Here is a 115,644-nt window from a genome sequence, read left to right on the forward strand (position 1 = left end):
TCCATCTTTTTGGCGTGAAGGGAAAAGAAATAGCTGAAAATTCAAGACGAAAAACAGTTTTTTGTGAATAACTCAGAAAATATCCATTTTAGGGCAAGGGTGTGATGCATACACTCACATTATTTTTTAACGTAGATTCAATATCTGCCATAAAAAAATGGGGTTCTAATTTGAAAAAATTGATTTTTCACGATTTTGTCATCCCTAACTTTGAAAGCGATTTTTTCACCCCCTGTATCATGAATCGCGATTTCGATTTTTAAAGTGGATACATCAATCTTACATCTTGAAAAATCCCAAAAATGAAAATTTTATATCCAAAAACCTCGAAGTTATTCTTGTTTCAGCGGAGCTCTATTTTCGATTTTTTTTTCGAATTTTCCCGCTCAGAGAGAATTTTTCAACCAAAACTGAAAAATGTTACATGAAAATAACTTGAAATTTTCTAAGGAATCTATTTATGCAATAAAAAAATGGTGTTCGAAAAACGGAAGTTGACGTCATTTCCGGAAAAACCGGAGGTGCTCATGCCTTAAAAATATTTTAGATTTCATCAGCATCGTGAAATACTTATAAGTGCTGAATTTCATGAAAATACGTTCAGTATGTCCCGTATAAATATGGGTGAGGTTCCTCGTGAAAGTCCCTGTATATATCCTCTCAACTTTCGCCTTATACTTCTTCATATTTCCAATATTTCATTTAATTTTATTCATTCACTGAATGGAAATCCATTTAAATTAAAAATGAATCAATGTTATTTTTCTTTTTGGTCATAGGCAAACCTAATAATTGTTTCGTTGATAAACAATGGATACTGGTTAGAATATCCTTTATTTGAAATAACCCAATCTGAATTGATTTCCATCAAATACGACCGAATCAATTCAATATTAGGAACAAGCTGAAGCTTGTTTTCGGTTTTATGTTAATAGCTCTCATTTTTCGCCTTTGGATTCCAAATGCGCATCTGCCTTCTCAATGTGAAAAAATGAATTTCCATTTTCCGCCAGGGAAATATTGTAACTTCATCTGATATTCCGGATATTCTCTGATATTCCGGAGAAGCCAGAAATGTACTCTTCGTGGCCTCTTTGCTGCTATTTTTCCTTCTAGAATAAACTTTGGAATTGAGTATCGGACCTCCTCCTCAGAACATTGGTTACGTGAATTGGCCGAGATATTCCTAATAAGTAGGTAGTCGACACAAAGTACACATTTCAAATTTAAAATTACTTTGATCGACAATGTTTCGATACTCTTTGCACGGAAGATTTGTTGGTTACCGCGTTCATTACTAGATGGGTAGATTATTTTAACTGGTTGCTAAGATAAACAGAACAGTGAATGAATCACATACCGTTCATCAAGCGGTAAGTGAGACTAAACTTTCATTGAAATAATTTAAATTTCATATTGAAAATGAAAGTACAATTAATACATTGCTGATGAAAATACCGCTGGCTTAAGAAGTAACTGTATTCACATAAACTGCTGCTGAATTCAATATTTGTTGTTTCAATTCATTACGTTCCATAGTATAGACAATTTTTTCAGCAAAGTCTAGTTAATTATTGTGACTTTGACAATATACAATCAATAATCTCTCATCACAAAAACAATGCCTTCTATTAAATATATTCCTACCCACCATTAATGCCACTATTTTAATTTTTGGATAATTTTTTTGTAGTTTGAGTAGAAAGTGTGTCTTTCGGACATTTTAAGCATTCAGTCGTCGCTGCGCTCCTCTCCCAAACTATTTTTTTCGATCGGTAAAATGTCTTTACCGTTCTTGATGCTTAATATACTGTTGCAGTAGCATCTTAACTTAACCATTTCTCTTAAGCCCTGGGAAGTGAGCCCTCGATTCTACAGACCGAGATAATGGCTGTGTCTCAAAATGAACCTCAAAGGGGCGCATATCTACATCACCACGGATAGCCAAACCTCGCTGAGATCCCTGGAATCGTGCTGTCAGGGGTCTCTGCTGACTTGGGAGTGCCGTAACACCATAAAGCAACTGGCCAGAGGAAATAAGGTGACTCTACTATGGGTACCAGGGCACTGTGGGGTTGAAGGAAATGAGAGGGCGGACGAGTTTGCAAAAAGTGCATCAAGGTTAAGACCTGCTGGACCTGAGCCTTTCTGTGGGATAGGAAAAGACCAATACAAAGCTGCGGTCCAGCTATGGGAGTTGAACAGTAGGACAATCCACTGGACTAACACTCCTAGACTTGCTCAGGCAAAGAAATTCGTGAAGATTTCACCTACTTACACCAGAAAACTCCTGAAGCTGTCACGAGCGGAGCTTCGGGTGATGGTGGGACTGCTGACGGGGCACTGTTGGTACAAACATCATTTGTACCGTATGGGTAAGTCAGCAGACGAGATTTGCAGGCTCTGTGGATCGGAAGTAGAAACGGCTGAACACTTGATATGCAAGTGTCCAGAGCTGGCTGGCCTAAAAACCATTCACATGGGCAAGCCGGTCCTGGATACCAGAGAGGTAATGGCCAAGGCCCCTAGGAAGGTTGTCAATTTTATTAACGTCGTTGACGACCTCCCTGGGTTTCTATGAATGAGTAGAGTAGTGAACAAAAGATCTGCATGGTCGCAGTTCCCGGAAGGCTTACCGAAGCAAAACGACCCCAGTTCAAATAAATAATAACAAATAAATAATCTTAACCATTCAGGACTACCGATCTCAGAAAATATTTTTTTAAATTTCAAACAACTTGTGTAACTTGTGAAATTGTCCAGTTTAGCGCTGACTAGTGGAACCCAATATTTTCTGAACTCTTTCTAAGGACAGGAGCACAAACGCACGCAGTGTTAATAAAATCCATTTTGAAAATGATGTTGTGAAGCAACTATTCAACAGCCAGTGGGCGCTTGGTTCCAGCAGCAGGCAACTTTCAGGCAATTACATATTTTAATCACCGAAACTAAAAAGTGTGCGGTTAGTCTAATGGGGCCCACTCAATTGCCAGCATGTCAAGTTCGCGACTTAGTTTCTCGTCTGTGGACTGGTTGGTATTCTAGTATATTGAGGGGGACGATTTTATATTATACATATAAAAAGTTTGTGAGAAATAAATATTGAAAACGAGGTCATCGATTTATGTGCCTCAAAAAATCCAAAAGGCTCAATATCAGTTTATGATCAGGATCAGACTAAATATTTTTTATTTATATTGTCCCCAATATTTGCATATTTTTCATGAAAACTCGTATATTATTATACATAATAAAAAATCTCTCTCCAATTTCTAATAATTCCTACGACTCAACTGACTGAACGACTGAAATGATGTTGATAACATGGCTGACAACCGCTTTTGGTTGCCGACCTAGTTGACAACTTGGTTGGCAACCAAGTTGCTCATCTGTTGGCCGCTTAACGCGTCATCGGGTGTGCCAGGTTCGGAAATCGCCTTTCCTTATCATAGACAAACATCGCCGAAGTGTTTTGCTTGTGCTGTGATGATTCTTTTAAAAGTCTTCATCCGAAAACGTATTTTCGACTTTGATTTTTTACATAGACTTTTAGCGCAGAAAGGTTTTTATATTTCAAATTTGAATAAAATATTGTTCATTAACATACACTTGCATAATTTCATCCAGGCATTTTATAATTGTAGATATTGTAACGAATTCGCAAGCCCTACGCCACTGCCTCTTTCTAGAAGGTACCGGAAGCACCGAGAGCTCGATAGAAAGATCAAGACGCTTCTAGAGAGAGATGCGAGCGGTATATAACCAATCGAAGCCGCAGAGCAGGGCAGTGCGACAGAAGCGGCGGTCAGTGCCGTACACTCAATTAGATATAAGTTGTAGAAATAAATTAATGTAGTAGTGAAAATAAATTAGTGTAATAGTTCAAATAAATCATCTGTAAATAGTTATTTATAGTTGTGTACCTGAAATAAATTAGTGTTAGCCAGAAGTACCGATTTAATTAACCGAAAAACGTTACAATATTGAAGGCAATTTAGGATAGACCACAAACTATGTACTTACGCGATTAAACTAATAAGAAAATCCGTTAAACTCATAATTTCATTGCAATCAAATGTTATTCATTTGAATAGGCACACGAATGTTTGGCGCTCCCAAATGTAACTCGAGGGTCAAATATCTATGCGATCTTCAGTTTAGCAAAAGTTGATTTGACCAAACCAATTCCCGCTTTTACCTATTCGTTAGAATTCGTTTAGGGTTCAAAGCGACTCGAGACAACCTCTGTTAGTTCACTAAAGGTTTCTGGAATATTAGTGAGAGCCTGAAAATAAGCCATATACTGTCAACTACATACATACATTCTTCAATCTTAGGAGGTTTGTATACTATACCCTTGACCTCCAAAGCATGGAGTAGTTTGGAGTAGTCTGTTTTTGTTGGACATCCATCAGCAGGGGCTTATGCCCATGGTACTGGACCTAATAGGTCCAGCTTCTCAAGGCTAACTTCATATTTCTGGGACAAAAGTAGAAGTGGTTTCGTCGCATGCGTAGGTACTAGAGGACCTTTTCAATCTCCAGTTCGATTTCCGAGGTGGTGACTTCAGTATTCTAACGTGAACTGACAATCTCAGCGTGTTATGGCTGACTTTGCTGGACTAGCAAAGAGTCACTATAAATGTATATATAATATTGTTAACAACAGTTTAAGTCAATTTGTATGTGTTTGGATATCACAGATATTTATCTATGTGTTTCTTTGTAGAGCTTTGAGAAGCAACAATAAAATTGCAAAACGTCGCTTGAAGGAATGACTTAACGTCTGGCATTTTTCAACTTATTCCATTATTTATTGCCTAGTGTTGGGCATAATCCGTTTGTTTTACTCCATAATCTTCAAGAAAAGAAAAAACAAAATGTTCGAGCTTTTTATAAAGCCGAAACTCAGCAAAAGAACCTGAAACCGAAGGTCCCGCTCTAGAGGGGCGGCAAATAATGGAGGGCAACTTCATCTATTTTTCCGAGTAATAAGAATTCCTAGAAAAATGTAGATATTAAACTTTTTTTTTAATTTCACAGTTGATTTTTCAAATCAAATTAAATAATGTTGCACGTAGGCGCATTCGAATTTAAACTAATGGTATCATCGAATCATCCGATTGTTTTATTCGATAATCTTGAAGAAAAAAACAAAATGTTCAAACTTTTTTATCGTAACTTAGCAGAAGAACCTTAAACCGCCGAGCTCGCTCCAAAGGGATGTCAAATAATGGAGGGCGGTGTTATAAATATACATTTTCCAAAAAATTTGGAATCCTGGAATTATTAATTCAATTTTTTTTTTCAACTTGAAAGAATTTCTCAAATAATTGTTTTCATCAAAGTCACTAATCTCATCAGGTTGTTTTATTCAATAAATATATGAAATGTCGAAATTCAGCAGAGAAATTCAATTTATATATTTGAAGTTTTCTAACTAACTCTCTGAATACAAATCAACCAATCACTCCTTTCCCTGTATAAAATAACTTTATTCAGCATATTTGTACTGGTCGGCATAAGTCTCATATTGTCTTTTTTCCAGAACAACAAACCAAAATAAGTTATTCTATCACTTCTACATATTGAATGGACTTAGTTGAACCTTACAATTATGTTTTATGAAGAATACTGTTTATTTATTTTCAAGATTCCAATGATATTTACACATAAATCATAGACAATAACATAGTATACAACTCCAATAGAATATAAGACAACACAAAGTTACAGGATATGTCAAAGATAAATTCATATAATCTCAAGAGTAATAAAATCACAAAGATAAATTGCTAAAAATATCAAAAACCAAGAGATATGTAATTACTGATATGTTCATAAATTTTCTTTCCTGGTAATTTTATGATATGAGTTTCAAACGCCTAAAAAAGGATAATGAACAATTTCAATACTTTCCCTTCCTAACTAAAATATATCTACAAAAATAGTTTCATCAGTCCCAATAAACAGGGTTTGTCAGTCTAGTAATGAGATGAAAGCAGTGGAGTAAAACAAAGTTATTACAGAAAAATCTAAACAATTTTTCTGAAGCAGACCTTGCAATATGAAATATTCCAGAAGAAAAATTCTTCAAAAAACATTCCCAACAATGTACATACAAACGTCTCATTCATTCCAATTTGCGTCAAGGTAAGTTAGGTACAACTTCAATTCCTCTCTTGATTCAACACTTCTTGACTGGTATATGGAGGAGGTGGTTCAGAATATTGATTATTTTGCTCAAGCTCTCCATAAGCTGGAGGTCTATCATCCATATTTCTTCCAGGGATTTCCAGGAGGGGGTTTCCCATGTCTGCCTCATCTGATGGTAAATTCCTTGATGCATCTCTGAGGTTGTCTCGGAAGGAGTAAAAGTTATACGGAATGTGGCACATAGCTATGCTCTGGTCCCTGCCTGTTCTCGCAGAACCTTGATGGTAGTATGCCACATTCGGAGGACAATGTCTCTGTTGTAAAGCTGTTTTTTTGGCGAATATCATCACTTTAGATAGGATCAAAAGCAAGAGAACCAGTGAAAAGAGTATACTCAGAATGCCTGGAATCAGAAAAAATAAATACAGTTAGAATCCAAGATTTCAGGGTCACTAGACGTTACTTATTTATTGATCTTCCAACAAAATCTGTCGTATTGAGTAGTACATGCAGGGTTTTATCAAGCCAAGTAGCTTGATATTTCAACCAACTACTTGACTTGAAAATTAAACTCGAGAAAAATTACATACTTGAACTTGACTAGACTTGATTTGAGATACTTTTTGTTTGACTTGATATCAAGCTACTTGATATTACTTGAGTTTGATACGAACGAGTCGCACGACATATATTTCTGCAAGCTCGTGCGCTCTTAGACAAAATAAGGGGGTTTCCCGAGCTCCGATATGACTGAAGTCAATAAATTGGAGTGCTTTTTGCAAGGTTCATTCTCATTTCATCAATTTTTATTGATAATAAAACCGGTGAAAATCAAGTAGCTTGATAGAATTTCAACAACAATAGGTACTCACTTTTAGGACGGTGAAACAGCAAAAAAGAACACAAAAAAATTTCATATTTCTAATTTCAGAGACTGTTTTGTTATCTGAGTGGGTCTAAGATGAAAAATGGTTAAAAAATTCATAAAAACTAATAGAGAGCCCTGATGAAGAATCAATGAAGATTCTAAACTTTGGCAATTTTAATTAAATTATTTCGTATGTTTATATTAAGATCAGTGGCGTCGCCAGCTTTCAAAAAGAGGGGTAGCCAAGGGAGGCCGGATTTTTGTTGGGGGGGCAAAGTTAATCGAAATAATAGTTCTGTTAATCTTGTAATTATTTTAGCCTTTGTATGTCAAATTTTCGGGGGAGGCAGAAGAATTTTAGGGAACTCAAAGCATAAGCATCGGTGTTTCGTTTGTAAATATTGTGTTTGAAATAAAATTCAAAACCAGGAAGTGAGCGTCATCTCTACAAAATCATTATCGAGAATAAATAGTACATATATAAAAATAAAAATACAATACTCACAAACTGAAATAAACAGATATTTTGCATTTGCATTGCTTTGTTGTATTGCAGTTAAATTTGGAAGCCCATATTCTAGTTCTCCATACGCTGAAAAATTAATTTATTAAAATTCATATTATTTAGGACACTTGAATTTAGAATTCACAAATCTTTGAATTTCTAGTTATTGAATTCAACACAAAACTTAAATTAAAAATTTCAAGTTCTCGTAGAAAAATTTGGCCAATATTCCCAATATAAAAATAATATATAGGTTGAAATTCTGATTGTGAATGCAAAATAACCTTTGAATATTCAAGCCGAATTTCAGGAGGATCGTAACAACGGAACCTTTCAACTATATGAAATAACCGACAACAATAACATACTAAATCACATCTCATTTATACTGTATATACAGTTCAGTGATTTCCAAGAGGGAATGCTCTTCTTGATTTTTTGTGTTTTGAAAATGAATATTATCATTTTTACTGTACATACGTATATTTTTCTCGTATTATACAGGTTTTATCTATTTCAATTCGAAATCCAAGTGTTATACTATTTGCCGTAAGTATGAAGATTCATAGAACTAACCATGTACCCACTCTTACTTTCAAATGAATATTTAAAAATATGATTATCTATAAACAAAGTAATTATATCATTTCTTTTTTGTTCAAAACTCTCCCTATTTTTATCTACTCCTATTGAATTATATATTTATTATTCAACATTTGAGCAATTAATAGTATCTATTAACAAACATCGTGAGTTATAATAAATCACTGCTGTATGAATGAAGAGAAATGAGAGAGTGGGCACACCATATTATTCTATGTATCATGTTTGCAACTATCACAATACAACCAATAAACGAATACACAAAAATTTAACATATAAGTAATAAAATTACCCTAAAATAATATAACTATCCAAATAATTATTGCATTTTTATGAATAAAATAAACAAAAAAAAAATTCTCAACCAACAATGTTCATATGGAAAAATTTGTCAACATACCTCAATAATAAAGAAGCATCTATAGAAGTATTCTCTCTTCAATTCTTATATTTTTTGATGAAATATACAAATCATGAAAATATTATACGGGTTTTCATTAAAATTAAATGAAGTGAAGACCACCAAGTAATTACCACCAACTCATTCAAAAAAATACTAAGAATAATCTAAAACTTCTTATATACATTTAAAAAACATCCAATAATTCCGCAACATATTTTAGTATGAAATTAATCTATAAACTCTGCCACAAGAATTAGGATATTGTATAAAATTGGTATAATATTCATTTATTATGAAAATCTTTTGTGTGTGCTCTTTAACAACCTTTAATTCTATAGATACCCGTTATAGTATTTCTGTGATCATGAAATAATGAACAAACAAAAGACATCCAACAACATTCAAAGTAGGTAACTCACATTCTGACGGTACCTGACAACACTGAGGTCTATTTGTAACTGTACAATTAGCATCTACATTTCTGTCACAACACCAAGCAGTTGGTATACATCTTCCATCATCACATTTCAGCTTATCTGAAATTGTATCAATTATTGGAAAGATTTCTATGCCATTGTAAACCCTGTACCTTTACAAGGGTCTCCTTTACAATTTTCAAAGCTCTCATCAGATCCATCCTTACAATCAGCTCTTCCATCACACACATAGTGGGGTATTACACAAAGGCCATTAGACACACATTTAAACATAGTATCAGTACAGAACTTAGGTTCTTTGAACATCATTGGTATTTTCATTCTTTCGTCACTACGTACCATTACATCTATATTAACATATTTTTTGTACTTTAAAGTAAAACAGATATAACTCCCATTGTCACTGACTTTCAATGGATCAAATTTCTTTTCTGCCTTATTAAGCTCGCTTGGAGCCAAGGTATCATAAAAATCCTCCAGATTCGAATTCATTAGTTGGTCAAAATCAACTGTAGCATTGAATCTAGAAATATAGTGATACATTTGTGATAAGTGTTATTTTGTGTATGTTTAAAACCTGTTGGATTTTTTGATCCAAGAGATATGTCCATCATATCCTGACTCATTGCGAGGAAAGACTAACTCACAAAGCAGAGAAAAATGTTCCCCAACCTTCTCCTCCACGAGACAAAAACGGGGATCTGATGAAGATAAGGGTATAAATGTTTCATCCACCTTTTTTATAATTTGTAAACTTGCTCCGCCTGAAATTTCAACACAAAAATAGAAATACCAATATAACCTTCAACTTCCAAGAACTATAAATTTTAGTCCTTACATTGTGCTAATGGAAATAACGATACTAAAGAAAAGAATAAAAGAGTAAAATCCATTTTAATCACATGTTCTTCACACAAATTCCAGAACCATTGTATATTTTTTTTCAAACTTGTGTCTTTAATAAATATGAGAAGAGAAAAAAATAACTCAGATGTATAAAAACGATCATCAAATTTATGGCATTGAAGGAAGAAGAAGAAGAAATATCCTTTCTGTTTTTTGTACGTATACAAGAGAAGAGTCCAATTAGAATCTGAAAGAATTCCAACAGAGCAATCTTATAGTATTTGCTGATAAAATTTCCAGAAACCAGCTCCAATATGCGTAACCATCGTGATGTAGTAAGTGTTTTATATTCAGTGATTATTTTATTGAGGTTTTCCGTGAATTCACACTGACATTTTTTGACGTCATAATATAACCTATAAGGAAATGATTTGTCATTTATTATTATTATTATTGTCTCTTCAACTTTTTAATTATCCATCATTGCAATCTAGTCTTTCTTAAAAGGTGTCTTGAGTGTAAATTATAGTCATATAATGAGAATAGGAAGTCGTTAATCGATATACAGAAAAAAGTTCACAAAACAGTTTGAAAATGGTAATTTAATTGTGAAAAATAAGTGACCTTTAATGAATTTCTGTGTGTAGAGATAGAAATTTCAAAATTGTGAAATTAAATGACAAACTCAAAATAACCAATAACCCTCTTTTCTATATCCAATGGTAAAATATAATGTTCTCAAATTTTCAGTTTCAATTTGGATTCATGTTTCCCGAGATCAACAGAAACTTCAGTGTTTCTTATTATTGTTACTCGGTAGCTATGCTACCTGGTAATGAAAGACAAGATGTTGAAAGAGGTGGAAAAAGTGAGTTTATGACAAATGGTGTATTATTTAAAATATACATAATAATTTATGATTTTATTTTGTAAGGACTAGGAACTAATTTTATAATTTATTTTATACATGAACTAATTTAAAAATGGGGAAGTATGTTGAAGTAAATTAGGTTTGGCCTTTTGGCTTGTAAGCGCTATGCATGTTGAAAACCATTTCCTTACTTATCTCCTGGAAAGTTGACAATTATGAGAAGCTTGTCTTTCGAATCTATAGATCTCGGAAGCAAACCCCCATAACAAAATATATTACTGATATTATATTACCGATGTTTTGAACCAAATTCGATAAGTGAATCTATATCTAAAAACAACAAATCACAAAACTACCTAAAAACTTATATTGCATTACCTACATGGAACAAAAACAGAGTTATGACGGAAGAGTGCCACTCTGATAACTTTCATTGCATGTCAAACCATTGCTAAAATTCTACAAAATATAAATTTTTAAAAACTTAAGTGCAAGTCAACTGCAGTGATAAAATTTTTTTGAATATTTGATGGATTTCAAGGAAATGAATTTATATATGTTGCAATTTGTTCAATATTAGGATATTTATCGTTATTGTTTTGAAATTTACAGTTATTATGCCCCCATCTGCTCTAGAACAATTGACCAGACTGAATATAAGTTATCCTATGTTGTTTAAATTGACAAATAAAAAAAGTAATAGAGTTTCTCATTGTGGTGTTCTGGAATTTGTTGCTGATGAGGCAAAAGTTTATCTTCCACACTGGGTAAATATCCATTTCTAATTTCTTTTTTTTTTTAATATTCAAAGGAGAATTCAACTCTTTTTTTTGTAGATGATGCAAAATATGAATCTTAGAGAAGGAGATATGATTCAAGTAGAAAGTATTGACTTACCAGTTGGGACATTTTCCAAATTTCAACCAGTTTCTCCAGATTTTTTGGATATCACTAATCCAAAGGCAGTCTTGGAGAATTGTTTGAGATCATTTGCTTGTTTAACAAAAGGAGATGTTATTGCTGTAAAATACAACCAGAAAATATATGAGTTATCTGTACTAGAAACAAAACCGGGTGATGCTATTAGTATTATCGAATGTGATATGAATGTGAGTAACTAATCCATTTTTTTTACTGATTAGTCATTTATCCTTCATTCCGATATCTGATAAATCATTTGTTTGATCTGAACAGGTTGAATTTGCTGCCCCTATAGGATATAAGGAACCTGAATTCCAAAAGAAGGAGGAAGAAGAGATGGTTGTTGACCCTGCAGATCTTATGCCAGAACCATCAGGTTTCGTTCCATTTGGTGGTACAGGAAACCGATTGGATGGCAAGGTCCGCAAGGACTCCACATCATCCGAGGTTTCTGTTCCAAAAGCAACATACGTTAGGGGAATACCAGATTATGATTATCAAATTGGCACTATAACCTTTATGAGAAGAAGTACGAAGCCAAGTATTAGTAAGGAAAAAGAGGATAAGGACGATTTCAAACCATTCAGTGGATCTGGAAATGTTTTAAAGGGAAGGATTTAATTCAGTTTTTTCGTATTAAGATTATTGTAGAGTTAACTTTTGAAATATATAATATTACTATCCATTTTCATAAGTAGTAAAATTCAAGTCCTACTCAAATGAAAAAAATTATTTGAAAGCATAAATATGCTCAAAATTTTATAAATTTTTTTAATATTTATTTTTTATATGAAAAACAAATTCATTACAAAATGGGCAGGATGCAACCTCAGAGTATTGGGGACAACCAATCGCGATATAACCTGAAATGAAGAAGAACAGCTAATTCAATTAATTAGTTTTAAACATATTCTTGAAAAAGACGCATGATTGTTGTCAATCAAGAGGGGTCTATACTGTTTCATCGATCAGTTTAAAAATTAGTACGCTAAAGACCATCGATTTATATGAAGTTTTCATATTATTCACTTTAAAAAGCATCATTGCGGAAAGTCCTTATTTATTTATTTTTTTTTTTAATAAAAAAAAGAATAAGATGAATTTTTTATTGAAGAATAAGAATATATGCGTGATATAACTTCCCAAACATTTTTTTTTTCACATGAAAATATTATACAAAAAGTCTTGTCAAAGGCTGAAAATGTAGTTCTTCTGAAATTAAAATAAAGACTTAAAAACATATTTTGAATTCTTGCATGTGGTATAAAAAGACGGTAAATCAGAGAAAAGTTTGAAATTGCTCAACTAATCCTGAAAACTGGTGGGATCTCAAAAACGCTGAGGAGAAAGGAGTAGTTGAACGAGATCATGAGAATACCACATGGTATAAAACCCTGTTAAATAAATCTTTCGGTAAAAACTACACTTCTGATTTGGAGTTTTTTTAAATTCTAAATGACATGTTATTTTCCTCTGAAAGTTAGTGTGTGAATTGTATGTGCATAGAATCCTCTTTTTTCTAAATTACAGATGTAAAAATTATAGCGTGTTGTTTTCATGAAATCTTAAACACCCTGTAGAGTGTAATAGTAACATTATCAAGTTAGAATTGAACTTACTCTTTGGCCTTATCTTTTTTCAACATTTTCTTTTTGATTAACTTCATTATCTTTCTTATTGCTTCAGAAACACCATTTTATAATCATTAAAAAAGCGATAGCGAATAGAGATATACCGGTTTCACCCTCATTAGGGATCATCAGTACCGCATAACTCTGCCCAAGATGACAAACAAACGAAATAGCAGACACCTTATTGAACGCTAGCAGGCGCTATTCATTATGATTACTGCGGTGCGCCACCCAGCGGACAAATAAGGTGCCTGCTATTTCGTTTGTTTGTCATCTTGGGTAGAGTTTTGCGGTACTGATGTTCCCTAATAAGGATGAAACCGGTATATCGCTATTCTCCCTCGATGACATGCATTCTCCTTGGGTTACTTTCGATTATGATTCCTAATTAATGGAAATCTTCTGTTTGACATTGGTTATGTTGATGGCATTTTGCTGATACATTAACCAGATAGATAATTAATATCGTATGATATTATTACACACTTGGAAATTGTACTTCTTTTTAATCTAATTTTTATAACTGCAGCGCGGTTTCCAAAATAAAATATTTTTGATGAATTATTTTTTTTAGAAATGGCAATGAGAGGGAATTTCATGGAGAATTTATGAATTGCACTTCATCGCCTAGAAAGAATATTTACTGATCATGCAAAAAACTCAAAAGGCACATCAAATATTTATATTTTATAAAATAAGTTTTTCTGTTATTATAGTTTGAATAATAAATTATCATCATCATTGTTGAGTAGGTATTACAAATTGAATAAAGACAAGGCTGAAACCTAGAAATGATGCAAATCCACCAATCTGATTAAAAAACGAGTTCATAGTTATAGAATTTGAGGCTATAAACCATTGATTAGTTTTTGGCAAGGTGTTCTCAGTCAATTTCGAAAGTGCAACCTCTCTCTGAGGATGGAGGCGTTTCATTCTGAGATCACTGATGAAATTGTCAGTTTGACATACTGAACTCTGTCAAATACATCTTTCATCTCCATAGCGGAGTATGGTGACTCGACCGTAGTTCAGAATCAGAATAGTGAGTGTCGTTTCTGTAATACCTCTCTTTTCTGTGGTTCGGTTGGCTTATATCCCCAGCGGTACCAAATTAGAGAGTGACGCAAAGCCCATAACGCCATCTCTCGGCACACACATTCACACTCCCCTGTCAGTACCGACGACGGTACGAAGGCTTAGCGTGTCTTCGGCGCTGTTGCTACAAGGCTGCAACATGTGGGGGCTGTGAGTCGTGCCTTGCGCTGCACATATTAGTTGCTCGTGTCCGATAGACATCCTAGGGCCGGTTTTTTGTTGAATCGTTCAATGGGAATTCTATTAAATTTGGATAATGAAACACTGGAATTCTTAACTAATATACAGGGTGTTTCCTAAACATGCGGCAAAAATTCAGGGGGTTGTTCCTTGGACTATTCTAAGAATATTTTGTCCTTTGATGATTTTTGAAAAACCTATTTGTTTCGAAGATATAGGGGAAACAAAATTTCAGATAATAACATTTTATTATGAAAAATTACATGAAAATTCAACTCAACCTACAAAAACTGTTGAAAATGACCACCTCTAGCCAGCATACAAGCATCCAATCTTCTCCTCATTGACTGCCGAACCCTTTCAAAAACACCAGGATCATTTCTTATTAAGTTACACCCAGCAATGAAAACCGTGTTTAATCTGTATTCCTTTACCATCTGCACTTATCAATTTTTAGTCAAAAAACTGGCCGTTTTTAGTAATTGGAATGTTGTTAAACAAATTTAAAAATAAATTGTACCTACTTAGTAAACACAGTGCGGTACGCATTTTTATTTAAACTATTATTAATTTTAAAAATATGAAAAATGTTGTTCGCCCTGTATCTTCGAAACAAAGAGGTTTTTCAAAAATCATCCAAGGACAAAACATGCTTAAAATAGTCCAAGGAACAACCCCCTGAATTTTTGCCGCATGTTTAGGAAACACTCTGTATATTGAATTTGGCTGTACAATTTATGTGTTCACAAGCTAACAGCTACGAGCGTGCTAAATATGGTACCCCAATTTCCTGGGGATGTTAAGCGTCACTTTGGATTTTGCATATCAAAGCGCAATCCAGGTCCCAGGTTGGTCCACGTCTTCGTTCCTACCTCTTAGGTTGATTTTTCGACCTAAATGCGTCTCTGAATATTCAACTGCCCGTAAAGTTTGAGTTGAATTCACTTGATGCAACAAGGCAGTGAGTCGCTTCTGCGCTTGTAATGTTGTAGCAGCTTTCCTTGCCACGTGGGTGTCACCACATTGGCAATTGTCGGTTTGTTGTACTCCAGGATGTCTTGAACCCTATCTGGTAGTGATTTTCTTCCTTCAGGTAGCCTAGGAACTTAGTTCAAACGTCATGAAAGGACAATCGAAAAACCCAAATGGAGTCTTGATGACTTCCTTAGCTAGGGGGATCTGCTTGTATACTTGTACTAGAGAAGATATTCTTCCCTAACTCCTTCGTGGTTTCTTTGAACTTTTCCGGTGCCAAGCGTCTTGGTCTCGAAGCAACTAATGGTCCATAAGTCGTCTCAGTATGATGCCTGGTCCATGATAACAAACCATTTCCTTAAATATTAACGCTAGATGGCAGCCCCAGCGAAACCATATTGCAAATATTCTTAAATTAATTTAGCGGACTTTTCTGGATTTTTTGACATGGAATTCGGGTTTTTCAGTGAAATCGCATTGGTAACACCGATAGATCTACACCTATGAGCACATTTTACATGTTAAGACCATTGTCTAGATTCGTCATTATTTTTTGTGATCCAGAGCATAAAATATTCTTTACATGACAGTTGGGTATAGCGCGTAATTTGAATTGAGAGAAATGTCAACAACAAACTGCTCGTTCAGAATTTCAAAATAATTTTTATTCGAATTCCAGGGTCCGTATTGTTGTATTAATGTCAAAATGGATGATGACAAGATAAGAGAAGCCCTAACAACGAACTTCAGACATGAAAAATTCAAATCGAAGTTACAAAAACGAGCAATACGAGAAATAGCTCAAAGTAGGTTAGATTTGTTGTTTCATTCATATAATGAAAAAATTATATTATTTCAGGAAACCATGATGTACTAGTGACTATGCCTACAGGTTCGGGAAAATCATTATGTTATCAGCTGCCAGCAATGTTATATCCACAAAAAGTGACGATTGTTTTTTCCCCCCTTTTAGCACTCATTAAGGTGAACTTAAATATCAATCATTACCATCATAAATTGAATAAAGCCTTTGTTAGCAAATTAAATCTTATTGTGTATATACACACTTGATGCTTGATGGAATCGCAGTTCCAAATCAAGACAAAATTTCAAAGAAGCGAACTTAACATTCTATTGAACAAGCGTACAAAGCAATTTACACCAACTCTAAGTATTCTCTTATTTGATTTGAAATAATGAATAATCATTTACATTGATAAACTGAAACCAATTTTATAATTTGTATTACAGGATCAAATTGATCATATGAAAGCTTTGAAAATACATGCAGTGTCCCTTAATTCTAAAATATTGAAATCTGAGAGGGAAGATATAATAAATGATCTCAAGCTGGTTTCACCTAAGACAAAGCTGTTATATATAACACCCGAGCAAGCAGCAACAAATACCTTTAAAGTGAGTTATATGTATATTCCATAAAATTTTTTATTAACATATTTAGCAACAATTCGAACATACATACTCTAAGATCATCTACTGACGTGAGAGACACTACTTTCCAATAGCATGTCTATTGAATATGAGTAAATCAATGTTTTTTAATGATTTTATCATATTGTGATAATATTTATATCCATTTTTAGGACCTCTTGAAGAATTTGGCAAATTTCGATAAAGTGGCATATATTGTTGTAGATGAGGCTCATTGTGTCAGTCAGTGGGGACATGATTTCAGACCCCAATACCTCAAACTGGGGGCTTTACGAGAAATTTGTAAAGCACCTTATATTGCTTTGACTGCTACTGCGGGAGCTGATGTATGATCTGCTACATTTTTCTCTTGATATAAATATATAAACATTTTATTTTTAGGTAACCAGAGATATTTTGACCAGTTTACATTTTGGAAAAGATTTTAAAGAATTTAAAACTTCTTGTTTTAGAAACAACCTCTTTTACGATGTATATTTCTTGAATGTTCTAGAGAATCCTTTTCAACACGTTAAAAAATTCATTTGTGATTGTTTGAATTTCGAAAAAGAAAAAGAAATGGAACCTAAAAATAAATCTTGTGGACTCATTTATTGCAGAACCAGAGAACAAACAGAGTTCATATCTGAACAATTAAACAAAATGAAAATTAAATGCTTGGCCTATCATGCTGGTTTGAAAAATCATGAAAGATTGGAAGTTCAGAATAAATGGCAGAATGGAGAAGTTCCTGTGATAGCTGCAACTATTAGTTTTGGAATGGGTGTGGATAAGGCTACAGTTAGGTATGTTCATTTCGTTATTGCTTTCGAGTCAAATGGCAATGTTTGTGATAACTTTCTGGATGAAAAAAAATTTATTCTCTGAATTGAAAATTTTCATTCTCGAAATATATCTTGTACCATTCTGAAAAACTCCAATGTTATGACTATGTGTTGATGTCTTGGTCTGAGTATCGAGGAATGGTTGGACTTCTAAAATTTTTGTCAGAATTTGATGAAATATGGTATGAGTTTGGTTTGGGTGAATGGCCTTATACGAATTTCATCTCACCTGATTACACAAAACCTGAATGTACAAACGTAAAGTTTCCAGGACGTCAATATCTCACATACTAATAATCTGAGTTTCATGAAATGGTATGCATATTCAAGAGCATTGACAGAAATTTCAGCTCTTATTGTGTACAGAGACTTGCGGAGAACACACTGGAAATTGTTTTTAAGTTCATACCTCTACCTATAGAAGCATAATAGCTATTGTCGAGTAGAAAAATGAATTTCACTCGAAAATGTTTCATATAAAGTTGAAGAAAAAAAATCATCACCGTAATCCTTGGAAAATTCTCTACCTTTTTGAATTGTCACTTTCGATTTTACAACATCAAATAAGGGTAGTTGAAAGGGACTGAAATCTGACTGATTGAAACGCCTGTAACTTCAGTTTGGCTCAACATTTTTGAGCGAATTAGATCTCGTCTAAAATTAATATTTTGTTGATTGAGGATAAAATTGCTTTTGCTGCTTTCGATAGGAGGCCTAAGTCATAAGTTCATTGATTTGTTCATTTTACTCCGAAATTTCAAATATAATGATAGGATTTTCTTAACATAAACAGAAATTCCATCAAATTTGCATGAAAAAACCTACAGGTCGCAAAGCAATAGTTTCAGGCGTTCTGAAGTTATGGCTGAAAGAAGATATTCTTCAACTGATGCACTGTGAAAAACCAAATTGTGTCTTTAGGTTCTGACAAAAACAGAAATCCCACAAATTTGTATGAAAAAACCTGCAGGTCGCAAAGCGATAGTTTTAGGCGTTCTGAAGTTATGGCCGAAAGAAGATATTCTTCAACTGATGCACTGAAAAACTATATTGTGTCTTCTTTCGGCCATAACGCCAGAACGTCTGAAGCTATCGCTTTGCGCCCTGCAGGTTTTTTCATACAAATTTGATGGGATTTCTGTTTCTGTTAGAACTTAAAGACACAATTTGGTTTTTCACAGTGCATCAGTTGAAGAATATCTTCTTTCGGCCATAACTTCAGAACGCCTGAAACTATCGCTTTGCGACCTGTAGGTTTTTTCATGCAAATTTGATGGAATTTCTGTTTATGTTAAGAAAATCCTATCATTACATTTGAAATTTCGGAGTAAAATAAACAAAACAATGAATTTCTGACTTAGCGCCCCTATAGAAAGCAGCAAAAACAAATTTATCATGACTATATTTTGTCCCCAATCAACAAGATATTATCTTTCAGACGAGATCTAATTTGCTCAAAAATGTTGAGCCAAACTGAAGTTACAGGTGCTTCAATCAGTCAGATTTCTCCCTTTCCCCTACCCTTATTTGATGTCGTAAAATCGAAAGTGACAATTCAAAAAGATAGAGAATTTTCCAAGGATTACAGTGATGATATTTTTTCTTTAACTTCATATGAAACATTTTCGAGTAAAATTCATTTTTCTACTCGACGGTAGCTATTACGCCCCCTAGCGGTAGAGCTATGAACTTCAAAATAATTTCCAGTGTGTTCTCTTGTACACTTTAGTGGTAAAATTTTTTACCGCGAGTCTCTACGATGAGTGGATCCTGAGATACAGCCGCTTACCTCGCTTATTTGCCCACCCTGTACATGTGAAAATTTTCTGTCTGTTTCTACTTTTTTTTTCAAAAGAAGATGTATTGCCCTTGCCATATATTCTTTTTAATTTAATTATTTTGAACTCATCTTCTGAATTGAAAGTTGTTTATAGTTAACATTGATATTGTCACCTGACAATGTTTTGTTCGTTAGTTAACTCGGCATACTATTGAAAGGTAAATTCTTCATATACAGGTTTGTAATTCATTGGGGCGTTCCAAGGGACCCATCCTCCTATTATCAAGAATCCGGCAGAGCTGGAAGAGATGGAAAGCCATCCAAGTGTCGAATATACTATAGTAGAACTGACACTAAAGCTATTGAGTTCCATCTCAATAAAGATTTGGCTAAAGCGAAAAATACAGATGCTGGAAAGATAAAAGCAGAGAATACCATATCTGGTTTCAAAAGGGTGGTTGAGTTTTGTGAGAACGCAGAGTGAGTTATTTCTATTAACAATTTATTGGTCTTTTGTAATTTTGTTCAATCATTTCAGTGACTGTCGTCACAATCTATTCAACCGACATTTCGGAGAACCTGAAAAAAAGTGTCTCACAAATTGCGATATATGCATTGATAAAAAAGGAGTTGCTGAAAGAGCTGAACATTTTCATATAAAGAGTATACAATACAATAGTGTTATGTCGAAGGCTGATGATGGAGATTACGGAGATTTGTATGGTGAAGGCAGAAAAGGAATTAATAGGCAAGTTCTTGATTTGATTTTAGAAATCTTTATATTTTTCCAATAATAATAATAATAAACGCAATTTATTGACCCAAGGGCCAAATGGCCATCGACAGTATTAGTCCTACAGCCAGGTAAATTTACAATAACTGAAATATGAGATTAAACAATGTTTGTAGATAAATAGTTTGGAGATTTAACATTTGGACGGAAAGCAAAAAAAAAAAAAAAACATTATATTATAGAGGTGAATCAACTAGATTTCGAAGTGGTAATCATTGATTGGCATCTTCAGTGGTCAGGACTGTCCCTGAACTCCTCAAGATGTTCTCTGATGGTCTTTAGAGGATATTTTGCTCTGGGCATGGAATGCTGGTTTCGTTGGATTAAATGTGGTTCCAGGATTTCCCAGTTGTTCGGCCTTTGGGCAAATTTCATGGACAGCTTCCTGATTCTGTCTGCTATAGGCTCAACCTTAAGCAACTTATACAGCAATGGGTTTGGAGGATTGTGTAACGGATTATTCGGATGGCGAATTTTGGTTATTTTTCTCATTGCTGTTGTTTCTGCCGTTTCAAGTGGTCTAATGGTTGGTCTCCTGCAGCCCAAGTAAAGGTTGTGCCCATAATCCATAAGAGGTCTGCATATACTTTTGTAGATAATGGCTGCAGTCTGTCTGTTAATGCCCTTATCCTTGTAGGTAAGACTGCGGAATATTTCAGCTCTGGAAATTACCCTTTTTTTAACTGAATTACTGTGGTATTTGAAATTCAGCTTTTGATCCAATTGAAATCCTAGATATTTTAGGTTAGCTTTAGGCTGTATGTTGTGCTGGAAGATTGTGATGCTTGGCGAATAACTCGTAATTTTATGATTGAATATTATTAACTCAGTCTTAAGGGGGTTCAATTGTAGTTTCCATTTCTTCAGCCATTCAATTGTAGCCTCTATTAATTCTTGTAGAGCATTAATAACTTGTGGTAGGGTTCGTTTATGGGCAACTAAGGCTGTATCGTCAGCGAACTGGAGAACGTATTGGTGGAAGTCAACGATTGAAGCGGGCATATCATGGCAGTAGATTTTATACAGAAGAGGTGACAGTGGTGAACCCTGAGGAAGACCTTTTTCGATGGTGAACGTTTGAGACTTGTTGTTCCCTATTTTTACCCTTAACTTTCTGGCAGTGAGGAATTCCTTTATGATTTCAATCAGATATGTGGGTACATCGAGTTTGTACAGCTTGTAGAGTAACCCCCTGTACCATACACTGTCAAACGCCTTTTGGATATCTAAAAACAAAGCAGCGGATTTCAGGTTGTTCAGTTTGGCAGTTTGTACATTTGATGACAAAATTGTAAGTGGATGGAGGGTAGAGCAGTGCTCTCTGAAACCAAACTGGTGAATAGGAATGCGCCCTGCAATTGCTTCAGATAGTTTGAATTTCACGGTTTTTTCAAATAATTTTCCGATTGTTGGCAGTAGCGTTATTGGCCTGTAGTTGTTTATTTTCTTGAGGTTACTATTGGATTTGTGAATGACTATAATATCTCCTATTTTCCATTCTGGTGGGAAGTATTGTTTGTTTAGACAAAACTGAAAGATAGATATTATGAAAAGGTGGACTTCAAGACTTAAATTTTTCACCACCCTCCACGATATAGAGTCAGGACCTGGAGCTGTATTTTTTTGACTGTGAAGGATGTTAAAGTATTCTTCTTGGTTGACCATGTTATTGCTTGTTTCTTCGGAATTTTTCCTGAAAAATTTTTCATTCCAGTCGTTTACCATGGAGTCAGTGCATCTATCAAAGTTGTCCTGTGGCGTACCATTATAAAATTTTGAAAAATGTTCTCCGAACAACTCTGCTTGTTGAGCATCGGTGTTATAAGTTATTCCATTTTCCTCAATAGTTTTAATACGAGGAGCTTTTTTGTATCCAGATAGTTTTTTTATTTCTTGAAAAAAACGTTTTCCTTGACAGTTATTAATTTCTTCGCATGCAGCCAGCCATTTGTTTTGTTTATAATCTTGGATAAGCCTGTGAATGTTCTTATTGTATCTGTTTATGTGTGTTTTGAATTCTGGTTGTGGATTACACTTGTATTCACGGTACATTCTTCTTCTAATTTTAATCAATCGAATGATGAAGGGCGGGAGTTCATGTGCATGGTAGATGATAGGCCTTTTCGGAGTGTTATCCAATGTGCTGATTTCCAAGGTTTTTAGAAAATCAGAAATCACATTCCTGTCAAGTGGCTGGTCACTGACATCTTCGATAAATTTTTCCATACATGTGTTTATCTTTTTTATGTTGGACTTATGGAAATTGTAGTGGAGATCGTCATTTATTGAATTGTTCAGTGTTACCTGAAGTTTAAATATAATAGCTTGATGGTCTGCCCCCAGGTCTGGAATGACGTCGATTGTCTTCAGGCAATTATCAAGAGAGTTTGAATATATAATACGGTCTGGCGTGCTGTCGTTGTTATTAGGCATCAGGAAGGTTGGAGGAGTTTTCGCCATTATGCAGTTAGAATTTTTCAGGAAATCCTTGAGCTTTTTGTGTTTCGCTGCGGTGTTTAAATTGAGGTCGCCGATTATGATGCAGTATTGGTATCTAACTGCCATATTGAGAATAGTTTCCTCTATTTCTCCATTGGGATGAACATACAGTAAGAAGACATGTAATTCCTCGTTTTTCAGTGGAAAAGTTATATGTAGCACTTCGTTCAAAGGATTTCTGATAAGGGGACCATTGCACTTTTTCATATTGAGAGAAGAATGCGACATTGCCATGCTACCACCTCTGGTATTTAGATTAGTTATATTGCCATCATGTTTTATAATGTCCCAGTTCCTGTAACTTATTTCATGTTGAGGTTTAGTTTTAGTTTCAACAAACAGTGCCGACTTGATGTTGTATTTTTCAATAGTATTATTGATGAGGTATTTTTTGGGTAGGTAGCTATTTACATTGCAATAGATGAAATCCACTTCACAATCGAACGTTCCGGCTCATATTTTGATGGACTGTCTCAGTCGGGGAATTAGGCTCGTCGAGGTCTAAATCAAACATAAGTATGTAGACCCAGTTGTTTCCAACGAAGGTGAGGGCTGTGTCAACATTATACTCAGAGATGAATTTTTTCTTCAATTTTTCAATTAGATTTTCTCTATTCGAGTTTTTAGGGTTGTTCAATTTTGAAATATAAGTGTTGACAATTGTATCGTGAATGGTAACTGGAGCGTGAATTCTTGACTTTTTACAGATTTTTGGGTCGATTTGGTTGCTTCTTTTGTTTAGTGTTTTTACTGGTAGATTGGGAATGCCTTCAATGGGTTGAGTGGGGCGCTTAGGGCACTTGAAAGACCAGGCCTGATGATCTGTTGAGCCACAGCCGTTGCATTTTGGGGGGAGATTTGATTTGCACTTATTTGTAGAATGTTCCTCATTGCATTTCAAACATTTGGTGGGTTCGGTGCAATCTTTGGTGCAGTGTGTGTACTGCAAGCATTTGCTGCAAGGGAGCGGTGCTGGATCTGGAGCATTGCTTGGGTATGCTGGATAATGTCTGCTTTTGTAGAAAACACCCTCAGATAGAATTTTCTCGTAAGTGTTAATGTTTCCGGTGATAATTCGTATTAAGGATGTTGGTGTGTTAGTTTGCTTGGAAATGATTCGCTTGCAATATCTGAACTCGTAGTTTGCTTTTTTCAAGTGGTTGTTTAATTCTTCATCATTGATTTCTTTTTCAACTCTCGCAATTACACAGGAGTAATTTGGAAGTGGAAGGGATCTTTCCTTGTTCCTTTGGATGTAGGGTGTAGCGGTGGAATATTCGTTAATTTTCTTACTGTTTTTCATTTTCTTGAGCGTTTCTTCAATAATTGCTTTTGGGGGTATCTGTTTTGAGTAAAAATCCTTTTTTCGTTTTCAGAATTGTATCCTTATTTTGCGGTCTTTCCTTTTCCCATATATCCGCCATTTGGATTCTGGTATTGATATTGGTGTCTGTATTTATATAGTAGAGTGAATTGTATTTTTTGTTAATTATGTCTTTCATTGTTTCAGAAGTAAGTGAGTTATTATTCTTATGTTGTTCATTCAAGTTTATATTTTGATGAATTGTAATGTTTGGCACTTGTTCATTCATTGTTTGGTTTGTAGTTCTGGTCTCTTTAGTATTTTGAGTTGCATTTTTATTGGATGGAAATCCCTTAAATGGGCCATATTCTTCTTTATCACTACCTGTGATTTTGTTTACTCTGGCAATGTTTATGTTTTGAGTTGATTGCGGGCGCACACGTGTGACATCATTGGAATTCCCAGTTGTATTATCCTGATAAGCGACTTGTGTTGATTCATCCTTTCCCACAGATGGAAATGCGAGTTTTTTAGATTGTTGTTGTGTTGGCGAGTTAGGATTTTTTTCTCTTTTCCTTTTGTGATGAACTGATCTCCATTCCCCATTATCATCAATCTCCATTTCAGAGTATTCACCATCACTTGAAGAATTCATGACGGGTTTTATATTGATTTAGTGCGAAAATAAAATACTTTGAATTAATTTTCCGATAAACGCTGTGATAGACGACCGATCGCGGCAGATGCTACACATGGAATGTATATTTTTCCATTTTTAGTATATTTTGAAAAGTAACTCTATAAATAGGCTACTTGACAAATTTTTTTAATTCTTATATTATTGACCACCTGAAAAGTTAATATAATCAATTCACATGAATATTTTTCAAAAAAATAACAATAAAAAATTAAAACCCAAAGAACCCGCCAAAATGCAATTTTACACATCACATAAGCAATCAAGGGCACCGTATATGAAAGAGTTTGTTTTCAGTATTGTTACTGCTGTTATCCTTCACGAAAATCATTTCGTTTTGAGTAATGAACTAAATGTTATTATGTTATAGTATTTCATTGTTTACAGTACTTTGATTTATTACATTGTTTAATTAAATTCTTTTTTTATAAAGTTATTATAATTATTCAAGTTCATAGAGCTTTTTTGGCATATATTATGTCTTTTTTTTGTCAAATTACCTTCATAATATTGGGCTTTAATCAAAAAGGTTATAACGTGAAATAACTCAACATAATGATACTGTAAACTGACAGTAACTTCATAACAAATATAGGGTGTTTTTTTTTCGAGGTATATAACTTTAAGTTAGCATTACTGTTCGAGATGGCGACCGATTTAACAGCTGTCAAGTGATTTATTCTCAGTTTGGTTTGGCAACTCATCATGAATAGACTCACGCCTGAACAACGCATGCAAATAGTGCATCTTTTATCACTTCTGGTTGAATGGTTACGTCAACAAACAAAACTGCCGCATTTGCAGTGAAGCTAATCCTCAAGTGTATGTCGAAACACCGTTACATCCAGAAAAACTGACTGTTTGGTACGCTTTATGGGCTGGTGGAATCATCGGTCCGTACTTCTTCAAAAACGATGATGGCCAGAACGTTACAGTCAATGGTGATCGGTATAGAGCCATGATTACTAACTTTTTCATTCCTGAATTGAACAATCATGATGTCCAGGAGCTGTGGTTCCAACAAGACGGCGCAACATGTCACACAGCTCGTGCCACAATCGATTTATTGAAAGACACGTTTGGTGATCGCCTAATTTCACGTTTTGGACCTGTGAATTGGCCTCCAAGATCTTGTGATTTAACACCGCTAGATTACTTTCTGTGGGGCTACGTAAAGTCATTGGTCTATGCGGATAAGTCACAAACCCTTGACCATTTTGAAGACAACATTCGCCTTGTTATTGCCGATATACGGCCACAAATGTTGGAAAAAGTCATCGAAAATTGGACGTCCAGATTGGACTACATCCGAGCCAGCCGTGGCGGTCATATGCCAGAAATCATATTTAAAATGTAATGCCACAAGATTATCTCGCGGATAAATAAAATTCATGTCAATCGAATAATCCATTGTTGTTTTATTGCAATTTATAGTTCTAAAGCTCTAAAAAAACACCCTTTAGAAAGGGATATAGATTTTCGGTATTATAGTGCTATAAGTCTATAATCTATGGGGATGCCAATGGATATGACGATATTTTTTATACTGTCAAGTAGTCTATTGATGAATATTTGAGTTGTATTTCCATTAGAAATGACTGATTATCATTGTCTGCCATTACTGCAGCGCCTATAATGATTACTTAAATGAAGATTATGATGATGAAAATGGCAGTAGAGAAGAACAAGAGAAGCAGGCTAAAAAGGAAACTGCCGATTTCATCAAGAAACAATTTGAGTTGAGAAAAAATCCAAGGGTATGTTATATACTTATTCCTACTATCAAAAATCAAATACTTACTGATTAGAATTTTCAGGCATTACCTATGTATGTTCGAACAGTCTTGAATTAACCTTAACTTCTAGAATTCTTGTGCAAATAGAGCAAACAAACTAAATGACGGGAGATGCTCAAACTGTGCATTAGAATTTAAGATAGTAGTTGGCGACAAAAATTTCGATATTCTCTTTGATATAGCAAGTCCTGGAATTTCTCAAAATTTATAATCCTGACAGCTACTAGGCTGAGGCTTTTAAATTCTTCTTTTCATTTTACGATTTTATATATAAATTTTTTTGACAGGAAATTTCTGCAGCAACAGTAGAAAAGCTTTTCTCTAACCAGGCTAGAGTAAAATCTGCAGCTTCTACTTCTAGTAAAGTGAAAGGACTTACTTTGACTACAAGAGAGCAGTATCTGACAAAAATCAATGATAGTGTCAAGGCCAATTCTAATGCTTGCATGGAGGAGGATATATTGACTCAGAAAGATTTGGAAAACTGCGCCATCGACCTTGAATATTCGATTTTCACAGTTACTACAACATTGATGATGTATAGGAATAATATGGCTAAGTTGGTATGTAAATTTAGTTTAATCTAACATTCAATTTACAATTTCAAGGTGATTTAATACTCAATTTTACATAGATAGATAGTTGTATTTAAGGCAATTGATCTAAGTCCCTCAGCTCAATAGGTTAGATTAGGTTAGGCCCATCAGATTTTGGACCCAAAAGAGACTTATGCGAGATATGAGGCCCAAAACTTTGAAATTTCAAATGCCAACCCATCTTTTTATTACAGATTCGGATTATTTGGGAAATTTTACATCAGAATTGGTTTAAAACCAAAATTTTTTCGTCCTTTTTTGGCCCTTATGCAGTGTTTTTTGTTCAAAAATCCGGTGGCGTTCATTCAGATCAGGATGCAAAAAATCGTATTCTGATACTCAGGTCCTTAGTAGTTTTTCTTGTTGAATCGATTGCGCCCGTCAGATTTTGGGTGCAAGAAGGCCTTCAATTCCATCGAAAAATTTCAAAAAATGTCGGATGCTCTCAAGCTGGGAACGTTTTAATATCAAATACATAAGTTTTCAACTGCGCCACCAGTGGCGTAACGACCAGAAAGAATTAGAGCATTCGCTTCAGGTCGAATATTCTGAATATTTTTCATGTAACGTTCCCTTTACCTAAATGACATAATTTTGGAGTTTTAGCTACAATTACATTACCTTCGCCTAAGTTGAAATAATACAGATGGCTATGACTGCTACAATAATAACTTTGCTGTTTCAATAAATTAGTATTGAAAAGTTTTTTATCTACTCCTATTGAATTATATATTCATTATTCAACTGCTTTTGAGCAATTAATAGTATCTGTTAACAAACACCGTGAGTTATAATAACTCACCATAATGAATCGAAAAATATGGATCTGTGCTTCTATACTTCTCAGCTTCTATTCGATTGGCCGAAAGGGAACATTCCATTATTGTTATTGAGGGGAGGAATGTCCGAGGGAATGTCACTCTTGACGTTTTCAAATTAAGTTGATATCTAATTATTGTGAATGTTTTGCTAGAAACGATTAATTCAGATAGTGAAGATGAAATATTATATAGGTATACATTTCCAAAAGACAAACAGCTAATGTTACCATATAGAATTATTTTCCCGAAAAAATATAAAGGAGTTTTCAATACTGGATTCGAGCTAGCCGAAGCTAGTTCGATTGTGATTGGCGACACTAAGTTTCCATCTCTCTTGTACGGGATCGAGCATATATGTTTATTTCTCTAATTCTGTGGTTATTCCGTTCATTCTTCCACATCTTGTAGAACAAAATCGTGCGAGAATATATCAGAAACGCACAGTTTTCATGGTTATATTTCATTATTCTATGTTGGTACTCCGAACTTTCCGCCACGGCTTTATCTGTCAATTCATCAATTTGCCTTAAAGAAATCAGTTCTGCCAACCAATATTTTTCAATGCAAAAATCACTAAATTATATTTATGGAAATATTTCATCAATTTCAATGAAAATGCAATGAATTAGAGAAAATAATGTATAATACTCGTACAGAAGACTCATTCTACCACTCGTTCATTCCAAAACTCGCCACTTCGTGGCTCGTTTTTGAATTTTGTACTCGTGGAAGAATATCAATGCCTTCTGCACTTGTATTATAAATAACTATTCTCGTTCCTTCTGTCCATATTCTAAGTCTGTATTTTTTTTCTAAGTATTTATTTATATAGTCGTAGATAAAGTATAGTATTCAACTTGCGGTAATGGTCATAACTCACTTGCGTGAGTTATGACCTACATTACCGCTCGTTGAATAATATACTAAAAAATCGCATGGTTTGTTGTATTAAAGTGAACATACAACATTTTAAGCTTCTGCTGTAATCGCCTTTACTGTATGTTATTTTGTATTCCTAATTTTTCTACTATTCAGATGTGGACATACCTCTAACATGAAACAAATGTTTGAGGATTATTGAGATTAAACGAGTTTATATAATCATATGCTTCTAAATGTATTATTTTACCTTAGGCGAAGGTAATGTAAACGTGGCAGTAGCTGTAACTTATTTCTCGAGGATTTTAAAAGGCAAAAAAGATACAGGGTGGTCCATTTGAATATGATAATATCAGTCATATTTCCGAGTTAAATGAGGCATTTCTTATTTAAAACTCAATCTGTATAATAACACTTTGGATAGTAAGTAAATTCACGCTCAAAATATATTTTTCAATATTTACATGAATTTTTATTGTTCTGATGATGTTATCAGCTCTCAATTTCGCACACGACTGATTTTTAAGTTAGAGTTATACATTTAATGTTCGTCAACACTGTTTAATAATAATATTAAAACACCCGAAATCTCAACTCAATCGCTTCTATGCGGCCAAGGAAAAAATTGTTAAATTTTTTTTTCGATATTCGAAAGTAGTGAAGTAGTGACCTTAAGTGAGTGAAAGTGAAGAGTGAAGTAGAGAGGAGAAAATGGCGGAATTGGACAGTCTTAATGTAAAGCAGATTAGGGAAGTCATCAACTATCTCAATCGGAGATTAGAAGAATTGACAACGTTAGGCAACACCACTGAAGAAGAAGAATTTTGCCAACCGAAGAAAAAGGCGACAAACTCAAATAAAACATCGAATTCCACAAATACGGTGGAAATTAGCAATCAGTACTCCACACTGGCTATAGAAACGGACATACAAGAAGAACTTGAAGTAGTGCACCCGACACCGGAAGTCGCAAAGGAAGAACGAACGAGCAACTTACGGAAACGTAAAACACAACAACAAAATTGGCTTCAAGAACAACAACTGAAAATGACACACACACACACACACCGATAACAATAAAAAAGAGAGAAGATTGGGGAAGAGTAGAAAAACTTATGAAACATTACAAAGTTAAATATACAAGAGCTACAACAACAAAATTTGGAATCTTTATTCTACCACAAAACATTGAGGATTACAGAAATTTAAGAAAAATTCTAAAGCAACAAGATATCCAGATGTCTTGAGAGAGTCGGCCTTTGATTGCTTTTTTCGATCCTCAGAGCTACAGTGAAAGAATTCTTGATCTGCCTTCCATAAGGCTTCGTGCGTAACCCTGGATTGAAATCGATAGGTTTCAGTTTCCTACGTTAGATAGCACCTGGAATCAGTTCTTCTGATATGTGAATCCCTACCGCTAGCCGACTATTATTGCCATTTTAGATTGTTGAGTGGGTTCTCACACCTGTTAAAGGGATTATTATTCACCCATAAATATTCTATTTCAAGATGCGGCTTTCGGGAAAAACTCAAACTTACGGAAATATTCGGGTATACTGTTTAATTTTGCCCGTGGGCAACCCGTTATATTGATTTTTTACAAATTTATTTTAAAATGAAGATCGTTTCAATATATCAAATTCAAAGAGATAAAATATCTTTTTGGGCAAAAAAGTTTTTTATGAAGCCCTATAACAGCGCAACCAGAAAAAGATTACTGATAATCTGTGATCTGACACACTTTCACTCCGCTTCATGTTGTTTCATATATTGAAGGGTAATTAATAGTTTTGACATATTTGTCATATTTTCCAAATATAAGTGTGTTAGCAAAACGTAATATTATCAAAAAAAACTTTCGCAGAGGGTTAGATTTGTAGATTGTTCTTGGTCAATGCTGTTAATAAAATATCTGTGTCACGGATTTTGAATCATAGAATATCAAATAAAACAAGATGGTGCTTACATACTAGTAGAATTTTCCTTAGAGAAAATGGGAATATCTCTTTATGCTGATGGAAATTTCTATCAAATTATAAAAAGATCTGTTGACCACTATATAATATAAGGTATCATATTGAATATGTCATTATAATATCGAATATTAATATTCGACTGAAGCACTCTTAATTGTTTACCTATTTCCAGATAGCAAAAATCAAAAAATATACTGACGATCAGATTTTATATGATGGTGTGGAGAAATTATTGTCAAAACAAGTAGGAGAAGATGAAATCAATACAAATGTTATACAATCAGAGAAGGAAACACATTTGAATGGCTTTTGTAAAGCCTCCGAGTTATTAGGAAACAAGAAAATATATACAGGTTTCCAGAAAGCTTCAACTCTCTTGAAAGAAGAAAAGGGTGAATTGAAAAATAACCAAAGAAAAATAACTGAATTTCTTGGTGAATCTTCGTCAATCAGAAAGAGAAAAATGACTGATGAGCGAAGTGATATCAATGATCTCTTTGGAGATGAATCACAATATGAAAGAAACTGCAAAAAGCAGAAAACAGAAAATGTAAATGAAGATTACAGACTTAAAGGTAGCTTTGTAAGATATCAACTAATCTATATCCCATTTCTTTTCATTTTTATTATTTTCAGATGAATGGGAAGATGATTTTCCTGAAACCTTGAAGAATAATATGAGTGATGATCGTTTGGGAATCCCAAATAGCTCCAAAACAGATGAAGATGAAAATACCTGTGATACAATCAGAAAGAGTCCCCAGAGTACGAATTTTGAGAAAAAAATCCAAAATCAATCTCCTCAAGATAAAAGTTACAAGCAATCTTCAAATGGTGTTTCAAAGAATGATACACTTCAGAAAAAATCTTCACAAAGTTTAATAGATTCAAAAGATAAGTTTAAAAAAATAGAAAATGAGATTTCTATTAGTAGGAACAAAGTGAATACAGATAAACAAAAGGTTAAAAGTAAATTGAATAAGAATGAAGTAGGAAAATATGTTGTGAAATTGCTAACACCTGCATATGCTGAAAAAAGATTTGAATCTAGAGATTTGTTCAAGAAACTAGCAAGAAATATATCTCACAACTTGGTAGATAAAGGTAAGGATTAATTGTACAAATTGTGTATATATTATTCATTTGTATATTGGAAATTATTTGATTTATAAATCCAATATAATTATCAAATATTCGATAAAAATTAGGAGTCAAGTAGAAAAATCTCGTAACTCTGATCATTGAAATCATACATTACTCTTTACAACATAACCAAATGATTTATTTCATTGAAAATACTGAAATTTCGATAAGATCAAATGGGAATTTTTTAAATTGTAATCTTAACAACATTATTTATTCATTTGATATTGTTTCACTCTTCACTTCAGATTAAATTCCATGCCTATTTTGAAATGAAACTTCCTTAAAATTTTGTTTATAATAATTCAAATCCTTTTTCATTGGAAAATGTAATATTAATATGAGTCCATTGTTTTCTTGACCTTAATTTTATTAAAAAGTATTTGAGATTGTAGCTGACCACTCAATAACATTTCTACTTTGTATTAAAATACAGCAAAATCTCTTTGTAAATGACTTTCATATATCGTTTATTTTTTCAGATCACTTAGAAATCAAGAAATATATTGAAGAGTTTTTAAAGAGGAATCCTAAAATAACTGATGAGACATCTCTTTAGTATTTGATCTTTATAAATACAAGGAGTTTTGTTTTTCTTAATTTGTATATAGTAATTCTTGAACAAAAGTACATATAGAGCATAACATAATTATTATTTGCATCAAATATTGTTTTATTTATACTTTTATTTACTAGAATTCAAAAATTTATAAGATACCAATGAATTTTACTGTATTTATGAGTAATAAAAAGGTGTGAATATTTATATAAAGCATTTATTCAATAACTCATTTATGTCATTAAAAGATCAAATTATTCATACAAAAAAATTGTAATTGTTTTTTCAAGTGTAATCTTCAACATTAGTAGTAAACAAATTTTAAATATGCCAAACTGCAAAAAAAGAGTAAATTTAGAGAATTGTGGAAGAAATTTTCATATATATAGAACATTTTGTTATAAAAATAAAGCAATAACTCATTATTCCATAACCTATACACCATCTAATCAGCAGGCCTTTTCTCACTATGTTTTTTAGTGTATTCCTCAGCGTTCTTAGAAAATTTCTTTCGGTCCCTCAAAAATTCTTCTGCTAAATCTGCTCTTAGAGGATGCTCAGGTTCTGGCTCATTAACCAAAGCTACCAATGCCTGGATCACTAAAAATCAGAAAAACATTAAAAATCGTACTACATAATGATTACACTTACCTTGATCAGTTTTAGTAGCAGGTTTCCAGTTTTCAGCGCTTATTATAGGTAAACAAACTTGTCCTTTTTCATCTATATTTGGATGATAGATTTTAGTTTTAAAATTTATCTTAGGTGGTTTGAAAGGGTATTCTGCAGGAAAATTTATTTCAATTTTAAATGCACCTTTGTTATAAGGAGGACTATCCTAAAAACAGATATATAAAGTGTCAATTCACCAAAAAGAAACTCAAATAACTTACTGGTACTATAAGACCTTGCCAAGTAAGAATATTCGTTTCATCTACATGTATATCACGAAAAGATTTCATACCAGATTGTCTTATATCACCTAATTCCTGAAAGAAGTGTATAAATAGTACCATTAAATTAGAACAATAGTGCAAAATTGGTTGAATTTGTTAGTTAAAATAGACAAGATATTCTGACATTACAATATTTAGAATACAATCAAATATATATATATATATATATGAAATCAAATTCATATGTTCAACATAATTTATATAAATAAGTTTAGAATTAATCTTACTTTCTGCAATCTCCTTGTGGCAGCCATTTTTGTAATTAGATGTTAGAATAATTTTCTTTGGTTATTGTAATAAATCTAAACTAGACAATTATATTGAAATAGTCCGTTTTGAATAATCTAATGATACTTGAAATTTTTTCACTAAGTGTATATACGAAATCTTAAGTATTAATTCCTTTTTTGTTTGGTAAAGTTTTGACAATTTATTGACAACCACAGAATGGCAAATTTTCCTGACAACCAGTCACAGATTACGCATAATTCAAGCAGCTTTTTCCTATTTTTGGTTGCGATACTGAGTACTTTTGTTTCGATACTTGAGTTTCCAAATCCGTGGAAGTATCGATACCGAATAGTGTAATCGCGTTCGGCAGTTAACCTCCGAAACCTGTGGTTCGATTTTTTATGTTCCGCACCACAAACTAATAAATACATCGAACATGTAGTGAAGTCTCTGTTTTTCACTGCGTTCAAATGAAAATACAAAAATGTGGCATATTTAATAATGTTTAAATGGGAAATATCAATCGAAAAAATGCCTATGATTCAACTTTGTCCATGACAAAGTTACTGAAATTGATAGATTCATTACCAAAAGACATGGAATCAAAACAAATAGAAGTACATCATTTAAGTAGTAACCCTACAGCAGCATGGAAGGAACTTTCAAATGCTCAAAAAGTTATTAAGGTGAACGTAAAAATACCTTCTAAACCAGTTGACTCCAACAAAATACGATTTGTATGTATGAGCGATACTCATTCTTTGTTAAGGAATGATTTCGAAGTACCACCAGGAGATGTTTATATTCATGCAGGTGATTTCACAAGATGTGGACAAAAAGATGAAGTAATTCAATTTAATTCATGGCTGGGAACTCTTCCCCATAAGCATAAAATTGTTATTGCTGGTAATCATGAATTAAGCTTTGATGAAACATTCTCTAATTTGTTTAGAAAGAAAATAGCGCAGCATTTAGGATCTGATCATGATAATCAAGTCCTCAACTATGGTAACACTAAAGACGACATAGTAGATGCAGTAAATGAAGATAATATTAGACAGTATTTGACAAATTGTACATATTTAGAAGATTCTAGTATTGAATTATTTGGTATCAAAATTTATGGTACACCTTGGCAACCAGAATTTGGTGGTTGGGCATTTAATATTTCCAGGGGTGAGTAATGAAAATATGAATTATTTCTTTAGTAGTTTAATGTTAATTTATATCATTATTATCTGTATATTTTATTTTTGAACACTGAAATATAAACTCGAAGTTACTGAATGTGTTGATCACATGTACCTTGAAAAATAACGTAGACAAGCGTGTTGTTTACTTAAGCTTTCATGATTAAATGCTTTAGGGATAGATGATGATTTCAGAATACCTAACATAAATAATTGCATATTGAATACTATTCCCTTTGTTGGAAGAGACTTTGTTTTAAAATGATAATTTGACTTTCAGGTGAAAAATGTTTATCTAAATGGGACAAAATTCCAGAAAATACAGATATCCTGATAACTCATACACCTCCTCTCGGACATGGAGATTTAGCATGTTCAGGAGTTAGAGCAGGTTGTGTTGAACTACTCCAGACTGTACAGAGGAGGGTGAAACCAAAATACCATATTTTTGGACATATCCACGAAGGATATGGAGTTTCATCAGATGGGAAGATAATATTTATTAATGCTTCTACGTGTGATATCAATTATATTCCTAAAAATTTGCCTGTGGTCTTTGATGTACCATTGCCTGAGGGTTTCTCTAAAAGTTGAAATATTAAGCTGTGAAGTAAATTCTTTTTGATTTCGTTGTACCTGTATTGAATTTTTTGTATATATTAAATTTTAATACTAAACAATTGCTTTATCAATAAATTGATATGAACAATTTAAAGTGGCTGAATTATTGCACCTGTTCTAGGAATGAGGTTCTATTACAAAATCGGCTGTGTCTGCACTCATCATCAGTGCCGGTTTATCCACTGGTGGGGTAATGGCAGAGTCCGTAAGGGCCTGGACCCAATCAGAATTTTGGTTTATAACTTTCGATAGGAGAAGATGAAGATCCATTAACCTTTTACCACCCAGGATCCGCCAGTGACTAGATTCATGTTAATTTAATAATTTTCTGATCAATAATTGCGTCCTTTAAATTATAATTAAATGAGAGCATTGTCGGATGAGGACAGATTTAAATAGCTAATTTTCAGTCAACGTTTTGTTTATTTTCATGAATAAACTTCATCAAGGCCTGCAAGTATAAAATTCCGAATTAGAGAGAGTTTTTTATTCTTGCAAGCCCTAATGAAATTTATTCATAAAAATAAAAGCTGAAAATTAGCTATTTGAATCTGTCCTCATCCGACAATCCTCCCATTTAATTTTTATCATTTTGTTAACCACTTTCGTTGATGATTTGTGATATTTTACTATGAAATAGTAAACTAAGGTGATCAGGGCCGCCAGTATACCGCGTTTTTCCGGGGCTTTCTAGTAAAATAAAAAAATTGCCAAGCGCCAATTTTGTTGAAATCGATTGGGCGCTCTCAACTATAGTTATGAAATTAGGTACTAAAATGCACCTTTAAGAACTGCGTAGCTTTTTTACTAAAGAGCGTCGTACAGTTAAACAATTTCAGGGAGTTTTTTTATGAAACCGACAAAATATCCTCTGATAAGACAAGATGATTTTGAGTTCAAAAATACGATTTCATACGAAATTGAAAAGATGCCTGAGAGGAATTATAAAAGATCCTTCAAGGAAAATTCAAAAACCCTCTGAGAAACATATCGAATACGCTTAAATACAACTTATTAAATCGAAAGTGTTCATTTTGCAATGTTTTTATTCGATTTTTGGATTCTACAAACTCTGAAACTTTCAGGGGGTGATTTTTTTCTTGGCCGATGCCAAAGGTTTATCATTGAAAATAAAAACCAGAAGCTATAGTTTAAATATAGTGCAATGTGGCTCAAACTAGTTATGTTTAAATCTGAAAGTATTCTTTATTTGAATTAATTTATCGACCGGAAGTGTTGTGTAGTTCTGATAATCATTGAACAGGTGTAATCTGGCAGGAACCTGAAAAGTTCTGTCAGTTGTGCATCTGTCAGCTGATGGTTGCCCTGTTATTATTTTTTTTAATTCAAATAAATTCGAAAGAAACCGGCAATGAAATTCAAATGAAATTATTAGCTTTGGTTCTAAGCTTTTTATATAATGGCAAAAATGTTTAGCAAGTTTCAAATGAACTTCCTATAATTACATACAATTATGATTTTCACAAATTAGGTATTTCCTGTGCCAGAAAAGGCCTTATGATATATAACTCTCTTGATACCAAAGATGGAAGATGAAAGATCCCTTGGAGACACTGGATACAAAAGCTTTTCTTCAGACAATTTGCATAATCCTTCTTATGGCACTACAAGTAGCTCATGTGAGTAATATTTGGAAATGACTTAAATAGTTTGCCATGGATTAACATGCTATCTTATCTTGTGTAACAGTTTTTTCTTGATGTGAAAATTACTCTTTTCTAGATCCCCCTATTGAAGAGATGGGGAGTAGATCCAGTTTAGCTAGAGATGTGAGGGATGATACGACAGGCTTTGATCACTGGGAAATGAATTACCATGAAGCAGCTATATTTCTAGAAGTATGTTTAATCATTTTATTCTCACCTTTATTCAGTTGGGAAATCAACTATTTTCAGGAAGGAGAAAATAATGAAAAATTCGATTCTCACCCCAGACATCCATCTGCATTGCCTGCTTATCTGCTTGTTCATAATTCATGGTATTATGGGTTAGACTTGGCTTCTTCTCTGGTTCTTTTATCTCTTGCACTGACAGAAAAACCTTCTATTGATAAGTTGAAGTTACCTGTTGGAATACATGGTACTCTAGAATTATTAGCTCTTGGAGTTATTGGAATTGAGTTAGCATTAAAGTTGAGATGGATAGGGTGGGGAACCATATTGAAGCATAAAAGGACTATGGTCAAAGTAAGTAATATTTTTCTAGTCCATAATGAAATACTATAAATCTAAGTTGTGATATGAGCCTATTGTAAATTTATCTGTTCTATATTTGTATAATTCATATCAATATATGAAAATTCATTACTTTGTAGTGTGTTACTCTAGTCATAATGGTAATGGAAGCTCTAGTGGTCCTTGTAAGACAATCTTCCCATTTTCGAATCACTAGAGCGTTACGACCCATATTTTTGGTTGACACTCGAGCATGTGGAGCTGTAAGAAGATTTATAAGACAAATTTTGCAGTCCCTTCCACCAATATTGGATATGTTGGTACTACTTCTGTTTTTTGTATGCAGCTATGCCCTTCTGGGTTATTATTTGTTTAGTCAGCATACAACTAATCTCTATTTCAGGACCCTTCCTGACAGTTTTGTCAGTATGTTTGTTCTTTTGACTACAGCAAAGTAAGTGTTTAGAGTGCCAATTCTATTATTTAGAGTTGATCAACTTCTTTTTCAGTTTTCCTGATGTGATGATGCCATCTTATGCAATATCGAAGTGGAGTGCTTTATTCTTTATATCTTATATATCGACAGTACTCTATGTGCTTATGAACTTGGTCAGTCAACAATTTTAATGTGAATTAATGCATATTTATCTTAAAAAACATTTTTATTTTTATATGTTTAGATGCTTGCTGTGGTTTATGAAACTTTTACTGGAATTGAAAGAGACAAATTCAGAAAACTTCTTTTACACAAAAGAAAAGCATGTCAGTTAGCCTTCCGATTATTAGTCAGTAAACAATCTCCAAATACTATAAAATTTAAACAATTTCAAGGATTGATGAGATACTATTCACCTAGAACAAGTGAGTACTGAAAGAAAAAAAATAATTGAGTATTTTGTTACTTTCTGTTTCTAGGTCTTAGAAATATAATACTCATGTTTCACCTCTTGAATATCTCTGGAACTGGTTCTTTGACTGAGGATGAGTTTTTACATATTTATGATGCACTAAGTGTCAAGTGGAGGTTGAGAGAACCTCTAGATCCTTGGTTTTCTTCAGCTTGGCCCCCTTTAAGAGTTTTCTATAATATATCTAGAAGAATTGTCATGTGGAAATACTTTGAGCACATAATTTGTAAGTCCATTATTTTTATATAATCCACATTTTCAGTCACATGGACTTAAATTATTTTATAATTCTGATATTCGAATGCATAAATGTCTCACTCCCATAAAAATATGATATATAACGCGCCTAATGCGCCTTTGGAGACCAGTGTACATTTTATCTACCTGAAATTTTGCATCAAGCTCAAAATTGTTATTATAAAGGGTGTTTTTTAAGAGCTATAGAACTTTAAATTGCAATAAAACAACGATGGATTATTCGATTGATATGAATTTCATTCATCCGCAAGATAATCTTGTGGCATTACATTTTAAATATGATTTCTGGCATATGACCGCCACGGCTGGCTCGGATGTAGTCCAATCTGGACGTCCAACTTCTTCTTCTTCTTCTTCTTCGTATTTTAAGCCTTGGGCTTGTGTTTTCCATTTAACCTTCCTGCGAAATCGACGTCCACGAATCTCTCCATCTTTTTGGAGGTCTTCCTATCGGTCGTCTTGTTCCTGGTGTTCCGTCTCTCGCAATCTTCGCGATTCTTTCCTCGTTCATCCTGTCCACGTGGGAATTCCATAGTCTCCTTCTGTTTCGACCCCAACGTACTATATCTTGGACTCCGCATATGTTCCGAATCTCTTCATTTCTTTTTCTGTCTCTTAGGGTGAACCCCAGGGCGTTTCTCAGTATTTTCATCTCGGCTGTTCGAAGTGCGTTCTTGGTCACTTGATTGTCAGCTCTTGTTTCTATCCCGTATGTCATTATTGGTCTTATAACACTTTTATATATTCTAATTTTAGTTTCCATACGCATGTGCCTGTTATTCCATATGATATCTCTTAGTGCACCCGATATCCTTGCCGCCTTGCTGGTCTGTTCTCTAGTTTCCCTGTTTCTGTCCTGGTTGGATGTTATTCGTACTCCCAAGTATTCGACTGCCATCACCTGTTCAACTGGTCAATCTTCCACTACAAGCTTGCATCTTATAGGTTCTTTAGAAATGACAAGAGTCTTAGTTTTTGGGGTAGATATTTTCATGCTAAGTTTTTTGGCCTTCGTGTGGAATTTGAACAGGAGCCTTTGTAAATCATCCTCGCTCTCGGCCATGATTACTGCATCGTCAGCGTAGCAGATTATTTTTATTTCTCCTGTTGTTAGTTTGTATCCCTTTGTTGTCTTCAGTTCCTCTATTATGTCGTCCATTATCATGTTAAATAGTTGGGGGCTCAAGGAGTCTCCTTGCCTTATTCCTGTTGGTGTGGGTATATCCTTCGTAAGACCGGTTTTCGTTGATACTCTCGTAGATGTTTCATGATTTAGTTCCCTAATGATGTTAACGATGTCATGTGGAACATGTTTGTTCTGTAGGATACGAGTGACATCCTTCAGTTGAACTCGATCAAAGTCCTTGGTTAGGTCTATGAAGCACATGTACACAGGCTTGTCATACTCTATAGATTTTTCTATTAGCTGCCGGATTATATATATTGCATCAAGAGTTGATCGGTTTTTCCTGAATCCTTGCTGTTCTTCAGAAGTATTTGTGTATTTTTGAATTATATCTGTCAGAATCTTTGTGAACAGCTTCATTGTGGAATTAAGTAGCGTGATCCCTCTATAGTTTTCGGGGTTCCTTTTATCTCCTTTCTTGAACACGGGTATTGTTATGCTTTTTTTCCATTCTGCAGGAACCTTTCCTGTGCTGATTATTTTGTTGAATAGTGTTGTTAGTTCCTTGACAAGTTTGGGTCCTCCGTATTTAAGAAGTTCGTTCGGTATTTCGTCTTGACCGGGGGATTTACGGTTCTTCAGATTTTTAATTGCCTCCTTCACCATCTGGATTGTGATCTCCGACGCTTCTGTATTTCCATCTTCTTCAATATGACGATCCCTATCCTGGCCTCTACGTCCAACTTTCGATTACTTTTTCCAACATTTGTGGCCGTATATCGACAATAACACGGCGAATGTTGTCTTCCAAATGGTCAAGGGTTTGTGGCTTATCCGCATAGACCAATGACTTTACATAATGCCCAGGTCCGTCGATGGGGGGAAGAGATTTTCGAGAATGAATTTTTTTCACTTATCTGATGAAACCCTCCTCCCCTCCTCAACATTATCTACACCTGTTTTTTGGGTCTAATGCTGTATCAATGCAAAAAAATACTATCAAACAAGTCTATTGGCAAGACCGTCGCAGTTCATATCGATATTTTATGAATTATTGAATATCGGTTTCAATTTACAATAAACACGGAATTTATGTGAATCTATGAAAAGAGCGTTGATCCATTGAATGCCTTTATGGATTTCCAAAAAAGTTAATAAATCTAACCATAGTCACAAAAGTCTATAAAGGCTCAGTGGAAGGGCAATCAGTCGTTTACACAAGACAGAATGGGTGTTTTTTTAGAGCTGTAGAACTTTAAATTGCAATAAAACAACGATGGATTATTCGATTGACATGAATTTTATTTAACCGCAAGATAATCTTGTGGCATTACATTTTAAATATTATTTCTGGCTCGGATGTAGTCCAATCTGGACGTCCAATTTTCGGTGACTTTTTCCAACATTTGTGGCCGTATATCGGCAATAACACGGCGAATGTTGTCTTCCAAATGGTCAAGGGTTTACATAGCCCCACAGAAAGTAGTCGAGCAGTGTTAAATCACAAGATCTTGGAGGCCAATTCACAGGTCCAAAACGTGAAATTAGGCGGCCACCAAACGTGTCTTTCAATAAATCGATTGTGGCACGAGCTGTGTGACATATTGCGCCGTCTTGTTGGAACCACAGCTCCTGGACATCATGGTTGTCCAATTCAGGAATGAAAAAGTTAGTAATCATGGCTCTATACCGATCACCATTGACTGTAACGTTGTGGCCATCATCGTTTTTGAAGAAGTACGGACCAATGATTCCACCAGCCAATAAAGCGTACCAAACAGTCAGTTTTTCTGGATGTAACGGTGTTTCGACATACACTTGAGGATTAGCTTCACTCCAAATGCGGCAGTTTTGTTTGTTGACGTAGCCATTCAACCAGAAGTGCGCTTCATCGCTAAACAAAATAAAATGGACGTAGTGCGCGATACGTATTCCGCACAGAACCATTATTTTCGAAATAAAATTGTACTATTTGCACCATTTTTCAGGCGTTAGTCTATTCATGATGAATTGCCGAACCAAACTGAGGATAAATCACTTAGCAGCTATTAAATCGGTCGCCATCTTGAACAGTAATGCCAACTTAAAGTTATATACCTCGAAAAAAAACACCCTTTACAATAATAGTCTAAAAATAATTTTTATCTAAAGTAATGTTTCAGACACTTTAATACTCAGTAATGGTGTGGCCATGTTTGTTAGAATTATGGAGCATACAGATAATCTTCAGAAGAGTGCACAAATGTTTGCTGCTTCTTGGGATACCTTCTTATTTTTAACTTGTGAGTAACATTCTTGAAGGAACAATAATCATGTATATTAATTGAAATAATATTCAACAGTATTCCTATTGGAAGCTCTTCTTAAAGTGATAGCTATAGGCTGGAATGAATATGTCGCATCTGGCTGGAACGTCTTTGACATGATAGTAACCCTGGCAGCTTTAATGGGGGCAATTCTGCTTTATTTGAATCCTTATCTGACGCTTGTTGTTATCCTGAGACCACTGAGGTGAGTTTCAATTTCTTTAATGATCTGCGCAAAAAAATTAACGCACATTGTGGAAATCTCAAATTTATTCTACAACTGAAGGTGTTCTCAATGATAATTATTTTTATCAGAATTATGCATGCATATGTTATCCACTTTCAACGTTTCTCTTCAATACAGATGTTTTTTCCCAGCAGGAATAAAAAAAGATGAGATTATCACATTTTGAATGTATTGGCTCCATTCTGAAATCAGTTGTTCTCGATCAATTCTAGTGATCAATAGTTTTTCTTTCATTTGATTTTCTACACTCGATCGCTATACAACACGAAACACGTAATTTGACCCAAGAGGAATGTGCCCAAGCAGTAGTTTTGCGAGAAGAAGGATGGACATACACAAGAATTGCAGAAAGGTTTGGAGTTTCCCATACAAGTGTGTCTAGAATGTTGCAGCGATTCAGGGAGACAGGTATGAATGTCCGAAGACCAGGACAGGGTAGATCACGGGTAACAACTGCCATTCAAGAACGTTACTTGAGAGTTTCTTCGTTGAGACAACGGTTTGCAACCGCTCGCCTCCTTCAAAATCAGCTTGAGCAAACTCATGGGGTGCAAATTAGCACTCAGATAATAAGAAATCGCCTCAGAGCATATGATTTAAGGCCTCGTGTCGCGGCAAGAGGCCCATCTCTTACCCCAGCCCATCGAAGGGCGCGTTTGGATTTTGCGAGAGAGCATATCCATTTGGAAGAGGCTGATTGGGAAAGAGTTCTCTTAACAGATGAGTCTAGATTCTGCCTCTACCGAGGCCTCTACCATTGTGATCGACGTTTCCTTGTATACAGACGTCCACATGAAAGATATGCTCAGTGCAATTTCCTGAATACTACTGGTTTCGGGGGAGGATCGATCATGGTATGGGGTGGAATATCTTTGACTGCTCGCACAGACCTAGTGGTCGTTGATAATGGAGCTATGAATGCTGATAGGTATATAAGGAACATTCTTGAAGAGCATGTAGTGCCATTTGCCCCATACATTGGTGAAAATTTCATTTTTATGGACGATAATGCCAGACCCCATCGTGCGCGCATCGTTCAGGAGTACCTTGAAGAGGTTGAAGACTTTCGAATGGAATGGCCAGCAAGAAGTCCAGATCTCAAACCGATTGAGCAGGTTTGGGACAACCTCAATAGAAGGCTGAGAAGTTCAGAAAATCATCCAGCTACTCTTAATGACTTAGGGAATCCAACTCCAACAAAAAATGTGGGAAGGATTAGATCAGAACATTTTAAGATCACTCATTTTGAGTATAAACCGTCGTTGCCGAGCTGTAATTAACGCAAGGGGTGGAAATACCAAGTATTAAATCACTTATCAGCATTCCAGTATTTTGAAAATTGTTTATTTCTCTTCTTTCACATAAGATTCGGTGAAATCCTGAATTTTTCTTCCATTTAATGTGTCTTGTATCGTTCAAAACCTTCCCGAGAGAACATAAAAAAATAAGTTATAAAGTCAATGTAGAGTTAACTTTCATTAAAATAGAGATTTTCAGAATGTGCGTTAATTTTTTTGCGCAGTGTATTTGAAATGCATTATTGGAAATAATAAAGCAAAATGAAGATGTTTTTCAAATTATCACATTCAGAGATTCTTAGCATTGATTGAAAACTTGTTTGCAGGCTCTTACGGTTGTTCAAACTGAAGAAAAGATACAGAGATATTTTTGGAACCTTAGTGCTGCTCTCACCTTTAATGTGGTCAACTACGGTTGTTATGTTGGTTATGTATTATTTCTTTTCAATAATAGGAATGGAATTCTTTGCACCTTATGATTTGAGGAACTGCTGTGTGTAAGTGGGAAATGTAACTTTTTTTTTAATTAAATAATTAATAATAAGATTAATTAGCTTTATCGAATAACCATAGTATTATTATTCAATAATACTTATCTTTTTCAGGAATACAACCGTTGAAGATTTTTATAAGTTCAGCACAAACACTACCAGTCCTTTGGGTTACTATTACTTGAATAATTTTTCTGATCTCCTTTCTTCAGCAGTGACTCTGTTCGAACTTACGGTTGTGAACAATTGGTTTATTGTGATGGATGCCTATGCTTCAGTAACTAACCCATATTCAAGACTTTTTTTCATGTTATTCTATCTATTCACCATGGTTGTTTTGACGATTGTTGTGGCTTCAGTTTTGGAAGCCTTCAGGTTCAGAATTCAGTACAAGAAGCAGACAACAAAGAGAGATGGTTGGTATAGAGCATGTGAAAATTAATATTATATTCAACATGTGCGTTCCTATTTGAAACTTGATTCAATTCAAATACGAGTAGATGTGAAGAGAAAAATAATCGATTTTGAAATATGGTTAACATTTACTACTGCAAAAAAAAACTTATTTTCACAACTCCTTGAGGTACAGTGAGGGGCGCGTGTTTTTTATATTGGTGTAATATGCATGCCTAATCAGATTGGCATTGCGAGTTGGGTATCGATCATCTTCAATGGTATCATTATACTTATCACAATCCTCTTCGTTTTTTTTAGAGCTATAGAACTTTAAATTGCAATAAAACAACGATGGATTATTCGATTGACATGAATTTTATTCATCCGCAAGATAATCTTGTGGCATTACATTTTAAATATGATTTCTGGCATATGACCGCCACGGCTGGCTCGGATGTAGTCCAATCTGGACGTCCAATTTTCGATGACTTTTTCCAACATTTGTGGCCGTATATCGGCAATAACACGGCGAATGTTGCCTTCCAAATGGTCAAGGGTTTGTGGCTTATCCGCATAGACCAATGACTTTACATAGCCCCACAGAAAGTAGTCTAGCGGTGTTAAATCACAAGATCTTGGAGGCCAATTCACAGGTCCAAAACGTGAAATTAGGCGGTCACCAAACGTGTCTTTCAATAAATCGATTGTGGCACGAGCTGTGTGACATGTTGCGCCGTCTTGTTGGAACCACAGCTCCTGGACATCATGGTTGTTCAATTTAGGAATGAAAAAGTTAGTAATCATGGCTCTATACCGATCACCATTGACTGTAACGTTCTGGCCATCATCTTTTTTGAAGAGGTACGGACCAATGATTCCACCAGCCCATAAAGCGCACCAAACAGTCAGTTTTTCTGGATGTAACGGTGTTTCGACATACACTTGAGAATTAGCTTCTCTCCAAATGCGGCAGTTTTGTTTGTTGACGTAGCCATTCAACCAGAAGTGCGCTTCATAAAATGGACGTAGTGCGCGATACGTATTCCGCACAGAACCATTATTTTCGAAATGAAATTGCACAATTTGCAAGCGTTGTTCAGGCGTGAGTCTATTCATGATGAATTGCCAAACCAAACTGAGAATAAATCACTTGACAGCTGTTAAATCGGTCGCCATCTTGAACACTAATGCCAACTTAAAGTTATATACCTCGAAAAAAAACACCCTATATATGTGTTACATTCCCATTTACCAAAAAACTGATTTTGGGCGCCACTTTTTCAAAATGGCAGCGCGGGCGGCAAAGATACGAGACAGCTGAGTTGGAATTCGGAAAGAGCACCTTGAAATCTATAAAATCACGAATTTTGAATAGTTCCGAAATACTTTCGGGATAATCCTCTTTTTTCGTACCAAATGACTTTACTATATCGTAAATTCCACAATATAGCATTTACATGTGAATAATCACCAAATTATTCTAATCATTCCCTATTATTACTGTTATTATTATCCCTATCTTCGGAGAACTGACTGATCTGTTTATTTGCTGGAAGATCAAAGTAGTTCAAGAAAGACGAAACTTTGTAGGGGATCAAATTGCTGGCAAGAGGTCTCATTATTTCTTTTTAAAAAATTTGTAGATTTCAATGAAAAGATAGGTTTTATCTGCAACAGACACATATATCCTTTCATTATTTAGTGCTGATATAATGAGTTTATTATTTCTATATGCTTTTTGTTTCCTAAAAAAAATTGTTCCATAAATGTGATACACGACATTGTGTGTAGAAGACTGTTTGGAGTATACTAACGTAAAAATGTGCATGTAAAATTCAATGAATACTAATTTGATCAAGATCTCAGAAGCTGCGTCCTTCATGTCAATGCTTTTAACATAAATTTTTTCATCTCAAAAAAAAATTTATGTTTTCAGAGGAACAAATGTTACATGAAGAAGTTTCAATCGATTGGAATGTTTTACAACGTGAAATTAATGATGTACGAATAATGGAAACATTACAAATCGATTTTACACCAAGAGTAAGTTTTTCCATATTCTAGAGAATTTTCCTGGTAGTTTTTTTTTTGCAGGGAACAACATACTATCTTGGAAGACGACGGCGTACTAGAGAAGTTCTCCAACGTCATATGTATAGTTCAGAAATAACCCTTTGGTTGAATGAGATTAAGGAAGAAGAAAATCCCAATAAATTGCATGAAATTGTGAATGAATCCCAAATTAATCCTAGGTTAGTTGATTCATAGCTTTAATAGTAAACAGTATTGAGTATTTATTTAAATCATATTTATTTAATTTAATTTGAAGAGATTATACTAACTTTAAAAATAGGTGAATAAAATATTAGTGGAAGTGATAGTTGAAACTCTAGAACGCACAATAATAGTAAAGTTAAATTCAAATAATTAATTCGGTTCATGAAATACTAAATGTATTATACAATTCTAAGTCAAAACTGCTAATTATTTATGATTTAATTATGAAGTAACGAAAGTATTATATTTTTACCTGCTTTTATTTATAAGAATTATTTTGTTTTTGTATATCTATATATTATATATTTATTAACAATGAAATAAATATTTGTGATTATCATTCTACTCTTTTATTGTATTTCATATATTGTTAAATACAATTTCATCACATCACGAGGTTGTTTTTGGAGATATAAATCCCAAACTTTTCAAAGAAGACTTGGCCTCTTGAATTTCCTGTAAAAAGATTTTTAATTTTGGAAAATTGAAAATATTGCTTAGTTATAATTTTTACCATTTTTAATTCAGCTGCAGCTTTAACACAGTTATTGAATGTGAAAGTCCTATACAATACAATAACCATGGCATATAACTGTAATAATAAACCATTAGAAATAAATTTAAGGAAGTTTTTAATTCTCACCCCAAATAAAATGATCAGAATTAATGGTAAGTATAATATTAATTGTGGATGTTGCTTGGTGAAATTATTTCCTATTTTATTTGTTGAAATAGCAATCCACAAAGATACTAAAACACTTAAAGCTGTCAACCATTCCATTAATTTCGACATCTTTAATTTATTTCAACAATAATTATTAACAGATTAAGATATAATAATCAAATAACAATGATTAAATAAGGTTAGTCCGATTTTATCAGTTTTGAAAGATTTGTAATTTGTATTCATTTTTCATATGACTCCTTGTGGATCAAATGAACTACATTAAAAAAAAATATGAGGTCAAAGATTTTTATTTATTTATGAATATGCTTTCCTTTTTTGATTACTGAAATACATTACATTGACTTTTTATGAATTGATAATCAAATTACTTCAATCATTCAACCAATAACTATGTCGAAAATTTACATTACATTACAAATTAATGACTGACAAATGATAGAATTTGAGTTTAGTTCCAAAGTTCTAAGAATTATGAAAAGTAGATCAAAAGCTTCAAACTTTTTTGACAACAAATACAATATTTTGAATGTTTGAACTAATGACATTTTTGGAAATTCTTTGTCCCAATTAGAAAGTGATTAATTTACTATGCTATCAGATTAAATCAATAAATTGAATCGAAATATTCACCTCTCATAGTTATCAGTTATTTTTTTCCATCCCTTTCAGAAGATGTGATTTCCAATATTTACATTTGATAGTTTTACCAGAGTTGATAGATGTTTTCCTAGTGAAATTTTAGTGTTTTTTAGGTGTTGCTTTACTTTTATATTTTTCTCCATTATTCTTTGAACGGTTTACTAAAATTCCTTGTTTTTTATGTTAGTAAAATGAATTGAAACAATATGGAGAAAAGTGTAGTACACTTTATTTTGAAAGGTGAGCAGTTCCATTTCAATGTTTTTTTGCTATAACTATTTGTTGATGATTTGTTGAATGCTTTATAATTATAAAGTCGAAGCTTAAGAATTTCAATGAAAAATTGTCAATATTATATATTTATGTTATTACCATAAGTGTGTAGGTTTTAGTATTTCAATTAACCCACCTATTGTTATATCCATATATTGACATAGCAGGAAAACGTTAACATCTTGTCAGGGATTAATACAAAATTTTTATTGAAGTTCACTGTTACAGATGCTACTGACTCGAAAGAAGAACTGTATCAAAATCTTCGTAGAGCACTACAAAAAATTGATGGTACTGTTGTTAAGTTGCCTGACCATACAAATTCTCTAGACTGTGTTGAAGTAACGATTCCGGAAGCCAATTACCAACTTGTCAGGTAGGACCTGCGTTCTATCTGAGTTATTCATGATGATAAGCATATTTTTGGAATGTGATTCAATATATGAGAATTGCATTGTTCATGAGCTAGATAAGAGCATCATTATAGAATAATACTTGGAATTATATATAGGTGGTCACAATTGCCATACTAGTTGATGAATATTTATTTTGTATATGCATAATGGTATATGAGGTATAAAATCTATATATAAGTTTAATATATATAATAAATAAGTTGTGAAAATTGGTGGATGCGCTACTTAGGATTTTTCTTTGGAATTTCCTCTTTTTCCGTAACTTTTTGCTTTCATTCATATTCTGATCTAGTTATCCATTTCTTCATTAAATCTCCATTATAGAATTCCGAAAAATTCAGTAGATAAATCATTAAACATATCCTTGATTATGAAATATTTTAAGTTTCCAGTGGACTCAGTAGTCAGTATTATACTCAAGTTGTCCAAAAAGGGTTAAAAATTAATGAAGACAGTATAGTTACTTCAACTGTAGTACTATTCTTGATAATTGGTACAATAAATTGTGTGATAAATTAGATTGAAATGTGTGTGTCTGCTCAGTTCCCAGTTCCTACATTAGTTGTGAAAGCAATTCGAATTCTATAAGAAAATCGAATTAAATTTTATGGTACGGTTTTGACTAACAATAGAGCAGTATTAGCTGACGTCACAAAATAGCTCATAAGGGGATATTCAACTTGACAGGAAAAGGCTTTTGAGAGGTCACATAACTTCTGACAACTACTTTGAATCATTGTAATAATGAGCTAATATGCTTTATTTGTTATTACATGTAGCTCATATGGAGATAAAGATAATACTCTTTTAGGTTCAATGACCACTTATACTCCAGAAATTTAATGGGGTGTCTGTTGATTATAACACATACTGGATTTGTTCTGATATACCTACTTTGCAATTTTGACACCATTTCAATTCCATGGATATTAAAATTAACATAAATACTGGTATGACCATATATAACATGCGAAATAAGTCATTTCCAGAAACCATAATCGATTGCTGTCTCTGTTCCAAAACCCCAGTTGATAAAAAAGCATTCTTTTGAAAACAAGATATGAAATATTAACTCCCATTGTCCGGAATACCTATGAAATATATCAACAAAAGATTGTTTGGTTCTGGTTTCGTAGAAAGATAACAAGAAAGAGTTGCAATCTTCCTCTATTTATTCTTGAAAAAATCTTCAAGTAAGAAGGTGGTTCTTTCCTCATTCAAGTGTGTTATAGTGTTCAGAATTTTCAAGCTCCCTTAGTTGAAATGTTGCCAAGCTTATATGCAAAGTTTCTTTTATATTGTATATCGGTAATATTTGACAAAGTGCGAGTTAATGGATATTTGATGACATATAGAAGCAAGAAGTTTTTGTCAATAACTTGGTAAGTTTGTTGTTGTTATTTACAACTGTTAGCATTTTTAGAGTTGAATATAAGTAAAAATTTATAATGATCTTTATAACCCACTTGCTAAAAATCCAGTGCATTCATTCTGTATAGTTTTTTTCTATATTCGTAGTTTTGAAATTATAAGAAAAGAAAATCGAACGGCCATATTAACGGATTTTTATGATTGATGAATCTAACCGCCACAATCGAGTTCCAAACCTACCTGAAAATTTCAAGTTTTTAGGTTTTTCCGTTCGGGAGTTATCGTGTTTACGGCCGGACGAACATTATTGAGTCTGACCAGGTATCCGTCATCTTCATCAGTCGAACCTTATCGTTTGAGACCATTTGAGAAATTATCGTAATTATTGGGAAAGACGTATAGGATAATATGAAGTACCTATTATGGGTTAGGAAAAATATACATATCGGCAAAATTAGGGTAACGAACAAAATCTCAACGGAATTCTTGAACCCTTTGACCGATTTCAGAAGTTTTTTTATTGTAGTTTGATTCTTCAGGAACACAACTGTTCAGATACCTTCCTCAGTTACTTCGTTTTTTTTTATATAAAGGGGTGAACAAAACTAATAAGTAGTAAGTCTTTATTCAGAATAGCTTGTGGAGTTAATTGTTGACAGACGAGAATGTTTACGAACACTCAGATTTTGCCTTATCTTTTCTGAAAATGTCCTGTGAATGGTTTCAATAAACTGAAAGGTCAAGAGTTAGTTCCAAAAATATTAAAACGTTGTTTTTTAACACCCGGTATATATATTTTAACAGCCGGTATATCTCTAATCATTGGATTGAAGAGCTTTGTTAATTAGATGTATAAAGTCGATCATTAACTATTTCGGACTATTTCAATGAACAGTAATACAATTATTGATGATACAAGTACAACCGATCGAATAATTTATTTATTTATTTATACTGTTACAAACAGACATAATCTAATTACATTTAGCAGTGTACCGAATATTGTTTAGTAATGAACATTTCGTTGGTTAAATGGAAATTGCTGTTTGATTCACATTCATCAATATGATGAACGACTTTTCATTGTATTAATGTCTGTTCATCGGTTGAAAAATGATTACTGAATTCATCAATACAATTAACTTGTTCATGGAATATTTGTGACCCAAATCTCGATCTAATTAACAGTTGTCTAGTGAGGGTATCTCTGAACCCCTTTGAACTAGAAAAAATAATTGGCACATTTTCAGGCTAGATTTTTGAGAGAATTAATTTAGTGAAAACCGGAAACTCACAAATAAGGGAAAATTGGAAAATGGCGTGAAATTGAAAGTTCTTTATTCATAATCATAACTTCTTCATTATTGGTGCTATTAACATAAAACAAAAACATCCTTTATTTTCAGTACAATCCATTGGTGTGATCATTTATTTTTTATTTCCATCCGTTTTGAAGTTATAATACATAATTGTGTTTTTTTAAATAACGGGTGTTTTTTTTCGAGGTATATAACTTTAAGTTGGCATTACTGTTCAAGATGGCGACCGATTTAACAGCCTCCAAGTGATTTATTCTTAGTTGGGTTTGATAATGCATCCTGAATAGACTCACGCCTGAACAACGCTTGCAAATAGTGTAATTTTATTTCGAAAATAATGGTTCTGTGCGGAATGCGTATTGCGCACTATGTACATTTTATTTTGTTTAGCGATGAAGCGCACTTCTGGTTGAATGGCTACGTCAACAAACAAAACTGCCGTATTTGGAGTGAAGCTAATCCTCAAGTGTATGTCGAAACACCGTTACATCCAGAAAAACTGACTGTTTGGTGCGCTTTATGGGCTGGTGGAATCATTGGTCCGTACTTCTTCATAAACGATGATGGCCAGAACGTTACAGTCAATGGTGATCAGTATAGAGCCATGATTACTAACTTTTCCATTCCTGAATTGAACAACCATGATGTCCAGGAGCTGTGGTTCCAACAAGACGACGCAACATGTCATACAGCTCGTGCCACAATCGATTTATTGAAAGACACGTTTGGTGACCGCCTAATTTCACGTTTTGGACCTGTGAATTGGCCTCCAAGATCTTGTGATTTAACACCGCTAGACTACTTTCTGTGGGGCTATGTAGAGTTATTGCTTTATGCGGATAAGCCACAAACCCTTGGAAAAAGTCATCGAAAATTGAACGTCCAGATTGGACTACATCCGAGCCAGCCGTGGCTGTCATACACCAGAAATCATATTTAAAATGTAATGCCACAAGATTATCTGGCGGATAAATAAAATTCATGTCAATCGAATAATCCATCGTTGTTTTATTGCAATTTAAAGTTCTATAGCTCTAAAAAAACACCCGTGCAGGATCATGTTTTGTAGACTATTATTCGTAACTTGTGAAGACGTCATTTATTTACATTCCAAAATTTCTCGTTTTTCCGGCTTTGAGGGATTCCCGCGGTCGCTCCACCTATGCAAATCGCATCCTTGAATTCTCGCCAGTTGATATCGACAAAATCTTTTAACCTTACAATTCCTCGATTTCCTTATTCTTTAGGTGAAAGAGAACGGTGCGGCGATCAAACAAAACAAAGTCTAGATTTAATAATTAATCAGCGAAGGATAAATCCTCGAAACTAGAGCGTGCGTTACATTTTTCACTTTCACCCAACCTGACCAGTTTAATCTGATATCGAGAAGTACGAGATCACAATGAATTTCTAATTTTTCTCCGCTTGGGTCGATATCCGACGGATCGTGAAGTGCGGGAATGTGCAGTTTATGAAAATGTATGCGTTTTCTGGATTTTTTTTGTGTCACGTGATTTGCTAGTGCAGTTACTTGATCGTGCCTGAATATCATGAGGAGATTATTCAGAAGGTAATTATATGCTTAGCTTAGTTTTTATCGATTTGAATTCTTCGATTATTTTTATTTTTGATGATTCTAATAAACAGTAATTAGAATTTATTGTATATGGTAAATGGACGGCGAAACGGAGGGGGCAAAGGGGACAAAATTAATTGAAGAGAAAGCTAAAGTTATAATATTATTTAAAAAAAAAATTAAAGACAAATCACGGATGGACCTGTTGTGATGAATGATGGGTTTGAAAGAATATGGTCAGAAGAGTTTTATTTTAGAAAAATAAAAATATTCAACATTACTTTTTTATCTTGGTTTTTATTATGTTGGGAAAATTAACTTTATTAGGTATGAACAGAAAAAATGTACCTACAGATAATCCTCAAAGTTTTTAATTCTATAATATTATCCCATTTTTTGTCACGCTGATATTTGCGGCTTATCATTTTGCACAAATGCAAGTGCCGAGAGTGATATCGAACGATTGGGTTCAACTCACTGATGAGGAGTTCGAGATCAAAATTTATTCTGTTCGTCCATAATAATAATGATAATTCTTTATTAATCCCTTCGACATTGCAAAAAGAATGTATAGGACAGGTCGATGACAGGTATGAATGTCCGAAGACCAGGACAGGGTAGACCACGGGTAACAACTGCCATTCAAGAACGTTACTTGAGAGTTTCTTCATTGAGACAACGGTTTGCAACCGCTCGCCTTCTTCAAAATCAGCTTGAGCAAACTCATGGAGTGCAAATTAGCACTCAGACAATGAGAAATCGCCTCAGAGAATATGATTTAAAGCCTGGTGTCGCGGCAAGAGGCCCAGCTCTTACCCCAGCCCATCGAAGGGCGCGTTTGGATTTTGCGAGAGAGCATATCCATTGGGAAGAGGCTGATTGGGAAAGAGTTCTCTTCGCAGATGAGTCTAGATTCTGCCTCTACCATTGTGATCGACGTTCTCTTATATACAGACGTCCACATGAAAGATATGCTCAGGGCAATTTCCTGAATACTACTGGTTCCGGGGGAGGATCGATTGGGTATGACGTGGAATATCTTTGACTGCTCGCACAGACCTAGTGGTCGTTGATAATGGAGCTATGAATGCTGATAGGTATTTAAGGAACATTCTTGAAGAGCATGTAGTGCCATTTGCCCTATACATTGGTGAAAATTTCATTTTTATGGACGATAATGCCAGACCCCATCGTGCGCGCATCGTTCAGGAGTACCTTGAAGAGGTTGAAGTCCCTCGAATGGAATGGCCAGCAAGAAGTCCAGATCTCAATCCGATTGAGCAGGTTTGAGACAACCTCAATAGAAGGCTGAGAAGTTCAGAAAATCATCCAGCTACTCTTAATGACTTAGGAATCCAACTCAGAGAAATCTGGGAAGGATTAGATCAGAACATTTTAAGATCACTCATTTTGAGTATGAACCGTCGTTGCCGAGCTGTAATTAACGCAAGGGGTGGAAAAACCAAGTATTAAATCACTTATCAGCATTCCAGTATTTTGAAAATTGTTTATTTCTCTTCTTTTACATAAGATTCGGTGAAATCCTGAATTTTTCTTCCATTTAATGTGTGTTGTTTCGTTCAAAACCTTCCCGGGAGAACATAAAAAATTAGTTATAAAGTCAATGTAGAGTTAACTTTCATTAAAATTGAGATTTTCTGAATGTGCGTTAATTTTTTTGCGCAGTGTAAAAATAAATGTGAGTCCTCGGTACCCCTTTTTTTTCATAAGAATCCCATTAACTCATGAATCGTTGAGTTTTTACCCAAGGTATGGCATATTGTTGAAATTATAATAAAAAAGGCCATCGCAGTGAATCACCGTATATATGTTTGTCCAGTTTATAATGTAACACCCTGTATATCAGAACAGATAATATTGCGAAGTGCCGAAATGTTTGAGAGCTTTTTTTGTAGGATTAACGATATCGACGAATTCACACGAAAGAAAAGCTGTAAATACTGTAAGTAAAACTTATCGGATATAATAGAAAATATCGTTTATCACGCGCCATTATAAGCTTTCAATTTGAATAGATTTTTATGAATAAGTTACCTAGTTTCTTGAGATTAGATGACTGTTTTCGTTAGTCATTTATTTACGTGTTTTCTTTCTAAAATTGTTCATTATCGAACGTTAAATTCGAATTGATATAACTCACCGCAAGAATGATTTTGTTGTTTGCTCAGTTGTGTGGCCAGTACTGGAACTGTAATTGTGATGTTATGTTGAAAAACGCTCTTATCCTTTCCAACTCTAATTTAAATGAGAACCATCTTCAGAAAGTAAGTAAACCAATGACTAGAAAAGTTCTGAAGCTTGAATTATTATAACAAAAAGTTGAAAATACTATAATCATAAAATAATCAACATTGTACGTCACCCTCGAAAGTTCTAGTGGAATTACATTTCGCGCGTCACATCAAAATTTCTTCTTGTTGCGTGGAGTTCTTTCACGAATTCGCTTTCAAGGTAGGTAAATTCTCATCTTTTGTTCATCTACTCAAAGAAATAATTTTCTGTGTGAAAGATGCTAAATGTAAATATCTATTCCTCAGTGCTCATCTTTATTCCAAGTGTTCTATCAATGTTATTGGATTATCGAATCTTACCAGAGTGTTTTTGAGTTATTTTTCTTATTCCATCAATTTTTACGATTACGCTGATTAAAAGCAACAAAACGCTGTTTGGTGCTGTTTTTGTCATCTTCAGACCTTAAACCCATCAAAATACTAAACTTATATTGAAACAACAGGTCATCACAATCCAAAACCACGTATAGGTTAGGTATTTTTTTAAACATAATTGACTTGATTTTTTTATGGTTCTGGTTACCCGGTCAACATAAAATTTCGCAGCAGGCTTTGAAATGCAATTGAATGTTAATAGTTATTTCTCTAATTCTGTGGTTATTCCGTTCATTCTTCCACATCTTGTAGAACAAAATCGTGCGAGAATATATCAGAAACGCACAGTTCTCATGGTTATATTTTATTATTATATGTTGGTACTCCGAACTTTCCGCCACGGCTTTATCTGTCAATTCATCAATTTGCCTCAAAGAAATCAGTTCCGCCAACCAACATTTTTCAATGCAAAAATCACTAAAATATATTTATGGAAATATTTCATCAATTTCAATGAAAATGCAATGAATTAGAGAAAATAATGTATAATACTCGTACATAAGGCTCATTCTACCACTCGTTCATTCCAAAACTCGCCACTTCGTGGCTTGTTTTTGAATTTTGAACTCGTGGAAGAATATCAATGCCTTCTGCACTTGTATTATAAATAACTATTATAATACAAATGCAGAAGGCATTGATATTCTTCGAGTTCAAAATTCAAAAACGAGCCACGAAGTGGCGAGTTTTTGAATGAACGAGTGGTAGAATTAGACTTCTGTACGAGTATTATACATTATTTTCTCTAATTCATTGCATTTTTATTGGAATTAATGAAATATTTCCATAAATATCATTTAGTGATTTTTGCATTGAAAAATGTTGGTTGGCAGAACTGATTTCTTTAAGGCAAATTGATGAATTGACAGATAAAGTCGTGGCGGAAAGTTCGGAGTACCAACATATAATAATAAAATATAACCATGAGAACTGTGCGTTTCTGATATATTCTCGCACGATTTTGTTCTACAAGATGTGGAATAATGAACGGAATAACCACAGAATCAGAGAAAAATTTGTATTTGGATACTTCCAAATAAAGGGTGTTTTTTTTTTAGAGCTATAGAATTTTAAATTGCAATAAAACAACGATGAATTATTCGATTGACATGAATTTTATTTATCCGCAAGATAATCTTGTGGCATTACATTTTAAATATGATTTCTGGCATATGACCGGCTGGCTCGGGTGTAGTCCAATCTGGACGTCCAAATTTCGATGACTTTTTCCAACATTTGTGGCCGTATATCGGCAATAACACGGCGAATGTTGTCTTCCAAATGGTCAAGGGTTTGTGGCTTATCCGCATAGACCAATGACTTTACATAGCCCCAGAGAAAGTAGTCTAGCGGTGTTAAATCACAAGATCTTGGAGGCCAATGCACAGGTCCAAAACTTGAAATTAGGCTGTCACCAAACGTGTCTTTCAATAAATCGATTGTGGCACGAGCTGTGTGACATGTTGCGCCGTCTTGTTGGAACCACAGCTCCTGGACATCATGGTTGTTCAGTTCAGGAATGAAAAAGTTAGTTATCATGGCTCTATACCGATCACCATTGACTGTAACGTTCTGGCCATCATCGTTTTTGAAGAAGTACGGACCAATGATTCCACCAGCCCATAAAGCACACCAAACAGTCAGTTTTTCTGGATGTAACAGTGTTTCGACATACACTTGAGGATTAGCTTTACTCCAAATGCGGCAGTTTTGTTTGTTGACGTAGCCATTCAACAAGAAGTGCGCTTCATCGCTAAACAAAATAAAATGGACGTAGTGCGCGATACGTATTCCGCACAGAACCATTATTTTCGAAATAAAATTGTACTATATGCAAGCGTTGTTCAGGCGTGAGTCTGTTCATGATGAATTGTCAAACCAAACTGAGAATAAATCACTTGACAGCTGTTAAATCGGTCGCCATCTTGAACAGTAATGCCAACTTAAAGTTATACACCTAAAAAAAACACCAGTTATAAATATAAATGAAAGTTATGGAAACTGTCGGCAACTAAACAATTGGTTTTTGTCAGCTTCAGTCCCTAAACCCAACAACAGGTTTGGAACAGGTTGAAACAACAGGTCATCACAACTCAAAACCACGTATAGATTAGGTATTTTTTTAAAACATAATTCACTTGATTTTTTTATGGTTCTGGTTACCCGGTCATTGAATTGCAATTGAAAGTTAAAAAGTTAAAAATTTGTATTTGGATACTTTCAAATACAAATTACTCTATCTAATCTGCAGGTTTGATATTAACAAAAAAAAAAAAATTTGAACGGCAATATTTACGGAACTTCTTATCGAATTGTGTTCATTAACGAATTTAGCTGCGGCATTTGAGATCCGAACCTACCCTGAAAATTTCTAGGTCCTAACCTTACCACACAGTATGGAACATTTCTCAAATATTCATGAAATAATTGCAGGCAAGGTTTAAAATATTTCTTGAATTTTTAGTGAATTATTTATGAAATAATGATATGAACAGTATTTTTCCAGGAATGTATTATTTGGAAAATATTCCTTCAATAAATCTAAAATTTAACTTGCCGTGAATATTTAGTGAACCTCTGGTAAATATTTCATGAAATATTTCACTGCAATTCTTTATTTTATCTTCATACGACTTTTCAAAACGTTTCATGTAATTATATTATTTATTTCCAGGGCAGTAATCAGAGTTTTTTCCTTTAGACTTCGAAATATATATCTTTCTCACATGCTTTAGAGGAATGTCATTATAACCATAAAAATATACATAATTCAGTGCAATGCATTCAGTTTTTACTTTGAATGACACACTTTTTTCGAAAGAGTAGCAAACGAAAGAATTCATGTTTTATGTAACTTTTTAAAATACGGTCCTGTTTCTTTTGTGATAATATTTGAGTTATCAGCTGAGATTATTAATTTATATCTTTTTGTTCTACTTATCTCCATTCTAAAACGCTCAGCACCTACTGATGGTTATAACACCCTGCGTAAAATATTGATTAGAAGTACGCATTCTATTGAAACTAAATATTGAAAACGTAATGACTTTACTATCTCGGAAAATCTCTGTGAGTCTATTTCCTTTACATCAAAATAATAGTCCATTCAGTTTGTGTTCACAAGGGAAAGTTTTGTTGTAGTTTTGATTTCTTCCATTGTATATGTTTTTTGGGGCGCTGAATCTGAATCTGAGATTTGCCACCAAAAAAAAAAAAGGTTAAAAATCTCATTTTGTTTTTTTACATATAACTAGGAAAATATCAATTTTTCGTGAATGGTCTTTCTATACAGAATCAAAGTATATAAAAATTCCTACAAACTTCATTCATTAAGTTTTTTTGCCCGATAAACCGTTTTGGCTCAAACGATAGTTGAAAATTGCCATATTCTGTCTCTGCAGAAACCCACTTTTTTGTGATAGTTTTGATTAAGTCAGTTTCTTTCAAGATGTTTTTTTTGGGTGCTTAATCCGAATCTGAGGTTTACCACCAAAATTCCGTGAAGAAACATCGAAAAAAAAGCAAAGAAGGTAAAATATTTTATTTTTTTGCATATAAATCGAAGAATATCAATATTTCGCAGATAACCTTCCTATACAAAAATTTCAATTTGAGTACTCTATTGAGAATCAGAGAATATGATTTAAGGCCTCGTGTCGCGGCAAGAGGCTCAGCTCTTACCCCAGCCCATCGAAGGGCGCGTTTGGATTTTGCGAGAGAGCATATCCATTGGGAGGAGGCTGATTGGGAAAGAGTTCTCTTCACAGATGAGTCTAGATTCTGCCTCTACCATTGTGATCGACGTTCCCTTGTATACAGACGTCCACATGAAAGATATGCTCAGTGCAATTTCCTGAATACTACTGGTTTCGGGGGAGGATCGATTATGGTATGGGGTGGAATATCTTTGACTGCTCGCACAGACCTAATGGTCGTTGATAATGGAGCTATGAATGCTGATAGGTATATAAGGAACATTCTTGAAGAGCATGTAGTGCCATTTGCCCCATACATTGGTGAAAATTTCATTTTTATGGACGATAATGCCAGACCCCATCATGCGCGCATCGTTCAGGAGTACCTTGAAGAGGTTGAAGTCTCTCGAATGGAATGGCCAGCAAGAAGTCAAGATCTCAATCCGATTGAGCGGGTTTGGGACAACCTCAATAGAAGGCTGAGAAGTTCAGAAAATCATCCAGCTACTCTTAATGACTTAGGAATCCAACTCAGGGAAATCTGGGAAGGATTAGATCAGAACATTTTAAGATCACTCATTTTGAGTATGAACCGTCGTTGCCGAGCTGTAATTAACGCAAGGGGTGGAAATACCAAGTATTGAATCACTTATCAGCATTCCAGTATTTTGAAAATTGTTTATTCTTCTTCTTTCACGTAACATTCGGTGAAATCCTGAATTTTTCTTCCATTTAATGTGTCTTGTTTCGTTCAAAACCTTCCCGAGAGAACATAAAAAATAAGTTATAAAGTCAATGTAGAGTTAACTCTCATTGAAATTGAGATTTTCAGAATGTGCGTTAATTTTTTTGCGCAGAGTATATAGTTTTTAGTTTGAACCCATCTGGATTATATTGGACGAAGGAATTATTGAGTATAACACATGCCATTTATAATAAATTAGAGTTTTGGAGTGGGTTTTTGTAGAAAGATAAAATTCGTCGATTTTCAACTATCGTTCGAGTCAGAATGGTTTATCGAACAAAAAACCTTGATAAAAAAAATTGTAGGAAATATTATTCACTTTTTTTGTATGGAAAAGTTTATATTTTCCGACGTACATCAATTTTCAACTATCGTTTCAGCTAGAATAAAAGAAATTTGTAGGAAATTTTATATACTTTGTTTTTGTAGAGAAAGGTCATTTATGAAAAATTGATATTTTCCGAGTTATATGCAAGAAACCTTAACAAAATGACTGTTTTTACTTTTTTGTTGCATTTTTTTCAATGTTCCGTCTCGAAATTTTGATGGCAAACCTCAGATTTGGATTCAGCACCTCAAAAAACTTATCAATTGAAGAAATCAAAACTACCTCAAAACTTTCCTGTGAAAAACACATATTAACTGGATTATTGACGTGTAAGTAATATAGATTTCGGAGTTTAAAGGAAAAAACTCAATAACCTGACTACTGCCTTGGAAATACTGAAATTACCTGAAACGTTTTGAAGGATTGTGTGGAGTGAACACAAAATTTAAACGAAATCGGACTGCTGATTTCCAAGTTATGGAAATTTAAGCCAATTTTCACGAATCATCCTGTATTTCCGAAACCAGTCTTAGGATACACAATAAGCTATTTTTCTGAAAGACCTGCATTCTCCACTAGGCTATGGCCAACCACTCATGTTACATCCTGTATCTATCGTTTTTCATTTCAATTTCGGATTCAACTGAATTTTTTCATAGAGATTACGAAACCATAAAATTCCCGCGCTCCTCAGTACCTTCACATCGAGTCTCTAAAAATCTGGTCTTATCTTATCGAAATCGACTTGAAAAAATAATTCATTCAGTTACATCCATCGTTGTAAGAGTGAAGTAGTGCGACTTATGTACTTCCAAGTCGAAGAAGGATCACCGTCGCAAATTCGGCGTTATTATGTGTCTTGTTACGAAAACTCCTTTTTTTCGGTTGTAGTTTATCGCCGATAGCGGTTTGGAACACTATCGCCATTCGACTGTCGGAATGTGTGATAGACAGCCCCTGTTATCTGCGGACGATGTATGGTATGTAAACAACATGTTTCGGTGTGCGAAATACCTGAGAAAAATTAAAAACAAAATTTCAAGAGCTCGATCGGTAACTTTCCGAACCAAAGAGGCCCTTCTTGCTTGCTTGTTTATAGTCATAGAACTTCATATTTCACCCATTGTTGAATATGTTATGTTACTTTGTTATCTCACAATGTGTTCATAATAATATGAATTTTAGAAAATCACTAACGTGGTGAAGTCAGGAGTTATTGCGATCTTTTCCGATACATATTGGCTTAATTTTTTCAAAAAATTTCACATGAACCAATAAATCGTTATTTAAGCTTGATCGTATCTATAATTTTGGAGATATTGGGAAAATAATGCTTTTTACCTAATCACTTATTGACTTTCACCCGTTCTGTGTAATTAGGATCTACAATTATTTTTTCCTCCTGAAATTATTATGAAAAAATATTCCAGTAATTATCGGAGTTTTCGAATATTGCAGATTTTTCATTCAATTTAGATTACACTTAATTCAGTCTTCTGAACACAAATCTGTGCTCAACATTTCCTGTTCAATCTTGGTTTATCTAGTCACCCAAAATTCACTTTTCTGAAAACAAAACTCGAATTTAAAATCATATAAAAATAATAAATGCATTCTTGGCCGGTTCGATATTTTCAATTTCTATCTATTTTTATCATGGCACTATATCATGCAAAAAGAACATTATGCATCAAATTTGTTCAATTCAATGGGTGTGGCATTATGCTTTTTCGTCCTTAATTCCTAAGAAGTTGACACTCCATAGAAGGTATGTTATTTTCGTTCTTGCAGCACTATGATTTCCCGAGAGGTTTCAATTCACACATGCGCAATACACATCGTACATTGAAAACAGCCAGAATTCTTATGGAACTCATAATTTCCCAACCCAAATAACAGAGCGTGAAATACACTGCGCAAAAAAATTAACGCACATTCTGAAAATCTCAATTTTAATGAAAGTTAACTCTACATTGACTTTATAACTTTTTTTTAAGTTCTCTTTCTCTCTGGAAGGTTTTGAACGAAACAAGACACATTAAATGGAAGAAAAATTCGGGATTTCACTGAATCTTATGTGAAAGAAGAGAAATAAACAATTTTCAAAATACTGGAATGCTGATAAGTGATTTAATACTTGGTATTTCCACCCCTTGCGTTAATTAAAGCTCGGCAACGACGGTTCATACTCAAAATGAGTGATCTTAAAATGTTCTGATCTAATCCTTCCCAGATTTCTCTGAGTTGGGTTCCTAAGTCATTAAGAGTAGCTGGATGATTTTCTGAACTTCTCAGCCTTCTATTGAGGTTGTCCCAAACCTGCTCAATCGGATTGAGATCTGGACTTCTTCTGGCCGTTCCATTCGAGAGACTTCAACCTCTTCAAGGTACTCCTGAACGATGCGCGCACGATGGGGTCTGGCATTATCGTCCATAAAAATGAAATTTTCACCAATGTATGGGGCAAATAGCACAACATGCTCTTCAAGAATGTTCCTTGTATACCTATCAGCATTCATAGCTCCATTATCAACGACCACTAGGTCTGTGCGAGCAGTCAAAGATATTTCACCCCATACCATAATCGATCCTCCCCCGAAACCAGTAGTATTCAGGAAATTGCACTGAGCATATCTTTCATGTGGACGTCTGTATACAAGGGAATGTCGAGCACAATGGTAGAGGCAGAATCTAGACTCATCTATGAAGAGAACTCTTTCCCAATCAGCCTCTTCCCAATGGATATGCTCTCTCGCAAAATCCAAACGCACCCTTCGATGGGCTGGGGTGAGAGCTGGGCCTCTTGCCGCGACACGAGACCTTAAATCATATTCTCTGAGGCGATTTCTTATTGTCTGAGTGCTAATTTGCACCCCATGAGTTTGCTCAAGCTGATTCTCAACGATGAAACTCTCAAGTAACGTTCTTGAATGGCAGTTGTTACCCGTGGTCTACCCTGTCCTGGTCTTCAGACATTCATACCGTTCTCCCTGAATCGCTGCGACATTCTGGACATACTTGTATGGGAAACTCCAAACCTTTCTGCAATTCTTGTGTATGTCCACCCTTCTTCTCGCAAAACTACCGCTTGGGCACATTCCTCTTGGGTCAAATTGCGTGTTTCGCGTTGCATAGCGATCGAGTGTAGAAAATCAAACGAAAGAAAAACTATTGATCACTAGAATTGATCGAGAACAACTGATTTCAGAATGGAGCCAATACATTCAAAATCTGATAATCTCATCTTTTTTTATTCCTGCTGGGAAAAAACATCTGTATTGAAGAAAAACGTTGAAAGTGGATAACATATGCATGCATAATTCTGATAAAAATTATAATCATTGAGAACACTTTCAGTTGTAGAATAAATTTGTGATTTCCATAATGTGCGTTAATTTTTTTGCGCAGTGTAATTAGATCCCAGGTATTACTCATGAACCAACCTTACAACCGAAAGGAACAAGCAGTAGCCTAATGGGAAAATTGTCACCGGTTATTTTTTCTGAAATCATCATTTTCGTAGAATATAATCTGAACAAGAAAGTCTATGGGTCCAACTCAATCCTATGACTACTTTTCAGGTGTCTAAGTTGGAACATGACATTTCTTCAAAGTACATTTCTCGTAGGAAATCATCTTGAATGAAACAGTTCTGAAAGTAATGAACTTAAAAATTATAATGTAAATTTCATTGGGGACTTCAAGAGATTCAAATAATTTTTTTTTCCAGGGAGACCTCAGAAACTTTGGGCTTTGAACCATTGATCAACCAAAAAGCAGATCTAGAACATGTTACGGTTTTATCGCATACAGGAGATGGAACGGATACGAAGAATCGAAATAGAGAAGACGAAGATGGTTCAGTTCAAGTGGCTATCGAAGGAATGACATGTAATTCCTGTGTTAGAAGTATAGAAGATACTGTTGGTAAAAAACCGGGAATATTCAACATCAAGGTGAGCTGATCAACTATTCTATGCCGAATATTTTATTTGGATTGAGCGTTTTTCTTTCATGAAACTGAAAGTGTTCGGTTTATTACTCCCACACTTTTTCAAGACAAAACTTTCAAAGGTACAAAAATCCGTTCGTCGTCTAAAATAAAGGGTGTTTTTTTTAGAGCTATAGAACTTTAAATTGCAATAAAACAATGGGGCTTTACATAGCCCCACAGAAAGTAGTCTAGCATCACAAGATCTTGGAGGCCAATTCACAGGTCCAAAACGTGAAATTAGGCGGTCACCAAATGTCATTCAATAAATCGATTGTGGCACGAGCTGTGTGACATGTTGCGCCGTCTTGTTGGAACCACATCTCCTGGACATCATGGATGTTCAATTCAGGAATGAAAGAGTCAGTAATCATGGCCCTATACCGATCACCATTGACTGTAACGTTCTGGCCATCATCGTTTTTGAAAAATTACAGACCAATGATTCCACCAGCCCATAAAGCGCACGAAACAGTGGGTTTTTCTGGATGTAACGGTGTTTCGACATAAACTTGAGTATTAGCTTCACTCCAAATGCGGCAGTTTTGTTTGTTGACGTAGCCATTCAACCAGAAGTGCGCTTCATCGCTAAACAAAATAAAATGGACGTAGTGCGTGATACGTATTCCGCACAGAACCATTATTTTCGAAATAAAATTGCACTATTTGCAAGTGTTGTTCAGGCGTTAGTCTATTCATGATGAATTGCCAAACCAAACTGATAATAAATCACTTGACAGCTGTTGAATCGGTCTCCATATTGAACAGTAATGCCAACTTAAAGTTATATACCTCGAAAAAAAACACCAGTTTGTAACCTCAATATGCTTGTTCCACACAAACTTACTATCTAAGGTTATTCACATTATTTGACTTGGAAGTTGGTCTCGAATGTTGAGGCTCGAGTCACTGATGACGAATTCGATGAATCTCAAATTACATATTTCATAATAAATCGAATATATGTAGGTATGATGTATATCCAGGGTGCAATAGGCACTCTGGAGCTATTACTATTATTTCATCACTTTGATTCTCTATTATAGTCAAATATGGCTAAAACGTCTCTAAAATTTTTATTATGTGATTTTATCGTTTTAAGTGAATGTCTCTTCTGAATAAGGAAGGTAGTATAATTAAATGGCAATGCAATGATGAACATCAATAGGCAATCTTAGTAGCATAAAACTTTCCACTAATCCGAAATTTAATAATAATAATAATAATAGAAACATTTCTCAGGTTTCCTTGGCTAATAAATCTGCACAAGTCCATTATGATGTAAGGAAAATTACACCACAAGATATATGCGATTATATAGATGATATGGGTTTCGAAGCAGCACTCCCACTCTTGAGTGGTCAACAAAGCGTAAATCAAAGTTATATACATATCAACGGTATGACCTGCAACTCTTGCGTGCAGTCAATTGAAGGTAAGTGCAACATCCATCATCCCAGTATTTGATGACAATACTGAATTTTACCTTGATATGGCATCGCACTCATGTTTCGATTCTTATACTGTTTCATTGAAGCCAGAGCGACTTGGATATTTGTACGCTAAATCCCATAGTTCCGAGTGAATTTTCCAAACCTGTATATTCTGCTCTAAAAAAAAAAAAATATAGATATTTTACGAATGTCAATATAGTCTATTGAAATTTCTATATGTTACTTTGAGTGAATAGGCAATGTTATCGTTATTACATATTTATAATTTCTTTCATGCAGGTATGATCTCCACGAAAGTAGGCGTTAAGGGCATATCGGTTGATCTAAATAAGAAAGAAGCTGTTGTGGAGTTCACAGAAAATGTAACAGCTGATCAAATTGCAGAGATGATAGAGGATATGGGTTTTGAAGCCTATGTGAAGACGGTTAATGGTAAAGAGTATAAGCTAGGTAAGTAAAACGAAAGTGCTCGATTTCCATTCGTAACAATCACTTACAGGCAGAGATTACAGAATGCATAACACTGGTAAAAGACATAAGACAAGGCGATTGCTATTATTCTTGTTCTATATTGAGTGTTTCTTTCTCAATATTATTCATGAATTTTTATTGAATGTTATTATTCTCCAGCACTTTCGACATTTCTAATGAATATTTCATGGACATTCTCACAACCGAGCTTCACAACTACTTTTTGCAATATAAGGTATCGACAACGATGTTGGCCCTCTCGAAAACTAAATGTTACTAACAAATTTTAGCTCGACCTTAACATAAGTATACTCGTAATATCTGAAGTACTTATGATAATAGGTATTTAATAAACACGTTCAATGAGTTTAATGGAAAACGTATCTCTGATTCCCTACAAAACAATAACATTGTATGTTTGTAAATTTATTTATAATATGCAAACTCAATTTCAGGTGAGGTAACCTTTTTTGCAATAATTATACCTATATGATCAATGCACTTAACTATTTTTGGATTTAATTTTCTCTATTCTCCCAATAAATAGAAGCGAACAAATTATCGAATAAAAGAAAATCTAACGAAGCACATGAATCCTGTGTTGTTTTTTTCTGAATTAGCACGCTTCCATGGTTTCAATGGAATTTATTAGGTAAAAGTAATTACGCCTACAAACTAAAACAAAAATTTGAGAACTTCAAGTTTATTAAACATGTAAATATAATGAAATACAAATAATTGAAATATACATTGGTAACAAGGATCCAAATATACTAGTTAATTACTCTCCTTCTTCTTCATATAAGTTGTTTTCCTCTGCATATTTGTCCCAATTCTGAAGAAATTGGAGTTTGAGGGTATACTTTCTAAGATCATCCCCTGGAGTCTTTATAGAATTAAGTTGCTTCTCAAATATTTCAGCTAGATTGAATAATCTATCATTCCTATTTTCAATATGAGCTTTAATTTGCCTTGTCAACTGAGATTCGTAAATCTCGTTATCAATGCTATTATTCTCCAGCACTTGCGACATTTCTAATGAATATTTCATGGACATTCTCACAACCGAGCTTCACAACTACTTTTTGCAATATAAGGTATCGACAACGATGTTGGTCCTTTCGAAAACTAAATGTTACTAAAAAATTTCAGCTCGAACTCAACTCAAGTTTACACTTCTTCTTCTTCTTCTTCTCTAACCACTTATCAGTGATTTAATGGGTTTTAAGTATACTCGTAATATCTGGAAGTGCTTATAATAATAGGTATTTGATAAACACGTTCAATGAGTTTAATGGAAAACGTATCTCTGATTTCCTACCTGCTTCACGATCCATACTGAATGTAGTTGTTATTACCGTTGGAGGATTTACAAATGACCATTACAAACCAATTATGATCATGATAACACTAATGGGGCAGAATGCAGAAAACATTCAGATAACGAAATCAATATGAATAACGAAGTAAAGATCGAATAATGTGGTGAAGAAAAAAACTTTCAATTATATATATTATAAATTTATAAAAACTGTAAATCATTCTATGAAAAAAAAACTAAATGAACTCTGATATATTTTTCTCAGTGTTAAAAAAATTATATTCTGAATAAATCTATTTAGATATATCAAAAATTGAAGTTATTCTCATAATTTAAAATTGATATTATATAACCGTTAATCATTATCAATAATATTACTGCCCTTGTGATTCAATAACATTGTATTTTTGTAAATTTATTACGTAATATGCAAACTCAATTTCAGGTGAGGTAACATTTTTTGCAATAATTATACCTATATGATCAATGCACTTAACTATTTTTGGATTTAATTTTCTCTATTCTCCGAATAAATATAAGCGAACAAATTATCGAATAAAAGAAAATCTAACGAATAACATGAATCCTGTGTTGTTTTTTCTGAATTAGCACGCCTCCATGGTTTCAATGGAATTTATTAGGTAAAAGTAATTACGCCTACAAACTAAAACAAAAATTTGAGAACTTCAAGTTTATTAAACATGTAATTATAATAAAATACAAATAATTAAAATGTACATTGGTAAAATGGATCCAAATATTCTAGTTAATCATTCTTCTTCTTCTTCATATAAGTTGTTTTCCTCTGCATATTTGTCCCAATTCTGAAGAAATTGGAGTTTGAGGATATACTTTCTAAGATCATCCCCTGGAGTCTTTATAGAATTAAGTTGCTTCTCAAATATTTCAGCTAGATGAAATAATCTATCATTCCTCTTTTCAATATAAGCTTTAATTTGCCTTGTCAACTGAGATTCGTAAATCTCGTTATCAATGTTATTATTCTCCAGCACTTGCGACATTTCTAATGAATATTTCTTGGACATTCTCACAACCGAGCTTCACAACTACTTTTTGCAATATAAGGTATCGACAACGATGTTGGCCCTTTCGAAAACTAAATGTTACTAACAAATTTTAGCTCGACCTCAACTTAAGTGTACTCTTCTTCTTCTCTAACCACTTATCATTGATTTAATGGGTTTTATGGAAAACGTATCTCTGATTTCCTACCTGCTTCACGATCCATACTTAATGTAGTTGTTATTACCGTTGGAGGATTTACAAATGACCATTACAAACCAATTATGATCATGATAACACTAATTGGGCAGAATGCAGAAAAAATTCAGATCACGAAATCAATATGAATAACAAAGTAAAGATTGAATAATGTGGTGAAGAAAAAACTTTCAATTATATATACTATAAATTTATAAAAACTGTGAATCATTCTATGACAAAAAAACTAAATGAACTCTGATATATTTTTCTCAATGTTAAAAAAATTATATTCTGAATAAATCTATTTAGATATATCAAAAATTGAAGTTATTCTCATAATTTAAAATTAATATTATATAACCGTTAATCATTATCAATAATATTACTGCCCTTGTGATTCAATAACATTGTATTTTTGTAAATTTATTACGTAATATGCAAACTCAATTTCAGGTGAGGTAACATTTTTTGCAATAATTATACCTATATGATCAATGCACTTAACTATTTTTGGATTTAATTTTCTCTATTCTCCGAATAAATATAAGCGAACAAATTATCGAATAAAAGAAAATCTAACGAATAACATGAATCCTGTGTTGTTTTTTCTGAATAAGCACGCCTCCATGGTTTCAATGGAATTTATTAGGTAAAAGTAATTACGCCTACAAACTAAAACAAAAATTTGAGAACTTCAAGTTTATTAAACATGTAATTATAATAAAATACAAATAATTAAAATGTACATTGGTAAAATGGATCAAAATATTCTAGTTAATTATTCTTCTTCTTCTTCTTCATATAAGTTGTTTTCCTCTGCATATTCGTCCCAATTCTGAAGAAATTGGTTTTTGAGGATGTATTTTCTGAGATCATCATCTTCTGGACTCTTTATGGAATTAAGTTGCTTCTCAAATATTTCAGCTAGATGAAATAATCTATCATTCCTCTTTTCAATATAAGCTTTAATTTGCTTTGTCAACTGAGATTCGTAAATCTCGTTATCAATGTTATTATTCTCCAGCACTTGCGACATTTCTAATGAATATTTCATGGACATTCTCACAACCGAGCTTCCAAACTACTTTTTGCAATATAAGGTATCGACAACGATGTTGGTCCTTCCGAAAACTAAATGTTACTAACCAATTTTAGCTCGACCTCAACTTAAGTGTACTCTTCTTCTTCTTCTTCTTCTCTAACCACTTATCATTGATTTAATGGGTTTTATGGACAACGTTTCTCTGATTTCCTACCTGCTTCACGATCCATACTCAATGTAGTTGTTATTACCGTTGGAGGATTTACAAATGACCATTACAAACCAATTATGATCATGATAACACTAATTGGGCAGAATGCAGAAAAAATTCAGATCACGAAATCAATATGAATAACGAAGTAAAGATTGAATAATGTGGTGAAGAAAAAAACTTTCAATTATATATACTATAAATTTATAAAAACTGTGAATCATTCTATGACAAAAAAACTAAATGAACTCTGATATATTTTTCTCAATTTAAAAAAAATTATATTCTGAATAAATCTATTTAGATATATCAAAAATTGAAGTTATTCTTATAATTTAAAATTAATATTATATAACCGTTAATCATTATCAATAATATTACTGCCCTTGTGATTCAATAACATTGTATTTTTGTGAATTTATTACGTAATATGCAAACTCAATTTCAGGTGAGGTAACATTTTTTGCAATAATTATACCTATATGATCAATGCACTTAACTATTTTTGGATTTAATTTTCTCTATTCGCCCAATAAATATAAGCGAACAAATTATCGAATAAAAGAAAATCTAACGAATTACATGAATCCTGTGTTGTTTTTTCTGAATAAGCACGCCTCCATGGTTTCAATGGAATTTATTAGGTAAAAGTAATTACGCCTACAAACTAAAACAAAAATTTGAGAACTTCAAGTTTATTAAACATGTAATTATAATAAAATACAAATAATTAAAATGTACATTGGTAAAATGGATCAAAATATTCTAGTTAATTATTCTTCTTCTTCTTCTTCATATAAGTTGTTTTCCTCTGCATATTCGTCCCAATTCTGAAGAAATTGGTTTTTGAGGATGTATTTTCTGAGATCATCATCTTCTGGACTCCTTATGGAATTAAGTTGCTTCTCAAATATTTCAGCTAGATGAAATAATCTATCATTCCTCTTTTCAATATAAGCTTTAATTTGCTTTGTCAACTGAGATTCGTAAATCTCGTTATCAATGTTATTATTCTCCAGCACTTGCGACATTTCTAATGAATATTTCATGGACATTCTCACAACCGAGCTTCCAAACTACTTTTTGCAATATAAGGTATCGACAACGATGTTGGTCCTTCCGAAAACTAAATGTTACTAACCAATTTTAGCTCGACCTCAACTTAAGTGTACTCTTCTTCTTCTTCTTCTTCTCTAACCACTTATCATTGATTTAATGGGTTTTATGGACAACGTTTCTCTGATTTCCTACCTGCTTCACGATCCATACTTAATGTAGTTGTTATCCGTTGGAGGATTTACAAATGACCATTACAAATCAATTATGATCATGATAACACTAATTGGGCAGAATGCAGAAAAAATTCAGATCACGAAATCAATATGAATAACAAAGTAAAGATTGAATAATGTGGTGAAGAAAAAACTTTTAATTATATATACTATAAATTTATAAAAACTGTGAATCATTCTATGACAAAAAAACTAAATGAACTCTGATATATTTTTCTCAGTGTTAAAAAAATTATATTCTGAATAAATCTATTTAGATATATCAAAAATTGAAGTTATTCTTATAATTTAAAATCAATATTATATAACCGTTAATCATTTATATATATTCATTTGAAATTTATGATTTTCAATAATAAAGTGTTGCAATCGTTTGAGGAAAAAATTAACGACCTGAAATTTCGACTTTTGAAATTTGTAGAATCAAGAAACCCAGCAAATTTCACACATGTCTTCATCATTTGCTTCTTTTTCGGTGAATGAGTATTCGATGAAAATATTATAATTATAAATTATTATAATCTGCCATTGATTGTGGAAATAAGCAAGGAGGAGAAGAAAAGAGGGAAGAATGTGAGGGTTGGATACAGAAAATTGTTCATAGAAGAGAAGGTTTTTGTATGGGATGAAAGAGAACAAGGTGTAAAGGAACAAGAAGTTCTGAAGAAATCTGACCTGGGTCAGAGTTCAAAAAACCAATAGGGATAGATAAAGGACGGCTGATTATTAAGATGGAGACAAAGCGAGGAAAGGAATATGAGTATAGGAAAACACAAATGGAAGAAATGAGTAAGGAAACTAGAGAAGTAAAAGAGAAAAAAGAGAGAGATAACTGGAAGTTGGCAACCTGGAATGTGAGAGGTATAAAAGGCAGAGAGGACGAGCTAATACAGGAATTGGAGAGGTATGAGATAAAAATATTAACGGTGACAGAAACAAAGAAGAAAGGAATAGGAGAGCAAGTGATGAGGGGTGATCATTTAATGATTTACGGAGGAGTGAAATATGAACAACATGGAGCGGCAGGCGTGGGATGCATAATTGACAAGAATTGGAGAAAATATGTGGAACACTGGCAGGTATATTCGGAGAGACTATTGAAGGTACGTCTGAGGAGAGAAAAATCCGAGTTGTGGAACATAATAGTAGCATATGGACCAAATGAAGACGCAAAGGTGGAGGATAAGAACAAATTTTGGGAAGAATTGAACATGGTAACAGAGGAATGCAGGGGAAAAATCGTGGTGTGTGGAGATTTTAATAGCAGGGTTGGAATAGGAGGAGGAAGAGATGGGATCGTCGGTAAATATGGAGAAACAAAGAAAACGAACAACGGAGAAAGACTTATAGAGTACTGCAGGATGAATAATATGATAGTTTCGAATACATTCTTTGAGCATAAAGATGTACATAGGTACACAAGGCATGGACATAACGTTGACGATAGATCAATAATAGATTACTTCTTAGTAGAAAGAGATAATAGAAGGGACATCGCAGATGTAAGAGTGCACAGGGGAGCGGAAATAGGAAGTGACCATTATATGCTTGTAGCAAAGATAATGAGTGAAGGAAAAGAGAAGGTCGAACATAGGCAACTTAATGAAGGATATGAAAATATAAAAAGCTATAAACTGAGAGAAATGAGTGTAGCAGAAGAATACAGGAAAGATGTAGAAGAGAATATGACTAGGGTGGAAATAGGAGTTGAGGAGGGAGTGGAGGGAGTATGGGGAAGGTTCAAGAATATACTAATGGAATCAGCAAAAAGAGTGTGTGGTAGTGTTAAAATTGGGAGAAACAGAAGGGGCACAGCCTGGTGGAGTGACAACTTGAAGACACAAATTAAAATGAAGAAAATATTGTGGAAGGAATATCTAAAGAATAGAAATGCATGTAATTATCGGAAATATAAAGAACAAAGGAAGAGAGTTAAGCAAGTAACATTGGAAGAAAAGGAGAAAACGTGGAGAGATTTTGGAGAGAGAATGGAGAAAAATTACACGGAAAATAGAAAGCTTTTTTACAGAGTCATGAAAAATATGAGGAAGGGGGAGAAGGTTGACAATACATCGATCAAGTGTAAAAGAAACAGATTGCTTGTGGGAGAGAAGGAAATAATGGAAAGATGGAAGGAACACTTCATTGAATTACTGAAGGGAAATGAAGTCAAAAAAGAAGAAACACAAAAAAAAGATAAGCGATGGGAGGACGACGGGGAAGACTTGATAAGCATTGAAGAGGTTAAGGTAGCTCTCAGAAGAGTCAAGAATGGAAAAGCTGCAGGATACGATAGAATTACACCGGAAATGATGAAGAACATGGGAGAAAAAGGTATAAATGTATTCAGGGAAATATGTCAGAAAGCATGGAATTCGAAAGAAATACCACAAGATTGGAAAATGGCGATGATAGTACCAGCTTACAAGAATGGGGACAGAAAGAAATGTGATAATTATAGAGGTATAAACTTGCTATGTACAGCTCTCAAAGTATACGAAGCGATATTGGAGAGTAGACTAAAAATAAGCACAGAGGACACACTAGATAAAGCTCAGAGTGGGTTTATGAGAGGGAGAAGTGTACAAGACCACATTTTCACTCTGAAACAGACCATTCATAAGATGAAAAGAAGTGGAAGAAAGGCTTATTTTGTATTTATAGATCTGGTGAAAGCTTTTGACAGGGTTAGTAGATCGAAAATGTGGGATATATTGAAAACAAGAGGGATAAACAGAAATTTGGTGGAGTCTATTAAAAGTGTTTATTGTGAAAGCTTGAACTGTGTTATTGTCAGAAATATGAAGTCGGAGTTATTTGAGACAAAGGAGGGACTGAGGCAGGGTGGAGTGCTGAGTCCGACATTGTTTATACTGTTTTTGGATGAGATAATCAGAGAAGCAAAGGAGAGAACAGAGAAGCTTACAATTGGTTTTAAGAACTTAAGAAGAGTTGTAATATCAGAATGTGCCTTTGCGGATGACATCGTATTGATGGCGGGAACAAGGAGGAGTATACAGGGAAATTTGGATATATGGAATGGAATACTGAGAAAATATGGGATGGAAATAAATAGAAGAAAGACAAAAGTGATGGAAGTGAACGATGAACGGGAGGATGATTGGAGATTGGAAATTGAGGGAGAGGAAGTTGAAAAGGTGAAATGTTTCAGATATTTAGGAGTGAACATAGAAAATACGGGAAGCCAAGAAAGGGAGATTAATGAGAGAATTGAAAAAGCCGGCAGATTATACCACACAATTAATAGGAAATTCCTAAGAAGAACTGAAGTCGAAGAGAAAACTAAAATGACCGTGTTTAAGTCGATATTCAGACCTGTTCTGTCGTATGGATGTGAAACTTGGAACACAACAAGGAGAATGAGGAGTGAACTACAGGCAGTAGAAATGAAATTTTTGAGAGGAGTGAAGGGGGTTACAAGGATGGACAGAAGGAGAAATGACGACATAAGAGGTGAATTGGGGATAAAATCATTGGAAAGGTTTGTGGGTGAGAGGCAGTTGGGATGGTGGGGACACTTACATCGTATGGAGGAGGAGAGACCAATCAAACAAATATGGGAGGCAAAAGTCGAGAAAAAGGCAAAAAGGGGGAGACCGCAACAAACATGGGAGGATATGGTAGAGGAGGAAATAAAGAAAAGAGGGAAAAGCGTCAGGGAAGCTGAGATGATGACATCAAATAGGACAGAATGGAAGAAATTCATTGAATCAAATTAGAATTATTCTTAAGTTATTGTTAAGTTGGAAAATGTAGATAATGAAACCCATACACCGAAAGGTATCAAATGGGATACAGATTATATATATATATATATATATAATCTGCCATTAATAATACACCAAATAATTTGACGACAGTAAAAACTATAAAAATAATATTACTGCCCTTGTGATTCAATAACATTGTATTTTTGTAAATTTATTATGTAATATGCAAACTCAATTTCAGGTGAGGTAACATTTTTTGCAATAATTATATGATACCTATATGATCAATGCACTTAACTATTTTTGGATTTAATTTTCTCTGTTCTCCCAATAAATATAAGCGAACAAATTATCGAATAAAAGAAAATCTAACGAATTACATGAATCCTGGGTTGTTTTTTCTGAATTAGCACGCCTCCATGGTTTCAATGGAATTTATTAGGTAAAAGTAATTACGCCTACAAACTAAAACAAAAATTTGAGAACTTCAAGTTTATTAAACATGTAAATTTAATAAAATACAAATAATTAAAATATACATTGGTAACATGGATCCAAATATTCTAGTTAATTATTCTTCTTCTTCTTCTTCATATAAGTTGTTTTCCTCTGCATATTCGTCCCAATTCTGAAGAAATTGGTTTTTGAGGAAGTATTTTCTGAGATCATCATCTTCTGGACTCTTTATGGAATTAAGTTGCTTCTCAAATATTTCAGCTAGATGAAATAATCTATCATTCCTCTTTTCAATATAAGCTTTAATTTGCTTTGTCAACTGAGATTCGTAAATCTCGTTATCAATGTTATTATTCTCCAGCACTTGCGACATTTCTAATGAATATTTCATGGACATTTTCACAACCGAGCTTCCAAACTACTTTTTGCAATAAAAGGTATCGACAACGATGTTGGCCCTTTCGAAAACTAAATGTTACTAACAAATTTTAGCTCGACCTCAACTTAAGTGTACTCTTCTTCTTCTCTAACCACTTATCATTGATTTAATGGGTTTTATGGAAAACGTATCTCTGATTTCCTACCTGCTTCACGATCCATACTTAATGTAGTTGTTATTACCGTTGGAGGATTTACAAATGACCATTACAAACCAATTATGATCATGATAACACTAATTGGGCAGAATGCAGAAAAAATTCAGATCACGAAATCAATATGAATAACAAAGTAAAGATTGAATAATGTGGTGAAGAAAAAACTTTCAATTATATATACTATAAATTTATAAAAACTGTGAATCATTCTATGCCAAAAAAACTAAATGAACTCTGATATATTTTTCTCAATTTAAAAAAAATTATATTCTGAATAAATCTATTCAGATATATCAAAAAATGAAATCATTCTTATAATTTAAAATTAATATTATATAACCGTTAATCATTATCAATAATATTACTGCCCTTGTGATTCAATAACATTGTATTTTTGTAAATTTATTACGTAATATGCAAACTCAATTTCAGGTGAGGTAACATTTTTTGCAATAATTATACCTATATGATCAATGCACTTAACTATTTTTGGATTTAATTTTCTCTATTCTACCAATATATAAGCGAACAAATTATCGAATAAAAGAAAATCTAACTAAGCACATGAATCCTGTGTTGTTTTTTCTGAATAAGCACGCCTTCATGGTTTCAATGAAATTTATTAGGTAGAAGTAATTACGCCTACAAACTAAAACAAAAATATTAGAACTTCAAGTTTATTAAAAATGTAAATATAATAAAATACAAATAATTAAAATATACATTGGTAACATGGATCCAAATATTCTAGTTAATCATTCTTCTTCTTCTTCATATAAGTTGTTTTCCTCTGCATATTTGTCCCAATTCTGAAGAAATTGGAGTTTGAGGATATACTTTCTAAGATCATCCCCTGGAGTCTTTATAGAATTAAGTTGCTTCTCAAATATTTCAGCTAGATGAAATAATCTATCATTCCTCTTTTCAATATAAGCTTTAATTTGCCTTGTCAACTGAGATTCGTAAATCTCGTTATCAATGTTATTATTCTCCAGCACTTGCGACATTTCTAATGAATATTTCTTGGACATTCTCACAACCGAGCTTCACAACTACTTTTTGCAATATAAGGTATCGACAACGATGTTGGCCCTTTCGAAAACTAAATGTTACTAACAAATTTTAGCTCGACCTCAACTTAAGTGTACTCTTCTTCTTCTCTAACCACTTATCATTGATTTAATGGGTTTTATGGAAAACGTATCTCTGATTTCCTACCTGCTTCACGATCCATACTTAATGTAGTTGTTATTACCGTTGGAGGATTTACAAATGACCATTACAAACCAATTATGATCATGATAACACTAATTGGGCAGAATGCAGAAAAAATTCAGATCACGAAATCAATATGAATAACGAAGTAAAGATTGAATAATGTTGTGAAGAAAAAAACTTTCAATTATATATACTATAAATTTATAAAAACTGTGAATCGTTCTATGACAAAAAAACTAAATGAACTCTGATATATTTTTCTCAGTGTTAAAAAAATTATATTCTGAATAAATCTATTTAGATATATCAAAAATTGAAGTTATTCTCATAATTTAAAATTAATATTATATAACCGTTAATCATTATCAATAATATTACTGCCCTTGTGATTCAATAACATTGTATTTTTGTAAATTTATTACGTAATATGCAAACTCAATTTCAGGTGAGGTAACATTTTTTGCAATAATTATACCTATATGATCAATGCACTTAACTATTTTTGGATTTAATTTTCTCTATTCTCCGAGTAAATATAAGCGAACAAATTATCGAATAAAAGAAAATCTAACGAATAACATGAATCCTGTGTTGTTTTTTCTGAATTAGCACGCCTCCATGGTTTCAATGGAATTTATTAGGTAAAAGTAATTACGCCTACAAACTAAAACAAAAATTTGAGAACTTCAAGTTTATTAAACATGTAATTATAATAAAATACAAATAATTAAAATGTACATTGGTAAAATGGATCAAATTATTCTAGTTAATTATTCTTCTTCTTCTTCTTCATATAAGTTGTTTTCCTCTGCATATTCGTCCCAATTCTGAAGAAATTGGTTTTTGAGGATGTATTTTCTGAGATCATCATCTTCTGGACTCTTTATGGAATTAAGTTGCTTCTCAAATATTTCAGCTAGATGAAATAATCTATCATTCCTCTTTTCAATATAAGCTTTAATTTGCTTTGTCAACTGAGATTCGTAAATCTCGTTATCAATGCTATTATTCTCCAGCACTTGCGACATTTCTAATGAATATTTCATGGACATTTTCACAACCGAGCTTCCAAACTACTTTCTGCAATATAAGGTATCGACAACGATGTTGGCCCTTTCGAAAACTAAATGTTACTAACAAATTTTAGCTCGACCTCAACTTAAGTGTACTCTTCTTCTTCTCTAACCACTTATCATTGATTTAATGGGTTTTATGGAAAACGTATCTCTGATTTCCTACCTGCTTCACGATCCATACTTAATGTAGTTGTTATTACCGTTGGAGGATTTACAAATGACCATTACAAACCAATTATGATCATGATAACACTAATTGGGCAGAATGCAGAAAAAATTCAGATCACGAAATCAATATGAATAACAAAGTAAAGATTGAATAATGTGGTGAAGAAAAAACTTTCAATTATATATACTATAAATTTATAAAAACTGTGAATCATTCTATGACAAAAAAACTAAATGAACTCTGATATATTTTTCTCAATTTAAAAAAAATTATATTCTGAATAAATCTATTTAGATATATCAAAAAATGAAATCATTCTTATAATTTAAAATTAATATTATATAACCGTTAATCATTATCAATAATATTACTGCCCTTGTGATTCAATAACATTGTATTTTTGTAAATTTATTACGTAATATGCAAACTCAATTTCAAGTGAGGTAACTTTTTTTGCAATAATTATACCTATATGATCAATGCACTTAACTATTTTTGGATTTAATTTTCTCTATTCTACCAATATATAAGCGAACAAATTATCGAATAAAAGAAAATCTAACTAAGCACATGAATCCTGTGTTGTTTTTTCTGAATAAGCACGCCTTCATGGTTTCAATGAAATTTATTAGGTAGAAGTAATTACGCCTACAAACTAAAACAAAAATATTAGAACTTCAAGTTTATTAAAAATGTAAATATAATAAAATACAAATAATTAAAATATACATTGGTAACATGGATCCAAATATTCTAGTTAATTATTCTTCTTCTTCTTCATATAAGTTGTTTTCCTCTGCATATTTGTCCCAATTCTGAAGAAATTGGAGTTTGAAGATATACTTTCTAAGATCATCCCCTGGAGTCTTTATAGAATTAAGTTGCTTCTCAAATATTTCAGCTAGATGAAATAATCTATCATTCCTCTTTTCAATATAAGCTTTAATTTGCCTTGTCAACTGAGATTCGTAAATCTCGTTATCAATGTTATTATTCTCCAGCACTTGCGACATTTCTAATGAATATTTCTTGGACATTCTCACAACCGAGCTTCCAAACTACTTTTTGCAATATAAGGTATCGACAACGATGTTGGCCCTTTCGAAAACTAAATGTTACTAACAAATTTTAGCTCGACCTCAACTTAAGTGTACTCTTCTTCTTCTTCTTCTCTAACCACTTATCATTGATTTAATGGGTTTTATGGAAAACGTATCTCTGATTTCCTACCTGCTTCACGATCCATACTTAATGTAGTTGTTATTACCGTTGGAGGATTTACAAATGACCATTACGAACCAATTATGATCATGATAACACTAATTGGGCAGAATGCAGAAAAAATTCAGATCACGAAATCAATATGAATAACAAAGTAAAGATTGAATAATGTGGTGAAGAAAAAACTTTCAGTTATATATACTATAAATTTATAAAAACTGTGAATCATTCTATGACAAAAAAACTAAATGAACTCTGATATATTTTTCTCAATTTAAAAAAAATTTTATTCTGAATAAATCTATTTAGGTATATCAAAAATTGAAGTTATTCTTATAATTTTAAATTAGTATTATATAACCGTTAATTATTATCAATAATATTACTGCCCTTGTGATTCAATAACATTGTATTTTTGTAAATTTATTATGTAATATGCAAACTCAATTTCAGGTGAGGTAACATTTTTTGCAATAATTATACCTATATGATCAATGCACTTAACTATTTTTGGATTTAATTCTCTCTATTCTCCGAATAAATATAAGCGAACAAATTATCGAATAAAAGAAAATCTAACGAATTACATGAATCGTGTGTTGTTTTTTCTGAATTAGCACGCCTCCATGGTTTCAATGGAATTTATTAGGTAAAAGTAATTACGCCTACAAACTAAAACAAAAATTTGAGAACTTCAAGTTTATTAAACATGTAAATATAATAAAATACAAATAATTAAAATGTACATTGGAAACATGGATCAAAATATTCTAGTTAATTATTCTTCTTCTTCATATAAGTTGTTTTCCTCTGCATATTCGTCCCAATTCTGAAGAAATTGGTTTTTGAGGATGTATTTTCTTAGATCATCATCTTCTGGACTCTTTATGGAATTAAGTTGCTTCTCAAATATTTCAGCTAGATGAAATAATCTATCATTCCTCTTTTCAATATAAGCTTTAATTTGCTTTGTCAACTGAGATTCGTAAATCTCGTTATCAATGTTATTATTCTCCAGCACATGCGACATTTCCAATGAATATTTCATGGACATTCTCACAACCGAGCTTCCAAACTACTTTTTGCAATATAAGGTATCGACAACGATGTTGGCCCTTTCGAAAACTAAATGTTACTAACAAATTTTAGCTCGACCTCAACTTAAGTGTACTCTTCTTCTTCTTCTTCTTCTCTAACCACTTATCATTGATTTAATGGGTTTTATGGAAAAAGTATCTCTGATTTCCTACCTGCTTCACGATCCATACTTAATGTAGTTGTTATTACCGTTGGAGGATTTACAAATGACCATTATAAACCAATTATGATCATGATAACACTAATTGGGCAGAATGCAGAAAAAATTCAGATCACGAAATCAATATGAATAACAAAGTAAAGATTGAATAATGTGGTGAAGAAAAAACTTTCAATTATATATACTATAAATTTATAAAAACTGTGAATCATTCTATGACAAAAAAACTAAATGAACTCTGATATATTTTCCTCAATTTTAAAAAAATTATATTCTGAACAAATCTATTTAGATATATCAAAAATTGAAGTTATTCTTGTAATTTGAAATTAATATTTTATAACCGTTAATCATCATCAATAATATTACTGCCCTTGTGATTCAATAACATTGTATTTTTGTAAATTTATTATGTAATATGCAAACTCAATTTCAGGTGAGGTAACATTTTTTGCAATAATTATACCTATATGATCAATGCACTTAACTATTTTTGGATTTAATTTTCTCTATTCTCCGAATAAATATAAGCGAACAAATTATCGAATAAAAGAAAATCTAACGAATAACATGAATCCTGTGTTGTTTTTTCTGAATTAGCACGCCTCCATGGTTTCAATGGAATTTATTAGGTAAAAGTAATTACGCCTACAAACTAAAACAAAAATTTGAGAACTTCAAGTTTATTAAACATGTAATTATAATAAAATACAAATAATTAAAATGTACATTGGTAAAATGGATCAAAATATTCTAGTTAATTATTCTTTTTCTTCTTCTTCATATAAGTTGTTTTCCTCTGCATATTCGTCCCAATTCTGAAGAAATTGGTTTTTGAGGATGTATTTTCTGAGATCATCATCTTCTGGACTCTTTATGGAATTAAGTTGCTTCTCAAATATTTCAGCTAGATGAAATAATCTATCATTCCTCTTTTCAATATAAGCTTTAATTTGCTTTGTCAACTGAGATTCGTAAATCTCGTTATCAATGTTATTATTCTCCAGCACTTGCGACATTTCTAATGAATATTTCATGGACATTCTCACAACCGAGCTTCCAAACTACTTTTTGCAATATAAGGTATCGACAACGATGTTGGTCCTTCCGAAAACTAAATGTTACTAACCAATTTTAGCTCGACCTCAACTTAAGTGTACTCTTCTTCTTCTTCTTCTCTAACCACTTATCATTGATTTAATGGGTTTTATGGACAACGTTTCTCTGATTTCCTACCTGCTTCACGATCCATACTTAATGTAGTTGTTATCCGTTGGAGGATTTACAAATGACCATTACAAACCAATTATGATCATGATAACACTAATTGGGCAGAATGCAGAAAAAATTCAGATCACGAAATCAATATGAATAACGAAGTAAAGATTGAATAATGTGGTGAAGAAAAAAACTTTCAATTATATATACTATAAATTTATAAAAACTGTGAATCATTCTATGACAAAAAAACTAAATGAACTCTGATATATTTTTCTCAATTTAAAAAAAATTATATTCTGAATAAATCTATTTAGATATATCAAAAATTGAAGTTATTCTTATAATTTAAAATTAATATTATATAACCGTTAATCATTATCAATAATATTACTGCCCTTGTGATTCAATAACATTGTATTTTTGTGAATTTATTACGTAATATGCAAACTCAATTTCAGGTGAGGTAACATTTTTTGCAATAATTATACCTATATGATCAATGCACTTAACTATTTTTGGATTTAATTTTCTCTATCCGCCCAATAAATATAAGCGAACAAATTATCGAATAATAGAAAATCTAACGAATTACATGAATCCTGTGTTGTTTTTTCTGAATAAGCACGCCTCCATGGTTTCAATGGAATTTATTAGGTAAAAGTAATTACGCCTACAAACTAAAACAAAAATTTGAGAACTTCAAGTTTATTAAACATGTAATTATAATAAAATACAAATAATTAAAATGTACATTGGTAAAATGGATCAAAATATTCTAGTTAATTATTCTTTTTCTTCTTCTTCATATAAGTTGTTTTCCTCTGCATATTCGTCCCAATTCTGAAGAAATTGGTTTTTGAGGATGTATTTTCTGAGATCATCATCTTCTGGACTCTTTATGGAATTAAGTTGCTTCTCAAATATTTCAGCTAGATGAAATAATCTATCATTCCTCTTTTCAATATAAGCTTTAATTTGCTTTGTCAACTGAGATTCGTAAATCTCGTTATCAATGTTATTATTCTCCAGCACTTGCGACATTTCTAATGAATATTTCATGGACATTCTCACAACCGAGCTTCCAAACTACTTTTTGCAATATAAGGTATCGACAACGATGTTGGTCCTTCCGAAAACTAAATGTTACTAACCAATTTTAGCTCGACCTCAACTTAAGTGTACTCTTCTTCTTCTTCTTCTCTAACCACTTATCATTGATTTAATGGGTTTTATGGACAACGTTTCTCTGATTTCCTACCTGCTTCACGATCCATACTTAATGTAGTTGTTATCCGTTGGAGGATTTACAAATGACCATTACAAACCAATTATGATCATGATAACACTAATTGGGCAGAATGCAGAAAAAATTCAGATCACGAAATCAATATGAATAACGAAGTAAAGATTGAATAATGTGGTGAAGAAAAAAACTTTCAATTATATATACTATAAATTTATAAAAACTGTGAATCATTCTATGACAAAAAAACTAAATGAACTCTGATATATTTTTCTCAATTTAAAAAAAATTATATTCTGAATAAATCTATTTAGATATATCAAAAATTGAAGTTATTCTTATAATTTAAAATTAATATTATATAACCGTTAATCATTATCAATAATATTACTGCCCTTGTGATTCAATAACATTGTATTTTTGTGAATTTATTACGTAATATGCAAACTCAATTTCAGGTGAGGTAACATTTTTTGCAATAATTATACCTATATGATCAATGCACTTAACTATTTTTGGATTTAATTTTCTCTATCCGCCCAATAAATATAAGCGAACAAATTATCGAATAATAGAAAATCTAACGAATTACATGAATCCTGTGTTGTTTTTTCTGAATAAGCACGCCTCCATGGTTTCAATGGAATTTATTAGGTAAAAGTAATTACGCCTACAAACTAAAACAAAAATTTGAGAACTTCAAGTTTATTAAACATGTAATTATAATAAAATACAAATAATTAAAATGTACATTGGTAAAATGGATCAAAATATTCTAGTTAATTATTCTTCTTCTTCTTCTTCATATAAGTTGTTTTCCTCTGCATATTCGTCCCAATTCTGAAGAAATTGGTTTTTGAGGATGTATTTTCTGAGATCATCATCTTCTGGACTCCTTATGGAATTAAGTTGCTTCTCAAATATTTCAGCTAGATGAAATAATCTATCATTCCTCTTTTCAATATAAGCTTTAATTTGCTTTGTCAACTGAGATTCGTAAATCTCGTTATCAATGTTATTATTCTCCAGCACTTGCGACATTTCTAATGAATATTTCATGGACATTCTCACAACCGAGCTTCCAAACTACTTTTTGCAATATAAGGTATCGACAACGATGTTGGTCCTTCCGAAAACTAAATGTTACTAACCAATTTCAGCTCGACCTCAACTTAAGTGTACTCTTCTTCTTCTTCTTCTCTAACCACTTATCATTGATTTAATGGGTTTTATGGACAACGTTTCTCTGATTTCCTACCTGCTTCACGATCCATACTTAATGTAGTTGTTATCCGTTGGAGGATTTACAAATGACCATTACAAACCAATTATGATCATGATAACACTAATTGGGCAGAATGCAGAAAAAATTCAGATCACGAAATCAATATGAATAACAAAGTAAAGATTGAATAATGTGGTGAAGAAAAAACTTTTAATTATATATACTATAAATTTATAAAAACTGTGAATCGTTCTATGACAAAAAAACTAAATGAACTCTGATATATTTTTCTCAGTGTTAAAAAAATTATATTCTGAATAAATCTATTTAGATATATCAAAAATTGAAGTTATTCTTATAATTTAAAATCAATATTATATAACCGTTAATCATTTATATATATTCATTTGAAATTTATGATTTTCAATAATAAAGTGTTGCAATCGTTTGAGGAAAAAATTAACGACCTGAAATTTCGACTCTTGAAATTTGTAGAATCAAGAAACCCAGCAAATTTCACACATGTCTTCATCATTTGCTTCTTTTTCGGTGAATGAGTATTCGATGAAAATATTATAATTATAAATTATTATAATCTGCCATTAATAATACACCAAATAATTTGACGACAGTAAAAACTATAAAAATAATATTACTGCCCATGTGATTCAATAACATTGTATTTTTGTAAATTTATTATGTAATATGCAAACTCAATTTCAGGTGAGGTAACATTTTTTGCAATAATTATACCTATATGATCAATGCACTTAACTATTTTTGGATTTAATTTTCTCTATTCTACCAATATATATATATAAGCGAACAAATTATCGAATAAAAGAAAATCTAACGAATTACATGAATCCTGTGTTGTTTTTTCTGAATTAGCACGCCTCCATGGTTTCAATGAAATTTATTAGGTAAAAGTAATTACGCCTACAAACTAAAACAAAAATTTGAGAACTTCAAGTTTATTAAACATGTAAATATAATAAAATACAAATAATTAAAATATACATTGGTAACATGGATCAAAATATTCTAGTTAATTATTCTTCTTCTTCATATAAGTTGTTTTCCTCTGCATATTTGTCCCAATTCTGAAGAAACTGGAGTTTGAGGATATACTTTCTAAGATCATCCCCTGGAGTCTTTATAGAATTAAGTTGCTTCTCAAATATTTCAGCTAGATGAAATAATCTATCATTCCTCTTTTCAATATAAGCTTTAATTTGCCTTGTCAACTGAGATTCGTAAATCTCGTTATCAATTTTATTATTCTCCATCATTTGTGACATTTCTAATGAATATTTCATGGACATTCTCACAACCGAGCTTCCAAACTACTTTTTGCAATATAAGGTATCGACAACGATGTTGGCCCTTTCGAAAACTAAATATTACTAACAAATTTTAGCTCGACCTCAACTTAAGTATACTCTTCTTCTTTTTCTTCTTCTCTAACCACTTATCATTGATTAATGGGTTTTATGGGAAACGTATCTCTGATTTCCTACCTGCTTCACGATCCATACTTAATGTAGTTGTTATTAGCGTTGGAGGATTTACAAATGACCATTACAAACCAATTATGATCATGATAACACTAATTGGGCAGAATGCAGAAAAACTTCAGATAACGAAATCAATATGCAATTTCAAATTATAGACATCACAAAACTTATCATCACACTGTATAAATAAGCTATAAATATTTTCGGGAAGTTTTTTTGGAGTTGGTTTTATTACCAAAGAATTCATTTTCAATTTGGCATGAAAATGATTGAAATAGATGAAAAATTGCTTATGTTCTTGGTCAACGAACTTCACCAAAATTTTAGGTGGCCTAGTATTTTTGCCGGTATTAATTGAATTAAATTTCAATGATTTAATTGACCCTCAGAGTGCCTACTCTATGAATTGATTCTAGTATAGATTTATAATTCTATGAAACGAACAGATGATTTTGAAATGAAGCAAGATGTATTTTGAGATGAAGTAACAGAAATCGAATTGTCATATTTATTCATATCAAAATTCTTGTATCAAATGTGGACGAAAAAAGTCCAAACATTTCAGAACTCGCAACCGACGTAGTAAATCATTCACTCATTATTATTATTACAAAGAATCTATTTAATTATTTTTTTCAGACAAAAGAAAACAACAGAATGGTAAAGCGTTGACAAATGCTCAGTTGGATGGAGAGGAAAAAATAAATTGCGAAAAATGTCAGCTACAGATAAAAGGAATGACGTGCGGTTCTTGTGTTGCAGCAATCGAAAAACATGTAATGAAAATCACAGGTAAAAAATTCGTTTTTTCATATTTTTTTTTTATATTTCATATTTCCATGAATTTCGTTTCGGCCAAAATGGTCACCTGAGTAATTCTTTTATTCTCGATTATATTGGTGGGATATATATTATTGATTGTTTCCTGTATAATGTGAATTGTCATATTTTAATCAATAATTCTGACAAAGTGTCAGTTCAGACAGTTGTATTCTTAAGTTGAATAAATTTCACATTTCTTAGACCCCGTTCACATGACAAGCGCTCAACGCGAGTTTACAAGTAACGGGTAAGATGTCTAAAAACCAGGTGTATGAACTGATTAGCTTTTGTTTTGCCAATTTTGAGAATATTAGATAAGCTTCGTTATGTCAACTGTAGGTAGCGCTATCAACAAATTAACTCTCTCTCTATTACAAATATTTGAATTCATTCCAGCAAACGTTTCGTGTTTTGTTTCACGACTTTGCACGATCATACTCGGTTACACATCGCTTTCGATTGGTCAGTATCGGGTTTTAATTAATGTATCCAATCAAAATCAACGGAAATGACAAGTATGACATTGCGGCGCCGCCACGAACAAAATCTAATATTTTCAATTTGGTCGAATGTCATTCCATTCAAAATTTGACGAGTGCATTCACCATATTTTTAGACATCTTAGTAACGGGTGTTATTTTTCGAGGTATATAACTTTAAGTTGGCATTATTGTTCAAGATGGCGACCGACTTGACAGCTGTCAAGTGATTTATTCTCAGTTTGGTTTGGCAATTCATCATGAATAGACTCACGCCTGAACAACGCTTGCAAATAGTGCAATTTTATTTCGAAAATAATGGTTCTGTGCGGAATACGTATCGCGCACTACGTCCATTTTATCGTCGACAAAATCGTCCATCAGAGCAGTTAATTCGATTAATCATAGAACGTTTTCGCACCACGTTTACTCTCATTGATAACTCGCATGCCCAGAAACGCCGTACGGTGCGTACAGAAGAAGCTATTGCTGCTGTAGAGCGTAGCATTGAGGAAGATCCGAATGAGTCTATCCGCCATCGAGCACAGGAATTGGATATTATGTCCATCCACTTTATGGAAGATTTTGCGAAAGGATCTTGGTTTGCGTGCTTACAAAATCCAACTCGTGCAAGAATTTAAGCCAAACGATCATCAAGTAAGGCGTAGATTTGTCGAATGGGCCCAAAATGAGATTGCCGTTGTTGCCGATTTTCATAAGCGAATTTTGTTTAGCGATGAAGCGCACTTCTGGTTGAATGGCTACGTCAACAAACAAAACTGCCGCATTTGAAGTGAAGGTAATCCTCAAGTGTATGTCGAAACACCGTTACATCCAGAAAAACTGACTGTTTGGTGCGCTTTATGGGCTGGTGGAATCATTGGTCCGTACTTCTTCAAAAACGATGATGGCCAGAACGTTACAGTCAATGATGATCGGTATAGAGCCATGATTATTAACTTTTTCATTCCTGAATTGAACAACCATGATGTCCAGGAGCTGTGGTTCCAACAACGGCGCAACATGCCACACAGCTCGTGCCACAATCGATTTATTGAAAGACACGTTTGGTGACCGCCTAATTTCACGTTTTGGGCCTGTGAATTGGCCTCCAAGATCTTGTGATGTGACACCGCTAGACTACTTTCTGTGGGGCTATGTAAAGTCATTGGTCTATGCGGATAAGCCACAAACCCTAGACCATTTGGAAGACAACATTCGCCGTGTTAATGTTGGAAAAAGTCATCGAAAATTGGTCGTCCAGATTGGACTACATCCGAGCCAGCCGTGGCGGTCATATGCCAGAAATCATATTTAAAATGTAATGCCACAAGATTATCTTACGGATAAATAAAATTCATGTCAATCGAATAATCCATCGTTGTTTTATTGCCATTTAAAGTTCTATAGCTCTAAAAAAAAACACCCTTTATAACCGTTTTACAAAAAAATTATTCACTCTACTCTATATATCGTTTTGTCCAGCAACATATTTCTAACTTTCTTCCTGAAAGCTGTCATATTGATTTCACATAATCTGGGAGTGCATTGTAAAGTTTACAATGCACACCCATATAGTGTGAAAGGTCTCAAAATGACTGCTTTCAGGAAGAAAGTTAGAAATTGTCAAGTTAATCACAAAGCTACCTGAATTTCAACTTGATACTTTTTTAGGTTGCCATAAAATTTTGGTGTCCCTTCTGGCAGCCAGAGCAGAAGTTCTTTTCGACCCTTCTTTCATTTCACCAAATGATATAGCAAGTTCGATATCAGAGCTTGGATTTCCTTCTATCGTGTTGGTACAGAGCGGAGGCAGTGAAGCCGAATTGGACCTAGAAATAGGAGGAATGACTTGTTCCAGTTGCGTGTACAAGATTGAGAGTAGCGTAGTCAAACTTCAAGGAGTGTTCTCGGCCAAAGTGGCCCTTACAACAAGGAGGGGCAAATTCTTGTACGACTCCGAAAAAACCGGTCCGAGAGATATCATCAAGGCCATAGAAGATTTAGGTAACCACGTATTATTTATAAGATCGACAAAATTAATTCATGTTTTTCGTTTCAGGATTCACTGCGGAGCTTCTGAATAAAGATCGTGGTGATGACTACCTTCACCAGAAGGAAGAAACTCGTAGGTGGAGGAATGCTTTTCTAGTCTCTCTTATTTTCGGAGGACCCTGCATGGTGGTCATGATGTATTTTATGTTTATTATGTCGACTGGTACCATGAGCCATAAGGATATGTGTTGTGTCGTTAAAGGTATGAAATTACTCCCCCGAAAGGAATATAAGCGAAGAAAATTCTGTAACCATTACACAAGTACACTGCGCAAAAAAAATTAACGCACATTCTGAAAATCTCAATTTCAATGAAAGTTAACTCTACATTGACTTTATCACTTAGGTTTTGAACGAAACAAGACACATTAAATGGAAGAGAAATTCAGAATTTCACCGAATCTTATGTGAAAGAAGAGAAATAAACAATTTTCAAAATACTGGAATGCTGATAAGTGATTTAATACTTGGTATTTCCACCCCTTGCGTTAATTACAGCTCGGCAACGACGGTTCATACTCAAAATGAGTGATCTTAAAATGGTCTGATCTAATCCTTCCCCGATTTCTCTGAGTTGGATTCCTAAGTTATTAAGAGTAGCTGGATGATTTTCTGAACTTTTCAGCCTTCTATTGAGGTTGTCCCAAACCTGCTCAATCGGATTGAGATCGGGACTTCTTGCTGGCCATTCCATTCGAGAGACTTCAACCTCTTCAAGGTACTCCTGAAGGATGCGCGCACGATGGGGTCTGGCATTATCGTCCATAAAAATGAAATTTTCACCAATGTATGGGGCAAATGGCACTACATGCTCTTCAAGAACGTTCCTCATATACCTATCGGCATTCAAAGCTCCATTATCAACGACCACCAGGTCTGTGCGAGCAGTCAAAGATATTCCACCCCATGCCATAATCGATCCTCCGCCGAAACCAGTAGTATTCAGGAAATTGCACTGAGCATATCTTTCATGTGGACATCTGTATACAAGGGAACGTCGATCACAATGGTAGAGGCAGAATCTAGACTCATCTGTGAAGAGAACTCTTTCCCAATCAGCCTCTTCCCAATGGATATGCTCTCTCGCAAAATCCAAACGCGCCCTTCGATGGGCTGGGGTAAGAGCTGGGCCTCTTGCCGCGACACGAGGCCTTAAATCATATTCTTTGAGGCGATTTCTTATTTTCTGAGTGCTAATTTGCACCCCATGAGTTTGCTCAAGCTGATTTTGAAGGAGGCGAGCGGTTGCAAACCGTTGTCTCAAGGAAGAAACTCTCAAGTAAAGTTCTTGAATGACAGTTGTTAGTGTTGTTACCCGTGGTCTACCCTGTCCTGGTCTTCGGACATTCATACCTGTCTCCTTGAATCGCTGCAACATTCTGGACACACTTGTATGGGAAACTCCAAACCTTTCTGCAATTCTTGTGTATGTCCACCCTTCTTCTCGCAAAACTATACCGCTTGGGCACATTCCTCTTGGGTCAAATTGCGTGTTTCGCTTTGCATAGCGATCGAGTGTAGAAAATCAAACGAAAGAAAAACTATTGATCACTAGAATTGATCGAGAACAACTGATTTCAGAATGGAGCCAATACATTCAAAATCTGATAATCTCATCTTTTTTTCTTCCTGCTGGGAAAAAACATCTGTATTGAAGGAAAACTTTGAAAGTGGATAACATATGTATGCATAATTCTGATGAAAATATATCATTGAGAACACCTTCAGTTGTAGAATAAATTTGAGATTTCCATAATGTGCGTTAATTTTTTTGCGCAGTGTATATTTCTATAAAATAGAACCGGATCCCCTACTTTTCTACAGTGTTCCAGAGAAGTAAGCGAGTTTGTGAGCGAGAAATTGATTATCATCAATACATGTTTCTTGTCCTGAAAATGAGTTAAAAATTTCTTTTTTTGAAGATTCAAAATAGCAAAATACAGTAAAGAAACTCAATACAACTCAATGCAATTTTCAGGCCTTTCTTTAGAAAATCTTATAATGTGGACACTATCTACTCCAGTCTTGATATTTGGAGGACGCCATTTTTTCATACAAGCTTATAAAGCTCTCCAACACTGCACAACAAATATGGACGTACTTATAGCAATGGCAACTTCGATCTCTTATACGTATAGCGTGTGTGTTGTGGTAGCGGCGATGGTAACAGAGCAAAACACATCTCCTCAAACATTTTTTGACACACCTCCAATGTTGTTGGTTTTTATCAGTTTAGGAAGATGGTTGGAACATATCGCCAAGGGAAAAACTTCAGAAGCCCTCTCTAGGTAACCTTTGATCCTGCTGTACAGTCAATAAATACATTTTCTGAAAATTTTTGCAGATTATTGTCGCTCAAGGCCACAGAAGCTCTACTTGTAACTCTGGGACCAAAAGGTGAAATAGAAAGCGAAAAACAAGTACCTGTAGATTTGGTGCATAGAGGAGATATCTTGAAAGTTATTCCTGGTTCAAAAGTACCAGTAGATGGTAAAGTTATTCAGGTGAGTCATATGATTATTTCTTGAAACATCAAGCGACGTCTATTCATTTCAGGGTCAATCCATGTGTGATGAAAGTCTGATCACTGGGGAAAGTATGCCTGTGCCAAAGAAAATAGGTTCTAGTGTTATAGGAGGTTCTATAAATCAGCATGGTCTTCTTATTGTTGAAGCCACCCATACAGGGGAAGCTACAACTTTGTCTCAAATCGTCAAGCTTGTAGAAGAAGCGCAAACATCGAAAGCACCTATTCAACAGCTTGCAGATAAAATTGCAGGGTGAGTAAATGTGAACTTTTTTGACAAATTTAAGGGGCGCAGTCTGTTTATAAAACAAGACACAAAAATTTTTTCACATTGAAAAATACCACTCTTTGTAGTAAAATAATAAAATTACCAAGAGCCAATTTTTTTTCAAATCGAATAGGCGCTGTCAACTATAGTTATAAAAATACAAATATACTTATTGAGCTTCGTACTTTTAAACAATTCAGGACCTTTTTTGATGGAATCGATAAAATGACCTTTGATAAATTTGACACGGTGATTTTAAGTAAAAAAATACGATTTCATATGGAATTAAAAAAATGCCTGAGGGAAATAACAGAGGCTTCTTCAAAGAAAATTCAGATAAATTAGGCAAAGCAGGGCGGCGAATAGGAATTGTATAAATTGATATACTGTTCAGAGGAATTGCGGGCACCCAAACGACAGATAGACAGGCACGAAACCTAAATTGTATTCAGAATGGTCTGAAATAATTCTTTACGTGAAATTTGAATTTAGTCGCAAAAAAAATTTTTGTGATCACAAAGCTTCCTTCTATCCTATAAATACTGGGTATCAATAAATAATCATGTATGACTCAGATCTTCTTTTTGTTTAAGGTCTGGAATTAACGTTCCCTTCGCCTCTAATTTCATTTCTCCTAATTTCTGATGTTGTCTGATCGGAAGGCTTTCCTCCCTACTTCATGTCACTTTTTTCTTCTGTTTAGTTCTTTGAAAGAGGAATTTTCCTCTTATCTGTCTTTCTTATTTTGATTTGTATTATCTTTCTTAATTCCTCATTCTCATGTTCTTTCAGCGTCTCTATTGTCTTCTTTCTTTGTTTATTGACTATTTCTTCAATAGTTTCAATTTTCAGTTCTTCTCTGATTTGTTGGTTAGTTATATACCTTGGGGCGCCAACCGCTGTTCTTATTACTGAATTTAGTGTACTTTGCAACTGATCATTATTATTGTCCTTCGTATTGTACCAGGTAACTCCTGCATACGTAATGCTTGGTATTAGCACTAATTTTATTATCTTCAGCTTGTTTTCTAAAGAAAGTTTACTTCTAGGGTTGAGCAATGGGTTCAGTCTGCCGTGCAATTGCCTTGTCTTTTTTCTGTTTTCTTCTATCTTTTTGTTAACATTCATTCCTTCATCCAGTATTACTCCCAAATGTTTTGCTTCCTTTTTCCATTCTATCGTCTGCTTTCTCTTTCTTTACCGTTGTTCCTCCGAAGTAGATTGCAACTGTTTTCGATGTGTTCACTTTGAATCTCCACTTCTTGAAGTATTCCATCAGTGTATCTAGGTCTAATTATGTATGAGATATTTCAAACCTAAAATAACAAATATGATGGTATTTAACTCAAGTAATGATATCTATTTCTTTTTTCAGATATTTCGTACCAACAGTGGTCTTCCTCTCTCTTTTAACCCTAATAATCTGGTCCATAGTCGGATATATTAATATCAATTACCTACCGGTGAGTCATGCCGAAAAAGAAGGATTTACAGAGACTGAAATCTTACTTCAATTCGTGTTCAGATGTGCTCTGAGCGTTTTGGCAATTGCTTGTCCGTGTGCATTAGGTTTGGCCACACCTACCGCAGTTATGGTAGGCACAGGTGTTGGTGCTATGAATGGTAGGTTTAATCCTTCAACTGCGGCAACTCAAATTATAATTACACTTGTTTCCGAAGGTATTTTGATAAAAGGTGCAGAACCGCTAGAAAACGCGCACAAAGTCAAAGCCATAATGTTCGATAAGACTGGTACAATTACTAAAGGTGTACCAGAGGTGGCCAGAATGTGGTTGACAGGCGATATATTCAACCCTGCCGTCATACTGAGCGCACTCGGATGTGCTGAAACCAACTCTGAACATCCAATAGGAATAGCCATAATCAAATATGTAAAGGATGTTCTCAATTGTGATATGACAGGTAACTAATTAATGTCATGTTTCTAAAATAATTTACTTTAATTACTATGTGTTTGATTAAACTTTGATCATACTATCAACAAACAGAATGTAGTTTGAAATCGAAAATCAACTGAAATTGATTTGATTATTCCCATAAAATTTTTATGGAGTCCACAATAGATTTCTTGAATATAGTAAAAGAGCAATGACCAAAATTTTCGTCCCATAGTATTTCGGCAAAAACCGTATCGAATTGTTTTTGATTTTATTATTCTAATCCTGCAAATATCAATTTTATTCGATGGAATTTGTTAATTCTGTATTGGATTTTATTAGTATTTACTAATTTAATTTGAATTTCTGTTGAATTCCTTATTAACCTTCAAAAACTCACTTCACACTGTATTGAGAACTGCACTGATATCTAAATGGAATGAGGATGTGTAGCGATCTTGAATACCCAGCATAATACTTTCGGAATATAACAATAACAATAACAATAAATTCTGAATTGAATAAGACTAATGAAGAATTAGCTTTATACTAATAAAAGGTATTTTTTTAGAGCTATAGAACTTCAAGTTGCAATAAAACAACGATGGATTATTCGATTGCTATGAATTTTATTTATCCGCAAGATAATCTTGTGGCATTACATTTTGAATATGATTTCTGGTATATGACCGCCACGGCTGGCTCGGATGTAGTCCAATCTGGACGTCCAATTTTCGATGACTTTTTCCAGCATTTGTGGCCGTATATCGGCAGTAACACGGCGAATGTTGTCTTCCAAATGGTCAAGGGTTTGTGGCTTATCCGCATAGACCAATGACTTTACATAGCCCCACAGAAAGTAGTCTAGCGGTGTTAAATCACAAGATCTTGGAGGCCAATTCACAGGTCCAAAACGTGAAATTAGGCGGTCACCAAAAGTGTCTTTCAATAAATCGATTGTGGCACGAGCTGTGTGACATGTTGCGCCGTCTTGTTGGAACCACAGCTCCTGGACATCTTGGTTGTTCAATTCAGGAGTGAAAAAGTTAGTAATCATGGCTCTATACCGATCACCATTGACTGTAACGTTCTGGCCATCATCGTTTTTGAAGAAGTACGGACCAATGATTCCCCCAGCCCATAAAGCGCACCAAACAGTCAGTTTTTCTTGATGTAACGGTGTTTCGACATACACTTGAGGATTAGCTTCACTCCAAATGCGGCAGTTTTGTTTGTTGACGTAGCCATTCAACCAGAAGTGCGCATCATCGCTAAACAAAATAAAATGGACGTAGTGCACGATATGTATTCCGCACAGAACCATTATTTTCGAAATAAAATTGCATTATTTGCAAGCGTTGTTTAGGCGTGAGTCTATTCATGATGAATTGCCAAAACAAACTGAGAATAAATCACTTGACAGCTGTCAAATCGGTTGCCATCTTGAACAGAAATGCCAACTTAAAGTTATATACCTCCAAAAAAACACCCGTTATAATATGTGCAGCCGTTGGGAATAATATTCAAAATTCCATGACTCCGAAACGAAAGAACATGTTTCTCAAAGGAAAAATATTGTATTCAGTGTGTGTGTCATCGCAATACTTACTTTCAATTTCATGGATATGCATGGTCAAACTTTTAGAATACATTTTTTTTAATTTGAACCCTCTGCTTTTAGACTTATTATTAGATCATGTTCTCGATCTAGGAGTACTAATGCGTCACAAAAATAGTACGGAGGGCTGATGGACGAATTGTTTGAGTTGATTTTTTGATTCTACACATTCCAACTCGTGCACTGAAATTATAAACCAACATATTTTCAATTCTATTTTGTTTCTCAGGTTTCGTTTCCAACTTTCAAAGCGTTCCAGGATGTGGTCTCCGTTGCACTGTATCTTCCTTGTCTTCCATGGTGAACAACGCGAAAAACAACAGAGAACTCGCCGAATTTTGTTCCTTAGTTTCAGCGGGTAGTTCCGGAACATTCACCATTCAAAATGTACAAATAGACGTGACGCATTCCCAAAACTTGATGCTGGGAAGGTTGATCGGTATGAATTCCCAAGAAGATGATACGTCGTCGGGAGAATATCAAGTTATCGTTGGAAATAGGGAATGGATGAATAGAAACGGCTTGTTGTTGACTGATGATATGAACAGAAGAATGGTAGAGGAGGAAGAACAAGGGCGATCTGCAGTTTTATGTGCCTTAAACGGTAAGTGGTTTGATCACATCATTTGATTTCAACTTTGAAAATACTTTCATCGTTCACGGCCAAGGATAATTTAGGGAAATAAAAGAACGGAATAAAAATACTTATTCAATTTATTTCAACCCACTAAAAGAGTTTTAAGAAGATGATAATTTGTCTAATCGATTCTTTTCGACGGTCTCGGTAACAGATGTGCAAATCTTTCCTCTTCTCGTTGCCGGTACAAGTGTTGCACATATGTTGTAGATGTAGTTTCTTCTCGTAGACTGGTCTGAACTTAATTGAATTATTCGCCCTGAAACGCCGAGTTTTATGGGCATTCAGGCTGTTTTCCATTCGACCGTTAGCAAAGCCTTTCTACGGATCCCTTAGGGGTGTGGATTTGATAATCCTAAGTTTGTACACTGAATTCTTCAGTTCTCGGACTTATTTTCGAAGGAATCGGTAGATTCCCTACAATTTCATTCATTTGAATCGGAACAATCAATTCTCAATTGAATAGTTTCATTCCAAAATGGAATATAAATAATTCCGCAAATCGCAAATAGTACTTGAAATGGACTAAGATTACGAATTAAGAATTAATTAAAATCAATTACAATTATCACAACATACAATCAGAAATAGTATGATATGTAGAGTTCAGAGAAAGAGAGAGAGGAATCGAATCCAAAGTTGGAAAGAGACGCATGATGTTCACATCACATGATTTTTTTTTCGCATGTGTGTACCAGGGCCCCCGCAAGGGACATCAACTCCCGCGTGCGGAACATATTTTGGCGCCCCTTAAAGGGGGGAGGTGGAGAAAAGTACTACTGTATAATCGGAAATTTTTTGAAGTTTTCTTGAGCAACCTTCATTGCCTTAAGAACTTTATGGTGTTATTTGTAACATAATATATTTCAAATGTGTTTCAAAACTTAAGCTGTATTCTTCTATAAATTATTCATAAAGGCATAAACGTTTAATTCGGATCAATCCAGAAATTGAATGGATGTTTTTCTAGATTTGGCTGCTGCAAATTCTTTTATATTATCAATCAATCAATTTTATCGAGTATCTCTTGCTCTATATCTAAGATTGCCAATCCAGAAAATCTTTCTTAAGACATGGTAGACTTCAAATAATTTTTAAAAATTTTTAATTCAGTGAATGATCTCTCACCAGAAGCAACAGACACAGGACACAGGTAAAGTGAGAAGGATTCTTGAGGCAATACTAAGATTCGGTAGAGAAGAAGTTAGATTATTTTCAAAAATATATTGTAGAATTTCAAGAGGATTTTCGCTTCAGATAATGAAAACAATCTTAGGGCTTTTATCTCGTTGAATAAATCATTTTCTTTCACGTCAGTCTCTTTTTTTCCTGTCATCAGTTAGCTTTTGTTGAAGAGCATGACAGCATTTCAATAGATATTTGTCATTTAATTTAAGAATATCACAAATGAAACAAAAAACGTTAACGTTATCTACTATTTAAGGAACTTAGTGTTTGATCAATTATTTTCTAAAAGAAATTTATTTTAAAAGCGATTTTTGGATCTTCCGTCTGTTCATAATCGAACAATTTTGGTTTATACTTTCGTCTTACAGTATATAATGGAGAACAACCTTGATCTATCTCAAGAACAGCCGCTAGTTTTCCAGCTCCCTCAAGTTTTTCCTCGAAAACATTATCATCCCTATAATTTTTGAAATGATCAACTAAATTCTTCAAATAGTTTTGGCACACTTTAATGTCAATCGCTACACTTTGCATCATGTTGCTTACAATATTAATCTGGAATAAAACATCCTAAGAAATTATGATACTAATAAATTTAAAAGAATGAATATTTAATAAAAGAGAACTTGCTTTATGCCTAGTTTTTATGTTAAAAGTATCATTTTCTGCTATTTCTAAAAGGCTATCACATATTTGAATGAAATGAAACTTTAGCATCAATTCTACTAGACCATCTAGTATCACTTAGGGGTTTTAGACGTAACTGAGGATCATGCTTTTTTATAACATTCCAATCTTTTTGTGGATGAAGAGAAATATATATAAAGTTCTTTTACAATATCAAAAGAGTCCACTGTTTTATTTGAAACCTTAGCAGCATCATTTTCAGTTAAATTTAATCTGTGTGCAGCACATAGCGCAAAAAATGCCCTAGGATTAGCATCGAGTATGCGTTTTTGTAAACCAATATCTGGCTATTTCATGCCGATTGTGACATTCGGAAACTTGTATAAATTGCAAGAAAGAAGTTTGGAAAAAAAATGTTGAAAAATTTGAAAGAATCTTTTTCTAAAACCTTTGGTCAATCGGTTCTTCATAAGAGGTTTTGGCGCCCTTTTAGAGTGGCGCCCGCGTGCGGTGCACGCGTTGCACGCGCGGTTGCGGGGGCCCTGGTGTGTACACAGTTGATATATTGGTCCTCAATGATTTGTTGGCATTCCATAAATGAAATAATTCCTGATTGCTCAATCACTCTATTTATATTTCAGTAATCGTAAATTATAATTGATCTAAAATGTTAATTTAATTTGTCTAGGAAAAATCGTTTCAATGATAAGCGTTGCTGACACTGTTAAACCAGAAGCCAGCCTAGCTGTATATTCTTTGAAGAGGATGGGATTGGAAGTTATACTACTGACTGGGGATAATAGGAAAACTGCAGCAAGCATAGCCAGAGAAGTCGGTATCACGAAGGTTTATGCTGAAGTATTACCATCTCATAAAGTTGCGCGAGTTCAGAAGTGAGTATTTGGTGAACGCCATTTATTTATTTGATATTCATCTTCATCACATCATGGATCTTTCACGTGAGGATCTATTGAGAGCTAGCAATAATGTTTGCTCATGATATAACCTTCAATACAGTCGGGAACTGAATAAGAATAAGAAATGTTCATTTCATAAATAAACAGTTTAAATCACAGAGGCATTATATAGGTACATATAACCTGTATTTGGTGAGAATAACTAAAAAGAAAATACATCAGGGAAAGAAACAAAAATAGCACTCATAAATATTATTTTCGCATCGTTCCAAATTCATTTACATCAGGTGTTGAAAAATGGTCTATCAGACCAGCATCAAAGTAATCATGTTCATATACCTATACATATATTTTTTCTGCTGAACACGCCCATTGTCCAAATTCATCATATCACCCCAAAGTGGGTCACTTCTGAAATGATTATCTTATGTCAATGAATAATCTAATCTTCAAAACATATTTTGAACGCATTTTCTTCTGTAATCTCGACTTCAATACTTGCCGCAAATTTCTCTTTTATTTATTATATCGACTGGAAAAGGGTAACTCGAAGTGGTTTAAACTCAGTATGATTATAAATTATAGAGAACGGTTGCGACACGAAAGAAATTCGACAAATATATTTCAAGCGGTAATTTTTTTCGCCTAAATCAATGTTTCAGTAGTGAGGAAAAGTTTCTTTAAGCACTCATGTGTAATTTTTTCAGGTTGCAAGCAAAAGGTGTTAAAGTATGTATGGTTGGAGATGGTATAAATGATTCTCCAGCTTTGGCTCAAGCTGATGTTGGGATGGCCATTGCAGCAGGTACAGATGTGGCCGTTGAAGCTGCACATGTAGTACTCATGAGGAACGATCTGTTAGACGTTGTAGCTTGTCTGGAATTATCAAGATGTACCGTCTCCAGAATAAGATTGAATTTCTTATTTGCAAGCATGTACAACCTTCTGGGTGAGTGCATTTTATGAACTCTGAATTTTCATATTAACTATTTTTTAATCTCGCCCACGAAAATTTAGTGTTTATTCTACACTGCGCAAAAAAATTAACGCACATTATGGAAATCTCAAATTTATTCTACAACTGAAGGTGTTCTCAATGATAATTATTTTTATCAGAATTATGCATGCATATGTTATCCACTTTCAACGTTTTTCTTCAATACAGATGTTTTTTAACAGCAGGAATAAAAAAAGATGAGATTATCAGATTTTGAATGTATTGGCTCCATTCTGAAATCAGTTGTTCTTGATGAATTCTAGTGATCAATAGTTTTTCTTTCGTTTGATTTTCTACACTCGATCGCTATGCAACGCGAAACACGCAATTTGACCCAAGAGGAATGTGCCCAAGCGGTAGTTTTGCGAGAAGAAGGGTGGACATACACAAGAATTGCAGAAAGGTTTGGAGTTTCCCAATGTCCGAAGACCAGGACAGGGTAGACCACGGGTAACAACTGCCATTCAAGAACGTTACTTGAGAGTTTCTTCGTTGAGACAACGGTTTGCAACCGCTCGCCTCCTTCAAAATCAGCTTGAGCAAACTCATGGGATGCAAATTAGCACTCAGACAATAAGAAATCGCCTCGGAGAATATGATTTAAGGCCTCGTGTCGCGGCAAGAAACCCAGCTCTTCCCCCAGCCCATCGGAGGGCGCGTTTGGATTTTGCGAGAGAGCATTTCCATTGGGAAGAGGCTGATTGGGAAAGAGTTCTCTTCACAGATGAGTCTAGATTCTGCCTCTACCATTATGATCGACGTTTCCTTGTATACAGACGTCCACATGAAAGATATGCTCAGTGCAATTTCCTGAATACTACTGGTTTCGGGGGAGGATCGATTATGGTATGGGGTGGAATATCTTTGACTGCTCGCACAGACCTAGTGGTCGTTGATACTGGAGCTATGAATGCTGATAGGCATATAAGGAACATTCTTGAATAGCATGTAGCGCCATTTGCGCCATACATTGGTGAAAATTTCATTTTTATGGACGATAATGCCAGACCCCATCGTGCGCGCATCGTTCAGGAGTACCTTGAAGAGGTTGAAGTCTCTCGAATGAAATGGCCAGCAAGAAGTCCAGATCTCAATCCGATTGAGCTGGGACAACCTCAATAGAAGGCTGAGAAGTTTAGAAAATCATCCAGCTACTCTTAATGACTTAGGAATCCAACTCAGAGAAATGTGGGAAGGATTAGATCAGAACATTTTAATATCACTCATTTTGAGTATGAACCGTCGTTGCCGAGGTGTAATTAGCGCAAGGGGTGGAAATACCAAGTATTAAATCACTTATCAGCATTCCAGTATTTTGAAAATTGTTTATTTCTCTTCTTTCACATAAGATTCGGTGAAATCCTGAATTTCTCTTCCATTTAATGTGTCTTGTTTCGTTCGAAACCTTCCCGAGAGAACATAAAAAATAAGTTATAAAGTCAATGTAGAGATAACTTTCATGAACATTGAGATTTTCAGAATGTGCGTTAATTTTTTTGCGCAGTGTATATTCAGAACCTCAACCAACCCTGAAATTTCCGAGTTTCTGCATATTTCTTTCGACAGATATAATTTACACGATGGCCAGACCGGCGACAGAATGAATTTTGATCTCGATTCTTCATAGCTTAGTCGAATCCAATCATTTAAGATCATTCTCGAAATTATGAAATGACAGTACTTCTGTAGCCCTATTTCCCTGGACAAGCGCTTAGAAATTAATCAATATAATGCTTGTTTCAGGTATCCCATTGGCAGCAGGTGTATTCAGCATGTTTGGCCTTATGTTGGCACCTTGGATGGCTAGTGCGGCTATGGCGTTGAGCAGCGTATCAGTAGTGGGGTCCAGCCTGCTCCTGAAACTCTGGAAGAAGCCAACTAAAGCTGACCTTGAAACACCGGAGTTTTTGTTATTGAAAGACAAGCAAGAAATAGACACAATATCGATCCATCGAGGACTGGATGACATAGAAAACTACTCTAGTCCGCCCAACGGAATTTCAAGGTATACAATTAATTGCACAGAATAGTTCATTTCTCCTCAGTTTAAGAAAATATTACTCGTGACAATAGTACAGAGAAAACTTTCAAATAAAGTGAATGTATTGAATTAATGTACATATTTTGGATATTGATGAAACAGATGAATTATTTTTCCTTTCTTCCCTGTAAATTTTTTGGTACATTCCTAACCTTAAACAGCTGAATTGTAAATTTCATTTAGTGTCAATACTGAAACTAAATGAATGAAATTAAATTGCTTCAACATTAAGATGTTGAGTAATGATGACATACAGATGAGCATAAAAAAAATTATAAAATTTATCAGTTTTGAAAGCCCGTGTCCTCGACAAATCGATCTATCTTTTCGTCGCGATGTCTGTAACTTCCGAATTATGAGCGGAAATGTTACCTATCAAACTGATAAGGAATCCCTCTTCAAATTCTATTATATACGTCCGACCGTCCGTGAGCACGATAATTCTCAGATGGAAAGACTTAGAAACTAATCATTTCAAAACTATCAGTTCGGTCGGAATGAAATTCTGTATTTAGAACTATTCAAATTCCATGATAAATTTAATTTCTATCGCGTCTCCAGAACCGAATAACTAGAGAAATTAAAAGGATGTTCTGATAGAGCCATATTATCCTAAATTGCTATATATCAACACTCATTGGGCGCATTTAATATAAAGGGTGTTTCTTTTAGAACTATAGAAGATAAGATAATCTTGTGGCATTACATTTTAATTATGATTCAATTCATATTCAACATTCGTGAAATATAGACGTTCTTGTGGTGCTCCGAATATATTGTATTATTATTGCCTAAAAAGCCAACATTTTCAGACTGTAAATATTGTACAGAGTGAGTAGTCTGTTTACATTTCATCAATTAGTTACACCCGAACTCTAGTTTTGAAAATTAGTTCGATTTTCGGCTGATTTAGTTTGTTTTATTTACATTACTTCGACTGCGTGACCTTGACCCATACCGCTGTCCAGAAGCAACATCCCGAAACCGGCTTAGCGCTCGCTAGTCACCTCCAGTGGCGGCGTCAGCAACACCTTGGCTCAGACTCCCGGTGATTGTTCAAATGAATATTAATTTTCCTTTTTCTTTTCACTTGGTTCTATGAATGTAAGGCTCCTTCTCCCATAATTATTTTACCCATCCGTGGCCTTCCCGATCTGTGTGAGTCTTCCTTACGGGCCCAAGGAAGTGAAGCTTGTTGTTTTTGTTTTCCTTTGAACCTATATTTTAAGACATTAAAAACAATGCCGAATAGTTGCTCCAAATGTACTAAACCGATTCCAGCCGGTTCTTCTCCCATCAGCTGTTATAAGTGCAGGGGAAATTTTCACCCCGTTTGTGTCAACGTCGCGAAGAAAGATCAGGAGTATTTGAGCGAGACCAATGCCAAATGGGTGTGTCCCTCTTGCACCACCTCCGGCCGTTTGCTTCGTAGCGGTTCCACTTCCACTGATGCACGATCAACATCCCCATCTTCTCCCTCAGTTTCCGCTACAAACGATCCTGTTACGATCGTTCATTTCAATGCTCTCATGGAGCAGATGCGAGCTATGAACGCTGGTCTGGAGAGAGTCGGAAAACGAGTAGATGATCTTTTCACTAAGCTGGATATCTGTACGGCGACATTGAACGAACATTCTAGTACTTTGGCGGCTCACGAATCCTCTATTCAGGCATATAAGTCGGACATATCGTGTCTCCAGGACGCTCACACGTACCTCTCTAACAACATAACATCAATTGCTGAAAAGATAGAAAATGTGGAGTCAACACTTTCTCTTATCCGAAAAGATGTTCCGGCTGACGATTTGCCTGAGATCTTGGATAGGGTGAAGAAGTCTTTCAATCTTATCATCACCAATCTGCCCGAAAGAGAGGATAATAATGATCTGCCTGTCGTTGGTGAAATTGTTGACCTTATTTCTGCCAACTCAAGTCGATATCTAACAAATACCATGAGAATTCAGTCAAAGGACAAAAGAAAACCTCGCTGGACCAAACTTACTTTTTCCAACCCTGAAATAGCTTCAACTATACTGAGAAACAAAACTTCCCTACAAGGCAACCAGAAATACCACAACATAAGAATACAGGATGATAAAACTAGAGCACAGATTTCTACGCTGAATGCTGCCCGCGAGGAGCTCAAGAGAAGACAGGATTTGGGGGATACTGATATTACTATCAAATATATCAAGGGAACTCCAACTGTTGTATCACTACCACCTGGAAGGAAGAATGAAGATTCAAAAAACTAACACCTCTCAATAGCTGGCCCATTTTATATACTAATATACAATCACTTTCTTCAAAATTTCCAGAACTACTCTCTTATGTCCAACTACATAAGCCAGTCTTGATGTTTGTTTATGAAACTTGGCTGCAACCTTCCATACCAAATTCAATATTTGACATCCCTGGCTATGGGCTCTTTCGCGACGATAACTTGGACTGTCTTGGTTATCGGGGTGTTTGCATCTATGTGAGTTCACACATATCCTCTTCCTTTGGAGTTGATGTAATTCATCATAATTGGACGGGTATAGACAACCTTTCCCTAAAAATAACTAAACCTTGCTTTTCCTTGCTAGTAGGTTGTATTTACCGACCTCGCCCCAGCTCTGCTGATTGGAGCTGTGCTCAGTTCATGCGGCAGTCATCTTTAGATTACAATAACATGTTGATTACAGGAGACTTCAACTGCCCTGATATTACCTGGCCCATAGTTCAGTTGCCTTCAGTGAATTCCCCGTCCTTTCCTTATGCAGAAATAGTTTCTAACTCAGCACTTCAGCAGTTGGTGGAGAACCCCACCAGATATCGCCTCGGACAAAATCCATCCACATTAGATTTATTTTTCACATCAGACCCAGACACTGTATCAGAGATCAAATATTTAGCACCATTCGGAAAATCTGACCATTTAACTTTGGCCACTGAAATCCAGTTACAGGCTCCCACTTCCCAAAATAATCAATTCAAAACTATAAGGAAAGTGAACTATGACGGCATTGCTGCGGAACTGTCATCGAAGAACTGGAGCTTGATCCTTGCAGACGATCAGATGAATGCTATATGGTCTACCTTTCTCTCAATTGTTGAGACTGCTATTGCATCCAATACGTATACAAAACAGGTTAAATTTAATCCTTTGAGACCCTGGATTGATGGTCGTATTTTGGCACTAGTGAGAAGAAAGAAATCTCTCTGGCAGAGATTCTTGAGAACCAGAGCTGATTCGGACTACATTAATCATCGTAACCTTTCCAACTTCGTCAGTAAGGAAATCAAGTCATCCAAGGCAGCATTTGAGAATAATTTGGTCTCGTCCAAGAACCCTAAACGGATGTTTAAATACGTAAGATCCTTCCTCAATTCTAAGGTTGGGGCACCGATTGTTAGAAGGCTTGATGGTAACATGTGTGGGAATCCTGTGGAGTCGGCGGATGTGCTCGCTGATGTCTTCTCTTCAGCTTTCACCTCAGAGCCACCTGGACCTATCCCGACTTGTCAAACAGAACGGTCTATTCCTGGGATGTCACATGTTTGGATTGATGAAGAAACCGTTGAGAAATACCTCTTGGAACTAAAAGTTGATACCTCTCCCGGACGTGATGGTATTACCTCACGTTTACTTAAATATTGTGCTAAGGCTATGGCGGTGCCTTTATCCACCATATTCTCCAAGTCATTCCGAGACTCTTGTCTTCCATGTGACTGGCTGTCTGCTACGGTTACGCCAATTTTCAAGAAGGGTGATAAGCTCTCACCACTGAACTATCGTCCAATAAGTCTAGTCTCATCAGTCACCAAAGTTCTAGAACGCATAATCTGTGACCAACTTATCAAATTTGCTATGGAGCACTCTATCATACCGCGGGAGCAACACGGCTTTATTCCCGGCCGCTCCACTCTTACTAATCTTCTAACAGGTCTGTCTGCTTGGACTGAGTCGTACGACCGCGGCATTCCGGTGGACGTTTTGTATCTTGACTTTTCTAAAGCCTTTGACCGGGTTCCACACAGGCGTCTCATTTCGAAGTTGGATCATCTCGGCGTTCGTGGAAATCTACTGAGCTGGATTTCAGCTTTTTTGTCCAACAGAACATTTCGTGTGAAAGTGGGTGATGCTTTATCTTCATCCAACAGAACAGTTGGGTCAGGCGTGCCGCAGGGATCGGTTCTTGGGCCCATTCTCTTTCTCCTGTACACATCCGATCTGCCATGTATTTTAAAATCCCCTTGCCTCCTCTTCGCGGATGACACGAAGTTGTACAACAACCCTCTTTCATCGTATAGCACTCTTCAGGAGGATTTAGACCGGTTGGTTCAGTGGTGTTCTGATTGGTTGTTGCCTTTGAATGTTGATAAGTGCTCAGTTCTACACATTGGCAAAACAAACCCATCTTTTCACTACCGTCTTGATGGTAAAACCCTTCCCTCTGTTTTGCATCAGTGTGACCTTGGCGTGACTGTCACGACCGACCTTTCGTGGTCCAAACATATTGCGCATATTACTAGCAAGGCAAAGCAGACTGCTTTCATTCTTTCAAAATCCTTTAACGGCTGTAACAATGCTACGCTCAGCAAACTGATAAAATATTATGTGCGACCTATTCTGGAATATGCAGGACCAGCGTGGTGGCCTTCATCTCGAGCAGACGCAGCTCTTCTGGAGTCGGTTCAACGGTGGGTAACTCGATTTCCTTATGGACCCATTAGACCCTCTTATGAGGAAAGACTGCAACTCTTCAGTTTGCCAAACTTTGAAGACAGGAGAACAAGAGGCGATATCATTTTTACCTTCAAAGCCCTTCGCAATCATTTTGGCGACGATATCCGTCGCTTGTTTTCCAGAAACCACAATCACCTTAGGGGCCATTCACTTAAGCTTAGGAGAGAACAGTTCCGCACGCCTCAGAGACAGCAGTTCCTCACAAATAGGGTGTTCCACTTATGGAACAGTCTACCGAGTGATCTTGTAGATGCAACCTCCACCAACGCCTTCAAGAATGGATATGACCGATGGATTACCCAACCTCGAGAATAATACGTCCTAATTTTTTTTGTCATTGTAAACCATAATTTTTGTTTTGAGTTATATTTAGTTTCCGAATGTTATTTTTTTCAAGTTTGAGTTTATAGGTATTTGTACCTCTACTCTTATTGTAACAATAATAATAATAATAATAAAAAAAATAATGATTTCTGGCATATGACCGCCACGGCTGGCTCGGATTTAGTCCAATCAGGACTTCCAATTTACGATGACTTTTTCCAACATTTTTGGCCGTATATCGGCAATAACACGGCGAATGTTGTCTTCAAAATGGTCAAGGGTTTGTGGTTTATCCGCATAGACCAATGACTTTACATAGCCCCACAGAAAGTAGTCTAGCGGTGTTAAATCACAAGATCTTGGAGGCCAATTCATAGGTCCAAAACGTGAAATTAGACGGTCACCAAACGTGTCTTTCAATAAATCGATTGTGGCACGAGCTGTGTGACATGTTGCGCAGTCTTGTTGGAACCACAGCTCCTGGACATCATGGTTGTTCAATTCAGGAATGAAAAAGTTAGTAATCATGGCTCTATACCGATACCTATTGACTGTAACGTTCTGGCCATCATCGTTTTTGAAGAAGTACGGACCAATGATTCCACAAGCCCATAAAGCGCACCAAACAGTCAGTTTTTCTGGATATAACGGTGTTTCGACATACACTTGAGGTTTAGCTTCACTCCAAATGCGGCAGTTTTGTTTGTTGACGTAGCCATTCAACCAGAAGTACGCTTCATCGCTAAACAAAATTCTAAACCATTATTTTCGAAATAAAATTGCACTATTTGCAAGCGTTTTTCAGGCGTGAGTCTATTCGTGATGAATTGCCAAACCAAACCAAACTTAGAATAAATGACTTGACAGCTGTTAAAGCGGTCGCCATCTTGAACAGTAATGCCAACTTAAAGTTATATACCTCGAAAAAAAAACACCCGTTACTATGATATGCTCTAACTATAAAAATGTGACGATAATCGGGAAATGGTTTGAGGGGAGATGAAAAATAAGTAAAACAAACAAAATTACGGAAAGCATTGTTCATTTAAATACCAATTGCATAACAAACACCAATTGCAGCCTCGCAGACCAGTGGCGTACCCAGACATAAGCCTTAAGGGGGGGTGGGGGCGTATAAAGAAAATTAATTTCAAATTTTCCTTCTTTTGAAGAAGTTTTCCGAAGAAGTTTGCTTACTCATAATAAGATTGTGATATATAAGGTTGTTAAATATAATGGATATTCCTCCTGGGGGGATATATCCCTCTTACCTCATACGGGTGTTTAATCATAAACAGGAGAGAATAATTTTTGCCTCATTACATATACCTTTTTTTTATATAATCTTTTCTTTGTCCGGTTTATAATGAAACACAACGTATTCTCCAAGAATGCAAAAACTCTCGACTCTACGTGAATGCATTTCTTATTCTTCTTGAATTTTCTATGGCTCTAGTAAATAGCTAAGCTATCCACATAATATTACGCACGAAGCTTGAAATATATTTTTTGCTATATACACGCAAAATCTCAATCCGATCGAATCTAAATCACTGAAATATTGTCTGTTTCTTTTTCAATATTCTTTTTTTCTATTGATGATGTAATCATCTTGAAATTTTCAACGGAGCTTGAAATTGTTATTTCATATCCAAAATCTCCGTCAGTTTTTTGGCCATGAAAATAATGGGTAATTTTTTCAATAATTTTCTATGGTTTTGAAAAAAATAGGGTTCTAATTCAAATCAACAAAGATGTGGTCGAATTTTCCTCACATTTTCGACACAATATTTGAAACACCCTGTGATAATATTTCTTGTATTCAAAAATCAAAAGTTGCACGACATTTCCCCATTCTTATACTCTTAAGACGGTTAACTATTTATACTCATATTTTCATTTTTGTGTTTTTTTTTTGTAAAAATAATGTTTCTAAAAAATACTACTTAGGTGAAAAATATTCTTGCTTTGTAGAGAATATCGAATAATATTATTATCTCAATTTTCAAAAAGTCTAATAGGCACGCAAACTTTCGAGTTCGCTAACGGACATGTATGTTTGATTTCAGAGTAATACACCAAATAGACATAGTTTATTAAGGGATTAATACAAAGTCCAAAATCGAATAGGTTTAAATGAAAAACAAAGGAGTAAACACTTTATTGTTACTTATTTGGATCAAAATGAAATTTCATATTTTATCATTACTTATTTCATCTGGGATATAAAGTTTGGATGTAGGTTCCACTATCTTACAAGAGAGCATCACAAAATTATGTCACTTCTGAATTGCTCTCAAATTGTTCAACTTGAAACTAATTTTTCGTTCCTTCCACGTAACTTGTTAAGCACTACTGATATAACTGAAAATACTTTCACTCCAACGTTTCAGTGCGTAGAGCTGCACAACCTTAGGAGAAGATAGAGGACATCTGTCTGAGTTAGTTAATGATATTTAAAGTAACCTTAGGACTCTCGTTTTCGAGATACATATGGTGTTGAAATAATTTCAAACGGTTCTAACTTTCAAAACCGATTTTGGTGATTTTTTCTAGAAATTGTGAAAAGTCGAATTTGTGATGAAAGATTCTTTCCAAAATTCAAAAAAACCGAAATTTTTGCATAAAGTTAGATATCATGCATATATTATGTCTTTATTCTTTCATAGAAAAATGTTCTATTTCTTTCCATTCCAAAAAAATTAAGAAATAAGGACTTTTCGCAATGACGAACTCTTCGAAATTAGTAATAGTGAAAATTTCATATAAATCGATGGTCCCTAGCGTGAAACATGGCTTACTTATTCTTGAACCGACCTCTGAAACCGTATAGACCCCTCTTAAATCTAATCTCACCTATCATACCAAAAATCACAAAGATCGGATTACTGCTTCGAAAGTTAGATCCGTTTTAGTTTTATCCAAATTTTCTAAAACACTATGTATATCGAGAAGGAGGGTCCTGAAGTGACTTTAAATAACATTTCCCTACTCACACAGATGTCCCCTATCTACACCGAAGCGTTGTCCAATGGTCACCAGATACACTGTATTGAGCTTATTCTTGATTCCTTGAAGTTTTTTAGTATTTTTTTATCAGACAAAGCGGCCAATTAAAAAACTCAATCTTTGTATGTCATAGAAACATGTGAATATTGAAATCAAACCTAACCGATTATTTTAACAAATACAGGAAAACACATATTTCAATTGTTTTTCATGCAAATTCCACTCTAACTTCCCAACAACGGACAACTTGCTCGTTTCACTTGAAAACACAGTAGAAAATACAATTATAATGTAGCTTGCTACCATTGCTCATTCTAAGAAATACCTATCAATAATTGATAAGGTATATAATCAGATTCGACTTCTCCTTGAATATTCTTATCAGTATATCATTGAATACACATATATATCTTGTACAATTTGGAGTCGACTACTTCAGATGATTCATTTCAAGAGGATTAATGAGGCTAACAATCTACATTCCTTTTTATCGATTTGATATTATTTTCCAAATACTTTGTTGCAATAGATTACTATAAAACAATGTTGATTTAAGCAATTTTCAAGTTGTGTTCTGTTAGATTCGAATAGAATATGTAATATTAACTCATTTTAACTTTGATAACTACTAATAAATAAACACTTTCGGGGAAAAAAACTTGACTTTTCACCATGAAACTTTCGTTTTTTCCTTGAGATCATATTAGTTTCTTTAACGACAAAAAACTAAAATGTAGAATATGGATGGAAGGAATTGAAATTATTTTTTATCAAGAACGATACAATATAAAATCATACAATTGATAGGTACCAAACACATTCTTGGTTAAGACTTAGACATTTTTTATATATAATTCGGTATAACAAACAAATAATAAAGGGTGTTTTTTTTAGAGCTATAGAACTTTAAATTGCAATAAAACAACGATGGATTATTCGATTGACATGAATTTTATTTATCCGCAAGATAATCTTGTGGCATTACATTTTGAATATGATTTCTGGCATATGACCGCCACGGCTGGCTCGGATGTAGTCCAATCTGGACGTCCAAATTTCGATGACTTTTTCCAACATTTGTGGCCTTATATCGGCAATAACACGGCGAATGTTATCATCCAAATGGTCAAGGGTTTGTGGCTTATCCGCATAGACCAATGACTTTATAAAGCCCCACAGAAAGTAGTCTATCGGTGTTAAATCACAAGATCTTGGAGGACAATTCACAGGTCCAAAACGTGAAATTAGGCGGTCACCAAACGTGTCTTTCAATAAATCGATTGTGGCACGAGCTGTGTGACATGTTGCGCCGTCTTGTTGGAACCACAGCTCCTGGACATCATGGTTGTTCAATTCAGGAATGAAAAAGTTAGTAATCATGGCTCTATTTTTTGAAGAAGTACGGACCAATGATTCCACCAGTCCATAAAGCGCACCAAACAGTCAGTTTTTCTGGATGTAACGGTGTTTCGACATTCACTCCAAATGCGGCAGTTTTGTTTGTTGACGTAGAAGTGCGCTTCATCGCTAAACAAAATAAAATGGACGTAGTGCGCGATACGTATTCCGCACAGAACCATTATTTTCGAAATAAAATTGCACTATTTGCAAGCGTTGTTCAGGCGTGAGTCTATTCATGATGAATTGCCAAACCAAACTAAGAATAAATCACTTGACAGCTGTTAAATCATATAAAATCATAAAAATAAAAAAATAAAATAAATGTTAAATGTAATACCACAAGATTATCTTGCGGATAAATGAAATTCATGCCAATCGAATAATCCATCGTTGTTTTATTGCGGTTTAAAGTTCTATATCTTCTATATCTCTAAAAAAACAGCCTTTAACATGCAACTATACCTAAATTGTAAGGTTTCCTAATTAAAAACAAGTTTTCATCCCGATGGCCATATTAAGATGCATCAGATATTTGTTTCAGATATCCAGGAAATGTCATAGAACTTAAGTACAGTATTTTTACTACCCAAGAAATCAAATTTTCAATAAAATCCTACCTTCTATTCTCCTTAAAAGTCTAGGGTATCATCGACTGTGTCCCACCCATCTGTATTTCTGGTATGAATTAATACTTGCAGGATAGCCTGATAATATCACTTTGATCTTATCTATGTGCATATAACTTCCTGTAATATATTTCGCAAAATATACAGTATCAGGATTTCCTAAAAATTGTAAAATCTAATTGACTAGGAGATTAGGTATTAATTAAACATATATTTCTTCAAAAGGTCCATGTTTGTAAAAAAATGTGGTATGGAGGAAAGAGATTTTTCTGCTTTTATCAAAATGAAAGATGAACTATGCAAACAACTTTTAGAATTGGAAAAATATTTCATAGAAAATTATATGCAAGCAGATAGGATTAAAGTGATATTGTCAATCTATCCGCAAGTTGACTGTAAAAAATTTATTTCAACTTCTATTCCGTCGATTTTTAAAATGAGATTCAATTGATGATTTGCAACCTTTTAAAATTTGTCATATTAATCATAAGCAAACATGAACTGAATCTCGGCGATACCGAGCACTAAAAACATTGAATCTCATCAAACGTTTGTTTGAATTTAAAGGAAAAAGATAAAATGAATACTCACTAACTTTATTGTATATTTTCAGGATTCTTGGCAAAGGAAAGAATATCAAAGATTCACTTCTGAACAACGAAGACACGACACATGTGGAATTCAGCTCGAAAAGAAACAACTTGATAGAATCTCTTATGTGAAAATATAATTCATAATACTTAAGCATCATTTTGCAAGTAAAAAATATATCTCTATTTTTATCTAACATTGTTTCGTTTTTGAATATATTTGATATATTTACGCTTCTTTATTATTGCAGAATTTTTCATTTCAGACTTACCCCTGTCTATAAATCTGATAGGTTTAATCCGTAGTATCAATTGACAGCCAGAATTTTGTTTTGGGGGGCTGATAATGTTACCACAAAATTCGAAATAACTCAATTTTGGGGCGTCTAGGGAGGAACCGATTGCAAATAGGAATTCTGCATGGAAAATACTTTATTACATCAAATTTTGGAGTCGATCTGAATCAAAAACTCATTTTGGCGAAAAAATATCCAAGGTTACCTATAGTCTTTGTTTTTTCACGAAAAATACGACCGATCGAATTTGAACTTTTTATGGTGTATTAAGATAGTTTCGAGGATGTACATTCCGAATCAGGCATCGATTCCGATCAGAAAAATTTGTATTCACATTTAAAGCACTATTTCTCTACAAAATTGGCCATATCTCATCTCTGGGAAGTGCTAGGAAGAAACCGATGGTAGATGTATATTCAGAATCGAAAATTCTGCATGTAACCAAATTTTGAATGTCATCCGCAATCAATTCTTTTTTCAAGAAAACTCCCACAAAACGCTCGATATCTTGGTTCACAGTACTCCTAGGAATTATCTGATTGCAAATCGATATGGAGCATCGAGATTTCGTCATCTAATCAAATTTTGAAGCAGATCCCGCCATAAAATCTCCTAGTAAAATTTTCCCAAAAGGACTTTTTTCTAGGAGTTGGTAGTGTCATCTGCGAAGAATAGCTCAAACAAGGATTTGGTGAGTGTAGCTAATTACAGGATTCTATCTAAGTTGGACCGCGGAAAAAAATAGTTCCGTAAGATGCGGACAGAGGTCAACTCGATTAATGCCCCACAACCATAGACCTATAATAACATGGACTAACCCTCACGTGGCTTCTACTCACTGCGCTCTGCGGACTATCGAAGAGAGAGAGGTGTTGTGAAGGAAGGAAGTAGAAAGGCAGAAAACGCGAATTTACTAAGGGAATAGCGCGTTTTAAATTTTTTTTGGAAAAATATTTAGTTTTTCGCATTAGTTGATTATTGAAATAGCTAAATGGCTATGGGGATAAAGCGTTTTTAATTTTTTCAATGAGAAATATTGAGTTATTCGGATGGAATTAGAATTGAAAGAGCTTGATATGGCTATTGGAATGGCGCGTTTTAAATTTTTTTTTGAAGAAATATTGAGTTTTTCGCATGAGTTAATTATTGAAATAGCTGAATGAAACACATTTAAGAATTATATGGTACAGATTTTCATGTTATCTAAAATTCCTTTCAGAAAAAGGTGAATTTTATTGAGTGCTACCTGAAAGAAAATATTTTTTAATTTCTATTCCAGAGTTTCTAGATAGTTCAGTATATCGATAATATTATAGACAATTAAATTTATATTCCATATAATATAGCTACAAGTGTAACTGAGCTTTAGGAAATTCAAAATTTGTGATAAGTAAAAACACAACAGAAAATTTATGAAATTTTTAAAATTTTATATATTTTATCTTCTGAAAAAATAGCCCAAATATTTTTAGAAATAGAATGAGGAAATTAAATCGTGAGTGTTATTGGGAATGAAAGTGCCATATTTTTCCTATCAAAGGACAAATTCAGCCTTACGTTCCAAAAGTATACATCTTCCTCTACTCTAACGGTTTAAAAAAGTTCTGCAAATTTTATACATGGGTTTATTATATTACCTTTTATCATCAAATATGCAAGCACATATGGAAAAAAAACATATAATAAATATCAATATAAAAAAAATTGTGATTAACATCCGACGAAGAGATTCGAATCAGGGCTTCGAAACTGGAATAACATGGACAAAAATTCATAACTCCGTATCTATGAAGGGCAGGAATTTGCTGTA

At 34.0% G+C, this 115,644-nt stretch overlaps 7 protein-coding genes across 12 annotated transcripts; 4 read left to right on the plus strand and 3 right to left on the minus strand.

Annotated features, from left to right (window-relative positions):
- Positions 1-5,482: 5,482 nt before the first annotated feature.
- LOC123676718 lies at positions 5,483-9,946 on the minus strand. The gene is made up of 6 exons (XM_045612872.1): positions 9,810-9,946; positions 9,549-9,735; positions 9,124-9,494; positions 8,954-9,070; positions 7,529-7,615; positions 5,483-6,558 (listed from the first exon to the last, which is right to left on the minus strand). Exons 1-6 carry the CDS (start codon positions 9,862-9,864, stop codon positions 6,170-6,172), a joined length of 1,206 nt encoding a protein of 401 aa, XP_045468828.1. The 5' UTR covers positions 9,865-9,946; the 3' UTR covers positions 5,483-6,169.
- Positions 9,947-10,015: 69 nt separating this feature from the next.
- LOC123676717 (ATP-dependent DNA helicase Q5-like) lies at positions 10,016-32,817 on the plus strand. Of its 2 annotated transcripts, none has more exons than XM_045612870.1 (17): positions 10,016-10,152; positions 10,568-10,685; positions 11,301-11,455; positions 11,525-11,797; positions 11,883-12,218; positions 16,170-16,296; positions 16,350-16,474; positions 16,742-16,906; positions 17,095-17,268; positions 17,324-17,727; positions 19,784-20,026; positions 20,085-20,294; positions 26,466-26,595; positions 26,922-27,197; positions 31,079-31,481; positions 31,543-32,010; positions 32,532-32,817. In XM_045612870.1, the coding sequence occupies exons 1-17, from the start codon at positions 10,132-10,134 to the stop codon at positions 32,606-32,608; spliced, it is 3,705 nt and encodes a 1,234-aa protein (XP_045468826.1). In that variant the 5' UTR covers positions 10,016-10,131; the 3' UTR covers positions 32,609-32,817. The 2 variants fall into 2 exon arrangements, with proteins under 2 accessions (XP_045468826.1, XP_045468827.1); XM_045612871.1 differs by lacking the exon at positions 10,016-10,152 and adding an exon at positions 10,216-10,414.
- Positions 32,810-34,021, minus strand: LOC123676720 (ubiquitin-conjugating enzyme E2 L3). The gene is made up of 4 exons (XM_045612875.1): positions 33,792-34,021; positions 33,502-33,597; positions 33,260-33,446; positions 32,810-33,208 (listed from the first exon to the last, which is right to left on the minus strand). The coding sequence occupies exons 1-4, from the start codon at positions 33,816-33,818 to the stop codon at positions 33,054-33,056; spliced, it is 465 nt and encodes a 154-aa protein (XP_045468831.1). The 5' UTR covers positions 33,819-34,021; the 3' UTR covers positions 32,810-33,053.
- Positions 34,022-34,185: 164 nt separating this feature from the next.
- On the plus strand, positions 34,186-35,700 carry LOC123676719 (UPF0046 protein C25E10.12). Its single transcript, XM_045612874.1, has 2 exons — positions 34,186-34,971; positions 35,266-35,700. The coding sequence occupies exons 1-2, from the start codon at positions 34,305-34,307 to the stop codon at positions 35,577-35,579; spliced, it is 981 nt and encodes a 326-aa protein (XP_045468830.1). The 5' UTR covers positions 34,186-34,304; the 3' UTR covers positions 35,580-35,700.
- Positions 35,701-36,889: 1,189 nt separating this feature from the next.
- On the plus strand, positions 36,890-47,448 carry LOC123676887 (two pore channel protein 1-like). Its single transcript, XM_045613156.1, has 13 exons — positions 36,890-37,246; positions 37,350-37,465; positions 37,523-37,813; positions 37,942-38,255; positions 38,311-38,410; positions 38,482-38,662; positions 38,717-38,935; positions 42,256-42,375; positions 42,436-42,604; positions 44,271-44,441; positions 44,550-44,851; positions 46,768-46,874; positions 46,926-47,448. Exons 1-13 carry the CDS (start codon positions 37,153-37,155, stop codon positions 47,097-47,099), a joined length of 2,358 nt encoding a protein of 785 aa, XP_045469112.1. The 5' UTR covers positions 36,890-37,152; the 3' UTR covers positions 47,100-47,448.
- Positions 47,436-48,183, minus strand: LOC123676888 (dolichol-phosphate mannosyltransferase subunit 3). Its single transcript, XM_045613157.1, has 3 exons — positions 47,752-48,183; positions 47,623-47,700; positions 47,436-47,564 (listed from the first exon to the last, which is right to left on the minus strand). Exons 1-3 carry the CDS (start codon positions 47,899-47,901, stop codon positions 47,499-47,501), a joined length of 294 nt encoding a protein of 97 aa, XP_045469113.1. The 5' UTR covers positions 47,902-48,183; the 3' UTR covers positions 47,436-47,498.
- Positions 48,184-48,317: 134 nt separating this feature from the next.
- LOC123676886 (copper-transporting ATPase 1) lies at positions 48,318-113,770 on the plus strand. 5 transcript variants are annotated; one of them, XM_045613150.1, is made up of 18 exons: positions 48,318-48,675; positions 48,937-49,084; positions 64,576-64,801; positions 66,079-66,271; positions 66,570-66,740; positions 87,422-87,574; positions 89,758-90,090; positions 90,146-90,340; positions 92,117-92,426; positions 92,483-92,642; positions 92,695-92,918; positions 94,309-94,556; positions 94,614-94,856; positions 96,679-97,053; positions 99,590-99,794; positions 100,526-100,767; positions 102,559-102,820; positions 113,562-113,770. In XM_045613150.1, exons 1-18 carry the CDS (start codon positions 48,642-48,644, stop codon positions 113,668-113,670), a joined length of 3,831 nt encoding a protein of 1,276 aa, XP_045469106.1. In that variant the 5' UTR covers positions 48,318-48,641; the 3' UTR covers positions 113,671-113,770. The 5 variants fall into 5 exon arrangements, with proteins under 5 accessions (XP_045469106.1, XP_045469107.1, XP_045469110.1 ...); XM_045613151.1 differs by lacking the exons at positions 48,318-48,675; positions 48,937-49,084 and adding an exon at positions 50,454-50,506; XM_045613154.1 differs by lacking the exons at positions 48,318-48,675; positions 48,937-49,084 and adding an exon at positions 53,087-53,384.
- The last annotated feature ends 1,874 nt before the right edge of the window (positions 113,771-115,644 follow it).

The sequence above is a fragment of the Harmonia axyridis genome, chromosome 3 (genome assembly GCF_914767665.1).
Source record: "Harmonia axyridis chromosome 3, icHarAxyr1.1, whole genome shotgun sequence".
Lineage (NCBI taxonomy): Eukaryota > Metazoa > Arthropoda > Insecta > Coleoptera > Coccinellidae > Harmonia > Harmonia axyridis.

Bases quoted from the DNA above. Each gene is read 5' to 3' on its own strand.
- LOC123676718 (XM_045612872.1), bottom strand. From the start codon at position 9,864: ATGGATTTTACTCTTTTATTCTTTTCTTTAGTATCGTTATTTCCATTA. The intron at 9,736-9,809 runs GTAAGGACTAAA...TTGAAATTTCAG, and splicing joins GTTATTTCCATTAGCACAAT to GCGGAGCAAGTTTACAAATT. The intron at 9,071-9,123 runs GTACAGGGTTTA...ATACAATTTCAG, and splicing joins TAAAGGAGACCCTTGTAAAG to ATAAGCTGAAATGTGATGAT.
- LOC123676717 (XM_045612870.1), top strand. From the start codon at position 10,132: ATGCGTAACCATCGTGATGTA. The intron at 20,027-20,084 runs GTGAGTTATTTC...CAATCATTTCAG, and splicing joins GAGTTTTGTGAGAACGCAGA to TGACTGTCGTCACAATCTAT. The intron at 26,596-26,921 runs GTATGTTATATA...TTTTTTTGACAG, and splicing joins AGTTGAGAAAAAATCCAAGG to GAAATTTCTGCAGCAACAGT.
- LOC123676720 (XM_045612875.1), bottom strand. From the start codon at position 33,818: ATGGCTGCCACAAGGAGATTGCAGAAA. The intron at 33,598-33,791 runs GTAAGATTAATT...CACTTCTTTCAG, and splicing joins CCACAAGGAGATTGCAGAAA to GAATTAGGTGATATAAGACA. The intron at 33,209-33,259 runs GTAAGTGTAATC...TCTGATTTTTAG, and splicing joins TGCTACTAAAACTGATCAAG to TGATCCAGGCATTGGTAGCT.
- LOC123676719 (XM_045612874.1), top strand. From the start codon at position 34,305: ATGGGAAATATCAATCGAAAAAATGCCTATGATTCAACTTTGTCCATG. The intron at 34,972-35,265 runs GTGAGTAATGAA...TTTGACTTTCAG, and splicing joins GGCATTTAATATTTCCAGGG to GTGAAAAATGTTTATCTAAA.
- LOC123676887 (XM_045613156.1), top strand. From the start codon at position 37,153: ATGGAAGATGAAAGATCCCTTGGAGACACTGGATACAAAAGCTTTTCT. The intron at 37,466-37,522 runs GTATGTTTAATC...AACTATTTTCAG, and splicing joins AAGCAGCTATATTTCTAGAA to GAAGGAGAAAATAATGAAAA. The intron at 38,411-38,481 runs GTCAGTCAACAA...TTATATGTTTAG, and splicing joins TCTATGTGCTTATGAACTTG to ATGCTTGCTGTGGTTTATGA.
- LOC123676888 (XM_045613157.1), bottom strand. From the start codon at position 47,901: ATGTCGAAATTAATGGAATGGTTGACAGCTTTAAGTGTTTTAGTATCT. The intron at 47,701-47,751 runs GTGAGAATTAAA...TTATTATTACAG, and splicing joins TTCTGATCATTTTATTTGGG to TTATATGCCATGGTTATTGT. The intron at 47,565-47,622 runs GTAAAAATTATA...ATCTTTTTACAG, and splicing joins CTGCAGCTGAATTAAAAATG to GAAATTCAAGAGGCCAAGTC.
- LOC123676886 (XM_045613150.1), top strand. From the start codon at position 48,642: ATGGAGAAAAGTGTAGTACACTTTATTTTGAAAG. The intron at 64,802-66,078 runs GTGAGCTGATCA...AACATTTCTCAG, and splicing joins CGGGAATATTCAACATCAAG to GTTTCCTTGGCTAATAAATC. The intron at 94,557-94,613 runs GTAGGTTTAATC...TTGTTTCCGAAG, and splicing joins AGGTGTTGGTGCTATGAATG to GTATTTTGATAAAAGGTGCA.